The sequence below is a fragment of the Leptodactylus fuscus genome, chromosome 7, assembly GCF_031893055.1.
Source record: "Leptodactylus fuscus isolate aLepFus1 chromosome 7, aLepFus1.hap2, whole genome shotgun sequence".
In the NCBI taxonomy this organism is placed as follows: Eukaryota; Metazoa; Chordata; class Amphibia; order Anura; family Leptodactylidae; genus Leptodactylus; species Leptodactylus fuscus.
Window position 1 is genome coordinate 27,038,280 of NC_134271.1, and position 114,157 is coordinate 27,152,436.

Sequence of the window (114,157 nt, forward strand, 5' to 3'; positions counted from 1 at the left end):
GCTTAGCTGCTGTTGTTTCAAGGTTACTGTGCCAACCCTTGACGCTTCTGAAACTTTCTGGTCTCTCTTATGCTCTCCAATTATAGCAGCTGAAGAACCATATTTAAACCCTCTTCTTTCTCAGCCAGGTGCCTGCTATTGGTTGTACCTAGTTTGGATTGCTTTTCCTCATTGTTTGTGCTGCACTTCTTAATACTGACCTCTGGCTTAATACTGAAATCCATTTGTCTCCTGATTTTGGCTCTGATGTTACCTTCCAAACTGACTATTGGACTGGGCTTTCACTCTCCTGATTTATTCTCCTGATTCCGATCTGCTTTTTAAGTTTATCGTGGGTTCTGGTTGGATTTCTGGTTGTGGAGCGTACCAGTACCGTACTTGTACCAGTTTCTGTGGTGATAACTTGGACCCAAAATTCAGCACAAGGCAATTGGGCTTCACAGCTGGCATTTGGGTGTCTGAGGTCTATCTCTCAGCACTCTATAAGATTTAATCAGTTAGTTTTACTTCTCTCTGTTGTCAGCCATTGATTGCAATTTTTCATATATGTTCCAGAGGCTAAATCATAACCATGCAAACCAGTACAGCCAAAAAATGCTGACTGTTGCAGTACTAGTCTAGTATTCCCTGACCAGGTCACTCTTTTAGTACTTTTAGTGCTTTGCTATTTTTCTTGAAATGTTTTTTTTTTTTTTTTTTTAAAGACATACAGACAGTGTCAGAAATGTTGTCAATAACTATTATAATTACGCAGTGTGCAGTCAGGGCAGAGGACAGGCAAAATGGAGTGAGGAAGAAATACTCTTACAAGTACTAACAATGAGAATGTGGGTGGCAACAGCAAAACTGCTTCCAGTCTTGACAGCCCCTCCGGTAGCCACAGTGTTTTTGTAGTGAAACACAATGTGTGTCAGGGTTCTGTGTTTTCTTCCTCCTCCTCTGTTGTAACACATAATGCACCACATTGTCTTTCTGTATTGTCAACCAGTCTTTATCTTCACTGACAGAGATCCCAATCTCTAATAGTTATGTGGCATCTGCTGAGAAAGATATTCCTCATAGCCCAAGAATTCTTCTTCTTCCTTTTCTTGATAAGTTCCATGGGAACAGTTAGTGTTTTGAGGAGGTAGAGGTGGAAGACATGGGTGTTGGAGGCGGTAGTAATGGTAGGGGTGTTCTACTGGAAGTAGTGCTGATAGGGACAATAGTGGGAAATCTGTTAAGGATTGTGAGGGCATAGAAGAATCCTATTGCCATGACGAGTCACAAGAAAGTGGGGAAGATGATAAAATTACTGAATCCGATGATGATTCTATTGCAGATAAGACCTGGCAACTGTGTTAAGGTGATAGGGAAGAGGTTGCTGGCAATACAGTAGTATGAATTCCATCTGATGTGCAGCCTCAACATCGAAAAGACCTGTCCAGGATAGGTCTAACCGAAGCTCAGGTGGTGGTGGCGGCACAGGCAGACAAGTTTCCAATGTGGCGGCACAGGCAGACAAGTTTCCAATGTGGCAGGTGTTGGCGGCAGATTCTTCTTCCGTATGGTAAATTTTTTGTACATTACAAAATGACAAATCCATGGCAAAGTACTAGTAAGATCTGCTAGCAGAAAATTAGACAGACACATGTGTAGGCTTTACTAGCTCATTTGCCAAAACAGAATTGGAAGTGGCACTGACAAAGTGAGCAAGACCATTCCATTTCTTTTTTCCCATGATCTTCTTTGTAGGCAGGTCAGGGCTGGCTCCAGGTTTTTGTGGGCCCTTGGGGCGACAGAGCCTCAGTAATACAGTCCATTCCATACAAGTAGATAGAAAGGAAGAAGAGGGAAGAATCTGCTGCTGATTTGGGGGCAAAATCCACTGCAAAATCTGCACCAGATTGCACTATGTGAACAGGGCCTGATTCTGTTAACAATGCAATGGTTTCATCTGTATGAATGGAAGTGCTTAATGCAAAAACTGAGTTGGCCCCAATAGGTATATACTCAGACAGGGTATAATAAATATATACAAGTACTTAAACTAGCAAAGACTCAGCTCCACAGCATATTTTTGACTTGGGTCCCCCATAGCATAGCGCCCCCTTTCCTGGCCTCCACACAGTATAACGCCCCATTTAAAAACACTATAATGTCCCACAGTGGCCCTTTCAAATAGTATAAAGTCCTGTAGTGGCCCTTCCATGAAGCATAATGTCCCACAGCAGCCCCTTCTCAAGGTATAATGTCCCATTGTGGCCTTGCTCTTAGACAGATTAACTTTAAGTTAGACACCTCACCGAAATGACGGAACACGTCCAAGATGGAAGTGAAGGAGAGACGGGGTTGAGCAACATAGAGGAGAAGATTGTCGGTGTACAAAGCTGCCTTGACTTGGGAAGAACCCACTGGAAAACCCATGACGTCGGGACGAGCACGCTAAGCCACAGCCAGATGCTCCATCACGAGGGCATAAAGAAGAGGGGATAGGGGACACCCCTGCCGGCTGCCGTTGCGGTCCTGAAAAGGGTCAGAAAGGAGACCATTGGCGCGGACCCTAGCAGAGGTATCCCCATAAAGGGACAGGTCCTTGTGAAGAAAAGAAGGGCCGACCCCGACCTGCTCTAGTGAGGCAGGCAAGAAGCCCCAATGGACCTGATTGAAAGGCTTCTCAGCGTCCGATAGAAGGCAAAGGGGGAAATTACGTGAACGGGCAGAGGACATCACCCAGAGAGTCTTACAAAGGTTGTCGCAGGCCTCACGGCCGGGAATAAAGCCCACCTGATCCGTGTGTATCAGGAGGGACATAAGAGGAGAAAGGAGATTTGCGAGCATCTTGGCAAAAAGCTTGATGTCCACATTCAGGAGGGAAATCGGGCGGAAGTTGGAGCAGCACATGGGGTCCCTACCAGGTTTAAGAATGACAGCAACAAGGGCAGACAGGGACTGCCGAGCGAAGGGGGTACCCTCTCCTAGTCTATTAAAAACACGGAGCAGAAGGGGAGACACCTGTTCTCTACACAACTTATAGAAGTGGGGAGTGAAACTGTCCGGGTCAGGTGACTTGCCCGATGGGGCCAACTGGATCGCTAACATCAGCAACTCCTCAGTAAAAGAGGAGTCCAGGACTGCCTTATCCTCCTGGGAAATGGTAGGGAGGGCCATGTTCTGCACATATTCACGGATCACAAATGCATCTTTAAATTAATAACTTACCTGTGTAATAACTTACCCCCTGTAAATAGCACCTCTTATTAACCCCTTCCCGACATCCGCCGTAATAGTACGGCGCATGTCGGGTGTGTAACTATGGGAGCTGGGCGGCCACCATAGCCACCGGGTGTTTACTGCTTTAAGCAGTAGACAACCGGCTCTAATGTCTCCGATCAGTCCCCGGACTGATTGGAGGCATCAACCCCTCCGGCGCCACGATCAAAGGCGCCGGAGGCGCCATTTTCTTGGCGGTACATGGGCGCTGCCATTTTGCCGGTGATCGCTGGCTCCTGGAGCATGCTTTACAAGGGTCCCCGGCCGGTCTACAATCTCTTTCTTTTGCAGGCCGGTCTATGCAGCCTGCAAAAGAAAGGATGATTTTTTGCAATGCATTAGCATTGTAATGCATTGCATTAGTGATCAGACCCCCCGGGGTTCAACACCCCTAGGGGGTCTAATAAATGTAAAAAAAAAAAAAAAAAAGTTAAAAAAAAATATAAAAAATATAAAAAGTATTAAAAATTCAAATCACCCCCCTTTCCCTAGAACACTTAGGGTGCATGCAGACTACGTAACGCCGGGCGTGTATGAGAGCCGTACACGCCGGCATTACGGCAGACTGCCGAACACTTCCCATTCACTTCAATGGGAGCGCTCGTAACAGCGGCGTTTACGAGCGCTCCCATTGAAGTGAATGGGAAGTGTTCGGCAGCCCTGCTGTAACGCCGGCGTGTACGGCTCTCATACACGCCCAGCGTTACGTAGTGTGCATGCACCCTTATAAAAGTAGTTAAAAACTGTGAAACTCATACATGTTAGGTATACCCGTGTCCAAAATCGCCCGCTCTACAAATCTATAAAGATATTTCTCCTGTTCGGTAAACGCCGTAGCGGGAAAAATAGTCAAAAGTGCCAAACTGCCGTTTTTTCACTGTTTTGATTCTGATAAAAATTTGAATAAAAAGTGATCAAAGCAATGGCATTTCCCAAAAATGGTAGAACTAAAAAGTACACTTGGCCCCGCAAAAAAAGACGCCCAATGCATCCCTGTACACGGACGTATAAAAAAGTTACGGCTATCAGAATATGGTGACTTTTAGAAAAAAAAATTTTTTTAACACAGTTTTGAATCTTTTTTAAGGGGTCAAAATGTAAAAAAAACCATATAAATTTGGTATCCCTGGAATCGTACCTAAACACAGAATACAGGGGACATGTCATTTTTGCTGCACAGTGAACGCCGTAAAATCAAAACCCGTAAGAAATTCGCAGAAATGCATTTTTTCTTCAAATCCCCCTCATTATGAATTTTTTTCCAGCTTCCCAGTACATTCTACAGAATAATTAATGGTGGCATCATGAAGAAAAATTTGTCCCGCAAAAATTAAGACCTCATTTGGCTCTGGGAGCGGAGAAATAAAAAAGTTATGGGGTTTAGAAGGAGGGGAGTCAAAAACGAAAATCAAAAAATGCCATCGGCGGGAAAGGGTTAAATAAAAAAAACAAGTAAGATCGTCCCTGGGAATTGTCAGCAGGTTCATTCCAAATTTTGCCACTATTGTAGCCCTCTGACAGACCTAACTAAGGGGACTAGTTCCGTGATGGTCATATGGAGTGAAGAGGCTGATAGGGCATTCCAGGAGTTGAAGTCAATTTTCTGTAAACAGCTGATTTTGGTCACACCTGATTTTAAGAAAGAATTTGCAGTACAGACTGATGCCTCTGATGTAGGGTTAGTAGCAGTGCTGTCCCAAGTGGTGGGTGGTGAAGAGCACCCAGTCACCTACCTGAATAGGAAACTTACACCACCTGAGAAAAATTATAGCATTGTGGAGATAGAGTGCTTAGCCATTAAATGGGCCCTGGAGTTCCTAAGGTAATATCTACCTTAAGTTACTTAGTCACTGATCACTCCCCTTTGGTATGGATGTGCCGCGCCAAGGAGAGAAACGCCAGAGTCACAAGGTGGATTCTGGCTCAACAAAAATGTTTAATTATTTGAATTAATTATAACAATTAATTAATTAATAATTACATTATTAGGGCACCAGCTACTGTGGTACACAGCCTGTGTGCACCATCTTTTCTCCTGGCTCCTGAAGTATCATGGAGCCAGGAGAAAAGATGGTGGAACCAGGAGGAGAATAGATGATAGGTTGTGTGCCACAATCGCTCCCACACACATCAGCCTTCTGCATGAAGAGGATTATCACATACCTTTCAGAATCAGGGCACAGGGGGCACTCTGGGATGGCCTATATGCCGCCTCACATTTTTATTAGTAGTTGTACAGTGTTACATCTTTAAAACCATGATACCTAAAATTGAAAAACAGGACAGTGAGTATAATACCAGATTTCTTCTTTGTTCCAACTTCTGTAAGCAGTCAATGGCAAAATGAGGTTAAAATTCTGGCCTTGTAGTTTTCTTTCTTTTCCCTATGAATTCATCAATACAGTTACCATATGTACTATTATAAATAACATGTGACAACATTAAAAAACACGAGTTGTATTTAATTTGAGTCTTAAAAACAACCCCCCAATATGTCGCAAGAGAAACCTGAGGGTCAAACACAGTCCCTGAAGTGTAATTTCCATCTACTTCTCATTTTAGCTACTTGTTTGGCTGATGCAGCTGCTATTCATATGACGCCATATGAAGAAGAAGGGGTGGTGACAAAAGAACATATAGAGAATGTCGCTGCTGGCGCTAAATACAGAGTAAATAACAAGTATGACGAGGATAAAGAACCTCGCCCCCGGGATCAAATTGTAAAGGAGGCAGAAAAACAAGTGGGGAAGAAGAGATGGTATAATGCCACCTATTCCAACTGTGAACATTTTGCGACTGAACTAAGATATGGTAAAGGCATGTCTACACAGGTAATTATTGGGTAGTTTACATCAGTATATATTTTACAGAATATAGGGCGAGTTTACTGATAATAACAATAATAATAATAATAATAATAATAATTTATTTTATTTATATAGCGCCAACATATTCCACAGCACTGTACAATTTGTACGGATCAAGTACAGACAGAAAGATGCATTACAAAGAATTAGTCACTTCACACAATGGGACTGAGGTCCCTGCTCGCAAGAGCTTACAATCTATGAGCTAGAGGGGGTGACACAAGAGGTAGCAGGGGCGGCATCAGAGGTATTATTACTTATACAATGGTCAGACAATTTTATGATAGAGGTTACTGTCATTACACAAACTCCGTTTTGCAGGTTCCCGTTTCCTGCCCAAAACTGGACAGGAGACGGAAACCTGCAGTCATTTTTCAAACCCATTATTCACATCAGTACATGTAGGGCTGGATTCACAATTGCACTTAAGTCTCTGTAGGAGACTCCACCCAGTGGTGAACCTAGCCTCTCTGCTGCCTGAGGCGGACGATCGAAAGACGCCCCCCCCCCCCTCCTTACTCACAGGAGACGTCTCCCCACATTTCTAGTCTCTTCCCTTTGGACCGCCATGACCACTTCTTTCAGCTGTGACTTGACTCTGTAAAGTTTGAAACATAGACATCTTTGACTCCTCAATTCTCCACGCACCCAACCCCTATATATGTATATATACACACATATATATATATATATATATATATATATATATATATATATATATATGTGTGTATATCCCACAGCGGCCCCTGCAGCCTATATTATGCCCCACAGTGGCACAATAGCGGTTGCAGGGGGGCTGCTGTGGGGCATAATAGAGATTACAGGGGCCACAGTGGAACCTTCAAGCTCTGTTATGCCCCACAGTTGCACACCCATGAACTATTATTATACTCAGGGGTCTTTTCAGACCCCTGAGTATAATAATCGGAGCCCCAGGGGAGATGAGGGAACATAATAAACAATGTTACTCACCTCTCCGGGACCCGATGTTAAAGAGGACCTTTCATGGGTTTGTGCAAAGGCAGTTCTATATACTGCTGGAAAGCTGACAGCGCTGCTGGGAAGAAGGACATTCCCGACAGACTGTCAGGAACGCCCTTCTGACTGTGAAGACCTACGGTACCGGGACCAATAGCTCTTCACCCGGGGCACAGATCAGAAAAGCCGACAGTGCGCTGAATTTAGCGCACTGTTAGCTTTCCAGCGGTATATAAAACTGCCTGTGCCCAAACCCATGAAAGGTCCTCTTTAATGCTGGCAGGCTTTGGGCCTATATGGTAATGCCCAGACATCACGTGGTCTGGTATATTACCATATAGGCCCGAAGCCTGCCCTAGCAGTAAAATACAGGCCAAAGCCTGTGTTAGCAGTAACAGGCTATTACTACTAGCACAGGCTTCGGGCCTATATGGTACTGCTAGAGCAGGCTTTGGGCCTATATGGTAATATTCCAGACCACGTGACGTCTGGGCATTACCATATAGGCCCGAAGCCTGCTAGGAGTAACACCGGATCCCGGAGAGGTGAGTAACAGTGTTTATTATGTTCCCTCACCTCCTCTGGGGCTCCGATTATTATACTCGGAGGTCTAAAAAGACCCCCGGGTATAATAATGGCGGGAGTGGGATCGCAGCCTGCCCGGGCCTACTCACTGCCGGCCTCCGCGGCCTATAGTACAAGGGGAAGCGGGGGCGGCAGTGAGCAGGTCTGGGGAGGTAGGTAAATAGGCCGCTACCTGCTGGAGATACTCCAGCAGGTAGCGGCCTATTATAAAACAAAAAAAAGAAGTTTTATACTTACCGATCTTGTTGTTGCTCCCGCCGCCTCCGCGATCCTCTTCTCCTGCAGGCTGACGTCTGCGTAGGCAGCGTCACAAGGCCGCCTACGCATGCTGATACGTACTCCGATGTCTAGGTATCAGCGAGCGTCATCACGTGATGACGCCGCCCACACTGATACCTAGACGTCGGAGTACGTATCAGCATGCGTAGGCGGCCTAGTGATGCCGCCTACGCAGATTCGTAGAAGTCTGAACCAGCACAGAGAGAAGCAGCTCTCCTGCGCTGGTTCAAAGTAAAAAAAAAAAAGTAATAAAAGAAAAAAAAAAAAAAAAGTCGCCTGTGCGCCGCCCCCCTCCCGTGCGCCGCCTGAAGCGGCCGCCTCACGTCGCCTCATTAGAGGTGCGGCGCTGACTCCACCGCAGAATCCACCTAAAATCAACAGAGAGAAAAGTCCTGCAAGGAGAACTTTTCTATCCACTGGTTTTAGTATAAAACTGGCAAAAACCAGATGGACACCATTATAGTCTATGGGATCCTCTGGTTTCCGTGTGTAACTGATTTTCAAGCGGACAGAGTCGCCATCTTCCGGGTCCCCATGCGTACCCAAAGGGCAGAGATCGAACGCTAGTGTGAACTTAGCGTAAATACTTCTCTCTATATGGTCTTGAGTGTGTTTATGAGTGTGAAAAGTGAGTCAGCGGCACAGGAGATTCTCCTAAGCGTATGGGAGTTAGGCTGAGTTCAGACAGGGTATTTTGGTCAGGATCCGCCTCAATATCCTGACCAAAAAAAGGTCTGGAACGTCCGCTTGAAGACACTCCCTCTCGACTAGGCCCATTCATTTGGACCTAATCCGGAGAAGAGTGCCGCGACTGGATGCCGATGCACTGTACTGGCATCCAGTCGCCGCTACCCATTTTTTGGACCGGAATCTGAGGCGGCTTCCTGTCTGAACTCAGCCTTAGTCTTCACCACCCAGCTCAGAGAGAATTGCAAACTACAGACAAGTATGCAGAGGGGGAAACTGCTAAAAATTCTGAATATAACTTATATACCAAACAGTGGTGTATCTCCTCATATACACATAACTGCTTTTTTGTGGATAATTAAAGGGATCCTATCATTAAACTCATTTTTTTCTGCCCTACACGTAGGAATAGCCTTAAGAAAGGCTATTCTTCTCCTATCTTTAGATATCTTCTCTGCGCCACCGTTCGGTATATAATCCGGTTTTCGTCGGTATGAAATTGAGTTCTCTCGCAGCACTTCTAGGCCACTTCTAGGCCTCAGGCCACGGGCAGCTGACTGCGCATGCCTGCTGGCCACAAGAAAATGGCCACTTACAATACTATGTCATTTTCTTGTGGCCGGCGGGCATGCACAGTTGGCTTTACCCTAGGCCGAGGCCTAGAAATATGAAGCCTCCGCCGGAAGTAGATGCAAAGAAGACCCGTTCCTGAAGAAGATCGAGATGATGCTGGAGAGCCCCCAGTGCTGTTTGAGAGAACTCATTTGCATACCGACGTAAACCAAGTTTTAATGATAGGATCCCTTTAAACTTACCTGTAGTTTCAATTGATTTTTCAGGATAAAGTAAGTCTTTGTAGTTAGTTTTACTCTAGAAATAATATAATATGAAGCGATAGACGTGCCTCAGATCTAAAGCAAGATGTAAAGGAGATGTATAAGAACTGCAGGAAAGCTTCTACAACATTCCTTAAATAGGTTGTCCAGGCAAATTGCTAATTTTTATATAGGCTGGAGGAGGATAAAAAATTTTTTAAAATATTCACACTTGCCTATCCCCCATGCTCCAATGTCCTCCCAGTGCAATCCGATCCTGCCGATCCAGCGTCTTCTCAAAGTGAAAATGCTCACCGTCTGTGATGTCACAGATCCCTTCCACTGAAACTGCTGAGGCCAACAAGTGGCCTCAGGAAGAGACCCATGATGTCAAAGGTAGTGACATCTCATGCCCTTTACTGAGGCCGCGGATTGGCCTCAGCAGTCACGTGTGGCTGGGACTTCTGCCGCTCATCAGTGCTGGACTGAGAAGACCGGGCGGTGCTGAGAGGCACCTGAGGATCGGGAAAAGGTGAGTATAATTTTTTTTTATTTTTCTCACTGCCCCTGGCCTATTTAAAGATTATATTTAATGTCCAGTTTTGGACAACCCCTTTAAATCCAGGGATATGTCTGATGGTCCAGTTGCTTTTGCTAATATGTATGATAAAAAACAACAACAGTAATAAAAGCTGCTCTTCAGGTCAGTGCGAGAATAGTCATGCAAGAGTAATCCATTACACGTATCTCCTACAATAGCACAAAATAAGCATCTAGATATGAAGCAAACTTTAACTTGACACTGTAGCGATCATTACATCATTCTATTATCACTAAAAACATCTAATAAAGTATAAATGTATTTTTGTACCCTATAGGGAAAAATATTATTGGCAGCCGGAAGTATTGTGACTGCTGTGGGCGCTTCATTGGCAATTGGAAGTGGAGTTCCTCTAATAGCTGCTGCAGCTGGTGCTGGGATATTTGGTTTGAAAAAGTGGTTCTTTTAAGAACCAACGAAAAGCCAAAAACCAGGAAACATCAGATATTGCAACGATGCACCGCATCATCAGAAACAAAGAACGGAAAGGGAAACGCTTATTCTCCAATAATTTAGTATCATCTCCTGAAAAAAAAAAATCATTGTAGTCGATACTAATAATCATTTGCTGATATATTGTATTCTCATGGTATATATGTATTCTGATCATTCCTACTGACACTTTCACTGTAGCTTACTTTCTGATGGCTACTCTGTAACATGGCGGTATTTTTACTTAATACATATTGTGCTTTATGACTACATTAAATGAATTAAAACAGAAATTCTTCAACCTTGTTATTCTAATATCATTTTATATAGTTACATTGAAATAAGTAAAAGTTTATTCACATAGGTCTGGTCCTGTCTTATTTTCCTCAGCTTTGTGTTGGGTAGCATTAGTTTTGCTACTTAAAGGATTATTGCTCTCATGTCAAATCACTGGTGAGATTGGAATAACTGCCCGCAAGTTCCGATCCCTAGAGCAAACCTACTGAAGTGGCCAAGTGGTGCTGCGCTATGAGGTATCCATAACTCCCATAGAGCTGAATGGGATCTATGGAAACAGCATAGCTCAGCCACGCTAAATTGTTTCTGTAGTTCTATCGTGGTATCTGACACTCTCCTGATAACGTCATGTGCCCGGTGTCACCACCTGTAATTGGGCCACCATGGGCATGCTGTCAGAAACAGGGGCCTTTGTGGTTACCTGTTAAGCAAATGTGAGTGACTATATCTGGCCAAATTCAAAGACTAAGTTGCTAGCAGTAATGAAGGTTCCACACCACACTAGAGTTTGGTATAAGAACTTCTCTTAGTCTCAGCAGTGCACACAAAGGGAGAGCTTTATTACACGTGCAGGTTTTTATATCCACATACAGGAAGTAAACCAACAGAAAGTTCTATCATGAGTCTGATTGGTTGGTCGAGGTATCCGCCTCCTGTGATGTGGCTTCCTGTGATGTGGCTTCTCGTGATGTCACTTTCTGTGGGTGTGCCAGATCCTCCCATGCTCTCATGGGAAACCCTGTATAATCTCCTTGTGTCCACATGTTCAGGCCTACACCTGAGCACAGTATAGAGGCCATCTTGTCATGATGTCTGGTACATTGTCAAAAGCCCATAACACACAGGAATGTCTTTGCAGCCTCAATCTTCACAATTCCATGCGTGCATTACCGTATACACATATAGCTTAGCCTAGTATACAGCTTTGGCTTAGCTCTGAACTCCATCCACCCTCGGCCACTAGGTGTGTGAGGGGCTGGGTGTTAATTGAATTTTACCTGAATTTGTCCAGACAGTGTCATACACTATGTTTTATAGATAGGTTCCTAGGAGCCATGACAGTGTCATACACTATGTTTTATAGATAGGTTCCTAGGAGCCCTGACAGTGTAATACACTATGTTTTATAGATATACAGTCCTAGGAGCCCTGACAGTGTCATACACTATGTTTCATAGATCGGTTCCTAGGAGCCCTGACAGTGTTCTACACTATGTTTTATAGATATACAGTCCTAGGAGCCCTGACAGTGTCATACACTATGTTTTATAGATCGGTTCCTAGGAGCCCTGACAGTGTTCTACACTATGTTTTATAGATAGGTTCCTAGGAGCCCTGACAGTGTTATACACTATGTTTTATAGATAGGTTCCTAGGAGCCCTGACAGTGTTCTACACTATGTTTTATAGATAGATTTCTAGGGGTCCTGACAGTGTTATACACTATGTTTTATAGATAGGTTCCTAGGAGCCCTGACAGTGTAATACAGTATGTTTTATAGATATACAGTCCTAGGAGCCCTGACAGTGTCATACACTATGTTTTATAGATAGGATCCTAGGAGCCCTGACAGTGTCATACACTAGGTTTTATAGATAGGTTCCTAGGAGCCCTGACAATGTTCTACATTATGTATTATAGATAGGTTCCTAGGAGTCCTGACAGTGTTATACACTATGTTTTAAAGATAGGTTCCTAGGAGTTCTGACAGTGTTATACACTATGTTTTATAGATCGGTTCCTAGGAGCCCTGACAGTGTTATACACTATGTTTTATAGATAGATTTCTAGGGGTCCTGACAGTGTTATACACTGTGTTTTATAGATAGGTAAGTAGTGCCTACACTGTCTTAGGCATCACCTCGAATGAAGCCCAAGACAGTGGAAGTGCAGGGGTTAATTAGCCTCCTCACCATCTTATGCTGGGTTCACACCAGTGTCTGGACTCTGTTATCAGCTTTCCGTCTATCTGCATGCAGAAGACAGAAACCTGTCATTCTGAGTCCGGCTGTGAACGCCGGTGAGCGATTTATGCTCTCCGCGGTGGAACTGTTTTTTTTAAACTGGACACAGAGTACTGCATGTCTGACTCTGTGTCCGGTTTAAAAAAAACTGTTTCGCCGCGGAGAGCATAAAACGCTCACCAGTGCTCACAGCCGGACACTTTTCAAACCCATTCAAATTAATGGGTTTGGAAAGATGCCGACAGGTTTCTGTCTCCTGCCCTGTTTTGTGCAGGAAACGGAAACCTGCAGAACGGAGTTCCGGGCGCAGATGTGAACGAGCCCTTACAGGTTGCCAGATTATGGTATCCCTTGTAGGCCTGTACACACTGCCAGTATCAGTTATTGGTCCACTGTCCTGCTATCATCTCTAATAAAGTCCCAGGCAGTGTAAGTGAAGGGGTTAATTAACCCCTCAAATATTATACAGGATGCCTTGTTAATGCATCCCCTATATTTCTGTACACACTGACCACATCATCTATTACCGCCAGTGTGTACTGTACTTTAATCCACCGTTCTGGACTTCATCTGTGAAGAAACTCAGCACAGTGGATGCAAAGGGGTTAAATTGGTAACATGCCCAGGACAGTGGTGAGCAGGGCCGGCTCCAGGTTTGTGTGAGCCCTTGGGTGACAGAGCCTCAGTGGGAGTAACTAATGCACACTACAGCAAAAAAAACTATCGAAATTGGGTGTTTTTTTGCTGAAGCGGACCTACTGGAGTGTACTGTAATACAGTTCATTCTATACAAATAGATAGAACCTGTTCAGACATCAGAAAGTAAAGAGTTATTTGAAGTGGAAATCTGATTCTTTATTCTCTTCCCCCGGCTCATGGTGCTCCATGTACTCCACAGTGGCCCCCAAACAGTATTATATGCTTCACGGTGGCCTCCTCACAGTATCATATGTTCCACAGTGGTCCCCAGACAATATTATATGCTCCACAGTGACGCCACACACAGCATTATAAGCGCCACGGTGACCCCCACACAGTATTATATGCTCCACAGTGACCCCCACACAGTATTATATGCTCCACAGTGACCCCCCACACCAGTGGCGTAACTAGGAATGGCGGGGCCCCGTGGCGAACTTTTGACATGGGGCCCCCCCATCCCAACTGACGCCGAAGACCTCGACTGACCCGCTCCTCCGCACTCTATTATGTCCCTTACTTGCCCCTGCACACAGTATTAACCCCAATAGTGTCCCCTGCACACACAGTATTAACCCCAATAGTGTCCCCTGCACACACAGTATTAACCCCAATAGTGTCCCCTGCACACACAGTATTAACCCCAATAGTGTCCCCTGCACACAGTATTAACCCCAATAGTGTCCCCTGTACACAGTATTATGTTCCTCTGTGGACACCCATAAACAATTATTATACTCTGGGGTCTTTTCAGACCCCAGAGTATAATAATCGGAGACCCGGGAAATAAAAACATAAAAAAAAACAAAACACTGTTGCTTCTTACCTGTTCCCCGGCTCCTGTGCTGTACTGTCCTCCTCTCGCGTCCTTCGTTAATGACGTCGGACGTCACATGACCCGGGAAGCATGCCGGGTTCATGTGACGTCAGAGACGTCAGACAGCAGTAGGACGGAGGCCTGGCAGGATCGCGGAGAGGTAAGTAACACTGTTTGTTATGTTCCCTTACCTCTCCGGTCCGCCGATCATTATACTCGGGGGTCTTCAAAGACCCCCGAGTATAATGATAGCCCTTGTGGGGCCCGCGGTGTCACTTGCCGATCCCGGCCCAGCCAGGATCAGCAAGTGAATAGGGCCCGTAACTGCCTATTGAAAAAAAACCGCAGCGGTAGCGGCTGTCACCGGGCCCCCTAATGGCCCGGGCCCTGTGGCAGCTGCTACTGCTGCTACCACGGTAGTTACGCCACTGCCCCACACAGTATTATATGCTCCACAGTGACCCCCACACAGCATTATATGCTCCACAGTGACCCCCACACAGCATTATATGCTCCACAGTGACCCCCACACAGCATTATATGCTACACAGTGACCCCACACAGCATTATATGCGCCACAGTGACCCACACACAGTATTATATGCTCCACAGTGACCCCCACACAGTATTATATGCTCCATAGTGACCCCCACACAGCATTATATGCTCCACAGTGACCCCCACACAGCATTATATGCTCCACAGTGACCCCCACACAGTATTATATGCTCCACAGTGACCCCCTCACAGTATTATATGCTTCATAGTAACCCCCCCACCACCACACATACACACAGTATCTGCCTGTAGATCATGATGCTTCTTTTTCCTGTAGCTGAAAAATCAGAGGAGATATCTGCTACTGGCTCTTAATTAAGTGAATGGAAAAGTTGTGAGGCATTTTTGAGGGGGATTTTGAGTTGGATTCTGCCTCAAAATTCACCTGCAAAAAACTTAGTGTGAACATACCCTAATGGTGCTTGGCTCACATAATGGAAGTCGCTTACAGCCAAACATCTGCCTGGATTCTGTAACCATTGTTTGCGTGCCGTAGTCATGCTTTGTGCGATTATTTGTGGCCACATCTGGCTATTGCTGTATATATATATATATATATATATACCGCAGGGAAATGATGAAACTAGGGATTTGACCAAATCCCGGAAGATGTTAAAATAACAACTCTGTCGGGTCATTTTCCTAAAGAAATTCAGTGGTTTGATCAAATCTCTAAACTGTTTGTGCCGGGCTGAAGAGATCCAATGAGATCGAAACAGCTGTCCTCGGCTGAGAGACTGTACTTGGTAAAATCCCACATCATTGCATTGCAGCAAAGGCCTCTAGGAAGGTCGGGAATGATGTTAAAGGGAGCGCCCTCTATTGGGCTGCATGACTGAGGCACTGTATTCCTAATTACACCATGGAATACAGATTTGCATATTCTTCCCATGTTGCTTTGCACAGTGGAACGCTAATGGCTTAATAAGACTCCACACACCTAAATGGTGGTCTCTCCCTAAGGAGTGACAATATTCCCTAAACTGTTTTAGTGAAATGATGAAATAATATTGTTTAAGATATGAAAAGTATTTCTTTAGTAAAGCAGAATTATTAAATGTAGAGTAGGTAATATAACAATAGTCATTGACACACTAATTAGTTATTCGAAACTAATTATCAAAAGAAATTGGTACTAAAGCTGATATTTTTTTAGTACCTACTTCCATAACATCGTAATTTTTTATACCATAATAGTCCTGTGTCTGTGTTCGTTGTAGTCTAAGTAGTTGTGGCTAATTTTAGGAAATTTAGTTTTTATTTCAGAAAATTTTTCAATACATACAAAAAACCAGCAATAAGTTCAAAGTAGCAACATACAGAAGACAGCGGTCTATGCAGGTTGTACAATACTAGTCGTCAAACACAGTAGTATAAAACGACAACTGATGATGATTCGAGTAGACGCCAGGACAACATAGGGGGATGGGGAAGAAGGGGGGGGGGTGGCAAAAAGGGCAAGGAGAGAATGTGGACTAGGGAGCACAAGACAATGGAAAAACAGAAATATAAAGAACAAATTTGGCTCGTTGAAATCAGCAACTATCTGATGACAGAGAATACCGCATGCTCAGAGCAAGATGGTGCATTGCTAATAAGTGAGGTAAGGAGGGCAGCATACAAATACATACACAAACACACATGGTCCATGGAGGGAAAAGAACAGGAACAACATTAGCAGTAGCGAGAGCCAAAATGTGGAGCGCACTACTGGGATGCACTAGGGGAAGAGAGTGAGGTTCGGGCAGGGGGATCTCCCCTGTCCTCCATAAAGGAGAACCAGAGGGCCCACCTGGAGCGAAAGCTAGGAAAAGTGTGGTTTTTGGTGGCCAGCATCCACTCCAGGGTGAAAGCGAGGTCCACATGACAAGTAAGCCCACTGATTGTCAAGCAAGGAGTAAACTTCCACTGCCTCACTATCATAGCTCTAGCTGCTAGCAGGATTTGACCCAACACCACATGCATGCCTGTGGGAAAAGATCCAGTGTCCAAAAAACAGAGTGCCAACCCCGGGGAGGGAGAAATAGGGAGACCAGCTACAGAGGACATGAAATGGAAGACAGCGGTCCAAAAGGTATGGACCGGGGGACATTCCCACCACATATGTAGAAGGGTTCCTTTGCGACCGCATCCCTTCCAGCAGAGTTTCGAGAATGAGGCATCAATATGTGCCAACTGTCTAGGAGATCTATACCAACGTAATAGGATCTTCTGAGCTGTCTCCCAGTGCGCCGCACCCTTTGACACCCGTTTGACAAACCCACAGGCTTCATACTATTCAGGCATCTGGTAAGGCATAGAGATTTGACTCGCTCAGAGAGAGTAGAGAGAAAGGTATAAACAATTGAAATGCCACCCTTAGAAGGAGCAGCCTGTCTCCACAGCCCAGGGGTGGATCCAGAACCAGGCAACCGCCCGGGGCCACGCACCCAGCGGGGCCCCGCGGCGCAGCCCGGACCTGACACAACGGTGAATACATATGCATTTAAAGCAGGAGCTGTCACAGCTCAGCTCCTGCTTTAACGCTGCGCTCCAGGATTTGTAGGCGCGTGTGCACCACGCCGGATGGAAACTGACAGATGCTCCGGACATATGTGAACGCATCCTAACTGAAGGGCCAGCACCTTCATCCAGCTCACTTCCTAGTAACTTTAGCTGTCTGCTTACAGGCCCATACTGAGTAAATACAAGGCATCAGAGGTGATAGATAATGTTTTATGTTGTATATGAAAGTGTCACGTATCCTCTGTATATCATTATACACACTTGAGAAATAAAAGTTTGTACTTCTGGACCTGCTTCATTTTTGGGGTTCTATGTCCCCAAACACCAATCTTCTGGATTCTCCAAATGCTAGGAATATCAGTTTTCCAAACATGTGCCCCTTATTAACAATCAGAATCATGGCCTTTGCAGGGAGGGTAGGAGGTCACCTGTGACTATTACCTATGGTCACAGGTTTTTGCGAATAACTGCTAACTACTTCTATGTAAGTATTTTGAAACTAAAGGGCCCCTATAATCTTCATGTCGTAGGGTCTGTGAGGTCTGGGGCCATTACGGTTGGGGGTCAAGCTTTTTCAGAAAGAACGACACAACACAGTAAAGAGGACACGGACACAATGAATAGATTTAACTATGTTTATTACTATAATAAATCCCTAGAAATTTTATCCATCCAGTACAATTTAGAGATTATCTGCATAAAATAGTGTGAACCAGAGGAAGGCGAAAAGAACCCCCATATAAGGGGGAAAAAATTCCTTCCTGACCCCAAGTCCTGGCGATCGGCTACTCCCTGGTTCACTGCAGTGATGACACTGGATGGGGCCCTGTACCATGTATACCTTATATCTAAGCAGTCTTATATCTAACATGTTTTCTACTATATTTTTAACTATACTTACAGTATTATTATCTTACACCTATTATTTGTTTCTATTATATACTTATCATATCCTAATAATATCTAATATTGTTCTTTTAGTAGCTTATCACATATATCTATAATATACTGTATATTAAACGTATAACTTATATCTTCTCTTATACCTATAATATATATATCAAACCTATATATTATATCTTCTCTTATATCTATAATACATATTAAACGTATACACTTATAATTAATTTTTTTGATTTTTTTTATTACCTTTATATTATACTTTATGACCACACTTATACTAATCTTATTCCTGTAGTATATATATTACTTTATATATAATCTCTATCACTCTATTGTATACTTATACGCCTACTTTTTGCTTTTAATTTTTTAACCTTAGACTATTCAATATTACTACCCATATACTAATCTTTCTCCTGTACTATATAGCTTATTCTCTCTATAGTTCTACACCTTACTTATCTTAGGGGGCGTTCACACTACCGTAGTGTCCGACAGGTAGTGTCCGCTCCTAGTGTCCGTTCAAAATCTGTCACGGACATTAGGAGCGGACACTAGCTGTGTCTGTGACACTTGTCATTCACTTAAATGGCGATCGGGTGCGTTCTTTTGCACTCCGTACCCTTCCTTCACTGTCCGCATGTAAAGATGTTCTGTCCGCTTGAAAAGTCGGACATGTTTACAAGCGGACAGTGAAGGAAGGGCACGGAGTGCAAAAGAACGCACCCGATGCCCATTTAAATGACTGACAAGTGTCACAGACACAGCTAGTGTCCGCTCCTAATGTCCGTGACAGATTTTGAACGGACACTAGGAGCGGACACTACCTGTCGGACACAGACGGTAGTGTGAACGCCCCCTTACACTTATATTTTGCTTTTTTATGTTTTCATTACATTACATACTATTGTTCAAGACTATACCTATAGTAAGCTTATTCTTTATTCTATACTAATCTTGTATATTATCTATAAGTAACTATTATACTTATCTCACATTTCTATTCTTATCTTATTTTTTTTTGGATTTTTTTGTTATTTTCATTCCTATCGCTATAATGATCTTATCTTATCCTTCTCTCAGCCTATAGAGGACATTATAAATTCATAACATTCTTATGATATTTTATACCTATTTTTATGTTCATTTTATATTACTCTTATTATTATTATTACTATTATAGTACTTATATAATAAATATGATACTCTTACATAACTTATATTCAGAAATATTACTTCATATTAAACTTAAGTTTATACTTATTTTTTTTGGATTTTTTTTTGGGATTTTTTTTTTCTATGCCTATACTTAGCTATTATCACTCTACGTCCTAATACTATGTTATACATTCTTATACTATTTCTAGTTGTAGCACTTTATTAAGACTATTTCTTACCTATACTTACCTAGAGACGAAAGAAGGAGGCGATCCTGGCCCTTACATTACTGATAATCCTCCTCACAGGAATGCAGGACCAGGAGCAGCAAGATGTTGTCTCCTCTTCTTCCTCTGTCTCTGCTGCAGTCTGCTCTTCCTCCTCTGTCTCTGCTGCAGTCTGTTCTTCCTCTGTCTCTTCTTCCTCTATCTCTGCTGCAGTCTGCTCTTCATCTGTCTCTTCCTCCTCTATCTCTGCTGCAGTCTGCTCTTCCTCTATCTCCTCTTTTTGTTCTTCAGGTTCTTCCTCCTCTATCTCTGCTGCAGTCTGCTCTTCCGCTGTCTCCTCTTCCTGTTCTTCAGGCTCTTCCTCTGACGACTCTACAGATGTCTCCATCGCTGGTTCCTATAAAGGAAACAAAGTCACAGATGAATATAAATCCTTTTATTTCAGATGAATGTGAAGATAAATGATGGATGTCTATGATATAATATGACTATGTGGTGACATCACTTACATCGTCCTCCTCGGGGATCCTGATGCCGTCATCGAGCTTTATGTAGATTGGCTGCAATAGATCAGGTAATGGTTAGTTTTCTGTGCCATGTAATATTATTAGCATGTGTAGTAATCTAGTGGATCTATAAGAGATGGTGAGAAGATCCCGCTCTATAGAGGATCTCTGGTGCTGGTGTAATGGAATGACATGTTATGTGTCAGGATCTGGATGTGATCAGTCAGTAACATGTGGAATCCCAGAATAAGAAAAATCTGCAGAATTATAGACTCTGAGATCTTCTGGGCTGTGGTCACATGTATGTATTACAGTCTATATGTACAAGGCTCTTACCCCGTCTTCAGAGTCTTCATCGCCATCTTCATCCTTGGAGAAGTAAAGAGATAAATATCATATTAAACCTAAGAAGTTCTGGATCCAACCAAGTACAACATGTGCATAGAGTTTGTCTGTTCTCTGGTCTTTACATGAGTTTCCTCTACACTCCACAATATACTGATATTCCTATAAAACTGACCCTATTGTATATGTGTGTGATATAGGGACATTATATAGTGAGCCCCATTTTGGGCAGTGACTGATGTGTATGATGACAATCTCTATAGAGCGCTACAATACAGCACAATAGCTAACACAACTGTATGATATTGTCTTATGTGGGGAGGGGGCAGTGAGGGGGATTTTCTGGAATATCAGATATAGACATGTATGTGACAAATCTGAAAATTATATAATATTATGTCCTATGTTTTTTTTTATTTCTTTTTTTAATGTAGATTGTGAGCCCCATATAGGGATCACAATGTACTTTTTTTTTCATTTAAGTATGTCGTTAAAGAACGGGAGGAAATCCAAGCAAACACGGGGAGAACATACAAACTCCTTGCAGATGTTGCTCCTGGTGGGATTTGAACCCAGGACTCAAGTGCTGCAAGGCTGAAGTGCTAACCACTGAGCCACCATGTTGCCCCACACATTATGTCCTATGTTATGATGATTTGCTGATATCACTTACGTAGCTCACGGTGATCCGGAGTTGGGCGAGTCTTGCCTGTCATAAGAATATAGTAATAATATAATATTAGAGTCACTTTCATCTACTCAAGTTCTAGATATAGATATGGATATAGATAATATAGACATAGGAAACCATAAAACACTGGTGTTCAGGGAGTCTTATAGCAGGTAAAGGCTTGTTCACATCTATCCCCTGATACTCACAGTATGACCATATGACAGAAGTCTTGTCACGTGCAGCAGTAAGTTGTTACATGTAACACAACAAGACTTCATACCTGTACATACATGTAACACAACAAGGCTTCATACCTGTACATACATGTAACACAACAATGCTTCATACCTGTACATACATGTAACACAACAAGACTTCATACCTGTACATACATGTAACACAACAAGACTTCATATCTGTACATACATGTAACACAACAAGACTTCATACCTGTACATGTAACACAACATGGCTTCATACCTGTACATACATGTAACACAACAAGGCTTCATACCTGTACATACATGTAACACAACAAGTCTTCATACCTGTACATACATGTAACACAACAAGACTTCATACCTGTACATACATGTAACACAACAAGACTTCATACCTGTACATACATGTAAAGAAGGTGTAAATGTGAATGAGGTTCTCACCTGATGAATGGTGAATTCTCCCTCCTCCTGATGAGTCCTGAAGAGCTGGAAAGAGACCACATCAGGGGGATTAGGTTACACTTATTTTTTGGCACATGGGTGTTTTGAGCCAAATCCATGCACTACTTTATTCTGTTTTTTCAGCACATTCATTGTTAAAGAAAAAGCGTCCATAGCAGTCGGGAATGAAGATGGTCGGGGATGTCTCGGCTATACAGTCCTACTATACCCTGTGCCAGAAGACTGATACAATTTCTAGATAAATCTATGCTGGATTATATTTTAACCTCATAAAAGATTTTATTTATTAAAGAGGACCTTTCATCACTTGGGGCACATGCGGTTTTACATAATTTCAGTACACTTTCGGCTTTCACGATCTGTGCCGGTACCGTAGCTCTTCACTGGGGTCACCCCTCCCCTCCTGATAGTACTCGTCCATGGACGAGTACTGGGGGGTGGGGGTGGGGGGTGTTCCTCACCGCTCTCACTGTACAGTGCTATAGGCGCGGCTGTGATGAAGGGCGTTCCTGACTGACTGTCAGAAACGCCCTTCTGAGGGTGAAGAGCTACGGTACCGGCACCGATAGATCTTCACTGAAAGCACATAACGCAAAAGCCGAATTTATGTAAAACCGCATGTGCCCCAAGTGATGAAAGGTCCTCTTTAAAATATGCATGAAATGTAATGTATTGTGGAAGGCATTTTGTTCATGTCGGGATAAATTGTATGTAAATGGGTTTTCTACACTTACGTTGTCCTCGGCTCTCCACATGATGTGCTCCGTGATGAAAAGTGGAGGAGGCTACAAGAAAATGTCCGATATTTAGTTGTCCTGAATTTCATTTACAAAAGTGGGCACAAATACATAATGTTCTGGTTATCAAAGTACTGAATGTAAGTAAAGAGAGACAAGGCCACAGTATAGGGAGGAGACATAGAGCGCATGCACTGGGGCTTCCACCACCCACCATCCTTCATGGCCATTTGAGTGTTCTTTACAATGAGACAGACGTAGAGGGGTGACATTGTATGTTTGTGGCCTTTTCTTCTGAAGTCTTAGACCTCATGCAGACAGCTAAGGGTGTAGGCCTAGGGTTGGCTGATATATAGCGGAATACACTGGGATAACATTGGGAAGACATCCGAGCACCTTCTGTCCTTCAGTGATTTCACAGAGGGGTTTAGTTCCATTCTGATGTCACAGAGAAGGACAGGACTTGCCCTATAATCATCTGAACGTAACAGACCATAGGAAGCCCCTCGGACGGCACACTCGGCCGTGTACATGGGACATAACAGTGTCACTGCCTCGGCTGTCTCTACAACTCTCTTAGACCTCTATGAGAAGACTTCTTCACACCAGACGTCTTGTGACAGATATTACCTTCTAGTATATACATTACATCCTACTTTAAGAAGACCCCTCTTCTAGAAGATCACTTTTCAGTGCAGTTTTGGGTGGTCTTAAAGAGGTTTTCATGTACTTCTGGATTCCGTGTAGTGTAGACGTGTTGTATGAGTTCAATGTTATAAATAGACAGAAAGTAAAAGCTACAGATAAACGACTCTGACACCGACATTAGAGGTGAATCCGGCCAGCAGTGCCGATGCCATCATGGTCGGGACGTCGTAGATCTCCTCGTCCTCTGGTAGGTGCTCCATGTCTTCTTAGCTTCGCTGGCTCCTGAAAAGAAAGATATTGTATAAGGATATATAAGTGATACAAGATATGTTGTGTTCATGTAATGCCATATATACAGTTCTGCCACTGTAATGGGGTTACATGAAATGCTATTCACTAAAATGTAATATCAATCTATTTCCATAAAAATCTGTAGCTATCAAACCATCTGAACTGGAAGATGTGAGTGTGAGTAACTAGGATAAACATTCCTGTCACTGCCCCTTATACTGTACACTAAGTAACCTGGCTTCTATTCATAGTCAGAGCGGCCATCTGTATTCTTCAATCACCCTGAAAATAGTTCCTTCTCTCCTCCATCTTGACATGTGACATCACTGTGTATTATTTCTGTATCATGACATCACTGTGTACATTATCCCATTACTGTGACATTCCGGATTGTGGGTTGCATCTCACAGTCCCGGTCAGTGGGAGGTATGTTCTGGTTCTAACGCAAAAAATAAGCCTCCAACCAACAATGCCAACCGAAAAATAAAAATGTTACACCTCTTAGAAGATGGCGATACAAAAAACATTGATTTATGTTCCCAAATGTGTTTTTGTTCTGCAGAACTAGTAACACATAAAAAAATAATATAAATGAGATATCGGCGTAACCGTACCGACCCGCAGAATGTTACTTATACTGTACGCTGCATGGCGAAAAACTTAAAAGGTAAAACACAATGCCAGAATTGATTTATTTTTATTTTTTTTAATCCAGCAAAAAAGAGTTAATAAAATGTTTTAAATAAGTTGTAGGCACCCAAAAATGGTGTCATTACAAAATGCATCTCATCCCGCAAACAACAAGCCCTTATATGGCCACGTCACCAGAAAAATAAAGAAAATATAGCATCTAGTAATGCGAGGACAAAAACCTGCAAAAATCGCCAAATCATTAGAACACGACTGGCTGCGTCAGGTAGGGAATATATAGGCTGTGCGAGCGGATATCAGGGGACATCCCAGATTTACAGCTTATGAGCGAACAGACACCAGATGTGACCCCCAAAGTGACCCCCAGAGTGACTCCCCCAATCATAGGAGCTACTAGGGGTACAGTAGGGAATTTGATGTTTGCAATGTCCTCCGCACCGCTTATATATTCCCTCTTCACCATCCGCTGTGAAGTCACGTCTGGGATACTAATACTCACTACACCCCCTGATAAATTCTTTGAGGGGTGCAGTTTTCAAACTGGGGTCACTCCTTTGGGGAATCCACTTTTCCGGTACCTTACAGGCTCTACAAACATGACATGGCGTCCAGATACCAAACATCCAAATCTGTGCTCCAAAAGCCGCATTGCGCTCCTTCCCTTCTGCGCCCTGCTGTGTGCCCAAACTGTAGTTTATGCCACATGTATGACACTGGTGTACCCAGGATAACGTATGTAATGTCATATGTGGGTATAAAACTGATATTAGGGCACATGTATGACACTGGTGTACCCGGGATAACGTATGTAATGTCATATGTGGGTATAAACTGATATTGGGGCCCAGCTGGATACAGAAGGAAAGAAGGCTTATTTGGTTTTTGGAGCACAGAATTAGACAGTTTGTTTTTTGGATGCCATGACACTTTTGTAGAGACCCTAAAATTGCCCTTACAAAATGGGGTCACTTCTTGGGGAATTCCAGTTTACTGGCACCTCCAGGGCTCTGCAAAAACAATATGGCACCCAGGAAGTCCCTCTAAATCTGCACCCCAAAAGCTATAAAGCGCAGTGCTCCTTCCCTTCTGCGCCCTGCTGTGTGCCCAAGCAGCAGTTTAAACCCACATATATAATTTTTTGCCCCTCGGAATGGTCTCTTAATAGTTTTAGGAGTGCAGGTCTCTGACAATACAAAGTGGGTGCAACGTATTGGGCACCGAAATGGCACATTTCTTTAAAAATTTCAATTTTCAATTTTTGGGAAGCATTTTTAGTCTCAAAATCATATTACCCCTTGATACATTCTTTGATGGGTGTAGTTTCTAAAATGGGGTCACTTTTGAGGGGTTTCCATTGTATTGATACTTTAGGGGCTCAGCAAATGCGACAAGGCACCTGAAAACTATTCCAGCAATATCTGCCCTCCAAAACCCAAATAGCGCTCTTTCCATTCTGAGTCTCACCATGTTCCCATACAGCAGATTTTGACCACATATGGGGTATTGCCGTGTTCAGGAGAAATTGTGTAACAAACTGGGGGGGGGGGCTTTTTCTCTTTTAAGCCCTTGTGAAAATGAAAACTTTGGGGATAAAGGAACATTTTAGTAATTTTTAACCTACACATCCCAAGGTTAGTAAAATCTGTGAAACGGCTATAGGGTCAAAATACTCACTATACCCCTCAATGAATACCTTAAGGGGTCTAGTTTATAAAATGGGGTCATTTATGGGGGTTTCAATTATTTTGGTAACTCAAATCTTGTTTGAATGTGCAATGGGCCTGAAATGTCTGCAAACAAAATTTGTTTCTTGAAATCCAGTTGGTGCTCCCATCTTTTTGGGCCCTACCGTGCGTCCGTACATAGGATTAAGGCCACAAAGTGTACATTTTTGAATACGGGAGAAATGGGGCCATCTATTTTGGAGTGTTTTTCTTTATTTTCATGCCTTGTGTGCAAAAAAACCTGCCTTTAAAATGACTCTTTTGAGTAAAAACTATGAGAATTTTTTGCTTGACACAAATTCCTTTAAAACTTATGGGGTCAAAATACTCACTATACCCCTCAATGAATACCTCAAGGGGCGTAGTTTATAAAATGGGGTCATTTATGGGGGGGTTTCAATTGTTTTGGTAACTCAAATCTTGTTTGAATGTGCAATGGGCCTAAAATATCTGCAAGCAAAAATTGTGTCTTGAAATCCAGTTGGTGCTCCCTTCTTTTTGGGCCCTACCGTGCGTCCGTACATAGAATTAAGGCCACAAAGTGTACATGTTTGAACACAGGAGAAATGGAGTCATCTACTTTGGAGTGTTTTTCTTCATTTTCATGTGTTATGTGCAAAAAAACTGCCTATAAAATGACACTTTTGTGTAAAAAAAAAATATGATTTTTTTTTGTTTGACGCTAATTTTCTCAAAACTTATGGGGTCAAAGTACTCACTATACCCCTCAATGAATAAATTAAGGGGTCTAGTTTATAAAATGGGGTCATTTATGGGGGGTTTAAATTGCTTTGGTAACTGAAATCTTGTTCAAATGTGCAATGGGCCTAAAATATCTGCAAGCAAAATTTGTGTTTTGCAATCCATTTGGCCCCCCGTACCTCTTGGGCCCTACTGTATGTGTGTACATAGGACTAAGGCCACAAAGCGTACATTTTTTAACACAGGAGAAGTGGGGTGATATATTTTGGGGTGTGTTTCTTCCTTTTGATGTGTTGTGTGCAAAAAAAACTGGCTTTAAAATGACACATATTTGCAGAAAATGAAAATGTAATTTTTTTCATCATTTGTAATAATTCTTGTAAAACAATATTTGTTTGATCAAAATGCTCACTATACCCCTCAAAGATACCTGAAGGGGTCTAGTTTTACAAATTGGGTCATTTAGTGGGAGGTTCTGTCATTATGCCACCTATTCCTGTCTGCAAACAGAGCTTGGTACAAGAAAAAATCACAAACTCCAAATTTCCAAAATTTGCTTATAAACTTGATAAACTTCTAAATTGTCTAAGTTACTCAAATATGTTAAAATTATTTCAAATATGCTTGAAACACAAAAAGAACATTCATAAATATATAATTACTAACTTTATTGCCCTGTATTATTGTGTATATGTGAGATATCGCAGCTGAAAGTGGAAAACATTGAAAAATTTTCAGCATTTGCAAGTTTTTAAATAAATATACACAAGTTATATCAGTCTAATTTTACCTTCTCAGTAAAGTACAACATGTCACGAAAAAATAATATCAGAATCGCTTGGATGCGCTATACTGTTACAGAATTATTCATTGAAAGTCACACAGGGCAAATTTCCAAAATTTTGGTTGGTCATTAAGGTCCAAAACAGGCTGGTCACTAAGGGGTTAATAATGTGGGTCAGTTGTAGGAGAACATTATAATGTGGGGACATATAATGTTTGGGTGACTGTAGGAGCATTATAATGTGTAGGGACACATGGAAAAATAGATGAGAATAGGAGGAGTCAACGTAGAAGTGGGTGGGGCTAAATTTTCAACGTGCCCCATGCATTTGGTGACTCATTCTGTCCTTTGAAAGTTGGGAGGTATGGTACTGGTGCTGAGAGGCATACCTGTAGGAGGTGCAGGGTAGCAGTTGCTATTGCACCCAGTACCTTAAGGCGTCCTCAAAGGTCCCTCTTTCACATAAAATTTACCTCTATTCTAAATGGTACAAGATAACTAGAGGACCAATTACATATTTTGATTTGTGACCCAGAAGCTTCAAATTCCCAGTACCCAACATATGGCCACTGAGTCCAGGGATCGGCTGCAACAGTCACATGACCCCATGCACTTTTGAATTGGGCAGAATGTGGACCATAGGCAGGTAAGTATCATTCCTTTTTATGTATTAAACCCCATCCCCTATGAGCTTTTCTTTTCTTGAGACTCATCGGACTCCTCTCTAGGTAAGAAGAAAGGGTTATTTTTTTAAATGTGGGCGGGATTTTATACAGAACGATTTGGGACACTAAAGCCCCGGACCATAAGGACCTGTGGGTAGTTTATTGTCCTAATTTGACCTAATAGGTTCCCTTTAAAGTGGTCCTGTACAGTGGGGCCCCCTTACTACCCTTTAAGGTGTTCCTATACAGTGCGGTCCCCTTACTACCCTTTAAGGTGTTCCTATACAGTGCGGTCCCCTTACTACCCTTTAAGGTGTTCCTATACAGTGCGGTCCCCTTACCACTTTTGCTATGCGGCCCCATGGATACTTGTTATATCCCTGCAGTTACAATCCACTGCACATGTTTAACCCTCTAAATGCTGCAGTCATCAGTGAATGCGGCGCCTATTGAGTGTAACAGTAGGAGGACGGTGTCATTACTTATTGTGGCCGTCTCCATAAGAATACTTATCAATCTGTCATTTATTTAAACATCAAAGCTTTCCTATGTTCTGACTTAACGCATAGAAAACAAGCCCATCTGCAGCTACAACGCCCCCATGGAATAACCCTGTTCATGGTGCTGTGTATGTGACAGTTAGCTTTGCTGTGTGCAGTGTAATCCAATGGAGGGCGCTGACGGACCCATCTATAGTGACAACCTCTTTACAGAATCAGCTGGCGACCTTCCACCCCTGCTTGTATACACCGTGTACTGTGCATGTATTACCCTATGTGTAATGTATATAATGTGTGAATTAGGACTTACCAATAGGCGATGAAGAACTTGCAACCTGCAAAAAAATAACACAAAGACACACAAACACTCACAGACACACACAGAACAACAGACAATACAATACAAAGAACAATAATATGCCTGGCGGCTCAAAGTAAAGAAACTCCAAAAGGCTCCTTGGAAATAAATCTCAAGTCGCTGCGAAACTCCAATAACACTGACTGGCAGTTGAGAATTCAAACCACAATCTGTGCAGGTGCCAGGACTGAGCAGTCTCATGCCAGTCACATAGACACTGGACGGAGTTGGTTTGCAAAGATTTCAATGCCACATTTAAAATAAATAAATATAAATACATATATATACAGTATATATATATATATATATATATATATATATATATATACTAGTGCACCTCAATAAATTAGATTATCATCAAAAATGTGTTTGTTTTTCTTTGGCAATTGAATTGAAAAAGCGACCCCCATACATTATATTGGGTCATTACTTTTACAAGAGTTTCTTTCTGTTAAAGTTGAGGATTATGGCTTACAGCCAAGGAAAATCCAAAAGTCATTATCTCAGAGTATTAGAATATTATATAAGACCAACTATAAAAAATCATTTAGCGCAATAATGTTGGCCAAATGAAAAGTCTGTCCAGTAAGCAGCACTATTCTCTCCAAATGATTTGGCGGACACCAAGTGGAATCCACACGGACCCCATTATAGTCTATGGGGTTCATGTGGTTTTTTAGCTAACCACTTTTTAATGCGTATAGGTTTCTGTACGGGGGTCCCCAAGTGGACCCCCTGAATGAAATACCAAACGCAGATGTGAACCGGCCCTAACTCTTATGTCTGTTTGCCTTACAATATTTGACGTGCTGTAGGATAAAAGCTCGCAGTGCCGGTTACTTATTATATGCAGTGGATGAGATAATAGTGAAATTTCAGCCACTATAATAGTACTTAGGAGAACAGAGATCAGAGCTAGACAAGGAGAGGTCAGGCAGCATTTATGTGAATCGGACTGAAATCCTTGAGGCTGTAGAAGACCAACACAGCTAAAATTTATATAAAAACTTGTTGTTTTTTTTTTAAGATACTAAAGGTTTACATAGCCTAACGTAAAACAAGGAAAATGTTTGTTCTCGTAACGTGTTAGCCAGTAGGTAGGAAATATAAAAAAACAAAAAAAACTTGATAGTGTTCAGTAGTTGATACCTTGAAGACTATCAAGTATTTTACTTTTTTATATTTCCTACCCACTGGCTAACACGGTGCGAGACATCGCTGTATCAGAAGCCGATTGACCGACTAACCTACCTAAGATGGGATAGCTTTCATCCTAAACACATAAAGAACTCCATTGTATACAGCCAGGCCATCAGATATCATCGTATATGTTCAAACACGGCAGATAGATACGAACACCTTGGAGGCCTCAGAAACACATTCTTGAGGCAGGGTTACCGTCCAAGAACAATTGATAATCAAATCACCAGGGCCACCAGAATACCAAGATCGGAGTTATTAAAATACAATAACAAACAGGAAAACAATCGGGTGCCCCTGGTCGTCACATATAACCCCCACCTGGAGACGCTGAGAGGAATCACACTCAAATTACATCCACTATGACAAAAAGACAACCGTCTAAAATCCATGTTTCCAGATCCCCCTCTCCTGTGCTATAGACAGCCACCAAACCTCAGGAATATGGTGATTGGCAGATCACTGTCACCTCCAACTAACACAGGAACATTTCCATGTGGACAGAAAAGGTGCAAAACCTGCCCTCACATACTGACCACTGACAGGATAGAGATACCAAACTCTAACAGGGAATATCAAATCCGAGGTACCTTCACCTGTAACAAACCTAATGTAGTGTATTTAATAATGTGCACCAAATGTCCCACTGAAAATCTGTATGTTGGAGAGACCGGACAGCAGCTTAGAATGCGTATGAATTCACATCGCCATACAATTAGAGAACGAAGAATGGACCTTCCCGTGTCTAAACATTTCTGCAATGAGGATCATAATATCACCGATCACATGAAAATTTTGGTTTTAAGAGGGAATTTTAAATCAAGGAAAGAGCGACGGATTTATGAGTATAAATTTATGACCCTGCTTCAAACACAAATCTGTCACATGGGTTTATGGCATCTTACAGAAATCACTGACCTAAGACCCTGAGAACTGATAAGAACCTGGAATTGTTTACATTGTTATACTTGAGAAAGGAGCCTAGAGTTCCGAAACGTTGTAATCTGTCATCATTATTAGTTAGTCATTAAAAAGGTATCAACTGCTGAAGACTCTCAAGTTTTTTGGGGTTTTTTATAATGTAAAACAAGTATATATATAACAGTATGACCAATGTCAGGCATCCTATTATTTTGCCATGGACAGCTTATATGTATTTAATTTATTCATTTTATTGGTCACAAAATACAATGACAGTATATACATAATATTGCTTCCATAGCGGCCAGAGCTTCTTATACATATAGACCTGTATATAAGTATAGTGCAATATTGTATGGCACAACCATGTAATCGGCAAAGGGCATCGATCATCCATTGGTAACTTATCTCACAAACTAAAACTATATGACTTATTAAATCTAAAATATTGGGGATTTGCACTTAAATTTATTGAATTTAATGATCACTAACTTTTCAGACAATTTAGTCTCATTTCATAGAGCATGTGATTATGGACACATAATCCCCAAAAACATCTCTAAATTTCTTGCCACTAGGTGTCTCCCTTCTAGCTAATTTGCTGTTCACTGCCTGGTACTAGGGAAGGTGTGTCCATAGATACCAATGAAAAAGCAATATGGTTTCACAGTGAATGGAGGGGGAGGGGGCTAATTTTCCTCACAGCCTCCATGCAAGTGTGAAAACTGCTTTCTCTGTACACTGGACTAAACATTCTGCGCATTTCACAGATTACAATGTAAGAGAAGTCTACTTATATACGGCTGGCTGCTTGTATTGCTGATGAGATGTTAGTCATAGACAGTAGGGAACTTTCCTGTCTGTAATCATAGATTTAGCCCTTTACTGTGTCATCCATCTGTTTAGCTGTATCATGCCCTGTATTTGCAGTCCAGTGTGCCTGGATTTCCTATGTTATGGGCTTTTCTTACCTATTTGTTATTTTACAGTTTCTCCTGGTAGAATGGCATGTGAAACCAGTAGTAGGGGATCTGTGGGTCTCCTTGGCTTATGGGCCAGATGGAAGCTGCAATCTCAATACTGATGCCAGTGCTTATGGGCCCCCTAAGGCTCCTGGGCCCCCGGATGACTGCACCCCCTCAAGTCACCCCCCTGTTGACCATATACACGATGTATCTGTTGGCTGAACCCTTGCTTAACCTATAGCTTGGCTGAGCATGCACATGTTCTGAATGGGGAAAGGAAAGAAAGTTGTTGGCAGACACCTCTGACTGGGGTTTATTTTTCCTGAGAACAGAAAGATTGGGCATGTTGAGATCCAACATATTCCCTATCATCTGTCTTTAGGGGAGAAATGGGAAGCACCAATACAGAAAACCATCTGGTTCGCCAACATCAATGTAACATATATGGTGATCGGAAGTCTCTGTATCCGGATTGTTCCATATGTAAACAAGCAATACAGTCTCTTCAGATGTGTTCGGCTCCACCGGTTACTTTTGGCCTCTCGGTTGTGTTTTCACCTTTGCTGTGTCTCCTTCCCTCGGATGTTGTGTCCTCCTCTTCGCTATCATGTACTTGTCCTCTGTATCTCAAGCGGAATTTTTCTCTGGGAGAAGAATCTGCTGCACTGAATGATTCACTGCCGCGAATGGTGGAGCTTAGCTTTACCCGGCGGAAGCGAGGAGACGCCATCTGGTACGACTGACTGGAGACGCTGAGCGAGCTTCTACTGCGACGAAGAACCACGTCTCCAGCTGAGGAATGAATACCACAGTGTATATGGAGGTAAGTGACCGATATATCTGAATTATATCTGTAGAATATTATACATCATTTGTGAAGGGAACCATAAAAAATATATAGTGTGAAATTAACCGATCAAGGGCATGTTCACACAGAGTATTTTGCAGGCGGATTTTCAGAAAAACATGGCTGCTTTCATATACAAGTGCTACACCGCTCTACTGGTTGTGTGTAGTATTGCAGTTCAGCTCCTCTTAAAGGGATCCTATCTTTCAATCACATTTTTTTCTTAGTAACACGTAGGAATAGCCTTAAGAAAGGCTATTCTTCTCCTTACACGGTATTGTAAGCGGCCATTTTCTCGTGGCCTGTGGGCATGTGCAGTCTGCTCTGCCCTAGGCCCGAAGCCTAGAAGTATGAAACCTGCGCTGGAAGAATACGGGTGAAGAGGACATTGCTGACGAAGATGGAGGCGGCGCTGGAGAGAGTTTTCTCGCAGCATTGGGGACGCCCCAGTGCTGTTTGAGCGCTGGGGCCCACCCCCAGTGCTGCGAGAGCTCATTTGCATACCGACAAAAACTAGAATTCCTACGGAACGGCGGTGCAGAAAAGACATTGAAAGGTAGGAGAAGAACAGCCTTTCTTAAGGCTATTCCTACGTGTTACTCAGAAAAAAATGTGTTTGTATAATAGGATCCCTTTAACACAATGGAACCGTTCTAGAATATAGAAATCTGCCATTGATTATGTTTGTGTCTTACATTTCGAGGGGCTGTCTGGCTCCATTGAAGGCTCTTTAGGAGGGTTTAGAAAGCGTGCAACATCTCCAGGGCCTCTTGAAGGCTTCTCCTTGGTCTTCAGGAGTCTCTTCATTTTATCAGTTATCCAGTTACTTCTCTTGGGACTGTAGATAAGAAATAAATCAGTTTCACTCATGGCACCCCAAGCTATAAGCTAATAGTACAAGTACATGATATAGTACAATGCTCTGTCTCCACCGAGAGGCAAAATCTGACTCAGAATACTCAAGACCATAAGGCTGGTTAACACAAGACTTATTCCTGTTGATGCATACTCTCTATATTTAGTAGGGTTGTCCTGAGGATAGGCCACAAGTATCTGACTGATAGGGGACCGAAAGTTTTTTTAATTCCATGTGATGTCCTTCAGCTCTAAATATCCGGTTCTGACATGGTCCCATATTACGTTTATGGGAAACTAGCCTGAAAGAAAGTTATCGTGGTACAACCAAGTCAAGGAAGAGGAATTACCTGTGTACGGCTGGGGCTGGCTCCAGCACTCTATACTGATCCATGATCTTGTCGAGTAGTTTTTGCTTCTCATGTTTCAGTTCTGTCAATTTCTCTCTAGACAACAAAAAAAGAAGAGATCATCAGGCCATAAGTAACCGATCGGTGATGACACACTTGACAGCCCCATAAAGAATGAATGGAGTGGCAAGTCACATACATGACCACATACGTGATCACCGCTCCATTCAAACACCTCCTAAGGCCTAATGCACACGACCAAGTGTGCAGGTGGATGTTCTTCTGAGGGAGGTCCAATGGTCTGGTTCCATTCGGATGAACATAGAGCAAGACCTATCTTATCAGAATCCCATATAAGGATAAGTACATTATGGAGTGTATTCCTCTCCAAAATTGGCCCCACATTGGACAGCACACTAGGTTATGTGCAAAGGGCCTTACTGGGTCACAGAACAGGGGGCTAAGGATCAGTGGTCAGTAATAAAACATATTTTACCAAGGTTATGTCACGTGGTCTGGGATATTACCATATAGGCCCAAAGCCTGTGCTAGCAGTACAATATAGGCCTGAAGCCTGTGCTAGTAGTAATAGCCTGTTACTGCTAGCACAGGCTTTGGGCCTGTATGGCAACAGGCTGTTACTGCTACCCCAGGCTTTGGGCCTGTATGGTACTGCTAGCACAGGCTTAGGGCCTGTATGGTACTGCTAGCACAGGCTTTGGGCCTACATGGTAATATCCCAGACCACGTGACGTCTAGGACATTACCATATAGCCCCGAAGCCTGCTAGGATTAACATCAGATCCCGGAGAGGTGAGTAACAGTGTTTATTATGTTCCCTCACCTCCCCTGGGGCTCCGATTATTATAGGGGTTGGGTGCCTGGAGAAGTGAGGAGTCAAAAAATGTCTGTGTTACAAACTTTACAGAGTCAAGTCACAGCTGGAAGAAGTGGTCATGGCGGTCCAAAGGGAAGAGACAGGAAATGTGGGAAGACGTCTCCTGTGAGTATTACTGCACAAAATATGACTTCACTGTATTTATTGTAATGTTACCGCTAGCACCCCCAACCCCCCCGCTGCCTGAGGCGGACGATCAAAAGATGAACAACAACCCCCCCCCCCCCCCCTGCCCCGGGGCGTCTTTTGTTCGTCCGCCTCCGGCAGCAGAGAGGCTAGGTTCACCACTATTTGGACTATGTCCCCAAACAGCAATAATGGCGGCCCTCACCAATACTTCCAAAACTCAAGCTTACCGATATTGTCTTTCCTCTTCTTGCCTTAAAGCTCCACTTTCCAGACTTTTTTCTAATAATTCTCGATTGTCCTGGGTTAATGTATTAATCTGAGACAACAAGTTGTTATTTTGCTCCTGAATAGTAAACTTCACCTGGGACAGCACCTGCAAGACAATATAGACACACATTTACAAAGCTTTATTTACTTGTGCCGTATTCATGCACTTTCTTGGATTTAAAGGGAATGCGTCACCAGAAAATGGCCTATTTTTAAACATGTTTTTATGTTAAACATAATTTTAGAACCTAGGAACATGGAAAAAATACCCTATAATTTTCACTCTGGCTACTAAGCCCAATTATAATCTGATTTGTCAATTCTCTAGGGGTTTTCTTTGCAGTAGTCACTTCATTTATATCACATAAAAGATAACACCCATAGTGAGCCATTATTGCATCCACTTCTGACAATAGATGATGTCACAGCCCAAGAACCATGCCTAGAAATCTCTTCCATAGACCTCAGTGAATCTTCTCCAAGATTAGACTATACTATACTATAAAGTGTATCACTAAATTCTGTGAATCTCAAGCAAGATGACTGCCCCCATAATCCTGTAGAGTAAATAATATAAAAAAATCTGCAATGAATCAGAAAATTAGAAAATTAAAAATTAATATATGTTAATGGTTTTAATAAATAAAAAAAAAACGTCAACAGATTCCTTTAAAGGTCATTTTCATTTTCATTTTGTATTATCATTATACTAGTGTGGGCATTTCCAAATTTACCAACCTGGCACTGTTCAGACAGAGCTGTATTGCTGATCTCCAAGCGTTGTACGCTTTCCTTCAGTTCCATTCGCTCTCTCTCAAGTTGCTCTCGTTGTCTCTGCTCAGCTCCCAGCTGTCTCTTCATTTCTCTGAGCTCTGAGGTCTTCTCAGTATAAGTCTTCTCTAATCGAGACAGTTCTTCTTGAAGTCTAGGAAGGGCAAGTTATATCAGTTGTGAGAAGTTGACAGGCAAGGTGCGGGAATCTCGCTATATCTCCCCCAGGTTTCTGACATATGTGTGGTCCAGGGCGGATCTGGAGTAGGCCTCAGTCCAGGTGTAGATCCTGGGCTCATTACTGGGCCAGAAAAGGCTGCAAATTCTGCAGATACATGGGGTGAAAGGAGGCGTCTGGGTCTGTCCTGTAACCCTGAGTCCAGTGAGAAAATATTGCACTTGTTCGTGTGCCTTGTAGTAAGCCACATGTATAGTTAGGTTATCTTTGCTGTTTAGTTAGTCGCTCAGACGAGCAGGATTTTATTTTGTTTTGCTCATTTTGTGCCTGAAGTGAAGGCTTATTTATTTTCCTGTTTTTTCAAAATAAACCAGTTTGCTGCACATTTTGTGTCCCTGTCTTGACTGTTTGGGCTAGTTCACACGTGAACTGCCCGCGCGGGTTTTGACACAGAGAGAGACACGGCGAGCCGCGTCTCTCTCTTGTCAAAACCCGCCCGCCGCGACCATCGCTGTCGCGGCTTAACCCTCTGCTGTCGGCTCAAATGAATGAGCCGACATAGGAGGGAGCTGCCGGGGGCGGAAGCCGCGCGGCTGAGCCTGCGTGGCTTCCGCCTGAAGAAAGGACTTGTCCTTTCTTTTCTCCGCTAGCAGCAGCTCGCCGCTAGCGGAGAACAGAAGCCCGGCGGTCTCCATAGACCACCATTATAAGGGGAGGTTTTGGACGCGAAATCCGCTGTCAAAAACCTCCCCTTATACTCACGTGTGAACTAGCCCTTTGGGTCCGCACTACTGCAGCTACCAAGCTAACTTCCCCACACACTACACTAAACCAATAAACACTGCAGCAAGATCAAGATGGATGGCCTGCTTTCTTCAGCACCTTGAAGAACTGTCCCCCACTTGAAAACATTGTGAGGCAGATTCAGGATGGAATTTAGAGCTGATTTTGAGGTGGAATCTGAAGATTTGGAAGAACAACTCTATTTTATATCACTTTAGGAGAAAATACAGTGAAACCTCTCCCTAAGACCACCACTTGCAGAAGACCACCACTAGAAGATCACAATTTTGGGTGGTCAATTCAAAGAGGTTTAACTTATTAGAAAAAAAATTCACCTCTTGCGTTCGTCTTGTAACCTCTGGTTTTCCATCTGAAATTCTTGAGCTCTGTCCATGTGTTCTTGTACCTTCCTTAGCTGTTCCTGCTGGATTTGTTCTCCTTGTATGGATAGTTGAGAATACCTAATGGACAAGTGTAAAGCATATACAAACCATATATTACTAGTTCATAATAACACAAGTAATCTGGACAATTTGTGATATGTAGTCTAGTAGGGTCTGACTGGCCAGAAGAGCCTTCAGGGGGCTCACGTTCTGTGTGATGAGACATGGCACAGGACTCATGGTCGCGCTCACCTTTTCTGCTACACACAACCATTGTTCGAGAAGCCACGTCTCCAGTTCTCATCAGACAGTTTGAGACATCTGGAAGAATGATTGTCCGGAGAAGAAAAGTTGAGCACAATCTTGTGTCAACCCAACAGTTAAGGTATGTTCACAGGGAGTATTTTGCAGGTGGATTTTGACGCGGAATCCGCCTCAAAATCCGCCTGCAAAAACATCTCCTATTCATTTCAATGGGAGTCCCTCATTTTTTTTTCCCACTAGCAATTTCTTTCCTGCAGATACCACAGCTGTTTCAGCCACGGTGTCTGCGGCCCCTATGGAGGATAATACTGTGTGCAGGGGCCACTATGGGGGATAATACTGTGTGCAGAGGCCACTATGGGGGATAATACTGTGTGCAGGGGCCACTATGGGGTATAATACTGTGTGCAGGGGCCACTATGGGGGATAATACTGTGTGCAGGGGCCACTATGGGGCATAATAGAACACGCAGGAATGCGTAGGAGGGGGTCGGTGTCGGGGCCCCTTGTCAAAAGTTCGCCATGGGGCCCTGCCATTCCTAGTTATGCCACTGCTCAGGAGATTTGGTTATGCAAGTTACACTCCTCAGTTCTACATTATTATGTATCATGCACCTACACCCTCTTACACGTACTTCTAGATGGGACTGAAGAAGGGCAAAAATACACCAACAATGTTGATTTGTCATTTGATGTGATTAAAATACCAGTCCGTGCATAACCATAAGCTGTAAGTGCTGCCCAGCTTCTGGCTTCACTTGTAAGGGCCTGCAGTAGAGGGTTCCTATAAATGGGCACCAATGGATCATAGGGATGTGGTTCCGCCCAATTCTGTAGATATTGTCCTACCTCTCCTGTAACTCTCGATGTTCTTGTTTCAGCACTCTCATGGAATTCCGACCTCGTCTTAGTTCTCTCTGCATTCTCTCCAGTTCTCCCTCCTGTCTTTGCAGGTCCCTAAGAAGGGAGTCATAACGTCCTTGTAAGTCTGACCTCTCTCTTCGTACACCATGCAGTTCTATAAGTAGTAAGGAGAGGGGTGATTCTGTGGCAGAAAGAGGGGTATGAGCGGAACTGGGATCAGAACCAGGAGGTGGATCTGTAGTGGAGGTCACCTGACTACATGATAAAGTAGGGATTTTAGATGTTGGTTCTGAGGTAGAAGGTGGACTCTTGGGAAATGAAAAAGTGGATTCAATATTTTTGGTTTCGGTACCACATGGAATACAAACAGATTCCGAAACTGATGACAGTTTGGGAATTAGGGGAGAATTTTTTTCTTGTTTTCTGCTCAGTTTTGCTTCCAGACCTTCTTCTTGCAGGACCATCTTTGCCAAAGCTATTTCTCCAGAATTTGCTCTTTTCCGAGGTTCTGCCTCTTGTAGACCACCTTGTGTTTTATGGTCTTCAGCTTTTCTCTTGCAGGCTGTCTTTTCTCCAGTTCTTTGCTCTAGTTGACTTTTAAGAACCTTTATATCATCTGCACTTTCTTGCAACTGCATTTGAAGAAGTTCAGCCAACTTTTTGCTCTGGTCCAGTTTGCACTTAAGTGTCTGCTCATAGATCTCCCTTTCTTTCAGCTGTTTTAGCAGTGAATGCTCTTTCCCTGTGCTTTCCTCTAACTGGGTTTTGAGAGTTTGTATGTCTACTTCTTTTTCATGGAGCAGTTTCTGAGACATTTCTGCCTCTTCAGAGCTTACTTGAAGTTGTCTCATCAGACATTGGGTCTGTTCTTCTTTCTGCTGCATCTGTTTTTCCAGTAACATGACCTCACCAGTCTCTGACTGCTTGTTTTCTTCATGAATCATGGTCATGTTCTGCCTTTTTGTGGTCATCTCATCCAGTTGTGTCTTCAGCCTTTGGATCTCTGTACTGTCCTGTTTTTCTTTCTCAGCAGCCTGAATTTTATTTTCATCTAACTGTTGCTTCAAGGACAGCTTCTCTCTTTCTTTTTCTTCCATTTGGATCTTCCATGACTTTTCTTGGTCAGCGCTCTCTTGCAGTTGTCTTCTTAGGAACTGGAGTTCTGCACTGTTCTCCTCCAGTTGTCTCTTCAGCAGCTGTTCTCTTTCCTCCAAGCGTCTGTTTAGCATGAAATTCTCCCCACTTTTCTCTTCTAGATGTCTTTTTTGGGATTCTATTTCTTCTGTACCTTTTTGAAGCTGTTTTCGTAAGGACTCTATTTCTTCTACCTTTACTTCAATCTGTCTCTTTAGTGAAATCTCATTCATCTCTTTGTCTGTTAACTGTCTTTTAAGTGACTGTATTTCTTCCTCATTCTCCTTCAAGAGGTTCTGAAATGATTGTCTCTCTTTTACGTGTTCTTCTAGTTGTCTATGCTGAACTTTCCTCCTTCCTTCATTTTCCTCTAAGTGTCTCTTAAGTAGTTGCAGATCCCAGTCGCTCTCCTCCAGCTTTCGGTTTAAGGACTGTTGCTTTCCAGCGCTCTCATCTAGCTGCCTTCTCTGGAATAATATTTGTTCTTCTCTTTCTTCCAGCTGTTTTTGCAGGGCATGTATATCTGCCTCGCTTTCTTTAATCCTTCTAAGTAAAGATTCCTCTTTCTCTGTACAGTTTTGTATTTTTCTAGTCAGACTTTCGATTTGGTCTGACTTTTCATGAAGTTGGCTTTTCAATGAGACAGTTTCTGTAGTCAGAGTCTCCAGTGCATCGGTCGCACTTACATTTCCTTGAAGCTGATGCTGAAGACATTTTTCCTCTGTATCCTTCAATTGGATCTTTAATGACTGCAACATTGTTTCTTTTTCTTGTAACTGTATCTTTAGGGTCTTACGTTTTTGAGATATTTCTTCCACTTTCTTGCATTCTGATAGTTTTTCTCTTTGACTCTGTTCAAGCTCTCGTCTCAATAATTGTCCCTCACTGAAAGTGTCTTGTAGTTGTTTTTGAAGAAACTGAATGGTGACAGTGCTCTCTTCCAGTTGTTTCTTGACTAGCTGTTCTATACCCTCAATTTTTTCCAAGTTCCTTTTCAGTTCTTGTGCTTCTGATGTTCTCTCCTCCAGCTGTCTCCTCACTAGGTCATCTAATTCTTCTCTTTTTGCCAATTTCTGCTTGAGTTCTTGTAGCTCCTTTGTCTTCTCTTCCAGTTGACTTCTAGCCACCTGCTGAAATTCTCTTTCCTTGACCAAGTTCTCCCTGAGTTCCTTTACCTCCTCAGTTTTCTCTTCCAACTGTTTTTTCAATAGTTTTTCAAGTTCATCTTCTTTTTCCAAGCTCCTCTTAAGCATTTGGATCTCCCCTGTTCGTTCTTCTAGTTGGTGTTCCATTAACTTCACTAATTCGTTACTTTTTTCCAACTTTCTTGTGACTTGTTTCACCTCATTGTGTCGTTCTTCAAGCTGCTTTTTCAGCACTTGTTCTGTTTGTTCTCTTTTCTCTAAGTTTTTCTTGAGCATCTGCACTTCCCCTGTTTTCTCTTCCAGCTGTTTCTTCACTAAATTCTCCAGCTCTTCTCTGTTTTCTAAGTTTTTTCTAAGGAGATGTATTTCTCCTGACTTTTCCTCCAGTTGCTTCTTCCACAGCTGCTCTACTTCTTCTCTTTTTTCCAGGTTTGCTTTAAGAGTTTGAACCTCCCCGGTTCTCTCTTCCAGCTGTCTTTTTAGTATCTCTAGTTCACTTGTGCTTTCTTCAAACTGCTTCTTTAATGATTGTTCCTCTTTTTCTTGGAGATGCATCTTTATGGATTGCATATCTCTTGTGCTGGCTGCTAACTGCTTTTTTAAGATCTGCATCTCCTCAGAACTTTCTTGCAGATGCTGCTTTAGTAAGAGTGAGTCTCTCATATCAGATAATTGTTGCTTTATTAGCTTTAGCTCCACAACCTTCTCATGAAGTTGTCTCTGCAATGTCGTGTTTTCATTTTCTTTTTCTTGTACCTGTCTTTGCAAAGACTGTGTCTCAGCAGTCTCTAATTCCAGTTTTGTATTTAGAGAGTGTACCTCAGCAGTACTTAATTCAAGCTGCGTCTTCAGGGTTTGTACCTCCTCAGTGTTCAATTTCCGCTGGTTTTTCAATGACTGAACCTCTTTGGATCTCATTTCCATCTGTGTCCTTAGAGTCTGGAGCTCTCCAGCATTCTGCTCTAGCTGTGTCTTTAGGGATCTTGACTCTCCAAGACTCAACTCCAGTTGATTCTTCTTAGATTGTACTTCTGCAACACTCATATCCAGCTGTGTTTTCAGTGACTCTACCTTCCCAGTACTCAGATCCAACTCTGACTTCAGTGATTTTACCTCCTCAGATATTAATTCTATTTTTGTGTTCAGAGATTGTTCCTTGTTTGTGCTGATTTCTAGTTGTGTCTTTAGTGACTGTACATTGCCATCACGTTGTCCCAGTTCGGTCTTCAGTGACTGTAACTCTCTAGTTCTCAGCTCCAGTTGTGTAGTCAGGGTTTGCACTTCTCCAGTGCTCAATTCCAGTTGCATTTTTAAGGTCTGAACTTCCCCACGACATAACTCCAGCTGTGTCTTCAGTGCTTGCTCATCCTCAGTTTTATTGTCCAATTTAGTCTGCAAGGACTTGACTTCTTCGGCCCGTAGTTCTAACAGGGTTTTTATTGAGTGTATTTCTCTGGTGCTTGATTCCAGCCGTGTCTTTAATAACTGTACCTCCTCTGTACTCATTGCTATCTGCATCTTTAAAGACTGTACCTCTCCATCACATACATCTAAATGTTCCTTCTCCAGATTTACCGTATTAGAGCTATCCAAGCATTTTCCTCCTAATTGCAGAATTTTTGAAGAAATGTCTTCTACTTGACTATGGATTATCTGACCACCAGGGTCAATGTCTCTGAGAGGTTTGTTACTTTCTGTATCATCTCCGGGTTGTAGCTTTGATTGATCCTTGCTTTTGCTTGCTTCGGCTGACTCTTCACCTTTGGTTTCTACCTTTTTATTCTTCGTCTCACCCTCTGCTTTTTTCCTCTCTTTATCGTCCCTGTATCCATCTCCATGCAGATGATCTTTATCCACTAAACTTCCACCATCTGGCTCCTAGTGAAGTGAACACATAGAATATTAAAATACTTATTTTTATTTATTCACATTATATCTTTTGCAATGTCAGAAAACCTACAATTTATTGATAAGAGACATCCTAAACCCATGATCCTCATACTGTGGCCCTCCAGCTGTCCTGAAATGACTACCAGCATGTCCTGACAGATATAGTCATCTTATACTATCAGATCTCACATTGTGTCTGTAAATGATTCTACTTGAGTCCACCCTTAACATACCGTAAATTCTGGTCTCTACCCTGTGGCTATCCAAATTTTTGGAAAATCTAATGTTTGTTAGATTGGAGTGGATAGTACATTCTGAGATGTAGTTTGAGTTTACAAGCATCTGTGTCCAGAATAACTTACTGGCAGTTTAATTGTAGAGTTATGTGCTCTCCTCTGGAGCACTGCCCTTTTCTCTGCTCCTCTGATGCACACAGTGGGTCACGTAAGGAAAGAACGTCAAACTCGCAATGCAGTTTATTGTCTCTAAAACTTCAGTAGCCACAAAGGTGGTCATGTCTGGGACTCACCATTTGTAAAACCCCATGCAGTGGATGGATTTTACATTTCTGGGGCCCCAAGCAAAGTTCCCCCTTAGTGTCCCCACACACAGTATAAGGCCCTCTTAATGGTCCCCTCTTGCCTGCTATATCAGCTGTGAGGCCCTGGCACTGCCATCATGGAGTGGCTTCAGGGGCTGCTACAGTTTATGTCTAGACACTGACAGCATCAGGACATCATGTGCAGGAACCGCTTGGGCTTAAGAGGAAGAGTCAGGAGCAAAGAGAGATAAGTTTTAATTAGTATTGGCTGTTTCCTAATGAAATAATCCAATAGGTAATTTATAAAGACTGCCGTCGATATGTGGTCACCAGGGCCCCACCAATCTCTGGGAGCCCATACAAATGCAGGGGTTGTTTGGTGAGTCAGGCCTTGTTCACATCTACATTTGGTAATCCTGCAAGATCTGCAAGATCTCCACAGGAAACATGCGGACAGGAAAATAGTTCACAATCTACTTTTCTGTCTGCATGACTCGTGAGGAGATCTCACAGCAAGTACAAGGACCCCATTATGGTCTATGGGGTCCGTGTGGTTTCACTGCACATCGCTTGCAAATGCGTTCGGTAGTCCAATCGGGAGGTTCCCATGCAGACTCTCCAAATGGATTACCAAATGTAGATCTGAACCAAGGGTAACACCAATGTATTTCGATTTAACTTTGATTTGGCTTCTGAATACAGTATAACACTAAAAGGGGCCAATTATTGGTACAGCCAAAGAAAGGTCTGTGCAGTCTATGATGTCTTATGTCCAGACTAATTCTGCCTTTACATCTCACCAACAACTGGGTGATATTTCGGTAGTGAGGTCACACATTGTGTACCGGATGACCTATTATCTTTCTAGTTTTTTTCTTTATCCATTTATTCCACTTTTCTTACCTCTCTGACGCACAGGTCCCGTAGCTTGTCTGAGACCTGATCCTCTTGCTCCTTTAGCCCTATAGGATATTGTCCCGTATTCTCGGGTGCCATTTTATCTCCAGACAGGACCTGTAGTCTCTCTCTCAGATACTGATTTTCTTTCTCCAAACGAAGAAACGCCTGAGACATCTCCGAGTTTAGGTCTAACACTGTAAAGTACAATAAAAAATGAAATTATCTTAAACAGACATACTTCATACGAAACAGTCCAAGAAGATTCGGAGAAGCCAAAAAACTTCTAATGAAACCTTTGAGTACTGGATCACAATTCATAGTTTTCCTAATACTTACATTCAGCTTCTGACTCCTGACTATCCCAACTTTGCTCCCTCTCAGTCCCCGGTCGTATTTCCCACTTTGGGACTATATTCCCATCCGTCTCATAGACTCTCTCCCAAACTTGAGATGTTTCTTCTCGTAGCATTCGTATCTCCTCTGCCAGGGTGAGATTATCATGGAGAAGACTCTGCACTCTTTGGGTCTCTGAGTCTCTCTCCTGAAATAAGACAGTTATACTTATCACACATACAATACAGACTTGGTAAACACTTGGCACGATGTACTGGACAGCTATACGTGGGTAGAAATGAGAATGAGCCACAGGACAGATGAGACAAAGTAAAAGATGTAATAAGAACTATGATACCATTTCAACTCTCTTGAGTTTTTCTTCGAGTAGCTGCTTTTCTCTCTCGCACATTCGCAGTCTTTCTGAGCGTTCTCTTTCTGCAGAAAGTTGATGTTCCAAAACTTCTTTATCTTCCAAGACACTTTTTGAGAACTCCTTCTCCTCCTATAAGTAGACTCCAAATTACAATATTTCTTGATATCCAGATACCAGTGAAAAATAAAATGTATTTCTATTTAGAATCCCTTGCCCCTTGTTCAGTCTGACAGTTGGCATGGGGAAGGTTACTGCGTGCTAGGTGGTACAGTTGGCAAGGGTACATATAATGCCCAGGTTAAGATAATAACATAAGATAATCCTTTAATAGTTCCACCATGGGGAAATTCAGTGTGTTACAGCAGTATAGATAATACAGTAATATATTACAAGAAGGAACACATACAACCGCAGAATAGCAGATAGAAAAGATACTAGGAGTCATAGCAACTGCAACTAAAAAGAGAAAGGAGGCTTCAGGATCATTTAGTTCTCTGTGCAGAGTCATTTTCGCTTAGCCTGATGTTGATTGTACAGCCTGAACAAACTTGGGAGGATAGCGCTACTTTTCATACTTGGGGTGAAGCAGTCGGTTAATGACAATACTGCCAACCTCCATGCTGACTTTTGTCCTTGCAAATATAATACTACAATGTCACAATCTTAAATTCCAAGTAAAGAATTTGGCCATGATAAAATCCAGCAGATGCTGAAATGAAATGAGATGGCGTACTGCCATATTGTGTACAGGACTTTCCACCAAGGATGTGTGAAGACATGCCTTTCATTTAGCATTAGCAAAGTGTGCCTTACTGAGAGAAGCTTTACATCAGGGGTGCCCAATACGTCGATCGCGATCTACCGGTCGATCGCGCAGGACGTATGGGTCAATAATGGGATCGGTGTCTGCTTGTTGACAGCACAGGCTGAGAATCATCTCCGGACACTGGCAGGCCGGGGCCTTGCACTCGTTCGCAGTCAGGGCTGATGTGAACAAGCAGACACCGGAGAGCTGTCTCCTGCTCTCACGCTCCGCCCACAGACCCCACCCCTGGCCCGCCCCAGCCACACCCACACCCGCCCCTGGCCCGCCCCACCCCCGCCCACAAGAAGTAGGTATTAGATCTTATCCCTTGGTCAGTTTCTAAAGTAGCTCACATGCTCAAAAAGTGTGAGCACCCCTGCTCTACATTATATACCAGAATGGATAAGCTACATTGAGGGAGTGTGTTCCTATCGCAAGAGTTGTGTGTTTGGCGGTTCTCTGAGTTCAGAATTCTGTAGTTAAAGTTGAACGTCAGTGTGTTGAATTATGACCTTACAAAGCAAGCCCATGGCCATTCTGACAAAGGTAGTGGGTTACATTCAGTATTTCCCACCATAACTCATGGAGATGACCTGCTGTATTAGGTATGTCCGCCTCCAGTGAGGGAGTCCTGTATGGTCACTGTCCCCAACTATAGATTAGACTATACAGCAATGACCAGATAAAGAACTGTTTTCGTAAAGTCTGCCCCTCTACAAAGTATCCAGGGTGGACGTCATCTGTGAAGGTTTCTAGCCATAAGCCAATATCCAGCATTTGTCAGAACAACTGGCCTACAAGTGTAGTCCAACACACATGGGGCTTTTTCGTTTTTTTACCAGCCTCAACTGGAACGATGAGTAAGGTTCCCAGTAAATTTTGGATGTCATCATGTGAGATGGGTGTATATCAGTGCATAATATACAACAGGGCTCCTCATTTCATGGCATGAAAAACTACTCACCTTCTGTAAGACCTGTAACACTTTTTGTTATATCTTGGTGTGATTTTAGTCATTCTTTGACCATCAAAAAATGAACCTATTGCAAAATCTTATTTGCCTACAGTTACTGACTACATTATATACATATGAAATCCCAAGTCATATATGCAGTGGCAAAGCTACAGGAGGTGCGGAGGTAACAGTCACTATGGACCATGGACCCAGAGGCCCTAATGGTCCGTCTGCCACATCAAATGTACCACTCTTCTAAATGGCATAAGGTAGGTAGAAGCCTAAGTTACGTCTTTCTATATATGCGTGGCCAACCTGTAGAGCTCGCTGGATGAAGTCCATGTTGCGTAACTTCTCAGTGAGAGCATTCACTTGTCCCTCAGAGCGTCGTGAGCGCTCTCTTAGAGCATCAAGTTCATCACGATAACCACGAGACTGTGCAGCCAACTGGGAGAGTTCGCGGACCTCGAGAGCAAAGAGAGGAACTTGGTTATTCGTGAAGTGATATACATTGAAAAACAGTGTAGACATTCAACGGGAAACAATGGGAACTATTTAATGTAGTGCTTTTTGTTGTTTCAGACCCAGGAAAAAGTCACAGAAATAAGAAACTTTTAGAATGAGCTTGGCTTCATTGACCATGATGGCCAGTCAGATAATGGGTGACCATGTAATACTATCCAGTCTGACTAATAAGGACAGAGTAGCCAAAAGGTAGATCCCCTCTTACACTTACAATCGGATGGGTCCCATCTTGTACTGTACCTGCTGATGCATTTTTCTTAATTCCACCTCTAGTAATTGGACTTGTTGTTGACTGTCAAGTAATTCCTCCGATTTCTCTTCCCTTAGAAAATACAGAGAAAATACAGATTGATTTCAGGACTGTATACATTGTAACACAAGTATTAGCTCAACCTACAAAACAGAGACATACAATGGTATCGGAGACAGTCCAACCTATGGGTAAGTCCAGATGGAACTTATATTCTACAGAATTACAGCTAGGGTTGAGCCGATCTTGAAATTTCAGGATCCTTTTTAAAATCCGCTTTCCGATCATTTTCCATTCGAACCTGATCCCAATTCCGATCCAAATGCAAGTCAATGGGATTTTTTTAATAATCGAAGATCGGATTTTAAAAACTATCCTATTCACTACACAGCATGTAGTCCAAAAATTGAAACAATTTTTGGACTCCACACTGTGTAGTGATTAAAAAAAAAAAATCCCCCTGGTGTCCACTTACCTGCATAGATCCACTGCCGCCCCCAGTTCTTCTTGGTCTGGTCCGGTCTTGGTCTCTCCTTCATAGGCCTTCAGAGCACCATCACCTCCCTAGGCTAGTGTTAGAGATGATGGGAGTAGGCGGGGCTTGTTGTGGCTTAGGAGAGTGGGCGGGAAGACGTGAGTGCATCACTCACGTCTCCCCTCCCAGTACCCGCCCACACTCTCCTAAGCCACAAGCCCCGCCTTCTCCCAGCATCTCTATAATACTAGTCTAGGGAAGCGGGGGGCGCAGGTCGCTCTGAAGGCATGTGAAGGAGAAAGGACCGGACCAGAAGAGGGCAGCAGCAGCACTTATGTGCAGGTAAGTTTAGCGAAGTCAATGTACAGTAGTATCTATCTACTCGCGAACTTGCCTTGTCATCCTCACAGCAGCGCAGCACACACTGATTTACCGCAGCCTGCCACTCTTCTGCTTCGTCCCTGTTTTACCGTATATTCAGCTGACTATAAGGTAAAACAGGGACGAAGCAGAAGAGTGGCAGGCTGCGGTAAATCCATAGGAATGAATGGATGCAGCCGGCACGCAGGGGGTTAAGCGGTCGGCCGCTTCCATTCATTCTTATGGGTGCTAAGCTTTTCCCACAATGATTGGCCAGTAGCCAAGCATTGTGGGAAATAACCTCCGATCTCGATCCCGCCCGAAAAGATTGGGTTCGGAATTCCAATCGCGATTGTGAAATTTACTCGATCGCCGATCGGAATCCGAACATTTCCAATCCCGATCGCTCAAGATCTATTAGTCTACGTATGACTTACAGCTCTTGTCGTACACGACGTAACTTGCTCTGTAGATCGGCTATGCGCAGAGAGTGATTCTGCCATGCATTTGGGTCAGAAATGACATTTTGAGTCGCTGTTTGAGATCTAGGATCCGATGGTCTGGTCTCTTGGTCACATCTGATGATTGACAGCCGCTGTAAGGACATGACTGTTTATTACTGAAATTTTACAATAGCTGAATTTGTACGATTTAAGCAAAAATATTGGCTATGCAATGGCCACTTTACAAGAGACCCTCTACCCTTTCACAATTGGATTTTCGCTGCATATTTACTAGACACTTGACCCCGGAGGGCAGCATAAGATTAAGTGTTTTTAGTGGATCAATTGCAGTGTGAATGTACAGTAGAAATGAAAATCAAGATATATGAAAGACCTTGGATGAGGCCTGGCCAGGGCAAGGATTTCAAAAACTGACACCCTTGTGGGGCTTTTTCATGCAACAGTGTATAGAGAGAATTGTGTAACCAAGATAAAACATCTACTATCAAAAGTAGATCTATGTTGGATATAGTAGAATGCAATCGCTTGCCAAGTAGCCGTGTTCTTACCTCTAAAGCATCATCTCTCTGCTTCAGGATATTCTTCAAATGAGCACATAACACATGGACCACGTCTTCCAAGTCAGAATGGGAGAGCTGGCAGATTTCTGGCCCTGGTAGAGATAATATTTTCTGAGAGTCTTGAGTCATCTTCGAAGAAAGAAGAAAGAACCGTCAGTAGAGAATGAGTGAAGAGACAGATAAGTCTAAGTTTACATCTGCACATTGGCCTCCATCATTTGGGTCCGCCAAGGGACCCGAAAGACAGAGAGCCGGACTGCTAAAACAGCAGTTACCCATATACACCAGTGGTCCCCGAAGGGGACCGCCAGTGGCACCCTGTTTTACCCATCCAGCTCTCCGTCATTCAGGTACCCTGGCCAGAAAACAGCGTCCTTTATGAACGACCTTTGTCTCCACCAGTTTCAGAATAAAAGCTTTGGACACCTGACGGACCCCATTATAGTCCTTAGATGTGATCGTAGCCTCAGACATTACGTAAGAGGTGATAAAGAGGAAGACAGACAGTTCACTAATACATAAACGGTAGATTCACCTCCTGAATTTTCTCTGCCAACTTGGTTTGGAAATCAAGACTAAGACCACGAATTCCACCTATTATTTCTTCACGACCTTCTCCCTGCAAAGATACAAAGAACAAGAAAAAGTGGACACTTTACTGAAATGGTTACCACATGGATAGTCTGGTGTCTCCCACAGCTTTCAACCTTTACATTGCAAAGTTTGTAAGCCGTAGGTGAAACCCCCAGCAATAACCGACAGTAACCACAGCACAGGTCACTTTGCTCTGCAGGATTTAGTCACAGTATATGGATGAGATTTGTAGAGATCTGCTCTACTCCTCATCTTCACTCCTTAGGGAGATGTCACCTTTGCAGACTAGCTTGTGGTGTGTAGAGTCTTACAGACCATGCATTACTAGGAATTCTGGGAAAGGAAGTTGTAAATTGATGAGACAAGGAAAAGATTCTCTAGCACCACCTTTTGGAAGGTAATTCTTTATAGATCAATTCCAGGATTTCTAAGAAAAATAATGACATTATTTAAGATTAAAGTCAAAACCGGACATCTCCTCTCTCTCCGCTGACAGCTGTAATGTAATGTAATAGAAAGATAATCTCTCTAATGAGATATAGTACCCACTGTAGTTCTGACCTACATGTATGACCTCTTACCTACCCAACCAGTACCCTGCTTTGCACTGATAAGGGGCAATAACCCCCTGAAAAGATGGTGTGCAGATTGGTTTCTGTTCCTTTAGGATGAGATATTGTTGTTTGGCTTTAAGTCCTGCCAACATCATTAGGTTTCTTGGAAAACCAAGCATTGATCTATATGGAGATACCTTCCAAAAGTTGGTGCTAGAGGGAAGTTTCCCTTGTTCTATCATGGAGAACTTATTTGCGTTTGACTGAGCAAAATATGGCAGACTTTGGTCTCCAAATGCACAAAAAATTGGCAGAATTATTATCTGGCGCACAGTTGTTCAGCGTAACTGCTTAAAGGGATTCTACCATTAAACTACTTTTTTTTCTAATTACCACGTCGGAATAGCCTTAAGAAAGGCTATTCGTCTCCTACCTTTAGACGTGGTCTCCGCCGCGGCGTTCCGTAGAAATACCGGTTTTAACCGGTATGCAAATGAGCTCTCCGCAGCAATGAGGGCGGGCCCCAGTGCTGAAAGGCCAATGAGCGCATCCCCATTGCTGCCCGAGAGGTCTTTCCTGCGCCGCCTTCTTCTTCTGCAGCAACTCCACCTCTTCTGGCTTCTCTTGCTCTTGTAGTTCTATACAGGAGCATAGAGAGGCCACCCCAAAATGGCCGCCGGCCATTTTTGGGTAGCCGCTCTTGCAGTTCAATACAGGAGCCAGCCGGCGGTCATTTTGGGGTAGCTGCTCTTGCAGTTCAATACAGGAGCTGGCCGGCGGCCATTTTGGGGTGGCCTCTCTATGCTCCTGTATAGAACTACAAGAGCAAGAGAAGCCAGAAGAGGCGGCGTTGCTGCAGAAGAAGGAGGCGGCGCAGGAAAAAGCTCTGGGCAGCAATGGGGACGCGCTCATCGGTGTTTCAGCGCTGGGGCCCGCCCTCATTGCTGCGTAGAGCTCATTTGCATACCGGTTAAAACCGGTATTTCTACGGAACGGCGCGGCGGAGACCGCATCTAAAGATAGGAGACGAATAGCCTTTCTTACGGCTATTTCGACGTCGTAATTAGAAAAAAAGGTAGTTTAATGGTAGAATCCCTTTAAAGCCTTACAGGAAAGTTTAGAAATGTGCTTAGACATAGCAATTGTGGGGTCCAAAAAACCTCAAGATTTATTAATGACATGCACAACCATTGTAGATGCCTCGCGTTACCTGAACAGAAGCTCCAAGCATCAGTGATAACATCTTCTCCATCTCTCGTAGAGAGGCATCTATAGGGGGAATTATGACATAGTGTATAGGTATTCACATACTACGGGCAATTGATGGTGATGTTTATTACATTCCTGACCTGAGACTGGATCCTGACAGATAAGATGTGTGTCTGGAAGTGAGGTCAGGATCAATTGCTGGAGTTCATCCTAGAACAGATTAGAATATATTGAGATTATTTCAGAATTCTGCACATCTTTACGGTGTAAGATGTAGTAAGTAGAGATGAGCGAGTAGTATTCGATCGAATATCTCTCCGCCATAGATATTCATGTAAGCTGAACACCAAGGGGTTAAACACATTGAATATTCGATCGAATATCTCCCTGCCATAGATATTCGTGTAAGCAGCCGAACACCAAGGGGTTAAACATATCGAATATGCGATCGAATACTACTCGCTCATCTCTAGTAGTCGGCAGTCATACCACATACATCATGTATTTTTAGTACTCAAGATAAGATCGCTTCACCTAACATCATACACTAGACCTCTGACTCACTTCCCATTTGTGGCTCATTTATCACTTTAAGGACGATTTTTAACCATTTCTGTATTTTAGTTACTATATAGTAACAACAGAGCACCATCTTTTTTTTACAAACCTGTAAAAAAAAATCCAGTACTATATGAATAAATTAACGTCTAGGTGTTACCATTCCTCTTGTGGTGTATGTTTCACTGTGGTAACTGTAGGGGTCACAGTGATTGCAACTTCTACCTGTCACAGAAGCCATAGGGCTCCACCAGTCACACTCAATACTATGGCTGGATAAACTTTTTTGATCTCCATCCTGATTTCTTATGATGGCTGACAGTCTGTGCTCATAAATTTATGAGATTTAAGAGTGAGAAGAATTATGGTACACAGCCTTCCACTGTCAGAAAGGAGAAGATTTATGATATACAGCCATCCACTGTCAGAAAGGAGAAGATTTATGATATACAGCCTTCCACTGTCAGAAAGGAGAAAATTAATCCTTTATTGGCAAAAAAAACAGCAGTTGTTCAGCAGTATAAAGTCAAGTAAGTGAGGGGTAGATTTAAATTATGGTGCACAAAACCTCCCGCAATGTGCCAGTATTACTAATAGAGATGAGCGAGTAGTATTCGATCGAGTAGGTATTCAATCGAATACTACAGTATTTGAAGTACTCGTACTCGATCGAGTACCACTTGCTATTCGAATGGAAAAGTTCGGTGCAGAACCAGCATTGATTGGCCGAATGCTATACAGTCGGCCAATCAATGCTGGTTCTTCTCCTACCTTTAGAAGTCTTCTCCGTGCAGCTTCCCCGCGGCGTCTTCCGGCTCTGAATTCACTCTGCCAGGCATCGGGCCTGGGCAGAGCCGACTGTGCATGTCCGCTTGTAGTGCGGACATGCGCAGTCGGCTCTGCCCAGGCCTGATGCCTGGCAGAGTGAATTCAGAGCCAGAAGACGCCGCGGGGACGCTGCATGGAGAAGACTTCTCGGAGGATCCAGCCTGACCCTCACTCGTGGACTTGGTAAGTATAATTTGATCGAACGTTGCCTACCCCTGAAACGAGCATTTTCCCCCATAGACTATAATAGGGTTCGATATTCGATTCAAGTAGTCGAACATTGAGGGGCTACTCGAAACGAATATCGAATCTCGAACATTTTACTGTTCGCTCATCTCTAATTACTAAGTGGCCGGAGACTCTTAATATTGTCACAGCTAATGCCAGTGCACACAATGTTAGCTGTCCATAGTTACATAGTAGATGAGGTAGGATGAAGACACAGGTCTATCAAGCCCAACCTATAACCCGTCAATGTTGATCCAGAGGAAGGCCAATGATGCTGATGCCAATTGCCCCATGTCAGGGGAAAAAAAAACCTTCCCGACTCCAAACTGGCAGTCAGTATAAAACCCTGAATCAGCTTGTCCTTACCAAACTCATAATTTTTAATATTTCTTCTATTTGAGAAGGTCATTCAGGCCATACACCTTAGATGGCGTAGCTGACAGCTATCTAATGTGCATAGTCAGCCAGTCGTAATAGCTACCTCTACCTATTGGTCTATCCTCCTCTGTCAGAAAGGTACTTTACATCAAATTACCTGGTAATAAGATCGCAGCCTCATTTTCAGCCCATGGAGATCCACATTTCCATGGTATGGACTGGAGTCACTAATAAAGAGACAATTATTAATAGTAGACACAATGCAACAGCTCTGTCTTATAGCCGTAGTACAATATGTAACACCAAAATCTTGTAATATGTCCATAATTGTACTGAATAGATAAAACCATTTTGAGAGCTTCTCTTACATGAAGCTCATGATGTAGTGCAGGGCGCCTCCTGTGGTCAGCTGCAGATACTCTCTCAGGGGATCTTTCATAGGAGATAGAGGGCCACAGTCAAATGCACAAGATTGCTCGAAGGTTCGGATCTGAGGATTAGAGGGAAAATAAATAATGACTACAGATTTTAGTAAATGGAGTCTATCACCAGAATCCAGCATATCAACCCCACCCTGCAGATAGACAGGTTACAGTGTTTTCCCCTGGTGAATCGCTGCCCCTGTTGCTGAAGTATCACTGCTTTTGTCAATATGCAAACTAGCTCTTTGCAGCACCGAGGGCGTTGTCACTTACTGGGACTGTACTTTTATCCGTGGCGATTTCCAAAACCATTGCGATTTTAGTAATTGCAGCATGTCAATGGAAATGCCAGTGGTTTCCCCACTGAAGCTGAAAATCCTCAGAGGAAACCTCTGCAAACTTTCTGTATAAAGCGCTGCGGGACACCATGTGGGGCCTTAGCCTAAGATATGACAGATGTTTGTACACAATAGGACACAGTCATAGCCGGCACACAAATGTCCTTTTCTTCATTATTATTGTCTTCATTACAATCTTATGATGGTTTGTGGTTTAGGAGTCATTAGATTTGGCAAATGGAAACCACCTAGTGAGAGAATCCAAGACTTGTTTATTTCTACGAAGTGTGGGAGGAAACTGGAGGACCCAGAGGAAACCCACATAAACCAAGGGAAGGCGCACAAAGTCCCTGCAGATGGTCAGATTCGAACCTTGGACTCCGGGCGCTGCAAGTGTTACAAGGCATCCACACCACTGCCAAAGTGTATGAATTCTGAATCACTGTTGTAGTAGTTGACCGATTTGGACTATGCAAGCATTTCAGTGAGACTAAAATGTATATATGTCGAGGGAACCTGTCACCATGTAAATGTAGTTCAGTCTTCAGCATGTTATAGAGCAGGAGGAGCAGAGTAGATTGATACATCTTTGCTCCTACTAAGTTGTCCGCTAGTCATAGAGGTGGTTCTATCAGTGACTGACACTTATCTCTGTTTGCATCTTTATATATGGCAGGTTGTTAGTTTCTGATAGGACCGCCCTCTTGACTATGCTTAGAAGTAGTGATCTAGAGAGAACAAAGATATCGATGAATAATTGACAAGTTACACTGAATCTTCTCCCTTCTTGTGGCAAGATCCAGTTTCTGACCAGACCACACTTGTAATAATTTACATATCTGCCTGAGACATACCCGAATGGAGCATTGCTCTCAAAAGAATTTGTAAGCCCCTCTACTCTTGAGCTCTGGGACTCCCGGAGGTCAGAACTCAGTAGTAAAACCCCTCTAAGACCACCATACACAAATGAGTAAAATTGGTCAAGCATGACAATTTCATTGGGACAGACAACTATCTTATGTGTACTGGGGACTCCCTACTCTAGGAAAGAAGGATTGGCCGTGCTGAACTTCATCGTACCCGCTTCTTGGTTCCACTGGTAGATAATAGACCAACAGAAATGTCAAGCAATTAACAAACTGGGATTCCTTGGCAGGGACCTCCGACAATAGAGTGACTACACAGAGCACCAATTCTAGAGACAGCCAATCCATTTCAAATGAAAATGTTTTATCCTTCTATTCCCTTTTGGGGGCGCTGCAGTGCTCACCACCAGGTTCCCCCACAGACACGGTTGATTGTTGTGGGTTCCAGCAAACGAGACTGGAGGAGCAGCTTATATATAGGACCCCTTTAAAGGCCGCACATGTATTGTACATCACTAGATGTATATGTTATAGTAGCGCTAAACCACCAGGAATGGCCAACTTATACACAACTCCATGGAAGTGGAAACTCCATTTAAGGAGGATCTTTCTCCACCTCCAGGAATACAAGTTCTAAGCATGTGTTAATAGACACTGCTCCACTGATTCCAGTACAGTTACAATTTTCTCTCTATTCTTCACTGTTCCTGAGCAACAAGTGTAGTTAGTTTTGGTGCCTGATATGCTATATCAGCTTTGTACTGCAGGTGGGCGGTGTCAGACAGGGGGCGTGTGATTCAGATCTCCAATCACAGGCAGCCAGTTTCTGAGCTCAGTGTCACAACCCTTGTCTGCTCCTGCCTGACACCGCTCTCCTGACAGTACAGAGCCCAAATTGCATATCAGGCACCAAAACGAACAGTATTGATTACTCAGGAATGGTGGGGGCTAGAGAGAAAATTCCAACTGTACCAGAATCAATGGAGCAGGGCTTAGAGGTTGAACTGGACTTGTTGAAAGTGGTGAAAGGACCTATTTAAAACACATTTCATGGGTTCTAGATGAATAGTTATGGACAGAAGAAACAATTTGCTTTTAATTTGTATACACCCACGTTTTCTGTAGATAGAGGTAAAGAGATCCTTCTTTATCTATGTTCTGTTTAGCGTCGTCTGGCCGCCAGTAATGGATTTTATTGCAGGTATCAATGAATAAATGGTGTGTATTACGTTCTATAGCGCAAGAAGCAGAAATGTCCTTCAACCCATCAAGTGGAACATTTTCTGTCAGAAGCCGCAACTTCTGTAAATGAATCATTTATTAGAGGGACTTTTGCAGAACGAATACTGAACCAGAGGAATAGGGAATACACTTTGCTTCCTGCTTGTAGACACCATTAATATACAACATGAAGAAGCTTTACGTTTGACACAGCGCCACTACTCTCTGAAACCAGCAATGAGGCATACGTGACCTCCAAGCACTCAGATACTACATAAGACCAGGGCGACATGGTGAGTGATCTCAGAGGGTTAACCCAACAAACTAATGCTCTGTGATCTACAGGAGTAACATTACGGAGAGGATTTATCCAAATCCCATCCACCTGCTGCCAATAAAACCGGCAGCCAAAGTGACCTGTAGGATGAGGCTCCACGTTGCGGAAACGCAGCTTTTTTGTTGCAGATTCTGCTGTGGTTTTTTGAGCCAAAGTCAGGAGTGGATTGAGCATAAAGTAGAAGTATAAGAACTTCCTATAGATTTCCCATTACTCTTGTAGCCATTCTTGACGTGGCTCAATAAACCGCAGCAAGATCTGCAACAAAAAAAAGCTGCATTTCCAGGGGGCAACACGGTGACGCAGTGGTTAGCACTGGAATCCTGAGTTCAAATCCCACCAAGAACAACACCTGCAAGGAGTTTGTATGTTCTCCTCGTGTTTGCGTGGATTTCCTCCCATTCTACAAAGACATACTTAAATGAAAAAAAATAAATAAATGCACATTGTGATCCCAATATGGGGCTCACTATCTACTTAAAAAAAAAAAAAGCTGCGTTTCCGCAACGTGGGGCTTCAGATGTACTGTGTTTTAAACCCACAATATGTTCACTATTGCTGTGGTTGTTTTTTACCACTGCCCCGCCCTCAGTGCGCTTGAAGGCTAATTTGCATATCCATATAAACATGATTAATCTGCATTGCTTTATTGGATTCTGAGCAGAAATGTATGTTTCTCCTCCTATTACAGGGGTTTTCTTCCCCCAAATGGATTTTCCATACCAATAGGTTATCAGTAGGTGATTTTTCAGGGTCCTATTCAAGTAATAGGAGCAGCCTGCACACGCTCCCCACCCACTGCCCCAACGTTCAGGACCTGGAGGCTGCTGAACAGCTGATCTGTGCAGGGTTCAGGTGTCGGACTTCACAGATCATATACTGATGATGTCTGATCCCGTGGATAGCTTATCAGTATGAAGACACCATTTTGGTTTGGAAAACTCCCTTAAAAGACCCTACATGTCGCTATTATTAGTTTGTGAGGCATTTGGTCCTATATCTATCTCTTTACTGTTCCATTATGTGTAAGATCTGAAAGATGGTTAATGTGTTGTAGTGGGGGGGGGAGAGAGAAGGTTCTACGTCATCTAGCAGTGCAGGCCAAGGTTTGGGTTGCTTAATAAACCTCGCTAAGTGTCTGCTTAGGTGACTCCTCAATGAAGAAGTTCAGGACTCTCAGCCTGGGGAAGGAGAGAGGACACTGCTGAACGTTCCTGGATAACTGCAAGTATAACAGGTTGCCGATCACATTGTAACTGTGTTTTCCTGGGCTGAGATAAGCTCAGCCTGACCCAAGGCTAGGACTTTGTGTTTATGGTTTATTTTTGGTGCAACCTGTAGAATAAACCATCAAGACAGCAATCCCGAGATATATATCCTATCCTTCCTATCCTACTATCCTACTAATCCTACTAATATTATAAATGTGAACGTTTGGATGTTTGTTACTCGATCACGCAAAAACTGCTGAATGGATTTGGATGAGATTTGGCACATAGATAGTTTTTAACTTTGATTAACCCATAGGATACTTTTTATCCCAGTGTATGACATTGCTTCACGACTGTTATGAATTTATGTTCACATACTATATTACACTGCTGTTGGCTGCAGCTTATCTCAGTTAATTGGAGGTTGCTGATAAAGCCAGGTCTGTTATCTATGTAAACACACACTAACCCTGAGTCCATTGTGTACAAGCATCTACATATTATCAGATCTTCTCCAGTGCTGAGACACTGACATGGGAAACCCCCTTTAATCCAAATTGGCACTTTGGCTATTTTAAACATGCCTGGAAAACAGAATCTAATTTGTTGCAAAATTCTAAAACAACGACCCCTATAAGGGTATTCAGAAGTCTCAAAGTTCTCCTCAAGCGATGCTCAGGGCAGATCATCCATGCAAATAACACGCTCATTATATGGCTTCCCAGCGAGCTGCTGAGATGCCGGAACAATCACAGGCACAACATGAGGAACGAGTTCAGCAGCAGGACAGCTTGACAGCTGCCAAAACACTGGAGCAGGCGGATCATCAACACCAACAACACACTTATTATATGGCGTCCCAGCAAGCTGCTGAAATGCTGGAACAATCACAGGCACAACGCGAGGAACAAGTTCAGCAGCAGGACAGCTTGAGAGCTGCCGAAACACCAATTTGCTGAATATAGGCAGATCACCTAGCCAACAACACGCAGATGAAGTCACAGGCACAGGCTAGTATGTGTATACATTACAGACGTACTAGAGTTAACCCGAACTTCTGCAAGTGGTTAAACGGCTGCAGCGAGATATCTTATCACAGAAGACAACAAGAACCAATGACAAGTGAGAGGAAAAACATGATTGATTTACATTCCTTTGGTTCCACCATAGCCATTTTACCAATTTCAATAGTTCGGGTTAACTCTGCTACATATTTGACTTGACTTTCCAAAATCCTACCTTATGTCCTAGGGGTAAGGAAACACAAGTTAAAAAAAAATGGAAAAAATACTGCAGAGGTGCTTGGTATGAATTCACACTGAATGCTTCTTTATAGCGGTTTTACTTTGATTTGCACATTCGATTATTGTTTCTCTTTTCGTGTTCTGATTCAAACTTTGAGAACTTTATTCCACCTCATCGCAGAATTGACAGAGTTTCTGACACAAAAAAAAGTCTAGAAAACTCTCCTATAGACCTCAATGAGTCGGCTTCAGATGATTGCTGCTACCTACGGCCATGACTATGCTGTAAAGCAGATCACTAAATGCTGTTAACAGAGCAGAGTTGTTCAGGCAAGATGGCCGAAGCTCTCCAGCTGTTATGAAACGCTAACCCCCAGCGTGCACATTGTATTTTCATGTGATTCACCCATCTGGCACCAGTGATGTCAGCGTATATATCCGGAGGGGGTTGCAGTCTTGCTGACCCTGGTTTGTAGTTTGTGTACATTGTAGGCCGCAGTCACATTGTTGATAATTCACTTCTGGTGACACAAAGGCGAAATGAGGAAGGGACGCAGATGGGGAGATAATCTGATGTTGCAACGTGGGTATAAGTAACACTATGGTCACTTACTTACTTACTTATGTACTTAAAGTGAACGTCCATTATTATGAGGTTTCCCCACATGCTGGGGTCTTTGTACAGGAAGCTGAGACCCTTATACTGTAGAAATACTACACAATGTACAGAATACTTGCCAACCCTCCTGGTATGTCTAAGAGGTTCCTGAAAAGATCTGGGAGTCTAGTAACTGCTTGGAAGACTGGCCAAGTCTCCCGGGCTCAGCAGGTGACCACTTGGGCACTTAAAAGGGGTGAGGCCAGCACATAAAGTGCATAGGTTACAAAAGGGGGGTCGTTGAGGCCCAAACGAGGGGGAATTGACCATGTACAAAAAAAATTCCCATAGTGCAGAAAACTTCATTGTCTTGGCCCTTGTACCTCAGATGCCTCCAGCCAGTAGTCTCCATACCTGGATCTGAAGAGCAGAGGACCTGCAATCTGTTGGATCCGATCAAGTAATGATATACTATCCCAAGGATTGGTCAACAATAATAAAATCCCAGAAAACCTCTTACATTTTTGGATATACTTCTATAGAAGTTGGAGCTTTGTTTTTCGGCTACATCGCTCCAAATAGCCTGCTGATACCAGCAGGAAACACAAAAGATACCTGTGATGGGGTCTCCCCAACAGAATTGTATTTTTTGAGGGGTTTTCCAGGTTCACAGTATTGTTGACTTTTCTTTGGCCCATCTATATCAGATTGGTGGCGGTCCGACTCTTCGCACCTCTGCTGATCAGCTGTTTAGAAAGGGCCACAGCAGTTGGATGAACCGTGCAGACCCTTCATGGGTTACGCTGATCCATACACCTGCACATTGTCTGTTCGGTTGCAGTTGTGTTGCGTGTTACAGCTTTGTCCCATTCTAATCCAAGTGTGCTATCCAATGATCTCCATAGAGGTAAGTACATAACGGAATGGACTTGGATGACACTTGGTCTTGTGCATTCAGCAAAATGTCCGATCAGTGTAGACAAACAATGGCGGTGGGTGCCTGCAAGGTAACACAGCTGACACCCGCTGACTATGGCACCTGGTCGGCTCCTAACCCAGCACCATATGTAAACACCTCACCTGCACTATATACGTAAAGGGTGAAGAAATGGACTTTTGATGTCACAATTCTGGAGTACAAGCCTTAATCCCCTTCCCCCTCCCATCGATATACACATGATAGAGTGGCGCTATCAAGCAATGGTTTCTATAGTGTACCAGTTCGCCCCTGTACTGTACCGTACTAACTTTTTGCCTTGAGATACTGTGGTCCTATAAAAATCTATAAACTCTCTACGAGAAGCTCCGAACTCCTACTTCTGTATACAAATACATAGGACCCACTACCAAGGCTGGCCTCTTATATATACAGGCCAATGGTCCATGCTCAACAGAGTACATAGGCAATATACAGTCTATCTAAAGGAGTATACTGTTGTATAACGTAGCGGGGGAGGAGCTGAGGTGAAAGAAAGCACAAGTCTGGAAATTAGGAAACGGATTTGCTCAATTATTTCCTCCATGTATGCAGCGCTCTGCACGGACACTTCATAGAGATATACGTCATGTATAATATATATATATATATATATATATACGGCACATGATACAACATACAGGTAATACAGAGCTTTATGAATAACGTAGAAGCTTTCTTACCCATGTGACCAATGCTCCGTCCATCAGATGGTCGATGGTCAGCCCCTTCTGGCCGTCCATGTTTTCCAGGCTTTGGTTCTTGCTGTATCAGTTCCCCGGACTCCTTGGCTATCTCTTCTGTCCTGTATAAGACATCTTGTCCCGCTCTGTAGTTGTCAGTCCCTCTCTGCGTCCTCTGCTCTCAGGACTTGTTCGCAGTGTCACTGTGGTTTCTTCAGATCTATCAGTTCCTCTCTCTATGTCGAGTATCCTCCCTTTATTTCTACCACAGAGTCACTAAGATGCCGGAAACCTCGCAGTGCGCAGACGCTGACTTCACCCCCATATAGGAGGCATTGAATTTGGCATTTTAGACTATAACAGGCTGGAGCCAACTCTTTGCGAGTTTTCTAGGCCCGTGCAGGGACATGGAGATGATAAGCTGTGATATCATCTATTAATGATGGGTCACTATAGATGTTATTTGTAGAGGTGTTATCATTTATTGTAAACCCCCACAGAATTGGGAATTATTTGGCTTGAAATTTTTAGGAGCGGATTGAGCAGAAGGTAGAAGTATAAGAACTCCCTATATACTGTATTTCTCATTCTTTTTGTAGCCATTCTTGGCTTTGGCTCAAAAAACGGCAGCAAAATCTGCAGCAAAAAAAGCTGGAATCCGATCCAAAAAATGCCTCCCTTGGCTAGCGCTATTGTCATGGCATTCCAACAGACGCGGCTTTCCTTTCCAGATTAGGCCCAAATGAATGGGGGTCCCCTATTTTGAATAAAGAGATGGCCAGGCAGTGTGTCCGCGCCACTCCATTTGTTTCAGTGCGGGTGCCTGGGATAGCCGAGCACTGTACTTTGGCTATTTCTAGCATTCCCACCAGCCTGACCACCGCCCTATTCAGATAGCAAACACCAAGTGCCCTATTCTCCTGATCAGTGGGGGTCTAAGCGGATATGGGTAGGGGATAACTTGTTTTGTAGCAAAATCCTTATATTATTTTAGAGGTTCTTGCTTACAGGGTCTATTTTGCAGCATCTTAGTGGGCAGCATTCTCACATTATCCTCAAGTACCCTCTTGCAGAATGAAGGATTCATGGTGGCATCTATGATGGACGACTGTCCTGATTCTAATGCACTGACCTAGCCCCAAATTATAACATTGCAACTGCTATGCTTTACAAATGATATCAAATTCTGTCTGTCTTCTGGTTGTGTGGCCAAACAATCGTCTTTGCATCATTGACCTAGAGAACTTTCTTCTTGATGTTTGTCTGATCTGTTTCCTGGCACCTCTCATATAGGCACACTTATAAAGTCTGGCATTATTACTTGGCATCATAACCCCCGGGCACCCTCCTGCAGGCCTGATCTCCAGTGTACATGATGATAATTTGGGGGAATTGGTGAAGGCAGCCCAGAAGTTAAAAAAAAAAGTTGCATTTTTTTGTATGAATTGCTGATTTGTGAGACTTTGCAACTTTTTATGCCTTGTATGCCATAAAACTGTCATACAATGCATAATAAATCTTAATGCATAATAAGTCTTCAAACTTTTCTAATGGAAGACTTGTACACTTTGCCAGTAGGTGGCGCTACAGACTCAGTTTTCTTCCATTTGCAATAGAACTAATTTGTATATGTTTTCCAGTGACCACTGTGCCACAAGTAAGCCATGAAAGAGATATTCACAGACTTCTCGCCCAGCCAACCCCTACCTGTTCTGTACTGATGAAGGACGAGAAGTCCCTAAACAGTGGCCTACAGAGGAGAAGGTCTTCTTCTTTGTTTAGTCACTGACTATCTAGGTAGCTAGGTCCAACAAGTGGAAATATAGAGTTCTCTGTCTTTGGAAAAACTTTTTTCAACAAGACTGATCTTTTTCCTTTTGGAGAGACGTGTCTGGCAGAGGTCTACTGCATGTACATGGGGGAAGTTGGGAGGAATAGATACTAGCTGTCTTCTTCTACGGTGCAGCTGTCTCCCTGCCTGCCACTAAAGAAAAGCGCATGTGTCTTTAAGTAGTATTCCTGCTTATCGGAGTGATTTTGTTCCCTACTTTGTACATAAAGCAGAATAGATTACAAGGCAGTCTATGAAGAGGAAACGGGGAGGAGGAACAAGAGATACAAGGCCGTCTACAGCAGGGGTCCCCAACCGCCGGTCCGTGGACCAGTACTGGGCCGTGGGGCATATTGCACCGGTCCGCGTACCGGCGGCGAGGAGTCAGCAGCTGCTGTGGAGCTGGCTGGCAGGTCCTGGCTCAACCCCAGGCTCCACAGCAGCTGCTGACACCTTGCCGCCGGTACAACACTGACGCTTGGTTGTTGCTCATCAGGATAAGGTGAGCAAAGTGCGGGGTTGAGCCGGGATCTGCTGTATGTCCGGGATTCTAGTACTATGCAGGACATGCAGCGGGTCTTGGCTCCACCCCGCACTCACCTACCAAACTTTGGGCAACTACATTACATGTCACTTGTCCCTGTGACGTGTAATATAGCTGTAGTGAGGCTGTAGTGAAGTTAATAGCAGCATTAGGAGTGATGTCCGTCATCAGTAGCCATCTTCATAACCTGCAGTGTTCGTCAGTTTGCACGCTCTCTTGTGTTTTCATATGTACATGATTCTAATCTACACCCCCATGCTTAACCCTGCCCCAAACACCCCTTCCCACCCCCATCCACATCCCTTCCCGCCCCCACCGGGGCATAGAAAAATTGTCTTGCTGAAACTGGTCCCTGGTGGAAAAATGGTTGGGGACCACTGGTCTACAGCATTAAATGAGTCCTTTATGTACGAAGGCTGGATAGTAATTCCTGATAACTCAGTTATGTTGTGAAAGAAAACAGTCTCTCTATGGTGCAGCTGTCTACCTGCCATGAGGAGCTCTCTTCTTCCCCTTCCTTTCTCCATAGACTTCTATTGTACATATTTGATCAGTGGCAAGAGGAGGAATATAGGTCAAGAAACAGACACTTTTCTTAAATAAGTTATAATAAGGTTTGTTCCCTTCATCTGCACTATTGATTTAGAATCATATATCAAGGTATGAGAAGTAAATTTTTGGGATGGGACATTTTTTTGATTCTTGGATTCATTCTGGAATCGAGAAGGCTTTTTTTCCACTAATATGGTGCAATTGGGGTTTTGTTGAATGCCTCTGGACCAACATGGTAGGTTGGACTTTATTGACCTATGTCTTATTCAACCTTATCACCTATATCTGATCCTATAAATCTGTCCTGGTCTAGTGAGGAACATCCCAGGTACAGTAAATAAGACAAGAGATATCAGACATTTCAGGTTGAAGTACTGTCTTTATTATGTATTATGGTCTATTACACCATTGATGTAGACTCTGGTCATTCTGTAATGCTACACAGTTATATACCACATAGCTAAACCTATCTAAGCTCATGTGTAATTCCACCTTACAGCTGAGACATGATATTTCCAGCCAGACTGCATGTCAGACCCGTCCCGTCGTCTTCTACATTCAGGGCTTTCAACTTGCCATCTTCAATAACCATAGAAAACCTAAGAATGAAGAAAAAGGAAAATAAGTGATCCTTCCAAACATGAGATTAAACCATTTAAAGGGGTATTCCCATCACAGACACTTATGGAATACCCACAGACATGCCTGCCAGTGCCCGAGGTAGGGCCAGCATCTCTCCAAAACTGGCATCCCACTGTACCAGGCTGTCGGGGTATTCCAGCTCTGGAGATTTTTTGTGTCCCAGAATTGGGGACTTGTATCTGACAGACATTTATGACAAATGTCTACAATGGGGATAACTCTTCAATATAAAAACCCAGCCAAAATGGACAAAATAAACAGATTTTTAATTCCCAACAAGCAGGCATGGCAAGGGTCAGCCACAGATTTTTATTTTTGTTTATGTGACACTTAAAGGGATTCTCCATCTCATATTTGTATTTAATACTTTTGCTGGGGAGCCCTTAAAGCGATTCCATCATTAAAATACTATTTTTTCTGCCTACCACATTAGCATTAAGAAAGGCTGTTCTTCTCCTACCTTTAGATGTCTTCCCCACGCCGCCGTTTGGTGGAAATCCCGGTTTTCGTCGGTATGAAAATGAGCTTTCTCGCAGCACTGGGGGCGGGACCCAGCACTCAAACAGCATTGGGGGTGTCCCCAATGCTGCAAGAGAACTCTCCTGCGCCGCCTCCATCTTTGTCTGGAACGGCCTCTTCCTGCGTCTTCTTCCACTGCTGGGTTCAAACTGCGCATGCCCACCGGCCACAAGAAAATGGCCGCTTATACTTTTCACCATTTTCTTGTGGCTGGCAGGCATGCCGGCCTTAATAACCCCTCATATCCTTGTTCTTTGTGGTGTCCCATTTCCAAATGGAAAGGTTTGTGTTCTGTGAGATAAATGTAGACTTATATTGTAGATCCCCACCCCCCTTTTTATGTAAAAAGCCTCAACATGGTGAACAGGCACAACACATAGACCTCTAGTTCTAGAATACAGATTTATTCACCACATATGCGCAATGTTTCAGGTCTTAAACCTTTACTTCGAAAACTTCATTTAGGTTGTGTTCGCACAGCTATGTCTGCATTATAGGGACTGTATTATAGCCACAAAATCCAATCTCAACAGCAGGTGTAAGGAGCAGAAACGCGCATGTTCCAGTAGTACTACAGCGAGCCGTGCTGTTTCTGTAACTCCTTAGTCGCTTGCTGAGCTACACCGTTTATGGAAATCACATTGGCTTCTATGGGAAATAGTGTAGAACAGTCAACCATGAAAGGCCAAGATGGATGCAGTTCTTCGGTCCGGCTCCACTCACCTTTTGCACCGTCGATTACCAAAGAGCACTTCCAACTCTTTCTTTTCCAGCAGTAATCCGGTCGCCTGAGAGTGAAATATAGCAATCCATTACTAGTATATACCGACCGTAGCTAGCCAGGGCACAGCTGTGACTATACACAATGCAAGCTAACAACATAATCCATGTGTAGGTATAAACAGGCCAACCCTACACGGCTATACGGGTGGTGGGGGTGACACTTTAGTGTTTATTCACGAATGTGCGAGAATATAAATCTTAAAAAAGAAGTGTATTTCCACTGAAGGGTATTCTGACTTATAAATTATCATTAGGGTCCAAAACCTTATGGGAGAATAAGGGTCTAGTGACCCAATGGGGCTTGTGGAAATCCCTGCTCTATCAATAGGTGTTGATGGAGGGGTTATAGGAAGGGGTTTGCCAGGCTACATAATTAATGAGCTATACTTGGGCTATAATCCAAGTACGTACCATGTACAGTGTCGTATGTTTGTACAGTGATGGGACTAAACTGCAATAAGGCCATGTGACCTATAAACGTGACATCATATGGCCTGAGGAGCGGCAGGGCAATGTCAGAGTGAATATTTATTGGTCCCGTTCCTCGCATTGAGGGTTGGAATGGCGAGACAGGTACTGACAGTGGTGGGAGTTGACCCTTTGCATTTTAAAGAGGGTGCCTCATGCAACCTTCATATAGTATCTACTGTGCTAGTCAGGGGGTTGGCGTCTGAGACCGCAAGCAAACTTTAGGTTATTTTATGTGCAAGTGCTGTATGTATGAAGAGCGGTTATGCCATATATGTGCCCTCCTTCATCGCATACTGAGAATAGTGTGCCGCCTCTCAAATACAGTGCTGGATAGATGGCAGACGTTGCTCCGGCTATTTATAGGTCGTAATTCAAGATTCATTGCAATTACCTTGGCAAAGTCTCCACACGGATCGGCTAACATGCAGACCTGCGACAGAATGACATTAGTCAATGGATGAAGAATACTGAACAAATACACACATATCCTTTCTATGAGGTCACATGGGCACCTTCTCCAATTCACAATGTATAACTACAACATCAGATACCCTCTTTTTTTTTTTTTTTCTTATATTCCAGGCACCGTTCCCAATTCCCTCTTAATTTTAGTAAAACGGCCTCAGCCTACTCTATGTCCAATGCTCTTCAGTAGTCCAAGACCCTTCTCCAGAAATCTAAGTTAGTTATGGAGCACAGCCTAGGCCATAGATATCATACAATTAAGAGACACAGCGCTCCAATATGATACAAGTTTTGAGGCGCAACAGTTTTCGTTCATTCAGCACCCAAAAGCCTGGAACTTTGGATAATCCAGCACTTCATTCCGACATTAGGATCAGGAGAACGGGCGACTTTTGTTCCACATTCTGCCTGTAGCAGTTGTTGGGTAGCGTGCGCACTGCTCCATTCATTGTACTTCATCTATTTCTGACAGATCGGTGCACACACTGCCCAACCGCTGCGCAATTCAGAATGGGAAGCGAAAGAGCCATGTTCTCCTCATCAGTGGGGGCCTGAGCGGTCACATCCCCAATGATATGCAAGACATCCCCTATCCATAACTTGCTTTACTTGGAAAACCCCTTTAAAGCTGCAGGGTAATCTGGCATCTTGTAAGTGAAGATCATCTAAGACCTCTACAAGAACAGGTCATTATAAATCAATCCTATTATTGGCATTTATTGGGTCCGCACTACGTCCTTTGTTTTTAAGTGAAGGGGCAGGGGCACCGAAATGGTGTAACTGCCTCCTATACAGACACATCTATCACCATCATCTTGGCAACCATCTTAGTTTGATAACAGCACTACCTATGGGATTGGAGGGTTCGCAGGTAATCTCTGAAACAGTTTATAGTTTCTTTCGCCATTACATGTCATTGTTTTTATATTTTGTGAATTTTTTTACTAAAATAACCAATCCCTTAAAATGGTGGAAGATTGCTTAAAGTCAAATATTTCTTGAAAGTTTACATCTGATGTTCCATTTAGGCATTTGAGTGACGGTTTGCAGCGGATAACCTGTAAGATAGAAGCTTGCAGCACTCGGGGTAGTTGCACAACCACAGCAGTGGAATGTGGCCAAGTCCAGGCGTTACACAATACATTACCTGAACGCTGCTTAACTCTTACAATGCCAGCACTTCTTTTCTAAATCCCTCTCTGACACTAGGACATGACATGGCAGAGCTTGGAAGTCGCATAGGGCGGTATTCCAAAAAGGACAGCTATGACGGCTTACACATTAACTCTAAACTTTCCCAGAAGTAAATCAGCCTAGTTATACTGAATGACTTGCAGTATATGTCATAGTGCTAAAAAAAAACTGGTCACACTCTTAAAACAACAAAATTATCATTACAGGCAGGACAATAGAAACCCCAGTAGGCTGTATGTGCAGATCAAGTGTTAACCTGGTTCTGGTGGGAGCAAGTCCCTGTCTGTGCCCCTCTGCTGGGACCGGCTGGGTGTGTCATTGGGCACAGAGCCTAGGCATGCAGTGAGATGGAGGAAATATGCCTTAGCGGGATTTGCGGCTATCATGTCGAAGGGAAAAGTCAGTGTACCACTGCAAATCCAGACAGACTGCCCATTGTAGATGTAGTAAATGCAGGGGGTCCATTTTAAAGGGTCTAACCCAATTGGTCACCCCCCCCCCCCTCCAAAAGGCAGGTCTTAGCAGAAATCAGATTATTCAGTATTTTCACTTACTAGACACCTTACAGCCTGTGTTAGTTTGCTTCCATGTCACAGTATTTCAGCTGCCAAAATGCACAGTAAACAAATCCATAGACGCCAATTCACCCAAAAGGTTTTGCATTTATTTGCTGTTCCTTAGGAAAGCCCATCAACATTACATGAGTGGGGGTCTGACATCCGGGACCCGTGCAGATTGACTGGAGCTGAAGCAGAGTTGGAGAGCCAACTACAAACTGTAACGATGAGCATACGTACTGCAGCACTGCTCCATAGACTCCCCCATGCTGCCTCAATGTTGCTGATCTGCGGGGGTCCTGGATGTTACCTAGGTCATCAGTTTTAGAAACTAGATAGCCTGTTTAAGGCTGAAGTGCACGTTACTAAAATGCAGCTTTTTACAGAACCTGCAAACTAACTGAGATTCCTGTCAATCCCAATGACACATCGAAGAAAAAAATCTGCAACGGAAAAGCTGGGTTTTCAAAAATGCCCGAGTTTTAGAAAATCGCAGCGTGTCAATTATACCTGCAGGAAACGCTGGCGGTTTCCCTATAGGTGTAGTAGGGGCAGAAAATCCAGAGAGCAAATTTCAGCAATGAAACATACTGCGTAAAAAAACTGGTGTAATTCCACTGCATTTTTTTTGTTTTTGCTGCATTTCGCTATCGGAGGCCTTAGCCTGACACATACACCAGAAGCTTTCCTATACTATACATGAAATGGGTGGAGAAACTGTGGTGTGAAGACAGCCTGGTCTCCCTGCTTCTACCTACATATATATATATATATATATATATATATATATATATATATATATATATATATATATATATATATATATATATAATATAATGCTGATTCTGAATTGTATATGCCATATAAACCAGTCCCAGTGTATTTCAGGATGTGGTAAAACTGCCCAAAGCATTCGCCATTGTAATACCCAATGCCGCCAAAGTGTTAAAGTTTCACCTCTTGCACATCACGGTATACCATGTAATACTGTGAATCATTCTGGACACATAGTTGGCAAACAGGAAAGTACAAGGTTTGCAAATACTTTTGCCAAAGGAAAGTCTGTATAACGTGCTCTCTTACTTCTGAGTGCCATGAAAGGGGTTTTCTTGGGTGGTCCATGAATGATACAAAACTCAGGGGTGACCGTGGTGGGGGTAAAACAAACATATGACTGCTGGAGTCAATCAGCGGCCTAAGGAAAGAACACGGAACGTACAGCCGGAAAAACAAGGCTACAGAGCAGAAGGACCGGACCGTGCTGTGAGACACCGGAGCACCAGGGACAAGTGAGTATTTTTATTTATTTATTTATTTACCTTCCTGGGCCTAATATAACAAAAAAATAATGATTTTTCTCCTGGTCAACCTCCCTAAGACACCCGTCACCCCTACAGGTCAGCTGTACAGAAGAGGCTGTGACGTTGCGATGAGCACTGTTCACTGAATGCCAAGAACAGCGCTGTACACTGTATGGCAGATATGCTTGGCATTACCATTCAGTCCTATTGGCTTGAATGGAACTGAGTTGAAAACAGATGAGGCAATGTGACTGATAAACGTAACGTCTCAGGCCTGGAGGAGGAGGTGGTGCTCGCCCAAGGGCTGCGGTGTAACTTGTCCAAATTTGGTTGGTTGGTTTAGTTAGGGTGCCAGTTGTCAGAGCCCATCGATCTGAAACTAATGACCTATGCTAAGGATAAGTCATCAATATTAAAATCCAAGAAAACCCCTTTAGGCGAAGGCCCCACAGCAAAAAAAAAACACTGCAGGAAAAACTGCGGTGGCAAGGCATTGCGGTTTTTCCCACAGTACTTTTCTCAAATAGTCCACAGAGGTCTCTCTGCACACTTTCTGCTTCCATTATACCTATAGGAAAACTGTCGGCGTTTCCATAGGTGTAAATGACTTTCTGCAATTTCCAAAACGGCAACGGTTTTGGAAATCGCAGCGTCTCTGCTGCCTGTATTTTTCCGCTATGTGTGGATGGGATTCACTTTGGAGGGACTGAAAAGCGCTCATTTTTTTGTGGCATTTCCACCATGGCCAAATCACTGCATTTATGACTTAGGCTGAGGCCCACATGGCGGAAACGCAGCTGCTGTTTTTGTTTTAACCAAAGCCAAGAATGGCTACTAAAGGAATGGGAAATGTCAATGAAGTTCTTATACTTCTCCCTTCTAATCAATCCAAAAAACGCAACAAAATCTGCAACAACAAAAAAAACTGTGTTTCCGCAATATGGAGTCTTAGGCTTAAAAAAAAAAACCTTTTACCTTGCCATCAGCTCCATGCGCTTTTCCCCACTCGCTCACAACAAAGGCATCGTTGACTGAGATACACGCCAGGACATCCACCCCACGGGATTTCAGACTGTCAGCCATCTCCACGTATCCAGGCAAGTGCGTCTGAGAAAAATACAAGTATACACAATAAGCAACATGATCTGCAAGGTTCCTGTATCCTAATCCATAAACTTGTCGCTGCCTGCCTACACGACGGTAATGAAGAGGAGCCGGCAGTTTACAGGCAGAAGAGATGACAATATAACGGCACATCGGAGGATTCTGCTACCCGGTAACATCTGTGGTTTGTTGTGTCCTATATATGATTCTTATCACATGTCAACGTCGAGCAACTTCACTTGGAAGTTTCGCACGTATTTTATCAGAGAGTGATCAGGCACAGGGACCCCTTCTCCATCAGCACGGACGCTGGGCTCTTCTTTGGATCAGTTGGCTACTATATTTCTAGGTCTTTTTTTTTCCCCATTTAGGAAGGTTTCACCTATCTGACATTCTAGACTGTGACTTTTCTAAGACATTAAGTTTCGTCTTGCTCAAGTGAAGCAATGTAGAATGAATGTGATGACCAAAGAAAAATATTCATTTCGTAAAAGGCTGGTTTCACGGATGTCCCTCAACTTGCCGGTTACTACACACATTACAAAAGTCTTCTAATAATATGTTTGGCAATAAAAACCACTGGAAGGCATTTACACTGTGACCTTATAGCTCTGCAGATTCCCCCTCCCACCTAGTTGCCCTCAGGGGCAATGTTTGACCCATCCTGTTTTGTCCTACTCCCTCTGATATAATCTGTACAGGGGGGAGGGGGGCTGGCAGTCTTTCCCCCTAGTCTCTACAAAGACATAAATGCATGATCTGATGTAACTCTCATTTTAATTATGCATATTCTTTGTAATTGTATCAGGGGGTGTTTGGTGTACATTTTTGTATTGAACAACTTACCTTAGAGCACCCTGGAGTAAAAGCCCCTGGAACGCCAAAGAGCACCCCCTTACTTTTACCAAACACCTCCCTGATGCTTTTCTTATTTTCAGGACTTCCATGATAGATCTGCACGTCTGGCAGGCAATCTCCAACCTTGAAGAGAAATCCAGAGAGGTCACAGATTAGACCGATTCATCTCCACAACATATCCCATTGCTTACAATGGGCACGTTTCATGTCTCCTGGCTGAGGCATTCTAAAAGTCAATGGAGCAAAATGCTAAAGATAGCGATGACCTATCCTTAGGAACCGTCATCGAGTGCCGAATCTTGCCTATAATATAAGGGACACACTCTTTTATCATGGTAACACCCAGTTATAAATCATTTGCAAATGTCTAGGAGGAATAACAGAGGAATGGAACAACACGGGGGAAAAGAAGAAGACATGCCCCAGACTCAACAATGACGTTTTTGTGCTTGCAGGACATTTCTTTCTGCAGATTGTAAGTGGAATGGGGGATGGAGACCCCTAAGGCTAATGTGGACCAACCCTTTTAGTTTCGTCCTCAGTCGAGTGGTTATAAGATAATATTCAGTTCTGTAAATAACTGCAATCCCTATAAGAAGAAGAAAATCTCCAGATTGTTACAACTCTGAGATCCTCAGTCCACAGTCCGTAGCAAAGTCAGTGGCTTCTTATGTACAGTACCTACTTACCGGCACTGACCATGTGATAAAGGGGGGCGCTACATTTTACCTCTTTAAATCCGCACCATTGGGTTACACGATGTTGTTCTGAATTCCTATACGGCTCTATCTGTATACTCAGTAACTGCATTATGTAAGATGTTTTCTCCTGGCACGGTGTATTATCTTATTGTAGTCATAGAGGTGATGGTACCCTGGAGGATCCCAGAGGCGGGATACATCATCTCATCTCATGTCGGCTATGGCACAACCACGGTAAAGCAAGATGCAGTAATGAAGCCGGGTCTGAGCATTTAGGGTATGGGCATCGTGACTACTCAGCCAAGAGGTTCCACCTCTGTGACTAAAATAAGGTAATTTGCAAATATGAGAGGACACTTTTGATCATGGGGCTAGTGGCATTAAAACTTGCATCAACCCAGGTATCTTTACACTACTGCCCCGTCCTGTATATAGCACTGTCAGCAGTTGTAAGGGCACCCTGTGCAGATTGTGCGAGGAATGAGTCCGACCCGACAGACCGCGCCACGAATGAGTCCGAGCAGACAGACCGTGCCACGAACGAGTCCGAGCAGACAGACCGTGCCACGAACGAGTCCGAGCAGACAGACCGTGCCACGAACGAGTCCGACCCGACAGACCGTGCCATGAACGAGTCCGAGCAGACAGACCGTGCCACGAACGAGTCCGAGCAGACAGACCGTGCCACGAACGAGTCTGACCAGGCAGACCGTGCCACAAACGAGTCCGACCAGGCAGACCGTGCCACAAACGAGTCCGACCCGACAGACCATGCCACGAACGAGTCCGAGCAGACAGACCGTGCCACGAACGAGTCCGAGCAGACAGACCGTGCCACGAACGAGTCCGAGCAGACAGACCGTGCCACGAACTAGTCCGAGCAGACAGACCGTGCCACGAACGAGTCCGAGCAGACAGACCGTGCCACGAACGAGTCCGAGCAGGCAGACCGTGCCACGAACGAGTCCGAGCAGGCAGACCGTGCCACGAACGAGTCCGACCAGGCAGACCGTGCCACAAACGAGTCCGGCCCGACAGACCGTGCCACGAACGAGTCCGACCCGACAGACCGTGCCACGAACGAGTCCGAGCAGACAGACCGTGCCACGAACGAGTCCGACCCGACAGACCGTGCCACGAATGAGTCCGACCCATCAGACCGTGCCACGAACAACAACAACACAAGGTCTGTCCGATGATAGAGATTCTACACATTTACAGGTTCTCTCAGGACAGACATTGTGATCTTATTCCATTTTGCACATTTCAGTGCCGTCCATATTCCCTGACACCCGGGTACTAATATATTATACATTACATTATATATATATTACATGTATTACATAACAGTCTGGTAGGGATCCCCGGTAAGCTCCTCCTGTCAGTATATGAAGCCTCTGCAGTGATTGCTGGTGTAAGTAGTGTCTCACATACATGTGCCATAGAGGTGAATGTACAAGAAGCAGCAGACTACTACACGGTACCTTAATGGACATGGCTCGGCTCCAGGCTCCGCTCTTCGCAGCTATACGCAGCGGTGACAGGAGGAGGACTGATACGGGTAACCGAAGAGCCATGACAACTAAGGGCGGGGCTTACAGGGGGCGGTGCATGACTTTGACCAAAGACACCGCCCACCTTAGGTAAAAGCCTGCAGGGCACAGCGCGCAGGCGTGTTGCAATCTGGCACAACGCATGCGCATGACCAGCAGAACGCAGCGCAAGCGCTTAGAGGTTTTCGTCAGGGATTGCTCCGCCCCCTTTAGTCGCCTAGTGACGGGATCTGCAGGCCGGGCTGTACAGTCCCCGGAAGTAGCAGAAGTGTGAGCCACGTGGGTGCCGGTACCGGAGAATGAAGCTTCTGACGCATAATATGCTGCGGAGCCACGTTAGTGGTGTGACCCGAGGCTTCCCGCTCATCATCCGGGTAGGACTGTATGGGCTGTGTGTAGTGTGCGGCTTCAGTGCTGGTACTGCATGTGTGCACAGTCCCTGAGCACCTGCTCCTGTGTATAACTGGTCTTTGTTATTCCCCTTCTGCTTTTGGTTTCAAAAACTGCATTAAAAAACCTGATTGGTGTAAACACAGCCTGAGGCAATATCAATGGCTTTCTTCTAATATTCAGTGATGGGCTGCGCTTTAGGATGGGCCCACCACATCAGCTTGTTGGGGGTTTATGGGCCGTCAGTAGGTCACGTCTTACTTTTACCCGTTTTCCGGCTCCCTTAATACACTGAAATGTATGAAGGATTTATGAAAATGGCGCCCTCTGGTGCAAAACAGATGGGAAAAATGGATTTTTTTTCACTGCCGTTTTTACCCGGGGTTGTGTAAGGTTGAACCATTCACTTCTTTTTTTTCCCCTAGTGGTTTTGTGCCACTCGCGGAACAAAGAAGCGACCTGCCCTTTTTTGCCATAGAATCCGCCGCAGCGTCCACGGTGCCACATTTCCCTCCCGACTAGGCCCATTCATTTGGGCCTAATTCAGAGCGGAATGCCACGACTGGCTGGCGGAGCATGAATTCAGCGCACTGTCTGTTTTCTAGTTGTATATAAAACCACGTGCGCCCAAGAATATGAAATTTCCTCTTTAAGGCTGGGGTCCCACGTTGCAAAAACGCAGCGTTTTGGCCGCACCAAAAAAAAAAAGCTGCATTTTACAGGACGTGCAAAGCGCATGGGATTCTGGCTAATCCCTTCCACACATTGCAGAAAATACTCCTCAGTGGAAAAACTGTGAATTCAATTATTCCTCCAGAAATGCTGACGGTTTCCATATTGGTATAATAGGGGCATAAAGTACACAGAGGTAGCCTCTGCGAGCTATGTGTGAAAAAATGTTGCGTAAAAAAATGCAATGCGTTTCCGCGGCAGGTTTTTCTGCAGCACTTTTTTGCACCTTTGTAGTGCAACTCCAGGTTCTTCTTTCCCTAAGTAGATAATTACCATAGCAAAAGACGACAATATGCAGCACAGTGCGAAAGTTCTAGGCAGGTGTGGAACAATGCTACAAAGTAAGAATGCTTTCAGAGATAGAAGGGTTAATCGTTTCTTTTTGTCATTTAACGACATGAAGGAAAGACAACTCTAATCCCGTCAATATTTGGTGTGACCTTTGCCCTTCGGAGCAGGAGGAGTCCTAGAATTGACGATATGGCCCCAACAGATATAGCCCTGAGCTCACCATCGTCTAGTCGGTCTGGGATGACATGAAGAGACAGAAGAATCGGAACAAGCGTTACATCAAGCCTGTCGAGTTCCTTCAAAGACTTGCCTGCAAGCGGACCAAGAAGAGTTGATGGAGGGCAAAGGTCACACGAAATATACATGAGATTAGATTTCTCTGTTGTTCATCCTTCGATTTGTGAAAGCCTTCTTACTACCCCACCCCCTGCCTAAAACTTTTGCACAGTACTGTGGGCCTGTAGTGCTGACCACTGATAAAGTGGATTTATTCTTACTTTGTGATTCTGAAATATGGACGTGTGCCCTAAGAACACTCGACCCTCGTGACCTTGGTGACATTGCGTTATTTCTACAGCTCGGCCACTTATACTCTACAGTTTGTTATTTTTTGATTCTTGTTTTTTCCCTGCATTTTTTTAGCAGGATTGGACTCATCCTAAGGTCATGCTCCTGTTCACATTCAGCCCTCCCTTCAGTGCAGGAGGCCGAGCTGTGACTTTTGTACTTCCCTCTTTTAGCACTAGATGGCGCTATATTAAGTATATTCTATGTATCTGATGTTTTGCCTGCTTTGCTTTTAGGCAGATGAGGTGAAGCTTAATTCTGTGGACTTCAACCGAGATTTTGTGACTCGTATGATCCCTAAGCTGGAATGGGAGGCGCTGGTGCAGTCCGCAGAGAGCGTGAGTTATTCTTTATTACCAATGTAATAATCTCAGAATATTTTGCTATTTTATTACCCTTTCTATAATAATGTAGCATAACCCAGTGTTGTCCCTCAGGCAGCACTCAATAAGGATCGCTCCCCCTACCATGCATGATCAAGTGTGCTAAAGATCCCTAAAAATAACAATTTTAGCTGCAGGGCCCATGCTGGATACAAAACCCCTCTAGCAGCACAGATCATCTTGTAGTCCATGGTGAATCTTTTAGCTTCCTGCAGTTATAGAAATACTAAGGTGATTATTTTACCTCGGCCTGCTACATGGGGGGGATCATTTAAAAAAAAAAAAAAAAGAGGTACTTTTTTTGTACCCTGTTCCCCAGAAAACTGATGGGCAAGGTATGATAAATTATATATATTATACACACACACACATTAGCTTCTGCGTGTTGTTGGCGTCGATAATCCGCCTATATTCAGCAAATTGCTGCCATCGATAGTTTGCCTGCTCCAGCATTTTGGTATTTGTCCTGCTGCTGAACTTGTTCCTCATACCGTGCCTGTGGTTGTTCCGGCATCTCAGCAGCTCGCTGGGACACCATATAATGAGCGTGTTGTTGGCGTTGATGATCCGTCTGCTCCGGTATACAGCTGGCCAGCCACTGAACTTGTTTCTTGCACTGTGCCTGTGATTGTTCCAGCATCTCAGCACTTCGTTGGAACACCATATAATGAGCGTGTTGTTGGCGTTGATGATCCGCCTGCTTCGGCATTTTGGCGGCTGTCAAGCTGGCCTGCCGCTGAACTCATTCCTTGAGCTGTGCCCGTGAGTGTTCCGGTATCTCAGCAGTTTGCTGCAACGCCATGTAATGCATGTGTTGTCGGTGTTGATGATCCCCCTTAGCTGCGCTTCAGGAGAACTGTGACTTCTGGCTTCCTTCATAGCTCTCATTGTTTGCAACAAATTAGATTTTCTTTTTCCAGGCATGTTGAAAATTGGCAAACTGCCAATTTGGATTAAAGGCGTTTGCCCATGTCAGTTTGTCAGCACTGGAGCAGATCAGATAATATGCAAATGCGTGAACACTGATTGAGTGTTAGTGTGTGTTTACACACAGAGATAACAGCCCTGGCTTTCTCAGAAGCTGAGATAAGAGCAGTGTAATATAGTATATGAACATAAATTCATAACAGTTGTGAATCCATGTCATTTACCGGGATAAAAAGTAGCCTATGTGTTAATCGAGCTGCCAGTTGAAACATACATGAGTCTGATCGCATTGCTGCTGCTATGAAATTTGCTTAGCTGTGTATACATATACAGTATGTAGACCTTGTATGAGGGATTGACCCATGTCTTTACAGTGTTGAGTGATTTTATATTTTTTTTTATCATTATTTTATTTTATTTTTTTACTACTTTGGATTTGAAATGTCTCCATAAATCTGATGGAACTGTATTTGGTATATGTGATATGTGAATGGCATTGGTTTCTCTCCATTACAGCTGGGGCACGGCTCGGACCTTCCACGAGAGCTCTTATCCGGATATGAGAATGATGAGGAGTTCTTGAAGAAAGTCCACCATGTATTACTAGAGGTAAAATGCCAGGCTATATGTAGGGCAGAGGTGGGCATGTGATCTTCTTCTACCCCAGCACTTATCTTGCTTATCTCTGCCAGGTTGAAGTCATCGAAGGTGCCTTGAAATGTCCGGAGTCTGGCACAGAATTTCCCATTAACAGAGGAATTCCCAACATGCTTATCAATGAGGAGGAGTCCTGACCCGACGCTCGGCCCCCGACCCTGTAAATATTTAATCTTATCGCCGTTTATTCTCTGTTCTTATTAAACACTGTTGTTGTTGTTGGACATCCGTCTGTGGTCTCTTTATTGGGACTTCTCTAAAGTCAGTCCTACTCTGTACATAGCCGAATACTCGCTTAGTCAGCAGTAGAGATGAGTGAGTACTGTTGGGATCAGCCGATCCGAACAGCACGCTCCATAGAAATGAATGGATGCACCTGGTACTTCCGCTTTGACGGCGGCCGGCCGCTTAACCCCCCCGCGTGCCGGCCACGTCCATTCATTTCTATGCGAGCGTACTGTTCGGATCGGCTGATCCGAACAGTACTCGCTCATCTCTAGTCAGCAGCTATCACTCTTGAAGGGACAAGGCTTAACACGTGGTGCAAAATTTTGGCACATTTTTTGCAGGAAAGTAAGCCAACTAATAAATGGGGCAAGGTTAGACTACGTAGTCTACAAGTACACCAGATTCTCGGCCTGCATTAACCACTGGCACCGTTTACGACTGTTTAGACCAGGGATCGGCAACCTTCTATAGCTGCTGTGAAACTACAACTCCCATGATGCTCCAGTCACTTCCATGAGCAAGTATGCATGTTGGAAGTTGTAGTTTTACAACAGCTGGACTAGACTTAGTCTAGACTAAGACTTGGGACCGTATGAGTTTATTTCAATGGACGAGTCTGGTCACATGACCCTCCATCCGTGTCCATTTTAAGGAGCTTTGTGCAGTCTGAAGTGACTTCTTTGACTGGCATTTCCTACATATGTAGAGATGGATGAACACCAATGACTAGCACAACATGAAATCTCCCTGATGTTTATTGCAGTTGAAGCCCATAAGAGCCTTAATAGTATACAATGGTCTATATATATATATATATATATATATATATATATATATATAGGTTTATAAGCAATGAGGTATATTACATATGCACATTATTCTATAGGCTATATACAGAAGTAGAGGGCGCCCACAATTATTTAGGTAACGAGAACCAAACTGCAAAGCAAATACAGGAGAGTTATAACAACATGGATGACTGAGAACAGAATGTACTAAACACACAGACAAAAGTACCATCGATACAGAGAATACGAGAAGCGCAGAGCGGCAGAATGTAGTGTAGCTGGTATGGAAGACAATGCAACACAGGATGAAATGCCAACGTCCTATCGGAACGGCGCGGATACCCCGCCCGGCTAGGTTTTGTATCCGAGCACAGAAAAGACAGGCCCAAATTTAACAAATCAAGTAAAAGACAGGACTTGTGATATTGTGATCTGCACAGTATGTTCCCTATACAGTGGGGTCTTCTAATATGGCTGACATATGGCCAGTTTCATACACCTGAATTTGGGCCAAGAGACTTGGTCTGTGTATCAGATGGATTTACCCGCTCAGCTGGAGCCTGGTTCTGCTTTGCTGTGGTCAGGGGCCTAAATTCACTCAAAGCACAGAGTTTCTTGTCCGTCTAAAACCAGCCGCCGGAGACCGGGTTCACACAGGGTTTTTTGGTCCGAAACCTCCGCCTCAGGTTCTGATCCAAAATACGGCTAGCTGCAACTGGATGCCCGTGCTCTGGAATAGGCCCAAATGAATGGGCCTAGTCAGGACGAGGGAGTGTCTTCAGGCGGATTGGCGAGGCGACTCCGCCTGAAGAATGAGCATGTCCGTTCTTTTTTCAGGAGTGGGAACAAACCGCTACCGAAAAAAAGAACTGACCAGCCCCCATTGAAATCAATAGGAGCTGTCATTTTAGTCAGGATTTTGAGGCGGATACGGCATCAAAATCCTGACCAAAATACCCCGTGTGAACTCCGCCTCAGATAAAGCTTATGACTTGTCCTGCACATATCAATACTTCTACAATAAATCGTGCAATACCCGAATATTGGAGGAACAGCCACTGAGCCTATTCACTAATACTGGTGTAGTATAAGGGAACTAGCTATTGAAAGTAACATGGCCGAACCACAAGTGAGGGTCTGTCTGCTCCTCTATAGTCCACATTACAGCTTTTCCTATAAGGCTACATCATTCTGTCCCTCTGTTATTCCTCCTGGTTTACTAATAAAAGAGGAACGTTCCTATACAAACTGCACAGTCACGGTTTACAATGTCCTGAAAGGGTAGGGGCGCTCTTCTTTAGCAAGGGTGTTGTTATTTTACTCACAAATATTCAGGAGGAATCACAGAGGAACAGCCCAATGTAGAAACGATGCTCCAGAATTATTTCATGGGGAATACAAGTATGTACTAAACCAGACATATCCTCTATAAGGGGGAAGGGGTGATTGTTCCTTGTGATGAGTCCTTTGCTTAATCCTTACCACCGATCATACGGCCAGGAAACTAGCGTAGATAGAGGGATTGGTAAATTATCTCATGGTCTTAATTTCTACTCTCTGCAGCAGATTATAGTTGGTGCATCAACCTCCAAACTACCGACTAGGGGTAACAGGTAAGTGTATGATCGCTGATTTGGAAAATGGGGTCCCGTCCACCTGTCTGAATAGAGCGGTGGCCGTGCAGGCTCCACGATCCTGCTCCTCTAGTCATTTCTTAAAAGGGATTAGTCGAGACAGTGCGCCTCCATTCAGACCCCTACCCAGATAGGGTCCCCTAACCTTACAGATAAGTAATATTAAATCTAGACACAACCCCTTTAAGGGGGCGTTCACACTTGCACCTGGTGTTTGCATTCTGCCAGGTTTCCGTCATCAGTCCTGGCAAAACTGGACAGGGGACGGAAACCCAGCAGTCAGCTTTACAACCCTTTCACTTGAATGGGTTTGTAAAGGTGACTGCCCGTGTCCACTTGTGGCCTGTTTCCGACAAAAAATGTTTTCCCCATAGACAGGCTACAGGCAGACGCGGGCGGTCACCTTTACAAACCCGTTCAAGTGAAAGGGTTGTAACGCTTACTGCCAGGTTTCCGTCCCCTCTCCGGTTTTGCCAGGACTGATGACGGAAACCTGGCACACAGGACATCGGGCACAAGTGTGAACAAAGCATAACACTTCAGAAAGCGAGCACAGATCTGTAGTGTCTGTACAACTTCTATTAAGCCAATTTTTGTATACAGTTCTGTATAGTTTTGTACAGTACAGTATATATATTAGACATGTTGATGGGCATTTACCTATTTATATTATTAAATCACCTAAAATGAACTAAAAGTTCTGCAGAATATGCCCCATGTTATATTAGGAGTGCACGGCTTGGTGCCCACCTTGAGATGGTCTGTGGGCACCATAGGCATTGTCTATAGATCATCACTTCCAAGCTGAATCCTAATTGCTTGTTATGGGTAACAACCACGTCTCCGTTGGCACAATGCATCCATTGTGTGTCCCGGTGCCATGGATTCCTGCAGCTCTAGTTATTGCCTATGTCAGGTTTGCAAAACAATGGTTCCAAACCACAGGGGCCCTGCTGGTAAGCCGCCCATCCACATTTGTGCTTTTTTTTTTCCCGTGGTGACTTGCAGAATAATGCGAGATAGAGCATTGTGTCCTAACTCTCTATTCAGATGAATGTTTGTTCACGGCCATGTGACTATGAGGGATCTGTGAAAAGAGGCTGGCAAATGCAAAATGGCCAGGAAAACTTCTCTCTTTGTCAAGGCCATTTTGCACACGGTTTGACCATTAAAAACTAAACTCCATTTAGCTGCATAAGACCAAGCCTCTATTAGGGCATACAGCAGCTAGGAGGAGGTTTACCTCACAGCCATTAGAGGAGCGGCTAAGACAGGGGTAGGGAACGTACGGCTCTCCAGCTGTTGCAAATCTACAACTCCCAGCATGCATAGCTGCTCTGCTGTTCTTGGAACTCCCATGGAAGTGAATGGAGCATGCTGGGAGTTGTAGTTTCACAGCAGCTGGCGAGCCGAAGGTTTCCTATCCCTGGCCATTAAAGGCGTCGTACTAAGATTATTTGTAACCCACATATGAGGTGGTGGTCTCGCAGACGCACTGCCGCAACATTCATCTCATCGGGATTGCCAGAGATAGCTGAGCTTTGTACTCGGCAGCAGCTCCATACAGGATATAAGTAACCTCCATTCTTGGATCAGCGGGGTGCCCACATCAGACACTTATCCTGCACTGATAATCTTGACATAACACCTTAGACCTTATGAGGCTAGGTCACATTGTCACAAAGCAGATTTTGCTGCATTTTTTTTGCACCAAAGCCAGAAGTGAGTACAGAAGGAATGGGGAATATATAGGAAGCTCTTATACGTCTACCTACTACTCAATCCACTCCTGGCTTTGGCTCAAAGAACTGCAGCTGTTCCGTGACATGCGACCTCTGCCTTAAATACTATATGCATGTGGATGTTATAAAGGGGGGAGACCCCTCTGGGTATTACAGACAACCCAACAATATTGTATGACACTAGCTGGCCACTTCCCTCCTTAAAGAAGCTGTACAGGACACAAAAACATGTTTTTTTTTGTTTTTGGGAAGTGACGTCATGTCTATTGGTCACATGGCAATGCCATAGAACCATCCCATTACAATGAATAGGACTGAGCTGCAGCAAGGCCATGTAACCAAAGGACTTGATGTCATCAGAAGAATAAAAAGCCATGTTTTTGTGTTTCTGAACCCCGTAAGTACAGAAATAGCTGACAATACAATAACCCCCAGATCAGAGGGGCCCAGCGATTGCTGAAACAGGTGAGAAGTAACCAATGGGAATCTAGACCCTCGCCAAGAAACCTGAACCGGATTACAGTCCCAGTGCCAGCTTTTTGTTCATTGAGCGTATCATGAAAAGATTTGTATACCTTTCATGTGTTGGCTTGCATATACCAATGAAAAAAATTAAAATAAAGCAGCTTTAGGCTCTATTCACACCTTCGCCACTGATTGATTTCTGCCAATTGTTACAATAGCTAGGAAAGGAGAACTAAAAATGACCAAGTAAGCCGATGGCAGGCCTGGAGGAAGTGGCAAGAAACTGCGGCCCGTCTACTGCAGCACGTGAGCCTGAATAGCCCCATAAACCACATCTTCCTCCATAGGTTACCAGCACACGAAATAGATTTTTGTACAAATAATATTGTACAAATATGTTTGCCAGAGACCTGATCCCTCTACTAAGTGACTTGTCGTGACTCAGAGTAGATACTTAGCCCGATTTCCTTGTGCAAACAACTAATGCAGCTCCAGGCCGGGGCCTGATCTAGGACAGCCGCTACCTCGAGGGTGACACCTGCTGGCTGCAGGGGGCAATGCTGCTACACCATCCGCTCGGGATTAAAGAGCAGTTTCCAGTTTCTCATTATCATATATCAGGTAGGTCTTTAGGGATTATATAATGCTACAATGTTTCATATGAAAAGGGTTTTACATGAAGATCCTTTAAGGCTAAGAAGTTCACATCTAGGCCGGAGTCGGCCTGAAATCAGCAGACGTAAAAAGTCCTGCACAAAGCACTTTTTCCTCTACCGATTTCAAAACAATGGCCACCCGACGGACCCCGTTATAGTCAAGGGGGTCCCTCGGACTCCATCTGTATCTGCTATAGACCTAGATGTTGGCCTGGTCCTGTGATAGACCAGAGCAACGAACATGCTGACACTGGTGTGAACCCAGTACAAGTCATCAGGATGTGTCTAGACCCCACTTATCACATAGCGATGATATAACGTGTACCTCCAATGAATATTATAGGAGAAAATATACACCGCTTACCAGCCCCTTCTCCTATTTTCACATGAACATTACAATTCATTCATGTTTTTAGGGTCTATTGTTCTATTTTACCTGTTTTCACAGACCCCTCCATACACAAATGCATGTGACTCATGAAAACGGGCATCCTTGATTATGTAAATGTACACTTAGAGAGACACCATGATATAGCATCCTCCCTCTCCATAGACTTCTACATACTAGAAGTAACCCAACTTTATATGAAGCTGACTGTCTGTAGCCTCTCCCTTGGCTTCTATTAGTAAGAACAGGCCAAGTAAGAAGATGGGAAGGAAAGCAGTTTGATAAATGGAGAAAGAAGCATTTCTCTTTATGTTATATTACAAAGCTTCTTATAGTTACTTCTAAAAGGCAGTTTTATAAGGTTCCTTTTAAAGAGGACCTTTTATCAGATTGGGCACAGGCAGTTCTATATACTGCTGGAAAGCCGACTGCGCTGAATTCAGCACACTATCGGCTTTCCCGATCTGTGCCCCAAGTAAAGCGCTAGCGGTCCCGCTACGATAGTGCTTTACAGTCAGAAGGGCGTTTCTGACAGTCTGTCAGGAAGGTCCTTCTGCCTCGCGGCGCCTATCGCTCTGTACAGTGTGAGCGGGGAGAAACGCCCCCTCCCTCTGCTCACAGTACTCGTCCATAGACGAGTATTATCAGGAGGGGAGGGGCCGTTCCTCCCTGCTCACACTGTACAGAGCGATAGGCGCTGCTGTGGAGAAGGACCTTCCTGACAGACTGTCAGGAACGCCCTTCTGACTGTAAAGAGCTACGGTACCGGGACCGATAGAGCTTTACCTGGGGCACAGATCGGGAAAGCTGAATTCAGCGCATTGTCGGCTTTCCAACAGTATATAGAACTGCCTGTGCCCAATCTGATGAAAGGTCCTCTTTAAGGACGGACTCTTTATTCAGTGGCTTGTTTCCCTTCTTTTAGAAATGTAGGACTGGCTGACATGCCACAACACATACGGGACATTTGTTGGAAGAATTGTGCACAATGCCAGTGCGGGAAAAGTTGTATAACTGAATGAATTCAAGCATGGCTGCCATCTTAGAGACTGACAACTTTTTTCCTTACGATTGCATTAAGGTCATCTTAGGACAATTCAGACTAAACAGACCCTAACCTTAATGTATAAAGGATGTGTGCTCAGGTGCTCATATTACATGGGGTTAAAATTTACTTATGACTATATAAGTATTCATCACGCTGCAGAGTACCATTATGTGTCAATGCAAACTTAAGGTGGTCATCTAAATCCGCTCTTGCTACCTATTCACACCGAACGAGATAAGGGTCCGATTAATGGGAATCCCATAGACTTGCATGGCAGCAAATATGTGCAACCACTGCCCCCACAGGGGACACAGATCTTGTAATTGGTGAAGGTCCCATCCCTAGCGATCAGACACTTATCTACGTATCTAACAGGATAGGTGATAAGGAGAGATGGGCGAGTACTCCCGTTTCGAATAGCACGCACCCATAGGGATGAATGGACGCAGCCGGCACGCAGGGGGTTAAGCAGCCAGCCGCTTCCATTCATTCCTATGGGTGCGTTTCGAATAGTACTCGCTCATCTCTAGTGATAAGTCTTACTGTGGTTATCCTAAATGGATTTTTTTTTTGTTTTAACTCTACTTAACATGATGATAAGGAAGCCCGGCGTGTCTCCATGACAGATGAGTGTGTGCAACAAACCTTGTATAGGCGGCAGAGTCCCTAACACGTGGTGAGAATAGACAAAGCAGCTAAACAATAATCCACCACCCCCTACTCATTTTCTATTACATTGGGTGACGGTTCATTGAGGAATGCAGCCAAATGTAAGCGCTGTTTGCAGAACTTTTCATATTAAGTATTACACATGAGCAAACCCGGGTTTGCAAAACGAATATAGTGCACCATTAAGTTACATCCCCTTGTCAGCACCTGCAATGACCAATATAGTGTTAAACTGAACAAAATGGTTTCTCCTTCTATAGGATTCGCCAAAACCGGGCTACAAATCCTAAAAATCTAAGGGAGATTGTCATGTGGACAGACAGGAAAAATCAACTGACCGATGTAAAGTCACACAACGATGAACGGTAAGAGGAAAAAAACGGGACACATAACACCGAGTTATCATCCAGTAACTTTGCGATGTGCCCTATTGCTTGCCTATGGGAGCAGGTTATGGCTCAAGAGTATGTCTGAGGGATGGAAGGACTCCCGGCCGTTCTTCCTATGGCTTATCCTACCATAGGATATCAGCACTTTGCTAAATTAAATAAAAACTAACACTTTGATGCCACATAGCTCAATCTTCAACATATATCTTCTTGCCATGTGTGTCCATGTATATCCACGTCATATTGCATACATGTCTCCGCCCATATCTTCCTCATCAGTCCATAATGCATTATAAGAAGAATGTGTGCATCAAAAATAAAATTGCTTGTTTGCTTGTCCTATACATTCATGATGTAGTCCCAAGCTTGCATCCCCTGGGGCGTTACAAGGAAAGTACATGGGATCTCCTTTATAAGGTTTCATCCATGTTAATCCATCATGGCTTCCAGCATCTCTAGGAAAAGCTTGTGCATAGGGACAGTCCCTTCTTCTCGTAAAGCGTGGAAGTGCTGGAGGACTCTGCCAGCGGTCTGGCGAAGTAAGGGGAGTGTAAGAAGCAATTTCCCGTCACGACAGGGTTCCTCGGGGTGGCGGCTTGATTCGTACTCACTGAGCGCTTCTTGCAGAGCGTCGCGTAGACGTAAAACCGCATCTGGATCTTCGATGTGCACAGAGTCTACATAGAAGAAAATCAAGAATATTTATAACTGGCCCACATTTACTAATAGTTAGACTAGACAGATGCATCAGATGTATTGCCCAGTATGAGCCAGATTGCCTTTATAGTACGAACACTGTCCAAGTTCACATCTCCTATGTGGCTTAGTTTCTGCAGAATTTTACCATTAAATTTTGGTGCAATTGTTGTACGGAATATTGTACTTTAAGCTCCTTTGTGCTAGTCTAAAAAAAGAAAAATCACCTAAGGGTCCTAGCGGAAAAAGGAACTCATTGACGTCAATATGGATTCTGAGGTTGATTCAGCATCAAAATCAGCGCCAAAAACTCGATACATAATTGTGTACCTATGCCGCTCCTATCATACCTTAGGTCACAATGTCAATAAACTCTCCCCAATGTCTATGGGGCTGATGGAAACAACTGGACTTATCCATCAGACCCATAAAGAAGCAGAACTATACATTGCTCCACTCACTCTCACCTTCACTGCTGTTATGCAGCAAAGAGCCCCAACATGCTCTGGAACCCCATTCTTGTGATCATGGGACCCCAACTCTCAAAAAATTAAGAGAGTTGTCCAGGTTTGATGATTTTATGGCCTATAGTTAACATAGGCCATAAATATAGGATTGGCGAGGGACCGACAGTGGCTCCCAAACTACACACAATGCAGGGTCAGAAGCAGATTGGTCCGGTCCCTATCTATTGCAGTACCGGCAACTCAATGAACTTCAGCAGATTCGTACAGGGTCTGGTTGTTGGTCCTCACGGTCAGATAATAATGGTCTATGCTAAACATAGGCCATTAAATTCTAAAACCTGAACCTGTAGATAGATAAACGTCAAAGGTGGGTAATCCACCTCAAAGACTGAGTATACATGTGAATGCTCCAATGGAGCCCTAAGGGTGAGGCCGCACATTGCAGTCTAATTTTAGCTTTTTACAGCTATAGGACCACAAACATATGGCCTGGTTTGTACAACCAAATGTTAGGACTCCAGACCCCTGTTGTCATGATCCCGTGGATATGAGATAAGCTAAAATTTTGGCACAAACCCTTTTACGTCAATACACATATTAATTCAGTGTTAGCCAACACAATAACCACAACGCACCTGAATTTGTAAGGGTAAGGGCTTTTAACATGACATACTCCTCCCTTTCCACGTGCAAGGCCCGATACTTGCGCACCAGGTGAAGAACGCAGGAGCAGAGGTCGGACAGACGGGCAGAATGTGAGGACTCCTCATCCAACACAAAATCCTCGGCAAACACAACTTCGTCTTCGTACGGAAGGGAGCGAAACACAACTCCAAGAAGGAGAACCTCCATCCAAACGCTCTGCAAGAGACTCATCTGGTCCGATAAAGAAAGGGAAGAAAAACCTGTAAAAATTTAGAGAAAGAAAACATTTAGCGACTTTGTGTAACACGGTCTGATATCGGCATGTAAACACGGCAATGGCAACACTAGTCATTGTGGAAAGTAACATATATATATATATATATATATATATATATATATATGCAAAGAATTTTCAGAACAGTTAAAATTATACTTCTGACCTGTAAAAAATTGGTTAGGAATGTTAGGGAAAATTCACCTTATATTTAATTACAATCCATTATCTGCCAAATATTAGCAACAAATGAACTTCACACGTCAGCGAAATCTCCTAACTGTGCAAACAATACAGCAAGAGGAAATGGCCTGAGTGAACCTCGACCAGCAGATGCGATTACGTAACACCGCCATGTGACTGGATCACCCTGGGCTCTGACTGTGTGACTCTGCAGCGTAAGGCTAACGCCCCACGTAGAAAAACACAGCTAGAAAATGCTGCAATCCCCCCTCCCCCCCAAAAAAAAAATGCTGCCTTGGATTTGCTGGATACAGGTGTATGCCCCTCTGATCTGTGAGCAGGACTAGGTGTATACATGTGGTCTGCCTCCAGATGCAAATGTAACGGCTTTCATTCACTCACAGCAAGCAGAGATCTTGAAGTTTTTTAGGATTATGATATTAAAGAGGACCTTTCATGTCCTTGGCACACGCGGTTTTATATACTGCTCGAAAGCCGCTTTCCCGTTATGTGCCCCGGGGCTGGAGATCGGTGCCAACACCTACATGTCAATTTCTTTTTTTTCTTTTTTCTTATGTGGATTGTGAGCCCCATATAAGTCTCACAATGTACATTTTTCCCTATCAATATGTCTTTGCAGTGTGGGAGGAAATCCACGCAAACACAGGGAGAACATACAAACTCCTTGCAGATGTTGTCCTTGGCAGGATTCAAACCCAGGACTTCAGCGTTACAAGGCTGCAGTGCTAACCACTGAGCTTCCCCTCCTACATGTCAATTTCTGTTCCAAATTTTTCCAGCGGATTTCAATGTAGCAGGGTGAAATCGGAGATAATATCTGCAAGTTATGATTCTGCTGCAGAGTCACAGAAAAACTCAGAAATAGTTGCTGCGGGGTGGACGACCCTAAATGAAGCACCAAATGTTTTACAGATTTCATTACATAATGATTTACTTACATACAAAGATTTAGGCATTTCCATGTGACAGACATAGATTTCAGCATGTACTCCATAATAAAATATACAATAATAATAACTCCAATATTTTGTCAGATTCCACACGTAGATAAGGGTAGGTTCACACTACTGTTATTCAATGTCCCTTGCTATCATAAGTCATAGTGCTGTGATGGCGAACCTATGGCACGGGTGCCAGAGGTGGCACCCAGAGCCCTCTCTTTAGGCACCCATCCATGGAACAGATTATACTGTGTGGGGGCCACCATGGAGCAAATTTTACTGTGTAGGGACCACTGTGCAGCAGATTATACTGTGTGGGGGTCACAGTGGAGCAGAAATCTCTATAAATCCCCATTTGTATGACCATATTTTGCAAAGGTTAAATTGCCGTGTTCGCACTTTGTGATAAATTAGTGGGGTTTGGTCGCAGTTTGGGCACTTGATCTCTAAAAGGTTCACTATCACTGTCAAAGGATGAGAGCAACGGACATTAAATGACAGACTCCTGACAGCGGGAGCTCTTTCTGTATCTGTCTGCATTGACCCCAATGTAAAAAACATGATGGAAGCTTTCTTTTGTCATGTATTTTACTTTTCTGATGGAAGAAGTAGTGCTGCATGCAGAGCTTTTTCTTCAGTTACAAAAAATAAACAAACAAGATGGAAGAAAGTGTCCGCCATGTTGTTTACATTACAGTCAACGGGGCTCAGTCTGTGTCTGTTACTGTCATTCTATGATGGATGACAGCAACAGACATTAATAACGGTAGTGTGAACGCAGCCTTGGCAGCAGACTGCACTGCAAGTCTGTGACGTCTGAATATGGCCCTACAAGTGAGAGTAAAGCATGAAGTTTACCTATAGGATGAGATTACCATCATACACGGTCAGTGATACTACTCACACACCTGGGATATTCTTGGCCCAGCTGATAATAATGACAATCTCTCGATCTGCAAGGTCACACAATGTGCTCATGGACTTCAAGTAACCATCAGGAAGTGATGGGTCCGGCATAGCAAACAGCTTATCAGGCTCTGCCACCAGGAGATGTGACACTACCGTGTTCACTGGAGCTAAAGAGTAGGAAACACAAAGGTCAATGTGCTGAATACATATTAATTCTATTCACAAGCCTTCAATGGAAGAACAGCAAGGAGAAACTGTAAGGAGAAGTAGCATGACATGGCTGACAGCCAAGGTCACTGAACCCACAAGATATGTAGGAGCAATAGAAATACACCACCCACTTGTGACTGCAGCAATGAGACGGTCACGCGAGTCAGATGAAAACCGGTAGAAAGTGAGCAATAAGGGTGTATTCACACAGTGCAGTTGAGATACAATTAAAACTGCTTTTAAAAAATATTTTAAAAAATTGGTCAAATGCTTAAAATAAATGTGTTTCACCTGTGCAAACACCATCCACATTGAAAACCAGTGCAAAAATCACAAACTTTTTTGCCAAGGGGTTTCTAAGGTCCCATGTGAAGTGGATGCTGATAACCTACCTACAGCATAGGGCATTAGCATAGGATTAGTGGGGGTCCGACACTTGGACCCTGTCCTAAATATCTGATCCGGCTGCAGGAAGGAGATATGCTCCAATACAAGTGAATGGTTGCAGAGCTGCAGTTCTCCCGGCATACGGCTACAGCCTATGGATCTGTAGCAATGACTATCGTAAAAAACAAAGGTTTTACCCCTTACTATAATTTTGACCTCAAAACGTCCACCCCTTTATGTCATGTATAAGCAGGGAAGGGCGAGCTCAGATCTTACCTTGTTTCTTGACTACAGTTGTGCTTTGCTGGGATTGTTGTCCGCCTGGTGTATATTGTAAGATGTCTCCTTCTGGTCTCCTCTTATATTTTTGACGACCCCCTCTAACACGGTCTAAACGTACCCCTGTAAGTAAAACAAAAAAATGTAGTGTTTTTTAGAACCTGATGACTTTCATAAAATATTCTCCCTATTTTGCTAGTTCCAACCCAACCAAAGGACGGCTCAGGTGGCAGGGATACCCAGGTTATCGGTGGGGTTCCCTATAGTGATCTAAGCACAGTTGAATAGAATCACTGGTGGTCCAGGTATTACATCCATAACAGGACAGTATACCAGATACTGACCTAACATACTATAGAAGCATTGCACTCACCCTCCTTGAGCATGCCCACCCGAAGACACTTTGTAAATCGACAAGCTTGGCACGCCTTCCGTCTCCGTTTGGTAATTTCACACTCATTGGTGGCAGGACAGCTGTACTCGATATTGCCTATGGTAGAAATTGCAAAGACAGAGTTCAGTATATTCATTATAGTCTATGGTCAAAAGCTGAAACTGTAACTGAAAGTCCTGCGCGGCCTAACAGGAGCACTGAGATGGCGGATATGTTCTTATTGCTCTTATAATACTATGTATTGCATTGCATCATTTTATGACAGGCGTTCTATTAGGCCATGCTTTTGGCACAGCGTAAAGGAATTTACATAGGTATCCCTGACATGCCCCTGGCTGCCATGTAAAAACATTGGACCGCTGCAATCTTGTTTGCAGGAGTTTTGATGCCTCCAAGAAGGAGCCCCCTCCTTACAAAGCTCCTTAGATGCATTGGTCACTATAAGGTGGTTAGGAGTGGGTGCCTGGGTACCGCACAGCCGGGGACCTGCAACGTAACCACTGGGAGACCCTTCATTATTCCACCGCAACTGACATAGAAAGTCAACTACTGTGGAGTAAGGCCTGTCAGTGACTGACGTAGAAAGTCTATACATTGGTCACTAATGTGAGCCTGTCAAGTCGATTTGGGACACTAAACTGTCGCCAGGTGACAGGGGGGGGGGGGTCTACTATCCCAAATCGGCCTGGAAAGGGACCACAACTGATAAGCAGTGTCAAACATATAAAATGACACAATGCTGGGATTTTAATTCCCTACTTTTGCCGCCTTACCTTGTATAGTACGTTTGAAGAAAGCTTTACAAGCTTCACAAGAAGCCACGCCATAGTGGTATCCAGATGCCACGTCGCCACACACCAGGCACAGCCTTTTAGGGATGGAGTTTAGGACATATTTGCCCCTTCCAGGTGTATCTTCTTGTTCATCATCGCCACCCCTGCAGCAGCGAGGACCCTGCGGTTCAGGCCCGTGTCCGCTACTATCACTAGACCCGCTAGGACTCCGGCGTCCAATGCTTTCTGGGGTCCCTGGTTCTGCCTTGATGCAGAGATCAGGGCGTCTGTCACGAGAAGACATGATAAAGAAGCGTTCTGCAAAAAGTAAAAAAATTATATATTTTTAGTATTTGGAAATAACATACAGTACCATAATAACAATTCTTGTGATAACCTTCATGCAAATCTAATTCCTGACCACAGGGATTGAGACAGGAATCCTCCCCCCCCCCCCCCAATATTAGAAAAACATGGCTGCTTTTTCCCAAAAATGATGCCACAACTGCTCACTTTGCACTTCCATTCACTTCGGCTATGGTGCGGCACACAACCCATGGACAGGGGTGATGCTGTTTTTGGAAAAATGCAGCCATATTTTTCTAATTCTGGACAACCACTTAAGTGGGGGAGGCAAACACATATAAATATACATCGGACAGTCTAGAGAAGCCAGGTGGCAACTTCTATTTTAGCTGCTTGGCTACAAGAAAAACCTGCCTCTTAGAGCTGCGGAACCGGCTTGTGAATTTACACCAATTTGTCACAGTTCTAACAAGTCTCCTGGCTGTATACAAGGCTATATATTGTATTATTACATGTCATTTACTTAGGGTACGTCTCCAGGGTTATAAAACTGAACAGAAAAAAAAAAAATCCATAGCGGAATTTGTTTGACCTGCAAATTTTGCAATGCATATGTCGCACTTGCACTATGTATTGCAAAGGATGGAATCTATGGTGAGAATCCATTATAGAAATTGTCAAGCTGCAGATTTACAAGCCGCACTGCAGGTCAATTTCCGCATGGATTTTTTTCTGCAGTGTGTGGACACATAGACAAGATAGATTCAGGAGACATTTGCAGAGTTGTGCAGGGACCCAGTACATAGTGTCAGAACGCTGCACTCAAGAGAACAGGAACAAAAGTGCATCCTCCTTATAAATGGAGCGCCAGTGCACCTACGGGACCAATGCTCCATTCACTTCTATGAGGGTTTTGGGATCGCAATCTACGGCAGTCCCATAGAAGTGAATAACACTTTGGAGCTTCATTCACATTGAGGTTGAATGGAGGGATTTTTGGACTGCCATTCTCCTGATCACTGGCGGTCCCAGAACTTAGAACCCCAGCGATCTTACACGTTCCCCCTATCCTGTGGAAATGGGATAAGTGTCTGTAATGGCAGAACCCCTACCATGTACCTGCATATTTCAGGAGGCCTAGCTAACCACCTTATGCATATGAGGGTCTCCCAACTCTTCCCTGGTAGCACATGTTAGTGGAGATCTGTATCAGGCTATTGGATTCCAACATGCCTAATACTTTTGTCCTCCCAGGGAGTACCACCATTAGAAGTGCCTGGCAGCGCCTTCCTCACTTCTCCAAATTCAGAGGATCAGAAGAGGTGGCTGAATGGATGTTCAGACAACAAGTAATACCTATCTAATCCTGGGAGACAGTAGACATTTGTGGAATCAGGTGACATCAATACTATTTCTACCCCTTTTGCAAGGACATAGTACATTCAGGACCCCTGTCTATCAGAGAGCAAAGAACTCCTGGAAAGAGAGTCTATGAGGCCGTGTTCTGGAGCACCAGAGAGTGGTGGCATTGCTGATCTCCATAATAGTGACTCTAGAAGGAATCCACAACTGATAGAGCAGGGTACGGATCAGAACGTCTGCCATGTTAATCCAAATCCATGCAGATCTTTTCCATTGCATATAAGTGGGACCCAATTTATAGGCATCACACCGTGACCGTGGCCTTATGCTATAGGACCTGTAGTGTTCATGTATTTCCCACACGTATACTAAGTGACGTATATACAAGGGATTGGTTTATAGAAAACAAGGGCTGGAGAGAAAGTAGATCTGGACCACAAAGCCTGCTGACAATATAATAAGAGTCGACCCTATATTATCATATAATGTTATTACGTGGGGCAGGTCAGCTCAAGCTGGACCAGAAAGTGTCTGCAATATGCTCTTTTGCAGTTATCTGCAGATTTTTGGCACTAAAAATCCACCATGTGTTTAATGCAGCCTGATAAACTTCATGAGAACAAGAAAGAAATCACATGCTGCAGATTTTGTTGCAAAAATCTAAGTGTAATATAACCTGTCACAAATCCCCCAAGTTTTTACCACTATTCATTAGGCTGATCATCGGTCTGTGTAAAAGGGTCTTAAGTCGGCTGATTTTTTTGGCAATATTTGCTGATCACTGGGGATCCTGGTTTAGCTGATCAGCAGGGGCCTCCTGAGATCTGTGGTACACACTTACGCTTACTCAAAGCTGTGTTGAAACAATATAAAGAATGATTCACGAAAATGCCTCTCAGGCTACGTTCACATCTATAGTGGAGTCTCTATTTGGAGATGTTGTTGTAGTGGGCGTCAAAAAGTGCGGTTTTTCATCCGACACCCAGTAGATCCCATTAAAGTTAATGGGGTTCATCAGACTCCGTATGTGTCCGCTGTTATAGTGACACTAGTGTGAACCTAGTCTAGTGAGTGGTACCATGCAGAGTATAGTTAGGCCTCATGCACAAGACCGTAACGTTCACGTGGTTAAAAGTACAACACCATACATTTCAATGCGTCCATACATACAACTATAGTTTTTGTGGTTGTGTGTCCGGACTCAATTGAAGAGCCACAAAATATGGAGCAGGTCTTATACTTGTCTGGACTTGCGGCTCTGTGAATTCATTTTTACTGTATGCGTCAGGCCCGGTTCACATCTGCGTTCGGTATTTCGTTTGGGAAGTCTGCTTGGGAACCACCCAAATGGAATACCTAACGCATTAAAAAGCGGTGAGCAATGAAAGCACACAAACCTCAGACTATAATGGGGTGCGTGTGTTTTCCGCACGAATCATGCGGAGAGGAAAGTAGTTCTTGAAGTATTTTTCTCTCCGCAAGACTCGTGTGGTCACCGCACGGAAACCACATGGACCCCATTATAGTCTATGGGGTCCATGTGGTTTCATTGCTCACCACTTTTTAATGCGTTTGGTATTCCATTCAGGGGGTCCCCAACTGGACTCCCAGAACAGAATACCGAATGTAGATGTGAGTCAGACCTATGTGAAAACCACAGATGATAAACGGATACTAATCCATGTGTCATTCATGGAGTTTTTACTGACCCACAGACTTCACATGGCCGTGTACATATAACCTTACTGGTCAGGTACCACTTGTGTGTACATGACTAACCATCTGCTACTACTGTACAATGATACTGTCTGTATTTAGTCTGGGGGCCACATAGCTTCGGTGTTGGCTTACACACTTGGCCTTCTGCCAGAAACCTTACTCATATATGTCTGATGGAGGACGCGGAGTGGCACCCATGTTAAAAAAATAAAATAAAAAAAATGTAGTTTGTTATATTTTTGTTACTAGAAACCGCTGTATAGAATAGCCCCTTCTGCTTTGCGATTCTATACAGTAAAATAAATGCTATCCCAGATGCGTAAGGCTAGACAGAGGCCAATAGGATTACTGGTTGGTATAATAAGACCTACTTATGGGTACAATGAACATCTGCCCAGGGCTGTGGAGTTGGTCGGACAAATCACCGACACCTCTCCAACTCAGAAACAGTAAAAATCCTCTAAGGGCAGGTTCACATCTGCACCCGGTCTCTGATTTAGCCAATCTGGCCCGTTCCGTCTTCTGCCCCGCGAAACTGGACAGGAGACGGAAACCCGGGGGTCAGTTTTGAAACCCATTCACTTGAATGGGTTTGCAAAGGTGACCGCCCATGTGTGTCTTCTGACACAAACCCATTCAAGTGAATGGCTTTGAAAACAGACCGCCGGGTTTCCGTCTCCTGTCCAGTTTCGCGGCGCAGAAGACGGAAACCGGAGGGATTGGCTAAACCGGAGACCGGGCGCAGATGTGAACCCGCCTTTATTCGAGAAAAATCTATGAAAGTCCTTATGTAACTAACTATACCTCTAATTATACAATAATAAAAATTATATAATATCATTAAAGATAATTAATCATTTTAGTCTGAAGCTGGAGACGGTAACCTTTTCCCTACGACTCCGTGACGCTAACTGTACAACCAATCAGTCCGGCCATGTGCGTTTTATGCTCTCTGCCGCAAAACCGTTTTTTTAAAATCGGACACAGAGTACTGCATGTCCGACTCTGTGTCCGATTTAAAAAAAACGGTTTCGTGGCGGAGAGCATAAAACGCTCACCGCTGCACAGCTTTCAAACCCATTCAAATGAATGGGTATGAAAGAGTCCTGCAGGTTTCCGTCTCCTGCCTCTGTTTTGGGCAGGTAACAAAAACCTGCAGAACGGAGACCGGGCGCAGATGTGAACGAGCCCTGAAAGGAAATATAAGTAAATCTGTAATAAGAATATTTCCCAAGCTGTCCATATATAGCAGGTGGTCTTATATCTGTGGGTTCTTATACCTTGTGGACGCCTTCTAGCAAATGCTTCGGGTAAAAATATAATTGCCAATGAGCGCTGTAAAAGCAAGTGTGTGACTATGGAAACTGAAAAAAGTCATGGTCAGATAGTCACCGGTCATAGTCAGGTCTCTTATTGTACATTGTCTACAGCATAACTAACTATAGTCTATAGGAGCAAATCTCTAAGACGACTGGAGACAACGCACCCGCAGCTAAAGGCTAAATAAGAAGAAACTAGATCAAAGGAGGGAGAAAAAGAGAAGCGAGAAACCAAAGAGAGAGATAGTGACCTTTGCACTGCTTTAGCCTCATACACACGTTAGTTAGACTGGTTTAGCAATAACCTCAGGGTGTAAAGGACATGAACAGTAGCAGCGTTGTAGCAACACAGCCATGTTGATGGCGTATACAGCAGATAAACTACTAATAGCCGGGGTAGGTGGTCAGAAACTAAGGACTGGACGAGACGCCCTGCTGATAATATAGGTGAGGGACACACGTTATCATATAATAGGGTTATGTTATTACACGGGGTGAGCCGGCTTGCAAAATCACAAAAGGGGTAAAATTATAGTAAAGCTGCAAATCTAAAAAAAAAATAGACATAAAACGTCAGTCCAGTAATAGTACAAAGTTGGCAAGTGGTCAGTTTAACCTTTAACCTGTACCCCTCCCCCTCAATCTCTGCAATACCTCGGCTCACTGAGCACAGTTCCTGAGTCCATAAACCTTACACTGAACACACACACATTATCGTATACCAATAGGGAATGGCATGGCGGACACTTACAAGGAGATACACATGAAGGCTACAATCCCGCTCTTGTGGCTCAGGCACCCCTTTCTTGACAGGTGGTTTGATGTAGTCTTGGCTGATAACAGAGGTGACACCTGTAGAAAGGACAACACAAAGCGTGAGTATATATGTATATGGGACGTACAGTTTATATAGCCTCACTCCTGTATTTTATCCAGAAAATGATGGATTCCATCACAGAACTCCGATCAACCCCATTATTCTCAATGGAGTCCCTAGACCGTGCTGGTGTCCTTCATATGATGGATACAACATGGACGGTTTTTATTTTTCTGTCCCTATACCAAAATGGAAATGATAGCTTGATGTGAATGTAACCTAAGAAAGTCATGTTATATACTTGCAATATACTGTGTTCCTTATGGACAGGTCTTCAAAGTTCCTATATACCTTCAATAGCTGTCCACCGACGACTAGTCTCCCGAGCGCCCTATATACAGATGTAGCAGAGTTAGCATGAAAAGATAAAAAAAAACAATGAAAAATCAGTGAAAAATGTTTTTCCAATAACTTTTCATTGGTCTTTGTTGTCTTGTGTGATAAGATATCTTGCTGCAGCAGTTTAACCCATTGCAGAAGTTCGGGTTAACTCTGCAACACTACATGTGTATGGGTTCAGTTCAGCCGAGTGTGCATGTGTGTTTTCAGAAAGGAGCGTCCGATCACCTGGGGTGCGAATGAAGTGTTGTGATATCTTGCCTCTCCCCCGACATCACCTTTTGGGGGGACCCCAACACACATAAGGCAGTCAGCCCGTCCTGACCAAATCAGGGGGTGGGTTTCCCAAACTTAATTTAGTTGTACAGGGGTCTTTAGAGAATTTCCCTCTAAAATACGCTTAGTCCTTGAGTTGCCCTTTTCTGCCAAGTTAGGAAATTTTCTATAAAATTCTTTTATTACTGGTAAAGCTGAATGATGTTAAAATTGACCCCATAATACTCAGCTTTCTAACACTCCTGAATGGCACTGGCATAAGCAGATGGATTCCCACTCTATTAAAACTAAGTGACAACTGCTATGGCATGTCATGGTAAACCGTCACCCAACATCACCAGGTACAGAAATAGTTACCCAACTTTCCCAGGTACAGAAATAGTTAACAGCCAAACAGGACAATACAAGGACTTGTATTAATTGTCGGACTTGATGTCACAATATAAATGTGATATTCCCTGCAGAACAAAGTCACGTATAGAATGATACTATATAGAATGACAACCTTTATAGCCGAACCCCCGAAACGATGAGGAACGCAGCACAAGGCATCTCTATAGAGCTGCTCTGTGCTGCAACCACGTACATTGACCCACGTCTCCAAAATCCCAATGACCTTGGCTCAAAGTCACTGCATATTTCCAAGACGGGAAGGCGAGCTATATAGACCGATAACATAATAATCACATGTTATATACATCTATACGTACACGTAGGAGGAAGGAAACAGCTGGAGCTATACAAGAGTGATCCTTCAAGTTTCAGGCACGGTATCACAGTGCGGTATACACATGCACATCTATATACATACAGTACATAAATACAGCTATATACTCCGTACACACATGCACATATATACAGCATATACATTAAAGAATGGTCTCTATAGAGCCGATGTAAATAAATGGCTCCTTATCTTCACACTTTAGCTACTGATGCCTACTAAAATGTCATCTGGAGACATCTCACAAACCCAGATGACATAGATTCACCCCCGAACTTCTACGATATATTAAGCCAAAGGGGGTGCAATGACCGAACCTTCCTAAAAAGTTTGGTGCCACTCAATTGTGACTCGAGACTCAATTGGATACACCGTATACCCATATAGTGCCATATAGGTGCATAATGCCAGCAAGCGGCGGCACAACAGCTGTTGTGGCACTACAAGTCCCAGTATGGGGCTGTCAGAGGTGGCCGGGGGTTGTAGTTTCACAACAGCTGCAGTCACTCCTCCTCACTGATGGTATATAGCTGTATATATGGTTGTGTAGACACACTTACCCCCCCCAGTCAGGCTCCTGTTGTCATTGCGCTGCTGGTGGCCCGGGCTCTTGCACACTCACTCACTCCTCCAGTCGTGCACAGCCTTGGTGTGAATGTGCTGAGCAGTGTGGCAGGACATGTGTACACCACAGGCGGACGTACACACAGTTGTGTAGGACACGGCAGAGGACACACACACTCACACACACTCCGGTGTCACACACTCACACACAGACACACTTCCTACACTGGCTCCTCCCCCCCGGCCGGGACAAGCAGGGAAGGGGCGGGGCCTCGCATGCTCAGCAGCCTGCGCTACAGCCTGGCCGGCATTGGCGCCTCGTCCTGTGCGGCTGCCATGACTGGCGGCTTCATTGCATATTCTATGAGGGGATTTATTCCGTCAGGGCTGTGAGGGTGTAATACTATAACAGGAATTAGCCGTCAGCAGGGCTGGGGCGTGAGACATGATGGCAGCCTGTCTACCTATAGCTGCACCTTGTATTAGTAGCCTGAGCACTCTTCACACGACCTTGTGTGCGACCTTCAGGCAGAGTGAAGTGACTTTGCAGGTCCTCTAACTCCTCCTGTGCCTCAGTGTGGTCACAAGTTTGCTATTGCCCCTGCCAGTGACCTTGAGCAGCTGATCCGCTCTGTCTGTCAGGCAAACATGTGGCTTATGTGCGGCAGACAAGTACCATGTCCTTCATATGACCTCTAACAAGGCGCCCCTCCCTCATGGAGACATCTCACAGACGAAACGTGCGAGGAAATCACTTCTCGGTGTCACACGTCCTATCAAAAGCTGGGGTGGTACGGGATGGGATTTGCAAAGATGCCAATTGTTTGCACGTAATAAATAATAATAATAAATTTTATTTATATAGCACCAACGTATTCCGCAGCGCTGTACAATTTGTAGGGATCAAATACAGACAATTTAATAAATAATAATAAATTTTATTTATATAGCGGCAACATATTCAGCAGCACTGTACACTTTGTAGGGTTCAAATACAGACAGTCAGGGCTCGTTCACATCTGCGCCCGGTCTCCGTTCTGCAGGTTGCAGGTTTCCTGCACAAAACAGAGGCAGGAGACGGAAACCTGCCGACATGTTTCAAGCCCATTCATTTGAATGGGTTTGAAAGATGAGCGGCGGTGAGCGTTTTATGCTCTCCGCCATGAAACTGTTTTTTTAAAATCGGACACAGAGTCGGACATGCAGTACTCTGTGTCCGATTTAAAAAAAAAAAAAACGTTTTGCAGCAGAGAGCATAAAACGCTGACAGCCGGACCCGGTCTTGACAAGTTTTCGTCTTCTGCATGCAGAACCACAGAACGGACTGCCGAATGCTAGTGTGAACCTAGCATAAGATACATTACAAAGAAAATCATTTCACACAATGGGACTGAGGGCCCTGCTCACAAGAGCTTACAATCTATGAGGTAGAGGGGGTGACACAAGAGGTAGCAGGGGCGGCATTGCTTATACAGTGGTCAGACAATTTTGTAATAGAGGTGACTGTCATTACACAAACATAAAACTGTACGAGCCATCACCAGTCATGTCCTTCACCATGTGGATGGAGCTTGGACTTATAAAGTTAGCCTGAAATGGCATCATATTATGTGGGAGCTGGAACAGAGAAGGGTTAATTTTAGGGATTCTAATTACAGTACGGAAGGGTTGTGTTACGCCTGTCTGAAAAGATGTGTCTTTAATTTGCGCTTGACGCTGTAGAAATTGGGAGTTAATCTGATTGTCCGGGGTAGAGCATTCCAGAGAAGTGGTGCAGCTCGGGAGAAGTCTTGTATACGAGTGTGGGAGGTTCTGATAATAGAAGATGTCAATTGTAAGATTTCAGTAAATTCTCTCAATCCTCCATGATTCTTGCATTATCTGGGCATGTTCACACATTCAGGATTTAACATAGGCAAAGCCGGTGTGTAAAAATAAAAATGGCTAAGAAATTTTTGGTTGGCATTCTGATAGCTACAGTGGATGTGCCAGCAGATCTGTACAAGGAATAGACTTGTCATTTAGTCAGACTAACCCCATATTCAAGGGTGACTCACATGGCCGTATGGATTTCACTGTCTTAATGGGGTCTATTCATATGACCGATATTTTGATGGTCCGTTTTTTTGAGCCAAAACCTATGCTATGGTTTCTGAATGTGTCTGTTATTCTACTCAGAGCTTGGTCCGGCACTGTATGTGACCACTGAGGACAGGAAAGGAACCAGGATGTCCAGGGACATCACATGAGAGGGTGAAGTCGCATCGGGGCCCAGGAGACTTAGGGGGCCCATAAGCACTGGCATCAGAAGTGAGATTGCAGCTTCCATCTGGCCCATAAACCAAGGAGACCCATATATTCCCCTAACCACACTAAGGTGGATTAAACCACTTAGCTCCCGTAACCGTCACTATCAAGAATTTGCTGTAGGGGGCTCCAGACAGATTGCATCGGGGCCCACAAGACTTTTGTTATGCCACTGGGGATGTCATTCACATGCGTCACCTTTGACCTCCCGGGTCCTTTCGTTAGAATTCAGCAAAAACTTCCTCCAGAACAAGCCGGGGGACACAGTAGCACGGGGGACAAGTGAGCATGGTTTTCTTTTTACCTTCCCTGGACTCCAGAAATAAAACTGTGAAGCCACACATTGCAGAAACGCAGCTTTTTTTGTTGCAGATTTTGTTGCCATTCTTGGCTTTGGCTCAAAAAAACATTGGCGCGCACATGGGACCGTGTAATTCACCGTCATGTGCAGGGGCCCACAGAAATGAATGGGTCAGTGTACTATATGGGAAAAACCCACACAGCACACTGACCTTGCACACCATCGGTAATAGGTTTGTTTAAAATATTTTCCTGTAAGTCAAGAGCAAAGTTGCACCAGACATGTTTGGCACACAGCGATCTGCCCAGCCATGGTATTAACATTCTTAGTGGAAGGACCTGACATTATAATGGACACCTCAACCATAATTAACAGACAATTATGTCAACAGGCAGTTCCAGTCTTGCACCTCTTATTAGCATAGATTGCAGTATGTATACAGTAAACCTGTGCAATGTGTATACAATTGAAAGGGAGGATTCTTTATTGTACGGCTGAACTCTTACGTTCCTTGGTTGTCAGTACAGACCAGTTACAGGTTGAAAGAACTAGGTTTGTTAGGAAAAGTGAAGTCTCTCCACATTCCACAGATAGATATGCCACCAGCATACGGGACTTCTAGGAATACAGAAAAAAATAAAAATAGGCACTAAGAGAAATTGATTCACTAGAGCGCATGGCAAATGCTGATTTTATGTGAATATATATGAAGACTCGTGATATTGTGGCTAGGAATACATGGCGATTGCGACTGAGTGGCATTAAGGCTAAGGTCCGGTTCCCATCTGCGTTAGGGATTCCATTCGGGAAACCTATATGCATTAAAAAGCAGTTACCTTCAGGAAAGATGCGGACCCCATAGATTATAATGGGGTCCGTGTGGTTTCCACTCGGTGTCTGCACAAAACATGCAGAGAGGAAAGTGACAACCATGAAAAACCCCTTTAGGCTGGAGCCCCATGCAGAATTAATGCTGCGATTTGGAAGCAAAAATTGTAGCGCGTTACAGTACCTGCATTCTGGTAAATCCCATCCGCACATTACAATTTTTCTGCAGCACTATAAAATAATAAAAGAGAAATGGACATCCCCTTTAACCCCTTCCTGCTGCAGGCATTTTGACTCCCCTTAAATTTCTCCGCTCTCAGAGCCATATGAGGTCTTAATGTTTGCGGGACAATTTGTTCTTCATGACACTACCATTAATTATTCTGTACAATGTACTGGGAAGCTGGAAAAAAATTCAGAATGGGGTGGATTTGAAGAAAAAGTGCATTTGTGCAACTTTCTTACAGGCTTCGTTTTTACGGCATTGACTGTACAGCCTAGATGACATGTCCCCTGTATTCTGTGTTTCGGTACGATTCCGGGGATACCTAATTTATATGGTTTTATTTACATTTTAACCCCTTAACAAAATCCAAAACTGTGTCAAAAATGTTTTTTTTCTAAAAGTCATCATATTCTGACACCCGTAACTTTTGCATGGGGTGTCTTTTTTTGCAAGGCCGGGTGTACTTTTCAGTTCTACCATTTTGGGGAATTGCTATTACTTTAATCACTTTTTATTAAAATTTTTATCAGAGGCAAAACAGTGAAAAAACTTCAGTTTGGCACTTTTGAGTATTTTTCCCACTATGGCGTTTACTGTACAGAAAAATTATTTATATAGATTGGTAGACCGGGCATTTTTGGACACAGGGATACCTAACATGTATGTGTTTCACAGTATTTCAGTACTTCTATATGTGTTCTAGGGAAAGGGGGGTGATTTTAATGTTTATTATTTTTATTTTTTAATGTTTATGCATTTATTAAACCCCCTAGGGGTCTTGAACCCCAGGATGTCTGATCACTAATGCATTGCAAATTACTGAAGCTTCCATTGCAGGGCTTCTCAAGGCGCCCTGCTGTCATGGCAACAGGATCCCGGACCCGAAGCTTGCACCGGGTGTCATTCATCGCCGGAAAATGGAGGCACCCATTCGCCACCAGGAAAATGGCGCCTTGGTCATTTGACCGAGGCGCTGGAGGGGTTAATGCCTGCGATAGACACCCATCGGGTATGGCGGCCGCCCGGCTACCGAGTATGGCGGATATCAGAAAGGGGTTAAAGAGGGCCTTTATTGTCCACTAACATCATGAGTGTTGTATGAGGCTCAAAGCTGCCAGTTTTACTGGTATCCACATGGGGACCCAAAAGACGGAAACACCGTCCGCTGAAAAAGAAGTTACATGTGGAAACCCGTGGACCCCATAGACTATAATAAGATACGCCCAGTTTCTGCCAATTTTATACTTAAACTGGTGGAGAGAAAAGTCGTCCTTGCAGGACTTTTCTCTCCCCCAATTTTCTAATGTGAGTCCAGCCTGAGCTGTGTAGCCAATACCTATAATATCAGTACCAGAGCCAATGGCACCAATGCCTCTACAACAGGGCAGAAACCAGCGCATGTGTTTTCTCCAGCATATAACCCTCAACACCAAGGACCTTAGCTTCTTTACTGGATGCCAAACCCAATTCCATACACTGCCTGGGGGCTATGCTTGAAGTGTAAATCCCTTTTTATTTATTTTTTGCTATTGTGTGTGGGGGGTGAATATTTTTGTAATTAACTTTATTAACCTATCTAACTTCCTTTTCCCATTAGCAATGCTATAACTAATTATTGTCAGGCAGACTGTTTGTACGCCTGTACTCAATGTAATACTTGGAGCTGTAGCATTTACCAAAGGGGGGATAGTAACTTAGAGTGGCTGTATCTCTGGTTTTATACCACCCATAAAAATTTCTGATATCTCAAGATAGATAGAGATTCTCATATGTTGCCACAAATGATGTACTATCTATACCATTACCTGAGATATCACTAGTTAAAAACACAGTCGGGAATATGATTTTATAAGTGGCCTGAACTGCTGCATAGTAAGTGTAAAACTGCAGATATAGCCATTTGGCCAAGTGACCATCCCCTGTTTGGTAACTGCTTAAGCTCTCCATATCCACAATATAACTGTGTACGGACATTCCCTGGTAAAAAGCTCAGTTAGGGTGTTGCTAAGGAGAATGTTACAGCCTGTTTTAAAATAAAAGGGAAGTTAGATAGTTTAATAAAGTATATTACAAAAATAGGCACCCAGCACCCCTGAGACAATAGCTCCAAAAAATAAATAAATTGGGAGAAACATGTTAAGGTCTAAATTATACAATCTTGATATCATTTCTGCTTAGATAACCATACATAATGTTCTGTTATATCATGTGGAGAGTGACATTGTAGCCGTGTAGTAAGTCTGAATGTGGCTTAAACAACACAACTCATACTTGCAGGACCTGTCACCTCCTTACACAATACTTGTATTTCCCAGAAAATAACAATGCTAGTACTTTTCTATGACCTTTACATCGCGCTGTTCCTCTGTAATTCCTTTACTTTCAATTTCTGCTAAAATACTGGAACGGAGCACCAGAATATTACTATTTAGGCATTGATGGTTCTATCCATTGTTCAAGACAACAGGCTGTCAACATTAAAGGGATTTTCTGGGCAGAATTTTTATTATTTTTTTTTAGAAAGGTCTGTTAGTGCTGGTAATGGATTAATAAGTGTCTGTGAGAGCTTCTGGCATCTTCTGCATTTGCTTACATGGTGTTAGCTTCCTTTGTAGCTTCTACACTAGTTCCCTCTCACTCAGCACCCCTCCTTTCTCACTCTGTTACAATCCCCCTCCCTGTTTCACTAGTTAAACTAGCCTAGCTATCCCGCCATTACTAGCCTCTCCATGTCTCCCTAGCCTAGTGAACCCACTGATTACTAGCCCCTCCCACTGTCCCCGCCGTCTCCTTAGCTAATCTATTTCGCCCACTGCTAGCAGAGAGGAAGAGGGAGGAGTCATTCCCGGACACGGCAAGACTTGATGAGTATTGATGGGGATAGGGGGGAGAGTAATGGTGACGTTCCGTTTTAAAAGCAGTGAAATGAAACGTCACTGGATTATTAGAAAGTGTCCCTGGGGCGGTCACATGACCTACTCCAGGGATCTAGGTAATTCTAAATTTTTTTGGAATTGAAGTAAATTAGAAGTTAGGCGGGGGGAGGGGGTTTAGTTTAGGGGTTAATTCTTAGAAAAAGTCTATGAAACGCTTCAAAATTGTAATTATTCATATCTACAAAAACTTTTAATTGTCTACAAATTTTGATATGGTTATATTCACAGGAAATCCCTTTAAGGGTTTTGGGGGTCTGTTTTTAGAGCGTTTGGTATCTGCATTGTAGATATTCTGGTCTGGGGTCTCTTAGATTACAGAATCTAGAAGAATTCATAACAATTTAGCTGATTTATTTTAGGGGGTCTGGGGTATCTATTAGAGGACAGGATCTAGAAGTATCTGTAATAATGTGGTTGTCTTATTTTAGGGGATCTTTGTCTGCGGTCTGTTAGCTCAGGGGGTCTGTTGGGTGATTTGTTTTCACTTTGGAGGGGGGGGGGGGGGTCACTTATACTATCTAGGATACAAACACTACTGGTTGCAAATGTGTTCTAAATCAATGAGTCGGGTATAAAGCCCAAATATCTTACATGGTATATGTGGGACGTTGTGTTCTGTGCCCCCCACCCCCCCAGAATCTTTATAATGAACCCCAAAACTCCTCACAAGTATAGAAATATCAGTTTTTTGCTTATGTGCTTCATGAAATTCTACTAATAGAATAAATATTTAAAAAAACAACCCAAAATACAATGCACAATACTGTGTAAAGCCTCAGCTGTCATGGAAGTTCAACATATGATTCCAGGGTTTATTACTATGGGTCAGGGTACAGCCTTGTAGAGGAAGAGTCACATGACACCTGTAATTACAGAGTGACCTTCAAGACGTCCTTGAGAAAACAGTCCTTGAGAAAACACGGAAAGGAATTCAGAAACAAAGACAGGCAAAAAGAGATAAAAGGAGTGTGTTAGTCGATGCATCAATGTGTGCAGCTTGTAGGTACGACCAACACATACGGGAATCAGGCTATGGTCATAAAGCTGTAATATTCTGCAAGTAGATAAAGAAATCACAAGAGTTAAATGAAATTCTGCAGAGCTGTGTTGTATCACTGGCACAAGTCACTGGCCTGGGCATTGGCAGCGGAGGGGTAATCTAACACACTAGGGGCAGGATTGCTTTATGGAGCATTCATGGCTTCAGTCTGAAGCTGTCAGCTACGTCTGCCATGTCCCAGGGGAATCTATGATTGATCCCGATTGGGGATTTCTAAGCTGCCAGAATCCTAAAGCATTCACAAAAGTAAGAAAGTACTGAATTGGGGCCATACATGTAAAAATGGGAAGAACTTTGAAGCCAGAGCACAAAAAAGATAAGGAATGGGTTGTAGCAAGTTAAACTTGCATCACCTGTCCACAGGATCATAAGAATGAGGGTCTTGTGCCCCACTTTGTGAATGGGGCAGTGGTTGAGCAAATCCAAAGATGGCTGAGCACTCAACTTGCAGCACATGTGGTAGACCTCTGTTCTTGTTATCACTTGGGGTCCCAGCGGTCAGATCTTCACAGGTCTCACTGATAGAACCCCTTTAAACCAAAGGAACCTACTGAGAAACCAGAACTGAACCAACATAGAATACATTTTCTATCTATATCAGAACTGAACCAGTTTAATATGGTTATATACGTTGCTGATTTTCCCTGCTTTGACTATGTACAAAGCAAGATCTATAGAGGTTTACACTAAACATAGCCATAGAGTCTGCAAATTAAAATTAACCAGACCAGTTCCAGAGCTCATTATGGCTACACTTCTAATACTACACGACACTACTACTATCACTACTGTAATACATAGCAGTATTAAAGGGGTTGTCCCATCTTAAGGATCAGAAATGGTGTGGATCCACTGAGTTACAAGAGGTTTAGCACAGGGATAAGCAAGGGAGCAGAGCCGAAGAGATTTCATGGCGTTTACCTTTCAACCCCTACATTGGGAAATGGACTTTGCTGCAGTGAATTCCTAGGTCACTTTGTCTCAGGAGTAGCCTCTATTAGACAGTAAGTAAATGACACATGATGCCATACCATGTCAGCAGTTCAGGGCTGGTGGAGGTGGTGCAGAGCAATACACATGTTGGGGTCAAGGCAGGCAGTGCTCTGACAACAACGGAGAACAGGATAGGTAGCAGACAGGAAGACGAGGTCGGACTAGTCAGTGCCACAAATACAGAACTGGACACCTTAGTAGTTTAAGATACCAAATGAACCTTATTGCTCAGGCACAGGAAGTATAGTGGAAGAGTCCTTATCATGACTGGGGCAACTGGGAATTGGTTGGAGTGACAGCACCAGAAGTCCCAGCCAAAGACTAGTGGTAGTATGAGGGACACTTGGCAGAGAGGCCCAAAACAAACTTACAAAAGGTGACACATAGCTGATATTTGGCCAGTTTACTAAATTACGCCCAAATAATAGTAGTATACCGTTCCCAAATGATACTGCCATGTACTTCCTAATAATTACACCGTGTCTCTATAGTACGGCAATGCATTGCTTTAATAGTACCATAGAACCATATACAGTGCTGTATATACAGAATAGGGTTATTTATAGTTTCTATTGAATAATGTGATATGGTAATGTCTATGCACAGTATCTATACAGAAGTGTTGAATATCATGGCCCCTTGTAGCTTTCTCTGTGTTTACAGATCCCCGTCCCCTCTGGTAGCCCCCTCCCCAGCTGCTGCTGCCAGTCAGTTCGATCAGTTTCTTAACATTGATGGGACGTGCTAATTGGGAAAAGTGATCCACTGTGCCTGGAGTGGCCGTATGTGGCAATACTGCTGGTCAGTGAACCAATCTGTAACCTACAGTGACAGGAAAGCACTGGTATTGGGATACTCAGCCAGGTCAGATGATAACCGATATAACAGCACAAAAAAAGCAGCTTAAGGGCCCGTTTCCACAATGTAACGCGGCGCTCATTCTGACATGTAAACACGTGTCAGAGTCAGCGCTTCAAAACAGAATCCCATTGACTTCAATGGGTTCGGTCTTTCACATTGAAATCAATGGGAGGCTTTTTAAACCCATTGATTTCAATGTGTTATGCGCGTTAAACGGAACCCATTGAAATAAATGGGATTGTGTTTTGAAGCGCTGACTCTGACACATGTTTACGTGTCAGAATGAGCGCCGCGTTACATCGTGGGAACGGGCCCTTACCGCAACGTGGGCCGTTAGCCTTACACCAAGCTTAAAGCTAAGGCCAGACATTGCGTAGCGTTTTTGATTGTAGCTGTAACGCAGCAGGAAAAAGCCGGTGCAAAACCAAGAAAGTGAATGAAATTTGTTTGATCTCCTTTCACACATTTTAATGAAACACGTGTTCATTTTACTTGTGGAAAATTGTATTTTCCCTTTAAATGTATATAGGGTGGGGAAAGCAAAAATAAAAAAAATTAGTAGAAAATGGTAAAAAAAAAAAAACGCAATATTTTCTGCAATGTTTTTAAGCTGCGTTTCACTATGTGTGACGTTAGTCTAACACGACGGGCATAACAGAGCAATTCCATGCCGTAGAAGTGAACATTGAAAGTTCACATTCAATGATTCCAATAAGAAATCTTGAAATCTGGGAAATTTCAATACAAAAAATATATTACAAAATTCATGACGCCGAGGTACAAGGAATAAGCGCTCATAGATGACATCTGAAAACGTCTTTGTCGCTGGTATCATATAACTCGTAGATTAGGAGAGTAGAGAGTACGGTAGTTTTTCTTAGTCATGGGTGGAGGGCTCTTCACATAAACTTTATGGCTAACGTTACCTGGCAGGTGTTTACAATGACAGGTGTGCACGTATCAAGGAAAATTCTTAAGTGTAGTTACAATCTGGGTGTGGAATAAAGACCTGAAGAGTTCCAGCGACCAATCTTATATTCTCTATATAGTATCAGCTTTGCACCTACTAGAGGCCCCCAGAACCCCCGTGCTACATGATACCGTATATACTCGAGTAGAAGCCGAATTTTTCAGCCCAGTTTTTGTGCTGAAAAAGCCCCCCTCGGCTTATACTCGAGTCAGCAAGCAAAAAAAAAAAAAAAAGGGAAGGGGAAGACCGACAACCAAAACACCCCCTCCCCTTCCCCAGCATCTACTGCACCCAAAAACTCAGACCATTTTAATTTTTGAAATTTTCCAGTAGCTGCTGCATTTCCCCCCCTCGGCTTATACTCGAGTCAATAAGTTTTCCCAGTTTTTTTGTGGTAAAATTAGGGGCCTCGGCTTATATTCGGGTCGGCTTATACTCGAATATATACGGTGCATTTTATTATCACATGCACATGACCTTGTGCTTTATCTATGTTATTACCAGCTTGCACGCTGGCCTATTATATTCACAAAATTACATTTTTTTTAGTGATAGTGGTAAATTCTAACAAAACTAACATATAAATATGGTATTGTTGTAATGGCCAGAAAAATGTCATGTCATTTTTAATGCAAAGTGAAAACCATAAAAACAAAACCTGAAATAGAATGGTGAAATTGTCTTTTTTTTCATGTGAACCCCCCAAAAAAACATTAATAAAAGCTAATCAAAACACAATACTTACCCCCAAATGGTGCTAAATAAAGTGACATAGATATAGCGACAGCCGCTATGTTTTTTTTTTTACTCCAGCAGATAATGGGCCCTATTTACTTACCGATCCTGGCTCTTGCTGATGGCCACCGTCATTTCTCCTTCTGCAGAGGCTGCTGTGAGCAGGAGTCAGGATTGGTAAGTGAGGCCGTAGGCCCCATAAACACTATCATTATACTCGGAGGGTCTCTTCAGAGCCCCTAGTAAAATCATTGGAGGCCCAAGGGAGGTGAGAGAACATAAAAAGCAGTGTTACTTACCTCTCCTGGCTCCAGGCAGGCTTCAGGTCCCTGACGTCACATGGGCTGGGGCTTGTGTCTTTATGCGTCGTGACGCAAGCCCCGGCTCAAGTGACGTCCCATACGTCATTGAAGATGGCCAACATAAGCAGGGACTGCACCAGATACAAGGAAAAGTAAATAACAGTTTTTTTTATGTTCGTATCCTCCCCATGATCTCCGATTATTATACTCTGAGGTTTGAAAAGACCCCAGAGTATAATAATTGTTCATGGGTGTCCACAGTGGGGCATAATACTGTGTGCAGGGGACACTATGAGGCATCATACCAAGTGCAGGGGCCACTATGGGGCATAATATTGTGTGAAGGGGCCACTATGGGAAATTATACTGTGCGCAGGGGTCACTATGGGGTATAATACTGTGTGAAGGGGCCACTATGGGAAATGATACTGTGTGCAGGAGTCACTACGGGGCATAATAATGCAAAGGAATGCGGCAGGGGATCGGTCAGAAATGCTGGTTTCTGCCTCTATTATACCATATAGGTATAACAGAGGCTGAAAGACCTTTTGTAGTGTTTTTCGGCTGTAGTAAGCTATGTGGAACCTTAACCTAAAGAGGAACTTTCACATCCTCTAAGATTAGGGGACTGTTGCAAAATTGACATTGTGTTGAACTCAGTGTAGTTTCAGCTTTGCTGGTATCTGCTCTAGATCCAAAGATATCAGCCCAGTTAGTGATATCACTGCAGTGTCAGAGAGGCCGGCCTCACGGCTCAGCGTCATTGTTGGGCTCCCCCCTGACAATACTCTTCTGTACTCTTGTACTATTACAGGAGGTGATAATGTTGAGCTGTGAGGCCAACCCCTCTGACACTGCAGTGATATCAGTAGCTGAACCTAATGGGACCGATATCTCTGGATCAAAAGCAGATAGCAGCTAAACTGTGCAACAGTGTATAACCCTCCTAGATCCTAGAGGACGTGCAAGGTCCTCGTTAAAGGGTTAAATAACACGAATATATTATGAGTAAAAAATTATATACCATTTCTGGCCTGTGCCCTTATCACCTTGTATTAAGAGTTAACTGTGAGCCATAACAATAGGGTGCATTAGTTTGCTGCCTGTGACTACTCTCCATGTTCAAGGTCACACAGCCCAATGCCAGTCAAGCGTATTCATTAGCCAGACTTAATGATGTGAGACTGTCAATGAGTTGCCCTTGGACAGAGATGTTTTTATTTCTGGAGTTTTTTCTTACTTACATTAGGGTCAAACAGTATTTTTCATACACCCTCGGTATCCTAATGTTTAGTATACAGACACAAGACTCTTACTATGGTAAGGCAAAGCTTCCCATAAATAATTCAGTTCTGTAGGGTTATAGGGAACCTCAGCTGCTGGTATTATATGGCAAGCCATTATATGTTTACCCCACAACCAGTTTATCCTCCATTTTTTTGCAAGCATTAGCCTACAATGCTTTGACTGCCTTTAGGTTTTGGTGCTGTGTAAGGGTAGAAGAAGAAGCATAACTTTTTGACCATATACTGACCAAGCAACGCAGAGATATTCATTATTTTATAGCTATGCAAAGCAAACTACAAGTGCAGTGGGGGCGGAGTCTAATTTGCCAGATTTAGCTTTAAGTGCTTCAGCTGTCCTGTGGAATCACACAGCCTAATAACACCCCTATACCTGCCTGCACCACAACTGTGTCTACACAACTCTACTAAATCAGGCTCCGCCCTCAGTGCACTTACCGGCTGATTTGCATATCCAAAATATAATGATTATCTCTGCACTTAGTGAGCACTCGGGGATTTTGTTTCCCACTCCGCTTGAAAAATGCAAGCAGGACATTTCACTCTACATTTATCGGGCGGAAACCCGGGCCAACCCCATCATAGTCTATGGCGTTCGTGGGTAACTATTTTGTAAGCAGATTGGGTTTCCGATTTTTGGGTCCCCTAAGCAGACTCATATAACGGAATCCCGAGCGCAAGTGTGAACCTGGAGTAACAGTCTCTGATTTGTTTGGGAAGCATTGTGGACCTGACAGGCTCATTTAAGGCTCTATTAGGCAGAGTCATAGTCAGGGCAGGAAAAGGAACAAGTACCGTATATATTCGAGTATAAGTCGACCTGAATATAAGCCGACCCCCCTAATTTGACCACAAAAAAACGGGGAAAACTTATTGACTCGAGTATAAGCCGAGGGGGGAAAATGCATGACATTCTGTTTGTGCTCATGTTAATCCTAGCCGGCTTCAGGTCTATATGGTAATATCCCAGATGTCACGTGGTCTGGGATATTACCATATAGGCCCAAAGCCTGTGGTAGTAGTAATAGCCTGTTGCCATGCAGGCCCAAAGTCTGTGCTGGGGCATTATCATACAGGCCCAAAGCCTTATGGTAGCAGTAGCAGCCTGTTGCCAT

At 43.6% G+C, this 114,157-nt stretch overlaps 4 protein-coding genes and 1 long non-coding RNA gene across 7 annotated transcripts; 1 reads left to right on the forward strand and 4 right to left on the reverse strand.

Annotated features, from left to right (window-relative positions):
- Window positions 1-19,956: 19,956 nt before the first annotated feature.
- LOC142212555 (uncharacterized) lies at window positions 19,957-20,500 on the reverse strand. The gene is made up of 3 exons (XR_012717200.1): window positions 20,468-20,500; window positions 20,135-20,185; window positions 19,957-20,022 (listed from the first exon to the last, which is right to left on the reverse strand). It is a non-coding gene; the product is annotated as an uncharacterized LOC142212555 (long non-coding RNA).
- Window positions 20,501-32,177: 11,677 nt separating this feature from the next.
- Window positions 32,178-61,656, reverse strand: CCDC88B (coiled-coil domain containing 88B). The gene is made up of 20 exons (XM_075281465.1): window positions 61,526-61,656; window positions 53,998-54,119; window positions 53,787-53,856; window positions 51,778-51,847; window positions 51,639-51,697; window positions 49,816-49,899; window positions 49,269-49,409; window positions 48,694-48,851; window positions 47,412-47,493; window positions 46,962-47,111; window positions 44,869-45,015; window positions 44,514-44,718; window positions 44,181-44,371; window positions 38,553-42,724; window positions 37,392-37,517; window positions 36,063-36,249; window positions 35,285-35,430; window positions 34,031-34,126; window positions 33,521-33,663; window positions 32,178-32,770 (listed from the first exon to the last, which is right to left on the reverse strand). The coding sequence occupies exons 1-20, from the start codon at window positions 61,583-61,585 to the stop codon at window positions 32,484-32,486; spliced, it is 6,696 nt and encodes a 2,231-aa protein (XP_075137566.1). The 5' UTR covers window positions 61,586-61,656; the 3' UTR covers window positions 32,178-32,483.
- Window positions 61,657-64,811: 3,155 nt separating this feature from the next.
- On the reverse strand, window positions 64,812-74,674 carry PRDX5 (peroxiredoxin 5). The gene is made up of 6 exons (XM_075281466.1): window positions 74,532-74,674; window positions 72,335-72,469; window positions 71,360-71,491; window positions 67,259-67,297; window positions 66,337-66,401; window positions 64,812-65,051 (listed from the first exon to the last, which is right to left on the reverse strand). The coding sequence occupies exons 1-6, from the start codon at window positions 74,622-74,624 to the stop codon at window positions 64,946-64,948; spliced, it is 570 nt and encodes a 189-aa protein (XP_075137567.1). The 5' UTR covers window positions 74,625-74,674; the 3' UTR covers window positions 64,812-64,945.
- A 111-nt stretch (window positions 74,675-74,785) lies between these two features.
- TRMT112 (tRNA methyltransferase activator subunit 11-2) lies at window positions 74,786-78,771 on the forward strand. Its single transcript, XM_075281467.1, has 4 exons — window positions 74,786-74,974; window positions 76,817-76,918; window positions 78,407-78,499; window positions 78,583-78,771. Exons 1-4 carry the CDS (start codon window positions 74,900-74,902, stop codon window positions 78,682-78,684), a joined length of 372 nt encoding a protein of 123 aa, XP_075137568.1. The 5' UTR covers window positions 74,786-74,899; the 3' UTR covers window positions 78,685-78,771.
- Window positions 78,772-85,222: 6,451 nt separating this feature from the next.
- On the reverse strand, window positions 85,223-100,452 carry ESRRA (estrogen related receptor alpha). Of its 3 annotated transcripts, XM_075281469.1 has the most exons (9): window positions 100,216-100,452; window positions 98,608-98,647; window positions 98,191-98,291; window positions 92,734-93,051; window positions 91,940-92,056; window positions 91,564-91,689; window positions 90,690-90,857; window positions 88,353-88,622; window positions 85,223-87,231 (listed from the first exon to the last, which is right to left on the reverse strand). In XM_075281469.1, exons 4-9 carry the CDS (start codon window positions 93,035-93,037, stop codon window positions 86,984-86,986), a joined length of 1,233 nt encoding a protein of 410 aa, XP_075137570.1. In that variant the 5' UTR covers window positions 93,038-93,051; window positions 98,191-98,291; window positions 98,608-98,647; window positions 100,216-100,452; the 3' UTR covers window positions 85,223-86,983. The 3 variants fall into 3 exon arrangements, with proteins under 3 accessions (XP_075137570.1, XP_075137569.1, XP_075137571.1); XM_075281468.1 differs by lacking the exon at window positions 98,608-98,647; XM_075281470.1 differs by lacking the exons at window positions 98,608-98,647; window positions 100,216-100,452 and adding an exon at window positions 98,558-98,576.
- Window positions 100,453-114,157: the final 13,705 nt, after the last annotated feature.

Excerpts from the sequence above, each read along its gene's own strand:
- PRDX5 (XM_075281466.1), bottom strand. The coding sequence starts at position 74,624 with ATGGCTCTTCGGTTACCCGTATCAGTCCTCCTCCTGTCACCGCTGCGT. Across the intron at positions 72,470-74,531 it reads GCCGAGCCATGTCCATTAAG|GTTGGAGATTGCCTGCCAGA; the intron begins GTACCGTGTAGT and ends TTTCTCTTCAAG. Across the intron at positions 66,402-67,258 it reads CGTGTGGAGACTTTGCCAAG|GCGACCGGATTACTGCTGGA; the intron begins GTAATTGCAATG and ends TTTCACTCTCAG.
- ESRRA (XM_075281468.1), bottom strand. The coding sequence starts at position 93,037 with ATGTCTTCTCGTGACAGACGCCCTGATCTCTGCATCAAGGCAGAACCA. Across the intron at positions 92,057-92,733 it reads CTTCAAACGTACTATACAAG|GCAATATCGAGTACAGCTGT; the intron begins GTAAGGCGGCAA and ends TTTCTACCATAG. Across the intron at positions 90,858-91,563 it reads AACTGTAGTCAAGAAACAAG|CTCCAGTGAACACGGTAGTG; the intron begins GTAAGATCTGAG and ends CCTACTCTTTAG.
- CCDC88B (XM_075281465.1), bottom strand. The coding sequence starts at position 61,585 with ATGGACGGCCAGAAGGGGCTGACCATCGACCATCTGATGGACGGAGCA. Across the intron at positions 45,016-46,961 it reads TCATCCAGCGAGCTCTACAG|GAGGAGAAGGAGTTCTCAAA; the intron begins GTTGGCCACGCA and ends GTCTACTTATAG. Across the intron at positions 36,250-37,391 it reads TTACAAGACGAACGCAAGAG|ACTTCAAGAAGAACTGTCTC; the intron begins GTGAATTTTTTT and ends TGCCCTTCCTAG.
- TRMT112 (XM_075281467.1), top strand. The coding sequence starts at position 74,900 with ATGAAGCTTCTGACGCATAATATGCTGCGGAGCCACGTTAGTGGTGTG. Across the intron at positions 74,975-76,816 it reads GCTTCCCGCTCATCATCCGG|GCAGATGAGGTGAAGCTTAA; the intron begins GTAGGACTGTAT and ends CTTTGCTTTTAG. Across the intron at positions 76,919-78,406 it reads TGGTGCAGTCCGCAGAGAGC|CTGGGGCACGGCTCGGACCT; the intron begins GTGAGTTATTCT and ends TCTCCATTACAG.